The sequence below is a fragment of the Anolis carolinensis genome, chromosome 2, assembly GCF_035594765.1.
Source record: "Anolis carolinensis isolate JA03-04 chromosome 2, rAnoCar3.1.pri, whole genome shotgun sequence".
Classification (NCBI taxonomy): Eukaryota; Metazoa; Chordata; class Lepidosauria; order Squamata; family Dactyloidae; genus Anolis; species Anolis carolinensis.
The window spans coordinates 259,122,785-259,252,024 of NC_085842.1; the positions used below are offsets into that span (position 1 = coordinate 259,122,785).

The window sequence follows — 129,240 nt, forward strand, 5'->3', positions numbered from 1 at the left end:
ATAGACTTGTGTTGATCTAAGAGCACTCCTGAAAATGTTTCCAAATATGCAAATAAAAGATGCTTTGTTCACAAAACTCTCAACATATCCTGGATGGATAGCTTTTGAAAGTTTCGGGGAAATAGCTGGAATAAAGATAAATAGGGAAAAAACTAAGATCTTGACTAAGAATACTTCACAAACACAAAAGGAGGAAATACAAAATAAAACAGGGATTGAGGTTGTTAAAAAAAATCAAATAGCTTGGGATTGAGTTCACAGTAAGCAATGCCCAACTAGAAAAAAACAACTATGATAAAAAATGGAGAGAAATGAAAAAGAAATTGAAGACTTGGGAGACATTACCGACCTCTCTCTTAGGAAAGATCGCGATAATAAAAATGAAGGTTTTGGCCGAAACGCTTTTCCTATTCCGGAATTTACCTATCCTGAGAAATAAAAAAATACTGAGTGAATGGCAGAGAGAAATCAACAAATTTATCTGGGGCAGGAAACGTGCAAGGATAAAATTTAAATATATGAAGGATGATATACAGAGAGGGGGGTTGGGTGTCCCCGACCTCCAGCTGTATTACGACGCAGCGGCACTGGAATGGGTCAAGGAATGGGCCACTCTGAAGAAAACCAGGCTCTTGGCATTAGAAGGACAGGATCTGTATAAGGGATGGCATGCTTACCTTTGGAGAAGGAAAGGTTTTAAAGAAAGGAATTTCAGCAATCACTACCTTAAAAAAAGCTTTACTATTAACTTGGGAGAAATATAAACCTAGACTCCTCAGGAAGACCCCATTATGGCTCTCGCCACTTGAATTAGAACACAAAAGAGAGATCCCCAGGGAAAGATGGCTAACATATAAGCAACTGTTAAAGATAGACAATTCTGGAACAAATCTTAAATCTTATGAGGAGATCAAACAAATAGAGCCATCTATAACCTGGTTAAATTACTGGCAGATCAGGGAATGCTTCAAAGTAGATAATCAAATAGGATTTGAGACAAGTAACACAGTTTGGGATAAGGTCCTAAAACTTGAGACGAGAATAATTAAAGTATTATATCAGCAATTACTAATATGGGAAACTGAAGAGGTTTACGTAAAAGAAAACATGATTTTATGGGCAAGGGAATGTGGACATACCATAATGTTAGTGGAATGGGAAAGATACTGGCAAAAGAGAATAAAATATACATACTCAACAGTGTTAAAAGAAAGCTGGTATAAAACTTTTTACAGGTGGTACATTACACCAGCTAAATTGGCAAAATTCAACAAAGGAAAGATGGGAGACGAATGCTGGAAATGTAGGAAAATGAAGGGGGAATTCTTTCATATGTGGTGGGGGTGTAAGAAGATCAAAAGCTTTTGGAGATCAATTAAGAAAGAGATGGAAATTATACTTCAAAGAAAGCTTGTATTTAAACCAGCATACTTTTTATTAGGTTTAACAGATTTTTTTACGGACTTAAACAATGAAAAACTGTTTATATACATGATAAGTGCAGCTAGATTGGTGATAGCGAGGACCTGGAAAACATCGGAAGTCCCATCACTGGAGCAATGGACACTGAAATTGCTGGATATACAGAGCATGGACACTCTAACGCAGATAATCTCTCAAAATAATCATGCAGGAATGAAAACGGACTGGAGTAAATTAAGTACATACTTAAAGGAAAAAAGGAATCTGAATATATAAAGAGACTCTATGTCACAGAGGAGGCGCTCTAGGGGGATAAGATTACCGGTACGGGATATGAAATTAAAGAGAATTTCACGAAGTTAAACGCAGAGCAGGGGAGCTGGAAGGCTATAGAGGGTGGGGGGTATAGGGGAACCGTAGCAGTGTATGTCCTTTTTTGTTTCAGTTTTTGTTTTTGTTTTTTTTTTTGTTTTTTCTTTCTTGGTTTCTCCATGTCTTTGTGTGGTTCATATGTGTTCCTCTTTCTTTTAGTCTATCGACATAACCATAAATAAAAGGATTAAAAAAAAACATATCCTGGATGGAAACCCTACTGGTTATACTCATGCCAAGAAAATTATCCTGAAATCATCATGAAAGCAGTATATTGACATCACAAATAATAATAAAAAACAATTTTATCAGCAAATACTATAGTTCTAATGCTGGATGACATTGGGCAGGAAATCTTTGAAATATAAGTAATAAGCTTTATCAACTTACTTTCAGATAAACAGATCACTAATGTAACTCCTTCAGACTGTGCCTCTAGATTTCTACTTCACTGCCTTAGGTGTCTTGGAACCTGTCAGACCTGTCAGAGATGCCACTATTTGGCTATAGTTGGACACAAACCTTTTTAAAGTCAACCTGCATATTGGTCTGCACACTGGACTATAACTTTAAAGATCAGGGTTGGAATTTCCACTCAGCCATAGAAACCTCTGGTGACAATGGGAAGGCACTCTATTTCAGCTTCATGGGAAGGCAAAAGCAAATCCCCTCTGAAGAAATGTTGCCAATAAAACTGCATGAACAGCTTGTATTTCATTTAAATTTATAGAATTATGTTTTATTGTCCTTGTCTCTGATTGCACATGTAGATGTTCTGCCCGTTGTCAAAAAGGAAGTTCGGAATAAAGGGTATTATATTAATAACAAAAACACTGATAATTGTTTTTGAAACAATACTATCTATCAGCAGTTTCTTCTCAACAGAGGGCACTCTAAGACTGATCAAATATGAGAGATTTAATGTGATAGATCATCCACATGTTCAGATCTCTTTTGAACAGTCTCCCTCAAGCTGTTGCCCTCCAGATGTGTTAGACTGCAATGTCTTCACCTATAATCTCCAGACAGCATTCCAGTTCAAAATTATGGAAATTGTAGTGCAATATATTTGGAGAGTGCCTGAGTGGGGAGTACAATGTTTTTAAAGTGACCCTTTTTTCCATACCATGTGCAGGGTTACAGTTTGTGGGGCAATTGTCCCATATTCTTCTTTCTGGTTGCACAATTTGACCATGCTGGCTGGGTGATCCTACATGTTGCCACAAATATCTGTGTTATTTTAAATTTATATTATAGATAATTTAGGTGGACACATAAGAGGGTTTTCTTGGTGTGGAATTCTTATTCATAGGCATGCCCTTCAATGTATTCCTTCTGCTGGCAAATATCTTTTTATTTAGAGAGGCCTTGGGCTATTAACCAATTGTTGAAGAAGGGGTTTTTTTTAATGGGGGAAGCATGAATGCTGTATTTGTATTCTTATTATGTTTTACATTACTTTTTGTATTATGATTGTACAGCAAAGCTTGTCTCAACATTTTGTTTACTATGATGATTGTTTTATCTTTTGTTTTGTATTAATTTATTATAAGCTGCATTGGGTTCCACACTAGAAGAAAGTCAGAATTTCAAACAAACAAATAGCTTTGTGCATGTCTTTTGGTAAATTTTGGGCAAAGAAATATAGCATAGGAAGTTGCACATGCTAGGAAATGTGCAGCACTCCACATGTTGCATGTTTCTGTCTTTAATTCCTGCCCGTGCTCTGCTATTAATACTTCTGCTGAAGGGCAGGTTCCTTCAAGTACCCACCACCCAGCCTTTCTGCCAATAACAGAACAACCATGCTGGTAGTTACGTGCCTTCCCTGTATAAGCTGGTCAAGGTAGTGTAAGCGGTGGTTCCAGAAAACTGCATGGTCTTCATGGTCTCCAATATCCATGCCTGACAAGGCTTGCTCAAAAATTTATAGCTCCCACAACCATGGAGCTGTCTCAGCATGCTGTTGGCACAAAACATGTGGAATATATCCTGAACCTATTTTTGCTGTTAGTCAGACACAGAATGATAGTCATGCTCTCCCACCATCCCAGCTTCTTGGGAGCTATAGACACTGAAACAGATTGGACAAGGCAGCTAGAGGGAAGGTGGTATGTCAAGGAGTGAAATGCAACTGACCATCAGCAAAGACTTTTCCTTGTGCCTCTTGTGTAGCTATAAAATTGGCAAAAGTCATACTTTACTATCATAGGTTCAACAGGCCACCTAGTAGAGATATTCTGAGTGGTGAAAAATCTGCCAGAATCAGGCAAAGGGAAACCAGGAGCAGAAACTGATTTATGTTTCATATACTTTTTATGTTTCATATACATATTCTGAAGGTAGTTTTATACATTATACATTTTAAATTATGCTGTGCATGAAACAAAGTTTGTAGACCCTGAGCCATCTGAAAGCAAAGGTATCACTATCCCAGTCACGCATGTGGATAATTTTGAAGTGTTTTGGATTGTAGGATTCCAAATAAGGAGTTCTCAAGCTGAATTTCAACTCTGTTGTTTTTCTTTCCAATGTTTCTTTGTTCAAAGACTGCAGTCCTGATGTCTGAAATGGAATATCTAGTAAGATTGAAGTGTTCTGCAACTAGGTTTTGTGAATTCACCTTTCTTAATGTTTGATCTATTTATACTTTAGTGCAGAGTCCGGCATTTTGTCTAATATACAGCGCTCTGCAGGGATATCTTTTTTTTTGAACTTTCAACCCAAAATCCAATTGGGACAATTGAGGGCCAAAGATTCCCTATGTCCTCATCATGAATTACTTTACGAAGCATGTGGACCTTAGTGTATCACTAAATGTGGGTTAATGTATACGTGATTGTGGGACACATTTGTTAAGGCCTCAGCTTCACTTTTCAATTTTCCTGGTTTTCCAGTACTTCAACCAGTATAATTCTGCTCTGAAAGTTAGACTTGCTTTTTTAAATCACCAAATACAGTCTCACTTATCCAACATTTGCTTATCTGCCTTTTCGTAGTCACTGTTTTTGTAGTCAATCTTTTCATTACATTGCAATGTTTTAATGCTAAATTCGTAAATACAGTAATTACTACATAACATTGCTGTGTATTGAACTGCTTTTTCTGTCAAATTTATTGTCAAACATGGTGTTTTGGTGCTTAATTTGTAAAATCATAATGTAATTTGATGTTTAATAGACTTTTCCTTAATTCCTCCTTATTATCCAATATATTCACTTATCCAACGTTCTGCCGTTTATGTTGGATAAGTGAGACTCTACTGTATAACTGTATCTAATATGTCTCTTCTTCCAAATAGCTCACGAGTCTTATAAGCCAATAACTCCAGAAAACTAATAAGCAGACTACAGTTATGTGCAAAAATAATACTTTAACATTTAAGGGGGTATTCAAAACAAATCATATGATTAATTAAACAAACACTTGCACATATACAGAATTTTAAGTAACAAAAAAATAATTGTTACTGTTTCTCAGAAATTCAAATTAAAGCACCACTAATGAAATTATGAATTACAAGTGCAGCTATGGCAACCATTTAGTTTAAAGATAATGCTTTGTACTTTCTATGCAATTAGCAAACTCTGTGTGGCCAAAAGAATTCACTAAAATAATGAATTCATGTGTACATTGCCTGACATTCTATTTGGGAAGTCTTGGTAGCCTTATGTCTATGCAATCTGGGAAAGATGTGATGTGTCTGTTCATTTGTCCAGTATTGCAGAAATTGGCTTGGCTGAAAATCTGAATAAGTAGAAGTACAGTACCATGGATGCATCTCATTGTGCAATGTTCTAGAAAATAAGTTCTTCGCCTGTGATCCACAGACCCACAAGGATGTGCAATGTCTTTGCAGGGGACGTGCAGCTGCCTTGGCCAAACAGCTGTATAAACCATGGCACAAGTCCCAACTTCAGTGCTGCAGCAGCCAATGGCTACACAGAGATGGGATTTTGACCCAGAGTAGAAGTGGAGCAGTCAAAGATTGTGTGTGATTGAGAGTAGAATGAAGAGAGCTGGGAAGGAACCACAACATCTCCCTTGCCCTTCCTGGCTAAGTCAGAAGGTTAGCTAAGTTGATAACCTTAGCGTTCTCTCCTGACGTTTCGCCCACATCTATGGCAGGAATCCTCAGAGGTTGTGAGGTCATAACCTCAGAGGATGCCTGCTATAGATGTGGGCAAAACATCAGGAGAGAATGCTTCTGGAACATGGCCATACAGCCTGGAAAACAGCAACCCAGTGATTCCGGCCATGAAAGCGTTCAACAACTCATTAATACTTCTTTTTCCAAGGCAGGTCTCAACAAGAAAACTGTGGTAAGAACTCTTCTGAAAACAAAAGCCTTCCTTGGACGCTGTTATTATAGGCCAGTCTTAAACCTTCTATTTTTGGGCAAAGTATTAGAGTGGGAAGTGGCTTCTCAACTCCAAGGGTTCCTGGATGAGGCAGAATATATGCATCCATCTTAGTCTCGTTTCAGATCTGGTTAGACAACAAAGACAACTTTGGTTTTGCTGGACTTTTCCGCGGTTTTTGATACCATCAACCTTCTGAATCATCTCTCTGAGATGAGGTTTGTAGGCACTGTTCTACAGTAGCTTCTTCACCAGAGCAGCGCTCAGGGATGGCACTGGGGATTCCTTCTTGACTCCTTGACAAGTGCCCTGTGGTGTTACTAAATGTTCAGTCTTGACCACAAATATATATCTATATGCACGAAACCACTAGGAGAGATTATCCTGTGTTTCGGGGATGGGGAAACTGTGCTATACTGTAATTTACAGGATGAGGTTAAATACATTGAACCTTAATGCAGACAAGACAGAAATGCTCCTGGTCGGTCAAAATACAGATCTGAGAATAGGAATCCAGTCTGAGTTAGAAAAAAAATGCTACTTTGCAGTTTGGAGGTACTTCTAGTTTCAGTTCTGAGCCTGAAGGCCCAGGTTTCAGCAGTGAACAAGAGTGCTTTTATACAATTTATTATTTATTTATTTATTACAATACTTGTATCCCGCCCTTCTCACCCAATAGGGGACTCAGGGCGGCTTACAATAAAACTTTTGTCTAATCTCCCCCACAACGGCCCCAATAGCTTCTTCCTCCTTGAGTATAATCAATGCTAGCCATCGTATCCAAGTAAGAGATGTAAAAGAAGTGTGACAACTTTTGGTTGTAGCTGCAAAGAATTGTAAAACAAGGAGTGGCCAATAGATGTTGCTTGTTTTACTGAATTGGACAGAAAAACATCCTCATGCAAAAACATATTCCTCATCAACTCATAATTTTATTTGCCACTCCTTAATTAAGTGCAACACACTCCTTGTAGAGAAAAGTGAATTAAAGCTACTTGGACAAAACTGTGCCTGTTCATGGAGAAACTCAATTTGGTCAGAGTGGCGACATCCTATTTGGATTACTGTATTGCCCTCTATGTAAAACTGCTTTCCAAAAGGTCTTAGAAACTTCAGTTGGTCCAAAGAGCTGCAGGCAGGTTAATTGCACCTGGCTACAGGTAAGACACAGCTTGTCCATTGTAACAGTTCTGCTGGCTATCAATCTGTTTTCTGGCACAAAACCATTTCCAGGATTTGACCAACAAGGCCCCATATAGCTTTGGTCCAGATCTGAAGGACCATATCACCTTGTATAAGCCTATTAGATCTCTGAAGTGGAGCCTCCGGTGGCCTAGGGGATAAAAGCCTTGTGACCTGAAGGTTGGGTTGCTGACCTGAAGGCTGCCAGGTTCGAATCCCACTCGGGGAGAGCGCGGATGAGCTCCCTCTATCAGCTCCAGCTCCATGCGGGGACATGAGAAGCCTCCCACAAAGATGGTAAAACATCAAAACATCCGGGTGTTCCCTGGGCAACGTCCTTGCAGATGGCCAATTCTCTCCTGACAAGAAAAAAAAACCTCTGAAGTCAGCTGGCGAGGTCTTAACCACTTTCTCTTGGTCTTACCACCTGACAGCCTTTTGGTGGGAGTAAGGGAATGGGCTTTCTTCCTTTCCTTCTGTCAGTAGATCAAACTGATGAGGTTTGGGCTGTTAATGGAATGCAGGTCTATTCTACAGTTATTTTTAGGGTTTGTCTAGTTTTTAAAAATACATTCTAATTTTTGTAATGTTTAACTTATAAATTGTTGTTTCTAAATCTTATATTTTATACTTCTGTCTGTTGTATTATTTTTATTATGCCTTGAGCTCTATTATCAACTTGTTTTGCAGAACTTCATCTTCCTCCTCCAGCTGCCTACCACCCCTAGAACCCAAAACCCTCACTGTACTGAATAGCTAAAATGTTACTTCCATTAAAATGATTTTATAGAAAATTCTGAATATCCTTTTGCCTGAATAAATTTTATTTGTTTAGGGTTACACATCTATTTTATGAATGTTCCATAAGCAATTTGGGACCAAAAGCTGTTAAGCAGAAGAAGCTGTGAACAGCAAGTCTAGGCAGGCATGGAGGCACATACAATGGGTATAAATAAAAGTAATGTGAAAGCTGGAATAATGTTTGACCACCTCAAAAGAAACAGATCCATTGATTCATGTCAAAATTGCTCAAGGATTTAATTTCATTATGCTCATTACTGGGTGATGGAATAAAAACAATTATTGCTGGAATTATAGTATATTGTGCTATATTTCATTCAGTAGCTTGGCTTTATTTCCTGCAACTCTATTTTATTCTACTGTTACTGTCAAAACAGTTGAAACTATAAAAAATGTGTGTAACCATAATCTACCATATATTCTATATGCTGCAGAAACATATTATTTAAAAGATATGCATAAAACTAGTGAGTATAAATTTAAGACGTCAGTCCTACACAAACGTAGCCAGAAGCAAGTGCTTTTCAACTCAGTCAGTGCTGATTAGATATTTACAGGACTGAACTTTGGAGGAACTACTGTACTGGGAAATCAATATTCCACTTTGGGAATTGCATCTTTCATGGGAGATATCTACTACTTGTCTGCAGGCATTCAGAAAATTCTCCCGAGTACTCATTAAAAAGGAAAAAAACAATGGAGTCGTCCATTTGAGGCTTTCCTTTTTCCATGCCTTGTTATCCAAGTGAAAGAAAGCCTTTTTAAAAGGAAGGGGTGATAGATGATGATGATTATTCAGATTTTGTAGCTCAAATTATACTCAAATCTCTTGTATTGAACTTCTCTTTAGTGAGATCTCTTCTTTCTTTTATCTTCAAGATTCCAAATCTTGTTGGAGCAATGACCCCATGCTAGCTGTGTTGTACTTCCAAGTCACCCTGTTATTAGCAGTCTTGCTCAGGTCTTGCAGACTTGGGGCAGTGGTTTCCTTGATTGCACATTTCCACCTGTAAGTTTCCCTCTTTTTGTACTGCCTTCTACCTTACCAAGCATAACTGACTTTTTTAATGAGTCATGCAATCCTCTATCTAAATAAATGCATCAAAGGAAGAATTCTATGTATAAATAATGCCAATTCTACATTACATTTGCAATCCAAATGTAAAATCTATGGGTTGGGTTTAAATTTATGATGTTTATAGAGTATACTACTGAAATCAGAGGAAGATAATAAATTCTAATCCAAACTCCAAAAATTCCAATAGGTTCTAGGCATGCCTAGATTCAGTTCAACACTCCTATCTATACTTAGTATTATTCTCATGCTAGTTAATCCATTAAATTCCTAAAGCAAAAATACAATGGCATGCTACTGAAGCTATTAAATCAAACATGTCTTATCATTCATTTTGTTTGTTCCACTCTTTTGGAAAAAAAATAGTTGTGTGTTATCTATCCACTGGTGTTCTAAAAAAGGGTTGTTCTTGTGACTTGGAGTTTTGTTGAAACACTTGACCATTTTTTGTTTGTATGCCCCAAATATGATAAAATATGGATGAAATACAGGAATTCAATTTTTGCAGTGTTCTCAATTGCAAATAATGTTTAAAAAAATTCCATACCTCTTGAATAACTCTAATGCATTCTTCTGCGAGACCGTCACAACTTTTATTCTTGAGATCAGTAATTTTTGATCTTGCTTTCTTCTTTATCTGTAACTTCTTTTTGTTATATACGTCTGTGCCAATAAAGGCTGTTGTTGCTGTTGTTACCCATTGATGTAAAAACATTTACAGGGCTAATAAAACTTGGGCTAAAATGTAACAGAAAAATCTACAAATACAAAATAAATACAAACAAAAAACAAAATGTAGATAGAAGTTAAAACAATTTCAGAACTTAATTTTTTAAAAAGAAACAACTTGTGAAAATAAAAGAAGTCTTTGCCAACTAACAAAAACAAAATTAGAGTCAGCACCATTATTTCGTTGGGAAAGAATTCCATAATGAGAGACCACAACCAAGACAGTTATTTCTTCAACCAGCATCTACCTCACATTAGTGCTATGAGGTGAGTGACTTCTGTTGAAATACTTGGTGGAGCAAGATTGAACACCAAACATTCAAATTCCTGAGATGCATTTCTCTTCCATTTCTTGGAAAGGGCGCAGTCTTAGGGTTTGTAGAAGAACAACCCTAGGGTCCATTGCACCGAGTAGGCTTCCCTTTCTGAGGCCAGAGAAGAAGGGTCCACCCTTGTAAGCCTCCCCACCACAAGTGCAGCGCCCTCCTCAAGCCTTTGCCTCTCCAAAATCATGCTCTGACCACGGAAAAGAGAAAGTGCGGAGAGGAGAAGACTTGCATCCAGAGCCTTCCCATTCCTTCAATGTACTGTGAAACCAAAAGCAAAACTATGTTAGCCTGGAGTAGGAGACAAGAAGCCGGACAGGGGACTGGGGGGTTAAAAGATTTCTCCCACACCTTTCCAGTATAATTGATTGAAGAAGGGCAGAACACCAACAAGATATTTGACTATTGAGAGTTTTTTTCTCAGTACTTAAATAACAAAGTAATGACCGCAACATAGTTTCACATTCATAAATGAATAGCACATGAGACATCCCTTTCCTGAACACTGACTTTAATTTAGGTATTTGGTTTAATCCTACAAACATTTACTTGGAAGTAATCACTTCCAAATACAATGGAACTCCCTTTCAAAATAAATAAGCTACTGGAAGCAAGTTAAACATTTTCAACAGAATGTGAATTAAAACATCTGCTGGAGCATCAACAAGCACAATCTAAAAGAGGATGTTTGTATTGAGGGCTTTTTCCCAAAAGTATATTCCTTATTTCAAGTAAGAGACAGCTTTCCAACCTGGCACATTCAGATTTAATGGACTACAACTCCCAGGGTACTAGTGACAGATCACACAAGTTGAAGTTCATGATGTCTGAAGAGTGTCCAGTTACAGAAGATTATCAAAGAGTACAGACTGATGAACTTAGACTGAAATGTGACAAATATGACAAATACAGATGTACCATAAATCAACCACATGTATAAGTCAAGGGCAAGCTTTGGAGGCAAAACTATAGATTTTTATATGGTCCATGGATAAGTCGAGGGTCATTCCACAGAAAGGGGAAGCTACCAATGCTACCTCTGAGGTCCAGCTGCTCCTGGCCACTTCCCCACCCAGGCATTCAAAAAAGCCAGAAGCAGCGCCATAGAGGAGGTTGGTGCTTCTTTTATTCTCTCAGAGTAGACAAAGCTCTCTTCTTTCACCGCTCTACTCAGAGAAAGTGATGGTTCCTTTTTTGGTAAGAGGTAAGGTGCAGGACCCATAGATAACCCAAGCCATCTTCTTTTTAGTTGATTTTTTTGGCAACATTTCTAAACTGATACCTGAATATATATGGTACTAAAAATGAAGCAGCTCTGCTTCAACAGAGAAACAAGAGTTATTGCAGTTAGAGCTATAGCCTAAACCTGTAAATTGCCTGCCTTCCCACACAGAGCCATTAACCATTGTGATCACATCATTTGAAATTCAAATAATATTTCTCGTGGAAATGTCATCGGAACAAGGCCATTTATATCAAATAATGGTTGAAAGAACTTCAGGCTTGTGGCCTAAATTTCTTAATGCCAGAATCTTCACAACGCAAGACAAAATACTTCCAAAACTTGGCTATGTGTATTTTTAAAAAATTCTGATGTGTATGGATACCATATCTCCAACAATAACATTCATATCCTCATGATGGATCAGCAAATCTTCCTACCATGAAATAATATATTGGGTTTTGGTGCACAGCTGTTCATTTATACTTTAGTCAGCTCAACAGCTGATTAATATACCAGAAAAGATACCAAAAGTAGGTCACTAAATGTGGGACAGTTATTTCCTCAATCCTATTTTTCTCTGTCTACATATTTCACATTCTAAATTGCAACAAGTTTGTATTTTCTTTAAATAACTGAAAGTATGGGATTTTCATATGCTACCCTTCGTCAAATTAACCCAAGCCCCCCCCCCATAAGATTTTGACGAGTCCTAACATCTTGTTCTAAGAGACCATAGCAAAAGTATAAAATGATCAACTTTTACATAAAATAATTTGACATAGTAAACATATGCATTTATTTAAACACCTCAAGATAATTTCTAGAACCAGGGTTTGTGGAAAAAATAAGAACTCTCCAATAATGTATCAGTTTCTTAAAAGGATTAATATTGTGTGTCATTCTGCAAAATTCCTTCCTAGAAACCCACATATATTCTTGATACAAACATTGGAATGTTGTCAGTCATTTATAACATGAGTAATTGGCATGTAGTAAGAGAACTGTTACTCAACTTAATTTGCAAGCTATAAATCACTCCATCAAGTAACAGATGCCCTTTTTAAAATATATCAGATTTCCTTGAAAAACTATTTAGTATCTGTATTAAAATATCAGTCGTGAAATTCAATGAACCGATTTTTAACCAAAGCTTTGCTTGAAATAATGCAAAACTGGGATTACAAATAAATCCCTCAACACATACAGAAAAAATATTTTCATATTTAGAAATGAGGAGCTAGAATTGTCTACAAATGAATTAAACTCCTTCTTAAATATCATTCATAAATTCCCATTAATAAGTCGACAGAATTGCCTAGGATTTAAAAGTGAACATGAACCTGCACTCTTTCCAGTTGGAACTTCACAGTAAAGAACTTTGGAACAGCAAGTAGTAATAAAGTACTGAACAATCAAGTATCAGCCTAGCTAGTTAAGAAACTAACAATAATGCATCTACACATTCATTTTGTCTCTAATATGTTTCTCCATTTCTAAAGCAGCTATTCTCCCATGTATATATTCAATTTTAATTAAAATATGGTTTCATTTATAGATTAATAAAATATTATACACATGTATCTATGTCATATTATATTATTAATACAAAATGTAAAACAATGCCACAGTATAATTTTACAGTCAAAAGAGGTTTCACAAAAAATATGCAATTTATTTGGAGCTGTGTTACAATCAGTGGGTACAGTACAGACAAACAGGCACCTCTGTTTTCAAAGTTTGTTCTGACAAAAAATAAAAGAGCTATGACTAACAGAATAAATGGGCTCCTGGACAGCATAATCAGACATTTTCTGCTAAGGCAAGCACAGATACATCAATTTGCAGAAGGGGTGTGCGTGCGAGTCGTATGTGCAAGCACACATGTGCGTATAAGCACACATGTGCAAGTGAATGTGTGTTTGAGAGTGTTTGCGTAAGTACAATTACATTGCCATTTTATTCACACACACACCCAAAAATGTCCTCTTTATACTTTGGAAAGAAGCCCTGACTCTGGAGCACTTGCCTTAATGAGGTTTTGGATTTCTTTGAATTTGGGATGATCTTTGTCAGCTATCAGCTGCAGCAATATAGCTTCACTAGTGGTAACAATAATCCCAGTGCGAGCAAGACGCTGAAGAAAAATACAGAAAAGAACAACCAGAAGTGAGTTTGTGCTCTCTATAACCATTTAACAGTTAGACTACTATCCTTAACATTTCCAGAGACAATGTACAGTAGTCTCACTTATCCAACATAAACGGGATGGCAGAATGTTGGATAAGCAAATATGTTGGATAATAAGGAGGGATTAAGGAAAAGCCTATTAAACATCAAATTAGGTTACGATTTTACAAATTAAGCACCAAAACATCATGTTATAAAACAAATTTGACAGAAAAAGTAGTTCAATACGCAGTAATGCTATGTAGTAATTACTGTATTTACGAATTTAGCACCAAAATATCACGATGTATTGAAAACATTGACTACAAAAATGTGTTGGATAATCCAGAACATTGGATAAGCGAGTGTTGGATAAATGAGACTCTACTGTACTTTTGTTTACTGCTTTTAGAAGAGAGAAATATCACTTAAGGGTTTGGAAAAAGAATTTCAGTTCTCTTACATTTCGGTTCTATATGGTCAAGACAAGGACTACAAATCATTTTCACTTAAATATTTCAGTACAAGTATAATCATCCTTACCCAGCCCACTGAGAAGAGAGTATCCACTTCAGGCCATTAATAATAATAATAATAACTATTATTACTACTACTACTACTACTTTAATTTTCTATCCCGTCTCCATCTCCCCGCGGGGACTCAGAGCGGCTTCCACAGGGCAAGCCCAAAAACAGATAATAGGCAAAATAAAATACATATAAAACTGCAAACTTCACCCAGATAAAACACATTAAAAACAAATAACACAATATAATAACAGTAAAACCAATTTAAAAACATAGGATAATAACACAGAAGGACCACCACTTAGGAAAATGGTATAAAGTGGGAGGGCAGGTCTAGGCAAAAGTGCAAAGTTGCAGCACTACAGACAAGATCTCCAAGCTCTGTTTTATAAATGAATCTGAGTTTGCATGTATTTCTTATTGTAGTTTTTGAAATATTATACTGCCTTTTTGATGGGAGATACTCTAGCCCGCCCCCAGATTTGAACTGCCAACCTTTCGGTCAGCAAGTTCAGCAGGTCAGCAGTTTAACCCACTGCGCCACCAGGGGCTCAATATGAAGTGTACCCTATGAAGTGTAAACATTTGCTGTCATTCTCCTCTAAAAGCTTTCTTGAAGATAGCATCCCTTTTGCATGAGGTAATATTTTAAATACTAGACAAGGAAATGAAAAAGCACCGCATTGGAATGTGGACTAGTAAACATGAGCTGTCTGCAAACTAGGTCTGCGTACTGGACACAGGTTAATTTTAATAAGGAGCTCTGCATCTACATCAAAGACCACTTTGCTATTATACTTCTGCTAGTAAAACAGACATTTCCTTTTCTTCCTCTGGCAACCCTTCAAATAGATCCAAAACCTACTCAAAAAGGTTCCCAGCAAAAGGGAATCATCCACTCCTGGTTCCAGTAGAGAAACTGTTTCTGTTAGCATGATAATATTGTGTCCTTGCCATAGAATGAAAACTTTTTGCCGTACTGGATTTTCCATTTTGTCTTTTGAAATTCTTTTTTAAAAATTATTTTCATTTAATTTTTGGCACAAACAGTCTAATATACAATAAAAAATATACAATCAAAACTAATGAAACGTGCCTAGATCTGTCTTCAAATGGCAGCTTGCGCAAAATAAATATAACATTCTTTACTGTTCACTTTAATTTAAAACATTTTCAAAGCAACATCCACCTGCTACTTCTCCCCCCTCTCTATCATATGCAGAAATCCTTTCAAAAAAGAGAGACTCCTTGCAAGGCTGGGAATACATCTTCATGATCAAGAGAATTTTAGGGTATGTCTAAACACATCATGACATCACATTGTGTTTGTTGCTCTTTAGTTTTTACCCGATTTGGGTCTCTAGATATTATTCAACAACTCCCATGCAAATTGGGTTTTTATAGCTATCCATATTGGTGTATATAAAACAGTCAAAAAGCTCAAACCACAGAAATTATTTTACTGCCTGTTCTCATTCTTATTGGTTCTTTTTTTAACTAATGTGATGTCTTTTGAAATTCTGAACTGCTTATAAATAGTATGTAATGTTTTCGTAATTAAATTGAGTTTCAACTGGCGATACCGAGAGAAAAATCAACAAAATCTCAGCCACTGTTCTTTCATATAAATGGAAAGGATGGCAGGAGGAAAAGGCCCTTGAATGTGCATATATTAAGGAAGACGGCAAATCACTATTCTATCTGGAATTTCAAGAGCACTGTTGTTGGTATTAGCTAGTCCATCAATGGAAATGTATTAATTAAAAAACAGGGAAACTGGAATATATCTTGTTTTCAATAATTGTGCACTACCATTCCCACTTTCTTATCAGACAAATAATAATGTCCATGGGTTTATAACAAGACAAGGAGTTTAATTTGCTCGTATTTGTTGCTGATTAGCATTTAAGTTCATATTGAACTGCTAACCTGGAAACAGAAGGGAGAGGGAATACACCAAGGTTATAGTCCCCCCCCCCCAACCTTTGAAGTTGACTGAATTGCATTGGTGGTTGTTTGATATTATTACTGTTGTATAAACCTTTGTTTTAACTTCTGTTTTATCATCTTCTTGTGCTTTAAACTGTGTATATTGTTAATGTATTTGCGCTGTTACTTTCGTAACATTGTGAGCCGCCCCGAGTCCCCACGGGGAGATGGTGGCGGGATATTAATAAAGTTTTATTATTATTAAGGTTTTAAAAATAAACCAACAGCCAAACAGCCAAATAAATTATTGGTTTACATAAAGTTAGAAACAAAATATTTGTCTCTACCAAATATATACACCAAACTCTATACAATTAATGTCAAAACAAGGCAAAATATGTATTTCAGTCTAATGCGTCCTTGGAGTGCACCACTACTTTGGCTTCCACCTGAGCCAGTGCCTGCTATCATACTTCTTGTACGTCATGAGCTTTATACAGATTACATTAAGCTCCCATTTAATCAAGTGTAACTCTTTTCACTAAGTACCAACTTTTTTCTAACCTTAAACCACATGCATCAGGATTTGTGTGTGTGTGCGTGTGTGTGTGTGTGTAATGATTGAGTTGTGGGTTGTTTCAGACACCAGTCAGAACCCCAATATATTAAGGTTTGTGGTAAGTGGCAAAATTCTGGAAAAGGTTAAACATTCCCGATATAAATTCCACTTTTTGACTAGGTGAACACATTTTGATTTGTCCCAAATGGACCCACCTGCTGACTACAACAGTACACTGTGTTTCTTACTGTATCGTGATGCATCAAACAAAGGTCCGAGACGTTATTTATCCCAACACATGAAAAGTGGCTTGAATCTGGAGAGACTATTTGCATCTGTTCAGACAACAGTCTCAACAGTTCTCGTTCTGTTTTGGTCCTGCAAACAATATTCTGATGGCTTACCTGTTCCAAACTAATGCATGAAAACTATGGATACTTTTTTAAAAACGAGAAATGGAAAGCTTGCAGTCTTTATACTGCTCAATTGGAAGTAATTATGCACAAAGATTATATAAATGAAGTCTCCAAAGAAGTTCCAGAACATCAGCTGCGAAACAATATCTCCCTAGCACATTTCATTAACATTTAAATGAACAAAATTTCTCTCTGAATCAAATGTTCTCTTTTTAAAAATTCAATGTTCTCTTCTTTTAAGTGTAGGCCGTAATAGAAGTTCTCCAAAATAAAACGGGGGAAGAAACCACTGAGTCCCTCAAATGGTACAAAGGTGGTGCGTGCAGGTGTGTGTGTGTGTGTGTACACACACACACACACACACACACACACACACACATCTATCTATCTATATATTTTATATTAGACTATAATCTCCCCCTAAACGTAATTAGTTATTTGTTATGTGCAGCATATGTTATGGAAGATAACATGAATTCAGTAGTTATACAAGCCTGCTATAGTCTAAAAACTATAGATTCATTTTTATGTATATTAATCTAAAAGAAATTACCTCTAGAGCAAACATTCTGTCCATCATACTTCTTGAAGAGGTTGCATCAGCTACAATATGAACTTCCAGACCTCTGCCTACCAGTTCTAGTGCTGTCTGTTGGATGCAGACATGGGTCTTGGATAGAAAAAAACCAACACATATATTAACAGAGTATATGAGACTACAGAACAATATATAATAAAATATATTTATTTTCCAAACTTCTTGAAAAATATTTTAAAAATATAATTATTTTAAACATGTTACTTTTCAAAGCAATAGAGGATAAATGTCCCTTATCTGAAATACTTGGGACCAACATCTGGATTTGGGATTTTTGCATATTCATATGAGATATCTCAGAGACAGGGCTCAAGCCAAAATAAGTTCCCTATACATCCTATACACATAGCCTAGAGGAAATTTTATACACACTATTTAAAAATAATGTTATGCATGAAGTCAAGTTTGTATACATTGGTTTCTCTTCAGGTCGTATTGATATATACTGACTCATCAGAAATCAATGGGGTCACTATCTCAGCCACCCATGTGGACCTTTTGGGAGCATTATTTTAGAATAAGGGATACTCAACCAGCAGGGCCCTAGCCAGAAAAAAAATTCGGGAGGGGTTTTGAAAATTTCGGGGGGGGGGGGTGTGCTAGGGGTTCAAACCTGTCAATATCTGCTTGAGATAGTGCCTGGAGGGATTCTTAATGTTTTGTGTCTCATAGACTTAGCATGGGGATTTGGTTAACCAGTTAAAATTCATGAGTAAACCAGGGTTTTTTTATAACCTGAAAAATTTCAGGGGGGGGGGGGTTGAACCCCTAAAAAAAAAACCTCGCTACAGGCCTGTCAACCAGCATTTATCCTTTACTTCAACATTTCTATACTACTATATGAAAAGTTAAATATAATATAAATGAAGAACCTACTTCTACTCCAAATAAAACAACACTGCGGACTCCAGGGATTTCTGCTAGTGCAGCCTCGACTTCAGGCAATACCATAGAAAACTTTGTCTTGGGTAAGACAAGTTTAGCCCCAGTTAAGTCAATTTCTTGCACTGTGCTTCCAAGACCTTTGGGATACTGTTCTGTTACAATGACTGGGATTCCTAAAATCCTTGCTCCTTGAAGCTGTAACAAGAAAGAATCCACAGAGTAATGAAACTATACATGTAAGCTATCAAATATTAAACACTGCAGAATAGAGAGCAGGTGCTACAAGAAATAAATAGATAGACCTACCAATCGTTGACCCACGCTGATTATATCTCCAAAATACTTGATAGCAGGTCTAAATCTTTCTTGCATATCACAACAGAAGAACACAGTGCTTGAGGGTGTGAGATTGCCCAGTGTGGTTAACTAGAAAAAAGAAAGAATATTAAAATTTAATATCCAAAATCAGTATAACCAAAGGAAATGTTTTACACTGAGTTGGAGCTCAAATACACACTTCAGGTGAGACCAAAGGTGTGTGTGCGTCCATACAGGGATTGTATGTTTCCAATAATACATCTGACTTTTTCTTTGAACAGCATATCCCCATTTCATACCACCAGCTCAGAAAATCCTGTTTCAAGAACAGCCTGTTTTAGAAAGAACTGCTTTCAAGAATGCAAAAGCCGTCTCAAGTGTGTGGAACTGGTTACGCAGTTCTTTGGATCCCAGCCATTATCTTAAAGAAAAGCTCTTGGACACGGTTCCCCATTTTTCAAGCCTGATGTACTGCCTAAGCATTTATCAAGGTTTAACTACAGGTAATAGGTTCATACACAATTTACAAACATATTGACATCAAACCCACAACTCTTATGCTGTATCACCACGGAAAAGGCACACTGAATTTGGTGTACTTGGCAATTTAAAAGCATAAATTCAAAAATAATGGAAGAAAACAGTGAAGATAAGCAAACAAGAACTGTCATTCTATCTAGCCTCAGGTTGAAGACAGAGGCAACATTCTTAAATGGACTCACAGTAGGTTCTTTATCCATGGTACGATATCAATGTTTCAATTTGCAAGCTGGATGTTTGCAAGCTGGATGTTGGCTTCCCAAAGGGCTTCCCTGTGCTAAGAAGGTGAATAATTCATCCTTCATGCACCAACAACATATATAACTAACATATATTTCTTACACATACAGTCTTCACTGTAACAAAGAAAACAAATTCATAAATGTGGTCAACTTTTAAAGTATACAGTTGTTTCAGGAAAGGGGAGACGGTATATTGCTAAGGCTTGCGGATAGTCGGTAAACCTTTACCTCAGTTGGCTTCTCCCTGGATACCCACAGGTACAAAATACAGACAGAACAAACAAATGGCTAGAGACATGATTTGTAATCCTCGTAAAACATGTATGCTCATCTTTAGCCTTATTAGTTTCATGCTGAACATGGAATTTGTGCTGAGCCAAGAATATTGGAAAGGTAGTATTAGGCATTACCTACAATAAGCTAAACCAAACTTCTGAGAAAGGGAATGTGAAATTATTGCTGCTGTCATTAAGGCCCCTTCCACACACCTGTATAAAATTCACATTGAACTTGATTATATGGCAGTGGACTCAGATAATCCAGTTCAAAGTAGATATTGTGGATTATCTGCCTTGATATCCTTGGGTTTTATGGCTGTATGGAAGGGCCCATAGGAATCTATTTCAAGAGAGCCTGAAGATAATCAATGTAGAGTATGAATGTTATGTTTAGTCATCAATTAGCAGAGACACAGTAGATGCCTGGGCCGAGGACCTCTGAGTTCATGCAAATAATAGTTTATGGTAACCCAGTATTTGCCAAAACAGTGTACAAGAAAGTTTTCCCTGAAGTGCATTAATCATTCAACCAATTACTTGCACTACTTCAGTACAGTTACAGAAAATGCTTTTGTATATAAATAAATATAAAACTGCATGAAAACAATACTTTCAGCAGATTTCAAGGACACTAAATAACTTAGAATCTAAAAATTACTTCTTCAGTGTTCCAATGTTCTTGTTTTTCAGATTTTACAGTTCAGTTTATGTGCTTTTATGTGGTGCTTCTTAATAAGAAATATTTTCTGTAAAGAGCTTGGATCCAAAACACTACATGCAGACAGAAACATTTCAGTTTTCTCTCTTTCAACAGCAGACCATTGTTCTTTCCTTGAAAGATCCCAGAAGATTCAGCACAAGAGGCTGGCGCTAAACCACAAAATATTTACTTTACCAAAACTGTAAACGCAGACACACCATAAATAAATGACAGCTATTCATGCATCCATATGCACAAATATGAGACACTATCTTGCATACCTCAAGATAGTGTCTCATATCTTAACCAGTCATCGAAGCCCCGTTGAACTCAATGGAACTCGCTTCTGAACGTAAGTTCGTATGACTACAGTTGAGCTTGCCTCCCTCACAGCCATATAACCCAGAATATCAAGGCAGAAAAACTCAAAATATCTGCTTTGAACTGGGTTTTCTGAGTCCACACTGACATATATTCCAGTTCAAAGCAGAAAATATGGGATTTCATTCAGCTATGTGGAAGGGGCCTTGGATACAGGCAGTTCCCAAGTTATGAACAACTTGTAGATACGCACTGGGCGGAGGTGGCCAGCCAGGGAGTAGTGGAGCTACCTGTTCCTCTGCAGCCAAAGTGGGGGAGACTGGCAAAGGAAGCTGGCAACAGCCTGACAGCTGGTTTAGCTGATGAATCTCTTCCTGAACTCCAAACCATTAACGGAGTTGCACTCACCCAAGAGGGCTGTCCTACATTCTCTTAAGAAGATCTACCAGAACAGCATGAGATACTGCAGACTGCAGAAAATAAAGAAACCTGGTTACATTTTTCTCTATCATGCAAACAACAACTCTCGATCATTCCATGCTCATGATAAGCATAGCATAACTTTGTTTGACAGATCAAAATCTAAGCAGAAGCTTACTCAGCATAATTTCATGCAGATTTACTAACCCTTAACACAATCTTTTTGGCACTGAGGGTACTGTCAAGACACTCAGTGCAAAAAAGCAGCATTTTGAGGGACAGTCTCTTACAGCTACGTGATCTGCCCTATTGGAATGTATTTACTGTATATATGTATATATGTATGTATATATATACACACACACACACACACACACACACACACATACACACATGTATAAGCCAACCTCATGTTTAAGTCGAAGGAATGTCTGAGGGCCAAGATTGTGGATTTTGTTATGGCCTGTGGATAAATTGAGGATTATTCCACAGAGAGAAGAAAGCATCAACGTAGCCTCAGGGGGCCACTAACATTTCCCCTCCCAGGTATTCAAAGAGGCAGAAATCACTGCCATGTCTGAGAGAGTAGAAAGGCCGGTGCATCATTTAGGTTCTCCCAAGATGGACTAAGCTTTTACCTTTCACCACTCTTTTCAGAGAAATGGATGGCTCATTTCTGATAAGAGTGAATGTACAGTAGAGTAGAATCTCGTTCATCCAAACTTCGCTTATCCAACGTTCTATATTATCCAACACAGCCTGTCTTTTAGTAGTCAATGTTTTAGTAGTTAATATTTTCAACACATTGCAATGTTTTGGTGCTAAATTTGTAAATAAAGTAATAACTACATAACGTTGACATGTTTTGAACTGCTTTTTCTGTCGATTTGTTGTAAAACATGATGTTTTGGTGCTTAATTTGTAAAATCATAACATAATTTGACATTTAATAAGCTTTTCCTTAATCCCTCCTTATTATCCAACATTTTTGCTTATCCAACGTTCTGCCGGCCCATTTATGTTGGATCAATCTCCTAGCTTTGGTGATAGGTGGATACATTCCCAAAATTTGTAAAATTAGCAAACCTGGCTTCTTCCTTTTCTGAAGACCTCTTGGTACCATGGCCATCATTTAAAGGTGAAAAGGTCAATGGATGCACAGCAACATAGCTGCCTAGTGAAATCTTTGAGGCCAACATAGAAACAAACATGGCTTGGCTTGGATTGTACACAAGATAGTATCAAAGTAATAAATTGGGACTCCTCTTCACCTACCTGATGGATTTTCAAGTCTAACCACAATCCCTTAATTTTAGCCCTCTTTCCCAGAGGTCATGGGGGTCACTGGCACAATTGGAGGTTGTTGTCAAGATTACAGAATACAGTCAGCTCTCTGTATCCACAGGTTCTGCATCCACAGATTCAAACATCCATGGCTCAAAGATATTAGGATTTGACCCCCCCCCCCCCCACACACACACACACAAGGAAATCTGGATTTAGTTGTGTTCTGAGCACTAGTATGTATACTCTGCTGTAGCTTCCTGCCATTTCACAGATCCTCAGCTTGAAATCATAGTTGGATGCCAATGGCCATCCAGTCCAATCGTCTGCCACGCAGGAACATACAATTAAAGCACTCCCAACAGATGGCCATTCAGCCTCTGATTTAATCTTGGAAACTAAACATACTCAGCTCTGGTTAGTAATTGATGAAAGACCGCCAAGGAATACCAGGTACTAGTAGACTACCACCGATTCTACTTTGAGACGTTGCTGGTAACAATTCTAAATTATGGAGATCTATATTTTGATATGTATTTTAATCTGTGCAATTTTTGTTTTTTGATATGTTTATACAATATTTTAAAAAATATTTTTATTAATTAAGGCCCCTGGTGGCACAGTGTGTTAAAGCGCTGAGCTGCTGAACTTGCGGACCAAAAGGTCACAGGTTCAAATTCCGACAGCGGAATGAGCGCCCGCTGTTAGCCCCAGCTCCTGCCAACCTAGCAGTTCGAAAACATGCAAATATGAGTAGATCAATAGGTACCGCTCCTGCGAGAAGGTAACGGCGCTCCATGCAGTCATGCCGGTCACATGACCTTGGAGGTGTCTATGAACAACACCGGCTCTTCGGCTTAGAAATGGAGATGAGCACCAACCCCCAGAGTCGGTCACGACTGGACTTAACGTCAGGGGAAAACCTTTACCTTTACCTATTTACAATATTTTTGATTGATTTATGTTTAATTGTCTGTCAATTGTCTATTATGTTTTGTACTGGCATTGAATGTTTGCCATTTTACTTTGGAAGACGCCCTTGGGGAGAGAGGGCAAGTTAAAAATAAAATATTAGTATTATTACTATATTACTGTAGTCTAGATTTCAGAGGAAGAAACTGGCAAATCCACCTCTTGCCTAAGAAACCCTATGAGTTCAACGAGTCAACATAAGCCAGCAAGTCATCTGAAGGCACACATGAGGTTCGTATGCAGTGAATTACTACTTTGACCCCACTTTTAACTGTCATGGGGCAATGCTGTGGAATCATGGCCTTCTCTGACAAAGAGTGCTGGTGCCTCACCAAACTAGAAATTCCTAGGATTTCATAGCACAGAGCCAATGCAGTTAAAGTAGTGTCTCACTGCACTAATCCTACAGTGTAGATCAGTAGTTCTCAACCTGTGGGTCCCCAGATGTTTTGGCCTTCAACTCCCAGAAATCCTAACAGTGGCTGGGATTTCTGGGAGTTGTAGGCCAAAACACCTGGGAACCAAAGGTTGAGAACCACTGGTGTAGATGCATCCCTGGTTAGGATTTCCAGGTTTTGCCTACATCAACGCCTAGGACTGAACGCCCTTAGCGCAGGCCTGCACAACCTGACACCCTCCAGGTGTTGGGGCCTCCAACCCCCAGAATCCCTGGCCAGTTGTGGTTCAATGGTCAGGGATTCTGGACATTATAGTCTTAAACACTGGGAGAACCTTAGGGTCTCTTCCAACTATGACTACACACAGGCCCTCTTTGTCAATTGAGGCCCCTTCTACATTGCCATGTAATCCAGATTATCAAAGCAGATAATCGACATTGATTGATTGATTTGTAACTGTGATTGGTTGGTTTATTTTTAATTGTTTGCTTCAATGTCTTTTGTGTTATTGTATATAGCATTGAATGTTTGCCATTTTTTGCCTTTGGAAGCCGCCCTGAGTCCCTCTGGGGAGAATGGGTGGGTTAAAAAAAAATGTATTATTATTATTACATTTATTATTGGGTTGTTGTGTGTTTTCCTGGCTGTATGGCCATGTTCCAGAAGCATTCTCTCCTGATGTTTCGCCCACATCTATGGCAGGCATCCTCAGAGGTAAAAATTTATTATTATATGAGTCTACAATGCCATGAAATCGAGTTCAAAGTCCACAGTGTACGATTTTTGGATCATGTGATTTTAATATTTATATTAGGATGTTTTAATGCTTTGTCTTAGTGTTTAAATGTTATTTCTGTCTATGTTTAATGGTTTTAATTTATAGTTATATGTTAGTGTTTAGTTATTATGATTTTTTTCCTATTATATGTATGTTGGCATTGAATTTTTGCCATTAATATGTTGTAAACCACCTTGAGATCCCCCAGGAGTGAGAAAAGTGGTATACAAATATAGTAAATAAGTAAATAATAAATAAAGTGGATAATCTGAATTTTATATGGCAGTGTAGAAGGGGCCAAAGAGAAGTCTGGAAATGTTCTAAGGATCCTTTGGGTGTGTTTCTGAGGGAGAATTATAGCTACCTTTCCTTTCCTAAAGAAAACCTCTGAGGATGCCTGCCATAGATGTGGGCGAAACGTCAGGAGAGAATACTTCTGGAACATGGCCACACAGCCCGAAAGACATACAACAACCCTGGAAGGAGGTCTGCCTGCCCTCAGAGTACATTTCCACTATAGAAGGAATGACACCACTTTAAGGCCCCATCCGCACTGCATTATAATCCAGGCCCCTTCTACACTGCCATATAAAATCCAGATTATCTGATCTGAACAGGCTCCTTCCTCACTGCCCCTCTATGCCAGGTTGTGATCCCAGATTACAGAGCAGTGGAGATTCATATAATCCAGTTTAAAGCATATAATCTAAGATCAGATCCTGGGACATAGGGAAGTGGACTCTGGGCCTTTCCACACAGCCCTAGAACCCAGAATATCAAGGCAGGAAATCCCACAATATCTGCTTTGAACTGGGTTATCTGAGTCCACACTGCCATAGAATCCACTTCAAAGCAGATTATATTACTCTACACCAGGCATGGGCAAGCTCTGGCCGCCCAGGTGTTTTGGACTTCAACTCCCACAATTCCTAACAGCCTACCGGCTGTTAGGAATTGTGGGAGTTGAAGTCCAAAACACCTGGGCGGCCAGAGCTTGCCCATGCCTGGTGCAGAGTAATCTAATCCAGTTCAATCTGGATTTAGTGCGGAAGGGGCCTGAGGCTGCCCTGGTTCTTATCTTGGGCGGAGAGCTGCTTCCTTCCTTCCTTCCTTCCGTGCTGGCTGGCTTTCTTTCTCTTCCTGCCCCTTGCCTTGCTTCCTTCCTTCCTTGCTGGCCGGGCGCAGACCCACCTGTATCTGGAGGGGCACGAGGCGCACCTTGCACCGCTCGGCCACCACGAAGCCCTTGGGCAGGTCGATGTACTGGCTCCACTCCTCGGCGAAGAGCTGCACCACGAACTTGCGGTGCATGTCCAGCTGGTCGCCGTAGAGGCTGAGGAACTTCTGGATCAGCGCCTCGTAGCCCGACCCGCGGGGCACCGACGAGGGCCGCGCGAAGACCGAGAAGCAGAACAGCACCGGCACCGAGCCCCCCGGAAGGAGAGGCGCCGCCGCCGCCGCGGAGGACGAGGAAGCGGGAAACGGGGAGGCTTCGGCCGGGAGCTGGTGCTGCTCCACCGCCGCCATGTTCGCGGGCAGGCGCTCCAGCTCCGCGCCGCCGCTGGTGCAGCTCCTCCTCCTCCGATTGCTGCTGCTGCTGCCGCTGCCGCCAGACAGGCTTCCTCCGGGCGGCGGCTCCCAATCGCGGCTCCTGCTCCTCCTCCTCACCAAGGAAGCCAGCTTCAGGCAGGAGGGAGAACCGAGCCCTGCTACTGCTGCTGCTGCTCCGTCTCTTTCCTCGCCTGCACTGGACACTGGGCTATGACGGTGCCTCTCAGGAGTCGCAGCAACATGTGCCTCCTCTTCCTCCTCCTCCTCACCTGGAGGATGCCATTCCCCTCCTCTCCCTCCTTACGACATAGCTAGGAGCACATCATCCTTAGGGTTGTTGTGCCTTTTCCTGGCTGTATGGCCATGCTTCAGAAGCATTCTCTCCTGACATTTCGCCCACATCTATGGCAGGCATCCTCAGAGGTGTGTGAGGTATATTGGAAAACTACGCAAGGGAGGTTTCTATAAGGTAAAGGTAAAGGTTTCCCCTGACGTTAAGCCCAGTCATAGGACTGGACTGGGGGTTGGTGCTTGTCTCCATTTCTAAGCCGAAGAGCCGGCATTGTCCGTAGACACCTCCAAGGTCATGTGGCCGGCATGACTGCATGGAGTGCTGTTACCTTCCCGCCAGAGTGGTATCTATTGCTCTACTCACATTGGCATGTTTTCGAACTGCTAGATTGGCAGAAGCTGGAGCTAACAGCAGGAACTCACTCCACTCCCAGGGTTTGAACCTGGGACCTTTCAGTCTGCAAGTTCAGCAGCTCAGTGCTTTAACACATTTCGCCACTGGGGCTCCTATGGTTTCTATATCTGTGGAATAATGCCCATGGTGCATTAATAATGCCCTGTTGCCTCGTTTTCAACAGACCTCAAAACCTCTGAAGATACCAGCCATAGATGCGAGTGAAACGTCAGGAGGGAATGCTTCTGGAACATGACCATACAGCCCAGAAAACTCACAGCAACCCAGTGATTCCGGCCATGAAGGCCTTCGACAACACAGTGAGATGAAATCTTCTGGGCATAGATAGCAAAACAAACACTATGGGGTGTTAACCCTTCTCTGTGCTAGCCAAAGTGTGCATGCATGCATCCATATATATTAGGCATGGGCAAACATCAGCCTTCCAGGTGTTTTGGACTCCGACTGGCTGTTAAGAATTGTAGGAATTGAAATCCAAAATACATGGAGGGCCAAAGTTTACCCATGCCTGATATATATAGTTAAGAATGCACTTAAGAATGCAGCTGTTCTGATTTACATACAAATTCAATTTACAAACCTACAGAAAACTTGGGGACTGCCTAGATATTAAAATGCACAGAACAATGATTCATATAGAGTGAGTTTTAAAATTCATAATTAAAACTGGCTGGATACATTCTCTATGCTGCAGAATGAAGGCATTTTGATACCACTCTTGCCATGGGTCAGTGTTGTGGAATCATGAGAAAGAGGTGCTGTCAGCTTCCATGATCCCATAGCCTGAGCCATGGGGTTAAAGTGGTCTTAATTTGCATTCATGGCGCAGTGTAGACCCAGCTTGTGCCTGCCTAGCACCTCACATTCAGGCCCCACCAACCGTTTAATGCAGTTTCCAACTGCTATAGAAAAAAGTGTTTTCCCTATGCAAATGATTACATAGGATATCCTGGGACCAGGTTGAGGCCTGGTTGGTGATGACAGAAAGCACAGAGTATTGATGTGTGTTAAGGGTTTTCTCTTGCACGTTTTTGTGGGAGTTTGTTGTTAGGCTTGTTTGAAGCGAGCTTTGAACTGCATTAACTAGTCAGTGTAGACCTACCTTTATATGAGAGATATTGTAATAGGACTTGAGTATCCACACCAGGGATGTGGGGAGTTCATAGAATTGTAGGGTTGGAAGAGACTACAAGGGCCATCCAGTCCAAACCCTTTCTGACATGCAGGGGCACAAGCTTCCTCAGCTTTAAAGCCTCCAGAGAAGGAGACTGCACCCCACACTTAGGTGGGATAATCCCCTGCCAAAAGCCCTTACCATCAGGTCCTGAAACCAAAGCCCAGTGGATACCAAGGCCCTACTGCACATGCAGCTAAAAGTAACTGGTCTTTATCTGGAGGCTAAGTAAATACATACAAATAAAAGATTCAATTCTATCACGATTTCATCAAGCCTACAAATTCCATCATGAATTCCAATTTTGCGAATGGGATTTGAAGCACAGAATTGCAGACCACACTTAAGGTCTCTCTTGTAATTATGCAACACTCCTCTATTATTGGAATCTTGAATCCTATTAAGGGTCTAGTGTTCTCATCTGCTGTTTTCCTCACAGTGCAACTATTCATATTTTTGTTCCATTCAGTTTGATTCATCTACCCCAGAGATAAGTTTCCACTGGTTTTCCCATAATGGAATAATGTTAGACAGATTGACATTAACAAATAACAGGTTTTTCGCTCTGCTGAAATTGGTTTCCAGTTCCTTTTTCAACCCACATGTGGACAAAGAGCTTGAATAAGAACATAAATCAGCATATTTCCAAAATAATCTTCGGTATTCTGCAAATTGTACATGTCTGTCACCAGAAGACTGTCCTGTACTGGATGTCCCCAGCATTATCTGTGGCCCCAAAGCTTTTTTATAGTACAGGGTGAGCCAAACCTCACATATAATATACTGCATATGATGCCATGGTATGGTACAACATGTTTTTTCTCCTTAAAGCCCCAAGGCCAACATATATAATTTAGAAACCAGGGGTATATTTCTTTCCAGATGAGTTATGTGGTAGTTCTAGTACATTATTTTCCAGAACATTTGCTTAAATAAGGTTTACATGTTTTGAGGTATGCCATTTTGGTATATTTTAAAGGCTCATTCAGAAGCAAGGTCGCTCTTTCAGGAGCAGGCTTTCCATACTTTCTACCCTCCAGATGTGTTGGACTTTAGCTCCCATAATCCCCGCTACACACACACACACACACACACACACACACACACACACACACACCATCCTGGTGGAAGTAACCCCACACTGCCCAAGCACAAACAAAGCAGCCCTGACAGATGGCCACCCATCATAATCATAATAAAAATAATAAAGAAGATTGGAAGAGACCCCTTGGGCCATTTAGTCTAGTCCCCTTCTGCCTTTGTGCACCAAAAGCACAAGCAAAGCACCCTTTAATAATTAATTATTAAATAAATAAAATACCGTGATAAAAAGCACAAAGCAAGCATTGGAAGGCGAGCACTGGGTGAGTGAGGAGGCGGGAAAGGCGCAGGGGCTGGATAAATGGTTTCGGGGGGCGCATGTGGCCCACAGGCCGTAGTTTGGGGACCCCTGGTCTATTGGGACCTCTTTCTGCTTGTGTGTGTCAGGAGAGATGTAGTGCTTGGAGATTTTCCCTCTCTTTTGAACCCTAGAAGAGATGGAGTTATAGAGTAGCTTAGACCCAGTTCTTTACTACAGTAGAGTCTCACTTATCCAAGCCTCGCTTATCCAAGCTTCTGGATAATCCAAGCCATTTTTGTAGTCAATGTTTTCAATATATCGTGATATTTTGGTGCTAAATTCGTAAATACAGTAATTACAACATAGCATTAGTGCATATTGAACTACTTTTTCTGTCAAATTTGTTGTGTAACATGATGTTTTGGTGCTTAATTTGTAAAATCATAACCTAATTTGATGTTTAATAGGCTTTTCCTTAATCCCTCCTTATTATCCAAGACATTCGCTTATCCAAGCTTCTGCCTGCCCGTTTAGCTTGGATAAATGAGACTCTACTGTATTAAGAAATGTAGTTATTATTTTTGTAAATAAACCTTTTGTAATTCTAAAGATTTAACTCTGCATCTTTGCCTGCTAAGCTCTAAATTCCTTTCCAGTCACAACACTTCATGCTCTGCTTGCTGTGAACTGAATGCTAAACTATAAGTATCCTGTTTGTATTTTTGGATGCTCTGCTGTTTTTGAGAGTTTTCCCTTACAGCTTCCACTACGCCATACCCATTGTCAAAAATACATTGCTGTGGTTTCTGAGAAGGCACCCGATCACTATAGTATTCAGTGAGAAGTGAGATAGTAAAAAACCCTATTCAACTTCTACATCATCACCACTTCTGTTGACCTCAGCTCATCTAAACATGGCCTGGCAGAAAAGCAGATGGAATTTTCAGCCTAACAGAGCTACAATATGTTTTTGAGCTTCTCAAAAGAAGCACTGGGAGCCAGTAATTGTAAGATCCATATAAACAAGATTATAGGCCCTGAAATGATACAAACGAACAATGTCCTGTTACAAATGCACTATTTTAAATGCAGAGATATATATGTAATCTTGGCAGGAGCTGTACTGAGCTGTGCGTTAGGTCTCTACTATTTTATATGAGCTGCGCTTCCCTCCACTAGCCGTTGCACATGGGTGAGTCTCACAATACATCAACTCTTCCTTCCTGCTTTTCTTTTCACATCATTCTTCTGTGCCAGATGTGCTGTTGCCATGCCGTTCATATAAAGCAGAATTCTATTAATGTAGCCACCACTTCCAAAGGTTGTTGTGAGGGAAAATACTCATTTCAAAATGCAAGCAATGTTCAGCGTTCTGTAAAATAAAGAAGATAAGGCCATGTACCCCCTCTGTACTGATTACTTCCAAATAGATTTACATTATGTACATATTAATTCAATATCATATACAGCCATTGCAGTACTGTTGAAATGTATTGGATTAAAATATAGGGTTACTAAGCAATCACTTTGACCTAAACCTGCGACAATCTCTCCTTTTCATGCACATACTGGAACACTGCGATTGCATTTAGCAACTCAACTCATCATTTCTAGATACCACGCCTTATCTGGGAAGAATCATTCACAGTATTATCTACTAATACAAATTGGGGTGCGAAAATGTGTGTTACATTAAAGTAACACACCAATGCCGTATTATTTCAAATACATTCAGCTTTGAGTGGCCAATTATCTACAATTTTAATTACTCACCCAGGCTTATCGTAAAGCTGATTGCATTCATGAATTTATCTAGTCATATAATGCTGTTAACAGCAGAAGCTCCCAAAATGGTCATTTGTATGAGCTAGCCATTAATCAACTTGAACTGATTCCAGTTTCTTAAATGAGAAGTGATAGTGCCCAATCCTATTTAGTTGATTTGATTTAATCAGTCTTAATTTGCCATGTGTTACTGCAAAATCAAAGTGTAACTTTAGCATCCATTCAATAACGTTTAACAATTTTATTACAAATTCATATTAGGTTTAAAATTGCAAGTAAAATTGAATAGTTCGACATTCTATTATTCCCAAACCAATTACATTTTAAATTTCACTGTGTTAAATAAGGGTGTGAGATTAAAGTGTATTCACCAGAATAATAATAAGTGAAGAATGACATATACATTTAGCTATTTGTGGCAGAAATAAACAAATGGTCATGAGCAGAAGAGACATACAGTGGAGGCAGAATAGGGAGGTGACAATAAAATGCAGTCTAAACTATGCCAACCAGTCCAGACTAGTCATGTGGTGTGTGGCCATCAAAACCCACAGGGGACCACGTGGAAGTCACATCTCTCTACCACGGAGGAAGTGGAGAATCTCTTTTAACCAATTCTTGCCAATAAAGCCACATGATACATCCACTTTAGGATTTCCATAAGACAGGACAGACTGGAGAACTGGTTTGTATGTTCCCTAAATTGTGTGGTTGTTTGTCATTTACCTCTTGGAGTACATAACTGGAGTTTATAACTGCAGGAAGCAGCTATGAAAGCTGAGCTGATACAATTTCTTTCTCCGTGGGCTACAGATGTTACATGAGATATTAATGAATCCTACTCATGTGGGAAGAAATCATGCCATTCAGGTTATTTATGAGCTGTTTGTGATATTTACATTGGCAGGAGCATATAGATGTAGCTTTTCCAGAAAAATCCCCATCAACTCTGTAAAGCCTTGTCACTGTCGCAGATTTTTGAGACAGCAGAGAATAAATATGCAAATGTATAGTGGTAACCCAATCATCATCTATTTAAATAGCACTATCACTGTACATACTGCTTTACAAGTAAAAGAACAACAAACCAGTTCCCTTTCCTTAGGCTTACAATCTAATTAAGTCATGACACAAAAGGAAAAAGGAGATTGCAATGTGGGAAGGGATTAAATCCATCAGACACCTTTTCTCTCTCTTTGATACCAGGGTAGTAGAGCTGTGATGTAGATGGGTATCTTTCATCAGCTACTGAGGCTAGACATGATGGAGCTGGACCTTCTTGTACTCTCCACTAAAGACCTTAGTTGGGATGCATGGAAGGCCTTTTATCTGATTCAGGATTTAGGCATGATGATCCTATGCCTGCCTCTTCTCTCCACCATCTCTGAGGTCAGGGCACTGGCAGCTGGGACGGAGGAAGGGCTTTTCATTTGGTTCTGAACCTAGGAATGATGGGGCTATGCTGCCTCTTCTTCTCTCCCTCCAAGGCCAAGAAAGCTACAATATGTGTTAATATGCTTGGATTTCCGAGAAATTGGTTGTGTTCCTTCATTAAATTCTATAGACTACATTTAGCCATCATGCTGTGGGTTAGTAATTAATTGAGGAATAGGAAGAAGGGAAGACTAAATGGACAGTGTTTGAGTTGGGTAGTGTGGAACAGTTGTGTGTCTCAAGAACAGGGATGCAGAGAATAAACCATTTAATCTATGTGTAAACAATCTAGAGTTGGAGATGAGCTAATTTTGTGATGGAAAAAAGGGTGGAAAAATCCAAGCAAATTGGAAAAGGACACCAAAAAGAGTCTCTCCAAATTGAAAGAATAGGATTGCAAAATGGACATCAAATGGCAATACAAATCAGAGCAATAGATATTGGGTCAAAAAAATCTCACCATTACCATCAACCAGGTCTGTTGCTCTGGGGAGGACATTCCAACAGCTCCAGAAAGGTTTTTCAGCCACTCATTTTACATCATTTTGTAAGTGAAGAAGAACTTCTAACAATCTCCATATCATCTGGGCAGGTATATATGGGAAGACTCAATCTATCAGATAAGCTGCCCCAACAATATTTGGGACTTAAAGATTAAAACTAGCAGTTCAAGTCAGCCAGCAATGCAATGGGGGTCAGCACTGTTGACCAGTGGTAGAATATGGACCAGAGCTCTAAAAAAAAAAACAAACTATTGTGTCAACATCCAGCTCCTTCTATGCATTTAGCTTGGTGTCTAAATCCATAACGAACCATTTTAAGTTTAAAAAAATGACTTTATTTTACATTTAAAGAATAGCAACTATCCAAACACTTGAAATCAAGAGGAATGCAGGTTGAATAGAAACAGGGATGAAGGAATGACAAGAGGAGAGTTTAGTTACCCAGCTAAACACATCTAAGGCAACATGTGTTGAGGTCAGGATGGTAAAAAAAAGGGGGGGATGAAGGGACTAGACACTCCAGACTGCAATAAAATAACCGGAAAACTAGGCCAGTGAGAGATCTGCTATGAACAGCCAATGACATAAAGAATCAGGCTTTATCAGCTGCCAACAGATCTGTACAAAAAGAACAACAGGCATAATCACAAAGTGAGAGCAACAGAACATAAAACATAATGTCCATATAGGGCAGAACAGCTGCCGCCTTGGGCCCAGTTAATTTTGTTAAACTATTAAAAGGATACAATGATTGTGGGAGCAATCTTGTAAGGTCATTCCTATACAGAATACATTCAATTTTTAGATATTCTGAAGTGCAGATAACTGTAGAAACACTATTTCTATCCTGATTGCTGTTGGTTGATTTGGCAAAAAGTGATCTAGGGGGAATATAAGGGTTCCTGGCTTTTGAGAGAACTTTTCATGTGAACAGGGAAATCTCCTTCTTCAGAATTGTCATTGTGCATGTGAGAAAACTAGTAATGGAGTATCTAGGCACACCCCATTTATATGTTGATTCAAACCAGCTAAACAATGTTAGAACAGTCCTAATGTTGGATCTAAAAGTACTCTTAAATGGCAAACCTGATTTTTAGAGAGTGCAACCCCCTCCAAAGCTGGTAGGCATGCAAGTTTTCAACAAATTACAGAATGTCTGTCTTGTATGTATTTAGTTTCTTTATCCCATGTATTACTGAATTCAGTTTTCCAGGTTCACAACTCGAAGGCCCATTTATGCTATGCACTTGTAGCATTACGATTCCTCCTTAACTCCTATGGCAACATCCTAAGGAATCTTAGGATCTACAGGATAGGGTGGAGTGTCCAGAATGTTCACCTTAATCATCCTAGTGCTCCCAATTGTAATCTTCAAGATTCCATAGGATGTAAGTGTAGCAGCTAAATAACTATTGTAGTGCTGTTTTTATTTAGAGTTAAGGGACCTTCGGACCGATAAATGGGATAGAAAGAGGTGGGTATCACCCATTGTGTCTGTCTGGCAGTTTAGTGCATGCCTAAATGAGGGCTGCTTCACCCACAAAAATCTCTTGTAGGGGTGGAAATGAGACACTCTTCTTGGTGTTGTTGGACTGCATTTCTCAGCACCCCACACCTTTAACTATGCTGGCTAGAAGTTGTAGGAATTGTAGTCTAACAACACATGTAGGGCTGAATAATGCCCACTCTTGTCCCACAGAGCTCAGTTATAGGAAAATATATGTATAAAAGGTAAAGGTAAAGGTTTTCCCCTGACATTAAGTCTAGTGTGTCCGACTCTGGGGGTTGTTCCTCATCTCCATTTCTAAGCTGAAGAGCCAGCATTGTCCATAGACACCTCCAAGGTCATGTAGCTGGCATAACTACATGGAGCGCTGTTACCTGCCCACCAGAGCGGTACCTATTGATCTACTCACATTTGCATTTTTTGAACTGCTAGGTTGGCAGAAGCTGGGGCTAACAGTGGGAGCTCACCCCACCCTCCAGATCCAAACCACTGACCTTTTGGTCAGCAAGTTCAGCAACTCAGCGGTTTAACCCGCTACACTACCGGGGGCTCATCTATGTATACCATAACATAAAAGCATAATCCTTTGTGTTAGTCTTGTCACCTGCGTATTTCATGAGAAAAATGTGTTTTCCTATCATGTCAAAGGAGAAATGTCATTTCATGTGCACACAGGCCACAAGCCTTTTCCACGTAAAAGAAATATTCATGAAACAAAGCTATGCTATGAGAAATATCTCCGACTGGCAAATCTGATTTCTAAGAACTAGTAGAAGCTGTCCAGTTCTGTTGAGAGACAATCATTCTTTACAGTGACAGCTTGGCTCTCTTTTCTCTTTGTCTTCCTTCCACACAATGAATTCAAGATTTAGGTCGTTGCTATTCTATACTTTTCTACGGCTGAACCACTGTAACCTCCTATTCTTTGTATCATCATTCATTGTCAGTTGAGGTCTGAATTGAACTCTTTATTTTGTTTGCATTCTCTAGTGACCTGTCAGATTTCCCTCAGCCAGCCTAGCTCTGCTAAACAGGATTTTCTTCCAGGCACTTTCTGCACTGTCCTGAATTTTAAATGATACAAAGTGAGTTATATAAAGCCCTGCTATTGAGTTTATTTTCTCAAATCATGTACAATATCTCAAATGCCTATGGCAACCCGACAAGTTACCTAACGTTTGCCCTACTAGCTCTGTCCTAAAGCGGTTTGAAGTTCCGTTCTACATTTTTTCTAAGGAATGTTATGTCTATGTACTTGCTATTTTTCTCTCTCAATATTTTTACTGGTCTTTGTTTTGAGGCCACAGTTATAATAGTTTTAGTTTCTATACAGTTGAAAACAGGGATGTTTCTATTTTTTAAAAATTGCAAACTTACTGCTACAATATGCATTAAAGACAGCTCATCTCCATGGCTGTGATTTTTGAAGGCTTGGTATTGTTATATTTGCTTTTATTGTTTTAAATTGTATGCTAGATTGGCTATACAATGTGACTTAAAATTCTAAACATCAATTAAAAGTCCAGACCTTAATCTTCATAAGGTGTTTAAAACCTTGTGAAATCATATCTGAGCAATAGCACAACCCAGAGACTGTTTCTAAATATACCGTACATCACCACATAGCAATATATGGAGGCATGTAAATGGATTTTGTAAGCATCCTAAAAACTTACTAGTCTCTAAAGTGCTATAGATCCCTTTAAATCCTAATATTTCAGATTAATTGAGGGTTTATTATCAGCTTTTATTTGTTTAGGAGAGCTCTGTGAAGTGTCAATTACATCACAATGCCCAGTTATATAAAGAAAATAGTGGAAATGGATTTCCATGGAAGTAAAGGAAACTGTGCAACTGTGACCATCCAGATATTTGTGGACTACATTTCCACTCAACCTTAGCCAGCATAAGCAATGGTGAAAAATTATGAGACTTGCCATCCAAAGACATCTGAAGGATCACAGCTGCCTGTCCATGAAGTAAAGAAACTGAGATGGTGCTTCCCCACATCTTTAATTCTATGGAAAAGGGAATTTCAGCAGATGCAGCTTGTGTGTCAAGCTACAAGTGCTAAAACAGCTCCTTTTGTACCTTGTAAAGGTGTCAGCTCAGAGCCTCCCCTGTTTTTGGTTCTAGTCCTCTTGGGTATAAAACACACCCTTCCCCCTTCCCTTTGTTAGTCTAATTGCACTGAACCAATTCAGAAATCAAAATAGTTTCTGAAATGATGTGTCCTTATCATTCAATTCTGTGCATCATTTTAAAGATGAAAGCCAAATGTGTTATGCTGAAATATGGAGATAGAAAAGGGAAGAACAATTCTAAATTTGACAGCAGGCTTCTTGCCTCTGGGCATATATTATAATTGTGAGCAGTAAAGTAATTGCTTCTGTGTAGAATGCAGAATTGCTGACTCATATCAACTCCTGAACTTGAATGGCTTTTTAGTAATGTTTCTGCTTGACTCTCAAATCACCAGAAAATGTTAAGTCTCGTATGTGTTTGGCATCTTTCCAAGTTTGTCTGTTTACTGCATACTTACCAGCTGGTAATACCCTGATTTTCAATCCATCCAATCATTCTGGTTTCCTTTCTTATCATTAGTGTTTAGCTGCAGATACTTCACCATTTGTATTCTTTGGTGCACAACAATAGTAAAAGGGAAAGTTGGAATGTGATGGTTAAGCTTCTACTTCTGTTTTTCTTCTTGTATTGCTATAAATCTACAGTTGGCCTCCACATTTGAGGATTTGATTATTCATGGATTTGATTGAACTATCTGAGACTTCTAAGGAACCAACAACTGAATGAAAAACTGCTGCTGACTTTCTATAGACAGTGTCCTAACCTACTGCATCTGTGTGTGGTTTGGTAACTGCACAGTGGTAGACAGGAAGGTGGTCCAAAGGATCACCACTTTTGCACAGTGAATCATTGGTTGCTCTCTCCCCTCTTTAGAAGAAGTGTATAAGTCCCACAGCCTTAAGAAAGTTCAGAGCATTTTTAGGATACATTTCACCCAGCATATTCTTATTTTTATTGCCATCTGGCAGACGGTACAGGGTGACAAAGACAAAGACACAGAGACTGGGAAACAGCTTTTACCCTAGAGCTGTAACTATATTGAACTCCATGGTTTAGCATTGATGTGGCATTGGGGACTGTGTGGTGGTGGTAGAAGTGTGGAGGGATCGGTGTGTTGTTTTTGTGATGAGTGCTGGAGAAAGCATTTAATTTAGTTGTAAAATGACAATGAAGTTATTCTGTTCTATTCTGATTAAAATGTTCTCTGTAGAAATCTCTGAGTGCTCCACTTCAACTCTGTGGTCAATTTCTGCCAGAGATTGATCATAGAGTTATGCTGATGGATCTAGAGATTACTAGAGAGAACATATCCTTTAGAATCTCTATGTCTTCCAATGCAATTCAATGGTCAACCTTTGGTAGAAGTCAACCATAAAGTTGTGCTAGAGAACCAAGATATTAGAGACATGGCATCTCAAGTAGAAACTAGCATTTTTTAATTCACAGTTTATTCACTTTTGTGGGGGTCCTGTGCTCCTAACCCTAATGAATGTGGAAGTTTGGCTGTAGTTTAAAACTGAAAACCCAATAGAATTTAAACCTATTGCTATTTTCTTGAAGCATAGTCACCCTCTGAAAAGAAGTTTAACATATTAAACCTGAAAACAAAGCATTAACCAAAGGGACTGTAGCAAATGTGATTTATATCTAGGCATGATGTATCTCTACCATTTTTCATGTAATAGATGTAAATCAGACAGATTATCTCTCAGTGTCTGATTATAGTCATAATGGAGCAACCAGGCAAAATACATTAAATATAGACTATTGCACATCTTGGATATAAATATTAGGGTTGTAATTGTTTAACTAAATCATCTAGGTATGATCCAGTCAAACCTAAGTACTTTTAAATACCAATATTTCAACAAGTGCTGTAAGCCTAGGCATTTCTCTCCCATTTCTTTCTAAATTTCTCCAATATCCATTACATGGTACCACTAGTGTTTCCAGTATATTTAGATAGGGTGGTTTGAGTGCATTTTTTTTCCTCCCTTGGTAGAGGAACAACATAAGCCTGGTCATCTATCCATTCCATAGTTGATAGCCTAGCTGCCTGTTGTTTAATATAAGCTGCAGAAAACAATTCTCACAGACAGGCTGTTTGAAGTATTCAAAACAGCTTCTTTATTGAGGCATGCAGATAAGAGAAATCCAATGGAGTCTTCCCCTCTTCCCCAGTATTTCTCTCTTATCTCCCATCCTCTTCCCCACACTCCCTCTCTCCAATTAACTCTCAGCTGTTTCGGCACAAGTCTTGAGTCACCTTCTTTGGTTTTTTCCTGTTTTAAAAGAGTTTGCTCCTTCCAAGCTCTGGGCGGGACCCTACCCAATTCTCCCTTTTACAGGTGGCCACATGCAATAGAGAATAAGGCTCTTGTACATTTGAATACTTGGGTTGAAGAGGGGATCCTAGCTTCCATACACTTCCAAAAACCCTCTTTCCTGTTGTTGCTACTATGTGCCTTCAAACCAACTCCAATTATGGAAGCCTAATCCTAGGGTTTTCTTGCCAGCACTTATGTAAAGCAGGGTGCTACTGTCTTTCTTCAGGGCTGAAGAAAGCCCAACACTGAAATCACTATACCATACCCCTTCTCTCTTTCTTTTGCATGCAGCCAAGGTTTAGGATAAAAGAAACAATACAGAGTATGGAAAAATGATTTTATTAAATAACTATCAAAATTACCCCACTTTGTCAAGATTAGAAAACCATTATGTTCCCTATCAGTGCCTTTTCTTTTTCACCGACTTACCTATTCCCTTCCCCTTCTCACCTGCATGCCCATCCACCCAGGTAGTTGTAGTCTCAGTTTATCCATCCATGCACATTAATATTCTTTCTTTCCACAGAGTGTTTTGTTTCCTCTTTATCTCCTCTTTATTATATATTGTTACCAAGTGTAACAGTATATAATGAGGTCAAAGGGAATTACTGAGGGTTAACTGAAATTTGCCAACACTTCAACCCATCTCTGGGGGTCTACACTGCACGGCACTGTTGGACTACAATGATACAAAACCAAATTGCAGGAGAATGCAGCTTTCTTTTTTCCTCTCCGGGTTATTGGCTCTACCCCACTGCAACTCTGCTTTCTGTCTCGTAAATATCTGCTTTGGAGAATCAGCTGCTATGATGTAATCATGTCTGTTCTGTTTCTTTCTTACCTGGCAAACCACTGCTAAGGCATCTTCTCTAACTGTTCTATATGTAACCTTTAAAACACTTCTTATTGCTCTTCTTGTAACTTGCAATTTTGTAGTCTAAGGCTGTATCTTCACTGATCCCAGCATCTGCTTTGAACTGGATTATATAATTTATTATTTATTTACCCCATTTATACCCCACCTTTCTCTACCCTGAAGGGGACTCAAGGATGCTTACTCTCCACTGCCATATGATCTGGGACCAGCTCTTGTGATATAAGGCAGTGTAGAAGGGGGCTTAGCTGCTTTTACTGTAGCTTCACTGTTTGGTAAGCAGGCCTCTACCAGGGCAGAATGCTTTATTGCAGTGGTTCCCAACCTTTTTTGACCAGGGAACACTTTGACCAGGGACCACTCTCCAACAATAGTACCAAAAGGGTTACAAATCAGTTTTGCATCAGCTTTAGATTTGTTTTGGGGGCTGACTCAGAAAACTGCATTGCGTAAAATTGCTGCCGGGTGAGTGTTCTCCACCCTGACCTGGGAAGCCTCTCAAGACCAAGAAAGCGCTGGCGAGGGCATCGCGTTGGCATCTCCTTCCTTCCTTTTCTTTCTCTCTCTCTTTTCCAATGGCGGCATGCACCCCCAGAGCCAATTTTCCCCGCATGTCTCAAAGCCCTTATTTAGGTCTTGTAGCCCACAGGTTGGGAACCACTGCTCTATTCTAATAGGCACCTTTGTTCTGAATAACAGCCATGTGGTGATTAGGGAAACCTGCCGCCTAGTGGCTGACAGTGGTTTTATTTATTAAAACATTTCTGTCCCATATTATCACATGATCCCAGGGTGGTATACAATTCAAAATATTTCCAGAAAAAAGGCATAAATAATTTGAACAAGACAAAAGCATTATAAATATAGTAACTGTTACAATATTTCAAAAGTAAAAGTCAAATTCAGTTTTAAAACTAAAAAAGAGTTTATTATTATGTTTTATTATTTATATCACAACTTTATTCCAAAATGAGATCCAAGTCAAATCTGAATAAGTTTAAAACAAGGTAAAGCTAAAAATCTAATTATAACAAGGTATTAATTTAAAAATGACTCTTCACAGTCAATTAACTGTAAAATTCCTGTTTAAATAATAGTGTTTTTCGTCTGCAAGCATAAGGGGCAGAGAAATATGCCTGGCATCAGATATTTAAATTGATTAAAATTAATGAATGCACCCTAAAATCAAAGGAGCTTTTTAGTTTCTCCTTGGAGAGCGAATAAGGTCTAGTATAGGTTAAGGTCTGACTCCTAGCCGACCAATGAAACCCAGTGCATAACCTTGGGCAAATCCACTCTCTCAGCCTCAATGACTAACCCCTTCTGAACAAATATTGGCAAGACAATCCATGGCAGGGTCACGCTAGATAAAGGATTTGAATAGGAAAGGACTTGAAGGCACAGAAGAACAGCACAGGTTCCCTTTAGGGTTGACGCTGTTTCGGGCACATTTCCCTCCTTTGTTTAAAAGAATACCAAATAACATGCCTGTGAGGGCATTGTCTCCCCCATAAAATATTCTGCATTCCCATGAACTTGTCCTTCACTCTCCAAATTTCTAGCATTGCAGTATCTTAAGACTTCAGTTGGGTATTCAGAAATAGAGTTTAGAAACCCAAATAAAAGAGGCAGGCAAAGTTTCAAGGGAGTGTGAACACAACAAATGTAAGAGATCTAGATGTGAAAGATTTTTGGTGACTCACTCTGAAATGCTATTAGTTTGGGGATTGAATATGAAATGCATTGAGGAAGCAGAAATCTTACTTGTTGATATAATTCATGTCTCTGTTTACAGGTATTCTATTTCTGGAACTGTGGTTTTTAGGGCCCTCTTTTCATTCTGTAGCACCTGAACATCTGAGGATGGGGATTTTCCAGAGCAGAATGGCATATGGAGTGGGAATCCTATGACCCTCCAGAAATTGTTTGACTCTAATTCACACCAACCTAACCAGCATAGTTAATGATAAGAAATGCTGGGGGCTACCGTCCAACAACATGTAGAGGGCCCCATGATTTATACACTGGCATATAGAAAAGAAAGGGCTACAGCAAGAAGAGAGGATCACCAAAAATTGAGTACAGGGGGTTAGCATAAGCTGAAAAGCTTTGCTACTTTGGGTCCAAGCTGTATAAAATCACATACTTATTTTAAGTAACAGGCATAAGATTGCATGGGACAGCAAGTCTTTGATGGACAAAACAGAAAAACAAGTCTTTGATGGACAAAACAGAAAAAGATACAGATTGAATTAATTCTATCCAAAATGCTTAGGACCAGAAGGATTTGCGATTTTTTTATTCTGGAATACCTGTATTTGTGTATATATACATAATGAAAAATCTTGGAGATGAAACCCAAGTCTAAACACAAAATTCATTTATGTTTCATTTTATACACATAGCAAAAAGGTGATTTTATTTTTTAATAATTTGTATATGGAAGGGTTTGCATATTACTGTATATACTCAAGTATAAGCTGAGTTTTTCAGCCCTTTTTCAGCTTATACTCGGGTGTTATCTTGCATTACAGTTTTATGTAAACATTTAAAAACATTTAACCTACTGGTGCCTCAATTAATGTAATTTTATGGGTATAATGTTTTTGTTTTTGAAATTTACCAGTAGCTGCTGCATTTCCCACCCTTGTCTTATACTTGAGTCAATAAGTTTTCCCAGTTTGTTCTGGTAAAATCAGGTGCCTCGGCTTATATTTGGGTTGGCTTATACTCGAGTATATACGGGTAATACACTATAACTTAAAAACACATCAAACTCTGTGTACACTGAATCCTCAGAAAGCAAAGATGTCATTAACTCAGCCACCCATGTGGACAATGTTTGATTTTGAATTTCACATTTCCAGATGAAGGATGCTCAACTTGTAATAAAAAATAAACCCTCTACCCGCAAATACCAAATTATCTCTACAATTTCTGCAGTGTAGAAATTTAACCCTGGAAATCCCATTCATTTAATTAACAAAGCTTATTTAAAGTTATATCTTGTGCAGTAGATTTCATTAATTTTTGCCAATAAATAAACATTAAAGTTTCACCTGGCCAGATACAATATTTTCATGCAGTTCTTCAGTTAATAATATGTAACACTTTTTAGAATTGTCCAAAAAATAAAGTGGGTCACTGGTGGAAGATGGATTAAATCCTTCACCCACCAACTGAAATTTTTGTTGCTTGAAAGTTCCTGTAACATCCATTATTTCCTACAGAGAAAACAAAAGAGCATTTTAAAAATAGTTTATGGTTATAAAAGTAAAGCATGCGGAATGTACAGCAGAACAGGGCAAAGCAAGGAATTCTCAGACATTTTCCTGTGAGATCTTTGAGCCTGTATTTATAAATGATAACTGCTATAGGCTATATTTCAGAGGAAGATAATGGCAACCCACTTCTGAGTTTGCCCAAGAATAGTTTATGAAATATATAGGGTCACCAAAACTGAGTTCAGAAACAGTAGAAAACAAAGAACCTTTTTCAGAAATACAGAATGAATATCGGTAATACAGAAGGGTGTAATTTTAGTATGCTTAACACGTTCCCTCTGACTCATGCAGCTGTTACTGAAATCTACTGCGACATGATTTATCAGTATCTTTTGTTGCTTTGTTCAGCTTATAGATAATTCACAGATGCTAGCAGAGACAACAAGGGATACATTCTAGTATCTTGTAGTCATTTCATGTTTTCCTAGCTTACAAAATGTTCACTCTTAATCCTGTTCAAATATTGAGAAATAAAGAGATGTATTTGGAAAGCCATAGTTTTAGCATACATCTTGAATAAAAACTAATCCTTTTGTACACAACTAATAGGGTTTATTCCATGTCTTGTAAAATAAAATGATTTAGAAATTAAGCAAACAATGAGTTCCTAAGTCATGTTACATCCAAACATATGGGAGCCCTAGTTCTATCAGCTAAGTTAAATAGTTGACATGTGAGTGTGAAGAGCAAACCACAGACCACCGATTACACTGCAGACAGACCACAGACCACTACACACAGACCACCGATTACACCGATTACACTGACCGCCCTGTCACATGCACAATGGAGGACCTTCTTAGAGCAACACCAAAAGCACTCCAAGGGCCCTTCCACACAGCCCTATATCCCAGAATATCAAGGCAGAAAATCCCACAATATCTGCTTTGAACTGGGTTATCTGAGTCCACACTCACATAATATGGGATTTTCTGCCTTGATATTCTGGGATATTGGGCTGTGTGGAAGGGCCCCAAGTGGCCAGCTACTGATCAAAGGACATTTAGTATAATGTCAAATTTTTAACTTTCTTTGTGTTTTCAAATACATTAGGACTGTACCCTCAGTTTGCTTCTAACATAAGCTAAATGGTACAAGTAAGATCAAGTGTTTAAATCATTAGGAAGGTAGGCAGGGGTGAATATGATTGTCTTTTATCATAAAAGGATCAGAGGTTTGTGACCTTGGTCTTCATTGTATGTTTATATGGGAACATGTTATGCTACAATTAAAAAAGTATGAGGACCTAAGAAAAGTAGTTACTGCTGCTAATCAGTTTAGAAAGAATTATTAAAAAATTCTTAATATTGGGGGCCCATCAGTCCATTGTCAGATTAACTTTAAAAATGAGAATGTTTAAAACCCCGATTACTCTTCCCAGGAATCCTACCAAAAGCTTTCCAAACAAAGCTGGTCCTCATTCTGGAGGTAATTTAAAAAGCAAAGTAGCAAATGTATAACCCACTATTACAAACACAATAGTATAACTTGCTTGCTTTTCAAGGCGATACTTGGATGTAATTTCTAATGAACTGTTCACTCTAGACATAGCATCCTTACATTAAATTATTTATTTACTACATTGGATTTCATGTCATTCCTGGTACATGTTCCTAATCTTGCTAATCCTTTTATATTATCTTCTCCAAGGTACACAGCCCTCACAATTTAGTATAATCTGTAGTTTTCATTAGTGTACCATATCATTCCAGTTCATTAATGGAGATAGTAAGCAGGACTGATCTCTGAAATACCCATTAGCTAGATCCCTTTGAAGTCATCACTTAATTTTCAGTATATGTGGCTTAGTAGATCACTGGATTGTTTTTCTGTTGGCAATGAAGGGCCTTGAAGACATGCCCACAAAGCATAGTATACATTACCTGGATTCTTAGAAATAGTGGACGAGCATAACTGGGCAGATATGTCACCACATGTTCATACAGCTGTTCCACATCTAAGGACTTATTGGGTTTTAAGATGATAGAGGCCATGCCTGCTTTGCCTTCATAACCTGTGAGAAAATGTTTTAGGATTAATGTGGTACCCATTTAGACAATGCATTCAATGTTTTATTATTTTAAATAATGTCACAATGACCAGTCACCACACTGTTTTCTCTTTAGCTCCAACACTTAATAGTGACAACTAGGATCCAGAGCGCATTGTTCCCTCAAAACTCTAGAGCAGTGGTTCCCAACCTTTGGTCCTACAAGTGTTTTGGACTTTGGCTCCCACAAATCCTAAAAACTGGTAAGATGGCTGAGATTTCTGAGAGTTGAAGTCCAAAACAACTGGAGGACCAAAGGTTGGGAACCACTGCTCTAGAGGATCACATCTCAACATTTCACCCTTGATTCCCGAAACTTCAAGTCCATTTCCCTTTCAAAACAGTCAATAGCACCTATTAAGACATGGGGCTAATTATTGTTTATGTTGCTGAACTTATGGGCATTTTAGTATCCCTTCACCTGTTTCAAACCATATTGTACTTTTTTCAAGAAGAGACAGGATAGCACTTTCTGTTTGGCAGAAGAACGGAAAAGAAAAGAAAGACTGGATTATCCTAAAAGAGATGACATCCCTCATGCCTCAAAATGAAGGCAAATAAAACAGCGCCCTTCCACAAGCTTGCTGGGCATTGTTGGTCATGTTGAGGCTCCCAGATTTTTGGAAGCATGGGATCCACAAGAAAAAACAAAAATGGCTTCGAGAACCACACACCCCCCTGCCATAGTCTTGTATTTCAAGGAATATGTGAGTTCTATTTCGGTCCAATTCTACCACAATTACACATACCTGCATCAACTTTAAAACCAGGACCCCAGTATAAAATCAAGTTGACTGTATATAGTTTTCTCTCCCTTTTGCCTCAAAGTAATTCTAGATGTCTGTCCAGACATTCCTGATTTCTTAAAAAGAGCTAAAGAACGCAGTAACATTAAACGCATGCCTGAAATTATGACAAATAATGCACAACCACAGAGAAAAGTATTTAACAAGGCAAGAAGTAATAGAAACCAAAAGTGAACACGAATGCAAAAGTCAGTGTAAGCGATTCTGCAGGGAGAAAAAACTATTTGAATACTCTCATGTTGATGGTAAAGTCAAGAGACTCAGTGATTTACAAGAACAGACTAGCAAATTGATTGGGAAAGGAGGCAAGTGGAATAATGAAATGAGTCTCATGTAAGGATTTGGCCTTCAGAACAGACTTTTCCATGCTAACAATGTATATCCACCAGATGATAGTTGGCACAGTTGTTCCTACCGTGTTTCCCCGAAAATAAGACAGTGTCTTATATTAATTTTGGCTCCAAAAGATGCTCTAGGTCTTATTTTCAGGGGATGTCTTATTTTTCCATGAAGAAGAATTCACATTTATTGTTGAACAAAAAAAATGAACATTATATACTGTACAGTAGTTGTCATCATAAACCAGCATAACCAGACAAACTGAATCCTAACAAGAATTTCTTGTTACTACCATTATTTCCATGTACAACACTCTATGGTACGTACATTTACCGATCCTGCATGCTCTGGTGTTCTGTTTGGCGAGCATGCTTCCAAACAAAAACTTTGCTAGGTCTTACTTTCGGGGGAGGCCTTATATTTAGCAATTCAGCAAAACCTCTACTAGGTCTTATTTTTTGGGGATGTCTTATTTTAGGGGAAACAGGGTAACAACCTGCACACAGAGAAGAGCTTGGGTTTCTCCATTGTGTTCTAGGAAAGTACTGATAAGGCAGCATGAATGATGAATAAAGTGGAAGTGACACAAGTTTTTAATCTTCCTAAATACAGATTAGAGCCATATGAACACATGTGCTGAGGGTAACACTAGAGCTACTGTACTTCTCTGATATCTGTGCCTTTGTTGTATCATCCTGTAGTGCTTATTGTGGTTGGTTACACCCTCAATGGGGAATTTATTAACTTTAATGCAGAACCATTATCTGGGTTAGGGGGCCGTGGTAGGTTAGGGGGCTGTGGTGGTGCAGCAGATTAAACTGTTGAACTGTGGAACTTGCTGACCGAAAGGTCGGCGGTTCGAATCCATGGAGCTGGGTGAGCTCCCATCATTAGCCCCAGTTTCTGCCAACCTAGCAGTTTGAAACATGCAAATGTGAGTAGATCAATAGGTACCACCCTGGCGAGAAGGTAACGGTGCTCCATGCAGTCATGCCAGTCATATGACCTAGGAGGTGTCTACGGACAACGCCGGCTCTTTGGCTTAGAAGTGGAGATGAGCACCACCCCCCAGAGTTGGACTCAACTAGACTTAATGTTAAGGAGAAATCTTTACTTTTACCTTACCATCTGGAAAGGGTCCCAATTATTTTTAAAGCACACCGAAAAAGCTGTACATAAAATCAGCATAGATTTTCAAATTATAAAACTGGGGTACAACATCTAACCTGTTTGGCATTTTATATTACTGATCATTATATGTTTTCTAAATACAGCTAAAAATGAAAGGGACCACAAGTTACATTATTTAGTCTGTCTGTAAAGAGTGGTATATATTTCTGATGGTTTGTGCCCATTCCAGGGAACTAGTTCTCAAAATTGTTAAAAGAAGCCGAGGCTAAGCATGTTAAAAGGGGAGGAGAAGGAAACTGGAGCAGAGAGGGAGAGGATCAGAGGAAGGGAAGGACTGAAGCTGCAGGGGAGAGCTGGTGATTGGAACCAGCTGTTCATTATTTTGAATGACACTACTGTGTGAGAGACTTTTTTTTAGTTTTAAAGAGCAACTGTGACCCATTTGTTCTTTTATGCAGGAAAAAAATGCATGTGTGACTGGTTCTTCTTTCTTTGTAATGGATACATTCTCATCACTACTCTACACCAGTGCTCTAGACACCTTGAAATTGCAATTCTATATATACCTAGATGGGAATAAGAACCAGTTAAGTCATTGAAAATATTTGTATATAACAATTCTTACCTTGCACAGAAACCCCATAAACATTGGCTTCTTGTATGAATTCCAACATACCAACGACATCTGAAACTTCAGTAGTTGCAACATTCTCCCCTTTCCATCTAAAATTAAATATGTGCAGATAATATGTATAGCACCTTTGAAAAACTGGGAAATCTAGTTTAATTTGTAAATGAATCTTCTGAAGACTATTCTCCAGAAATGATAAATTGTTTCAATTTGTTTATAGCTAAAAATAATTGTTTATGAGCTACAAGTGGCCCTTGGACTCATATACCCTTGCTTCTCTCCTGTCATGGTTAGAATAAGAGAACTACATGTATTTCCTTTCATTTTCCATTGATAGCAATTTAGCATGTTAAATTGCTTGTTTCATTAATCCAGATTTTCAAATAACAAAACCAAAGAAACCCTTTATTATGAGTGAGTTGAGGAGTATTTTCTGGTGCCATTCCACTGCACTGAGGATCAGGTTTAGGGTAAGGATTTATAGAATTGGATCAAATTACTTCCACTTGCTGTATCAGGGTCCACCAAATATAAAAATAAACAAAATAGCTAAGGGAATTTTTGTCTCACTCCATTTTATGAGCTAGGACTACCAAAAAATATGGTTAATTCAGTCAGGCAGTCAGTTCTGTATGGCAAAAAGCAACAGATTTGTAAGGGCACTGTTTGGGCACTGTTTTTGTCCCTGTCACTTAAAACAAAATGAAATGAAAGGATAAACCAAGAGAAACAGGAAGTGATAATCTCATAGAGGATCCACATTCTAATTCTAGTGTCTGTGTGGATTCTGCATTAAATCATGAAACATAATTCCTTGTGCATTAAGGTTAAAAATAGTAGTTAAGGTCATCTATAGTGTGAAATTTTGTGCAGATGGTTAAAACAAAGAAGCCTTTAAAATCTTCTAAGTGTTTAAACGGAATCATTGAATGGAAGGGACCATGCAGGGAAACACAATTAAAGAACTACCAACATATATCCATCCAGTGAAGGAGAATCCATCATACTCCATGGCAGCATATTCTGTGGTCAAACAGTTCTCACTGTCAGAAAGTTATTCCAAATGTTTAAGTGGAATATTTTCTCCTACAATTTGAATCATTGTTGTGTCTCAGCATCTGGAGCAGCATAAAACATGCTTGCTCTAACTTCAGTATGACATCCTTTCAAATATTAAAACATAGCCTTCTCTTTTCCATACCCAGAACCCTAAGCCACTCTTCATAGGGCATGGAAACCAGACCTTTCCATTCTGGTTTCTCTCCTCTAAACACATTTCAGCTTGTCAATGTCCTTGAATTGTGGTGCCCCGAATTGGACACAATTACTTCCCTTTATCCTATTTATGCAGTCTAGAATTACATCGACTTTCTTAGCTGCTGCACTATTGACTCACATTCCACTCATGGTTTACTAAGACCTCTTTGATGTGTACTGATATCAAGCCAGGTATCTCTTATGTTACATCTGTGAATTTCATTTTTTCTACTTTGTATTTCCCCCTGTTGAAATTCATTTTGTTAATTTTGGTCCACCACTCTACACCAGGGGTCCCCAAACTTTTTAAACTGGGGGCCAGTTTACTGTCCCTCAGACTGTTGGAGGGCCGGACTATAGTTTTTTAAAAAAACTACAAACAAATTTATATGCACATTGCACATATCCTATGAGCCTGCTTTTGGCTAATAAGATGGTCAATGTCCGGTTCTATATTTGATCCCCCAGGCAGGAATCAGCCAGGAGAGTGATGTCACTTTACTTGCCTTGGTTCCATCCTATGAAACACTTGGATCTATAGTTTGGTTTATAACCATTTCCCATGTTGATCACCTTTGCCTGGACACCTCCACTGTGTCAATATACTGCATTTCCTGGATTGACTTACTGGAAGCAGCTTTGTTTAGGCCAGTCTGGGAAAGACGCTTGTGGCTTTTGTGGCTTTCCCAAAAAAGTTTGATTTCATATTATTTTGTTTTATCCTATTTTCCCTTGCAATTTTTATATTAATTTTCAACTTTTAATTTCCTCTTAATCTATTGCAGTGTGGGAGGAGAATTGTATAATTATGTTATACAACCAATTTTAAATTACTTTATAGCAATTTTTGACATGCTAGATGCCCCTAGTTGATTCCTGTTTGATATGGGTTGAAATTCTGTGTTTTTCTTGAATTGAAAGGCTTTTAGTGATTGTTAAGAAAGGTTGTTGTGAGAGCCTCTGAGAGCCACATCTATGCCTGCCATAGATGTGGGTGAAATGTCGGGACATAATGCTTCTGGAGCATGGCCAGACAGCCCGGAAAACTCACAGCAGCCCAGTGATCCCAGCCATGAAAGCCTTCAAAAACAATGTTTGTCTTGATGACTGAAGCAGCGGGCGGGGGAGGGACTTTAGGGGCCTGCTCACTGTTCTCCTTTTCCTCTCCTTTCTTCCTCGTCTTCCAAAGCGGCGGGCAGAGGAGGGCCCGCTCGCCCTTGTCCTCCTATTCCTATTCCTCTCCTGCCTTCTCTTCCAAAGCGATGGTGGAGGCTGCTTCGGGAGAAGAGGAAGGAAGGCGAGGAAAAGGAGGAGAGCGAGCAGGTCCTAAAGTCCCTCCTGCGCTCACCCGCTGCCAAGCCAGCAGAAGCAGCACCGCTTACGAAGAAGCAGTAGCAGCAGCAATCTTCCTCCTCTTGGCTGTTCCTCCCTCCCGCCCAGGGTAGGCCGCGGGCCGGATAGATGGCCTCAGGGGGCCTCATGTGGCCCGCGGGCCTTAGTTTGGGGACCCCTGCTCTACACTATCCAGATCGTTTGATATTCTGATCCTGTCCTGCAGGGGATTAGCTATCCCTCTCAATTTGGTGTCATCTGCAGATTTGGTAGCCATGACTTCTACTCTGTTGTCCAAATCATTGATAAAGATGTTGAATTGCACTGGGCTCTGAACAGTCCCTTGTGGCACCCTCATTGGTCACTCTTCTCCAGGATGAAGAGGAAGATGAACATCCTTTGGGTTTGGTCAGTCAACCACTTACAAATTCACCTAACAACAGCATTGTCTGGCCCACATTTTACTGGCGTTTTTACAAGATTATGGGAGCTTTTGTCAAAGGCTTTACTGGAATCAAGATATGCTATGTATAAATACTAATATTAAAAACGAATACAATTATTTAGTGTACCTGAATGTATCCCCTGTTCTGTCCCAAAAGTAAAGAAAGTCATCTTCATCTTGAACAAGCAGATCTCCAGTATTGAAATAAAAATCCTCCTTCTTAAATACACCACAGATTAACTTCTTCTCCGTGTCTTGTTTATTGCCAGCATACCCAAAGAAAGGATTCTTTGAATTCACTTTGGATAGTAAAAGCCCAGGCTCACCTGTGTGTAAAATGTAATATGCGAGTTAGCTCAGTAAAACTTACATTGCTTTACCAAGTGCTCTTGTTCAAGGTTTCACACATCACATCATTCACAAAGGGCATCCCATTCCCACACTCATCCAGTTCAGTTTTTGTTCTGTACAGTGAGTCTTTCTACAGTCTGCAACTTTTTTGGCTTACCTTTTGAGTTTTTTCTAACTCTATTTAGATTTTCTCTTTTAAATACATTTAGTACTTCTTCAAACCTCAATAGTTACAAGTAACATGCTTCTCTTTTCTCAGCCAGTTTGTTGTGGCTATGATCCCATTATTACCCATTACAAGAGAGCAGTATTAGGAGAGGGAAATGATACTGTTAATTAAAGCTCCCATCTGAAACCACTCAAGTATGTGATGAATGAATTACAATTCACCCTGAATTGTGTTGATTCCCTTTCACTAGTATTGATTTCTTCTCACAAGGCCTTAAAACAACTCCCTCCTATCCTTTAAAAACAACATAAAATGATGGTTTCATACGAAGGTTAACTCTGTCCCCTTATCGACTGCCAGCACCATTTCAGGACCTAATAGTGTCTCCCATACCATCAGGGATCATATACTTCCTCATCCTCCAATGCGATCTATCAGTTTTTTTCAGATCAATTCCATATCTGCATTTTATGCTGCTTGGAGCCCCCAGATGGCGTAGTGGACTAAGTGACTGGAAGGTTGGGTTGCTGACCTGAAAGTTGCCAGGTTCGAATCCCACCTGGGGAGAGTGCGGATGAGCTCCCTCTATCAGCTCCAGCTCCATGCGGGGACATGAGAGAAGCCTCCCACAAGGATGGTAAAACATCAAAACATCCGGGCGTCCCCTGGGCAACGTCCTTGCAGACGGCCAATTCTCTCACTCCAGAAGCAACTTTGGTTGCTCCTGACACGAAAAAAAAAATGCTGCCTCTTTCTGCATTAACATAGCAAAAACAGGCAAATCTATCAAAAAAAGTAATGTGTAAAAGCAAGCACAGAACAAATAACAAGAAACCCAGTGGCAGAAGACTCGATTTCCCAGGGGACTCTTTCATTTATTTGAAAATGCAAAGAAGCTTCAAAGAGAGATTAGAGAGAAGGAATACAAGTCGCATTTCCATGGGAAATCTCGGTCTCTCACCAAATATTTGAATAGGAATGACTGTTTCTTAGCCCACTGCAGGTTTTAATTGGCTTATCTAAAGCCAGACTGTGTGAGGTTTTGTATACAGCCAGTGTTATGCAAGTAATGTAAGACTCTGTATTTTTGTCTGTAACAGTTTAACACAGTTATCTGTTTGGAAAGACAACTCTTTAATGCTTTTCAGTGTCATGGAACCTTATAGTGAGTGGAAACCTATATCAAATAACAAATGCTTATCACATTACTTGTGCATTTGCTGGGATGTTTTTGTTTTTATCAGTATTTTAGTGAATGGCCCCAGTGTTGATAATGTAAGTGTTAGTGTGGGTAATTTCTAGACCTAGACTTGCCCAGACTTCACCATCAAAATCCCACCACAAACAAATTGCACAATGTATACAGTAATTCCTTATCTTTTAGCTATTCAAATACTCAAAATGTATCTGAGATTTATTTATTTATTTACAACATTTCTACCCCACCCTTCTCACCCAAGGGGACTCAGATTCTCAACCTGTGGGTCCTCAAATGTTTTGGCCTTCAACTTTCAGAAATCCTAATAGCTGGTAAACTGGCTGGGATTTCTGAGAGTTGTAGGCCAAAAACATCTGAGGACCCCAGGTTGAGAACCACTGAATTATAGCCTGCCCATTCTAGTTGATTTCCAGAAAAGTAATAATCAGTTGCAGCCAATGGGCACCAATATAGTATCAGTTTCTGGCACATCAGGAAAATGTCTCGTTGTGGTTCACTATATTAGAAAGCCTGAGAAGTACTAGTCTATTTCAGAAAATGTGTTGTTGAAGGCTTTCATGGCCAGGATCACAGGGTTGTTGTATGTTTTCCGGGCTGTATGGCTCTGAGGATGCCTGCCATAGATGTGGACGAAACGTCAGGAGAGAATACTTCTGGAACATGGCCATACAGCCCGGAAAACATACAACAACCCTATTTCAGAGACGTTCCTAGAGCACACATTCTATTGATGTTACTAAGCCCAAACTTTGGGACTAAAATACGAGCATATTTTATGTTAAAGCTCACTGATAGTAAGTAATCCTTAGGAGGAGCATCTCAATCTTTCAGAAAAGGGTTACGACTTGTACAAAAATCCGAGAAACTACAAAACGATTACACAGATGGCCTTCCATATCCATAAGCACTCTTCCCCTGATGGTGGCCACATACAGTGGGTTGTTATTCAGGGGAATGATTTCACAATTTAAACTAACATGATCCAAAAAGTTTATTTGCTCTGAAATAAGTTACTTTGGAACATCTAGAAAGGTTCGGTTTTTGTCTACATACAACAGCAGAATAAACACTTTTATCTCCACATTTCAGCTCTATAATATATGAAAATTATTTACTTTTTGCTCTGTTTTTTATTTAGGTTGTATTGTTTATTGCTAAAAGCGACAAAACTGAATTGAAATGTTAATGTATTTCCTCATGTTTTCCTTTCAATCAGGCATCAGGCATATTTTCAGAGTATTTACTACGAGCAAAATGAAGATCAAATTCTAATAAGAGTTCTTACCTTTCTTAACTCTTTCACACCACCCATTTTTATTTCTGCTTGGCTCCTCTTTTTGAAAATCATACTTAATCAAATCAAAAGGGAAAAAGAGCTTAAAACAGAAAAAAAATCAGTCAGTATAATATGACAGTGACATCTGGTGGAAACACTCAGTAATGTACATTAAATGACCATTTTGTTTAACTAATACTCATTTAGAAGTAAACTTTTACAGATATAGATTTATCGAATCTATTTTTAATAATATTTCTAAAGAAAATAAAAATAAAACTTTGGACATTAGTAGCTGCTGAAAATTTGAGCATGTTTACCAAAAGAAAACTGCTGACAAAACCTTCTTAAATCTTAGAAGGTTAAATGTTAAAAGTAATATTAAAATGAAAGGAATAGGAGAAATGGCTCACATTAAGAAACTGATGTGTTGTTCATATGTTATTGCCTCCAAGCTGATTAGAGGAAATTAGATTCATACATTATGTGTATTCATGTTATTAGCTGCTAAAGCCCCCACACTGTCCTTTCGTAGGGATTTGAAAACTTGGATGTTTCAGCCAGCATTTGAGAACACCTAGTCCCTAGTTATAAATGCCCAGTCCCTAGGTTCCCTGATAATATTTTGTTCTCTGCACTTCATCCAATATCTAGGTCCTCTGGTATGCTGCTTGCACTACCCCATTCCCGGCCCTTTTATAGTCTGCTCACGCCCATTGTCCTACTGGCTATTGGTTTTTGCTGAACATGGTTTTTGATGAACGTAAAGCTGCTATTTTATATTTTTATGTTTTATTTTAAATTGTACTTTTATCTGGAATGTTATATTTTACTATGTTCTTATTTTGTGTTTTTCTTTAATTCATTTTGTGTTTATGTCTTGTGGACATTTTGTCCCATATGTAAACCACCCCAAGTCCCTTCTGAAAGATGGTTGTGGGGTATAATAATAATAATAATAATAATTTGTGGCCAATGACTGTTTTTGAAATGTAAATAGTAATTCCAAATGTCCAATTTGCCAATACAACCAAAATCTCAAATAGTTCCATAAGTAGCTCCCCAAGAGTTGCTCTTCTCAGTTCTGTTATGACAGTATCAAACAGAAGTCTCAGGGCACTTCCACACAGCCATCTAACCCAGAAAATGAAGGCAGAAAATCTCACAATATCTCTTTTGAACTGGGTTATCTGAGTCCACACTGCCATATATTCCAGTTCAAAGCAGAAAATGTGGGATTTTATTCAGCTGTGTAGAAGGAGCCTCAGCTTACACAATCTACTTAAAGGAGTCACTTTCCAACATAAAAAGTATAAACATACAGGTTTAGCATCCCTTATCTGGAATTCCAACATACAAAATAACCCAAAATCATCCATGAGTGGCTGAGCTAACAACACATTCTAATGGTTCAATGTTTACAATCTTTATTTCATGCACCAAATGATTTAAAATATTGTATAATAACCTTCAGGGTATATGTACAAGGTGTATATGAAATGTAAATGAGTGTTGTGTTTAGTCTTGGGTTCCATCTTCAAGATATAAACACTACTTACATATATGCAAATATAGGTATTCAAAAATCGGAAATCCCAAAATGGTCCCAGGGAATTTGGATAAGGGATAGAGAACTAGTATAATCACATGTGATATGTAGCAATGTATGAACAATAAAGTGTCAGTCCTTTTTAAGGAAGGATTACAGGCCTGATCATTTTGATTTATTGCTGCCCACTTCCTTGGGTAGATGCCTGATCTGATGAATAACTTAGTGGAAGGGGAATTAAGAAAAAGTCACAATAGTAATTCTATCATGATCTATTAATTTTCAAAAGTCACAAAAAATAGAAGATAGATAAATCTTTTGCTTTCTATTCTTTGTGTTCTTTGATTTCAAATCATCAATTTCACTGCTGACATGCAGTTTAATAATTACACCTATTTCCATTAAAAAATTAAAAGACCAGAAGGCAACAAATTCAAATTAACTGAACTGAACTGGCTGGCATGTTTGTCCAATATGCAGACCTTTTCAGATTTCATTTTTTCTTACAAGAGAGCAATATTTGTCATGTTATCATAACATGACTTTCGACCTATGTAATTGTTTGTGTCATTTAGATTTCCAAAACTTGTCAATTACTATATAAAAGAACCCCCATTAACTGGGAAGAGAGCCAAAAAGGAAGCTGGAAGAGCAATTATGCTTCAAAGAGGTGTAGGATTTCAAGAACTCAAGGCTGCCAAAATGTGAAGCTTGTTCAGATTCAGTCAGCAACCCCTTTTCAGTTCTCTTGTGACACAAAAAACAATAAAGAACTTTTTGTTGGACCAACATCTTTTTAGTGTCTTTCAAGTGTCACAGAAATAGCCAATTTCTAAAACAGCCTTCTTAAATCTGAACCATGAACAAACACTGAATTAAAAGCAGCATTTATTTTCGAAGCATGAAAGCACGGAAAGAACACAAATCTGTTAGGTTACATATTATATGAAATGTCAAAATTCATTTTATTTTATTTATATTGCTGCAGACTTCCTACTGGTCTAACAAGTCCATCCAGATGACAAACTTTGGTCCTTCAGGTCTTTTGGACTCTCATAACACTTATCATTTGCTATGCTGTTTAGGACATAGGTGTTGAAGGCCAAAACTCCTGTGTCCCATTCTCTGCAAATAATCATGTCATCCCAACAATGCTATACTATGGTGAGTCTGATCAGGTTCCCTAGCTGAACTTTTCAGCAGTCAGAAAATTGATGCCATCTAGACATTTTGGACTGCAACTGCAATAAAGAGTTTTGTTAGTGAACGCTAAACACTTCACATAGTAGTACTGTTGATCAAACACAACTTAACATTGACCAGAACTAGGAGAAATTATTCACTACTAATTGCAATGCTACATGGAAGCAATATTATCTAGCACAGTGGTTCTCACTCAACCTGTGGGTCCTCAGGTGTTTTGGCCTACAACTCCCAGAAATGCAACCAATTTACCAGCTGTTAGGATTTCTAGGAGTTGAAAGCTGAAACACTTCGGGACCCACAAGTTGAGAACCACTGATCTAGCACCTACATATGATCGAAATCTGTCTAACTCAATGGATGAATCCCAGCTCAGGAAACTAGTAAAAATATTATCTGAAAGCAGACTCATGAGGAAAACATTAATATGAAGGATACAGAACTGAAAAACATTTATACAATAAATTTCTTTTAAAATAGTGACTAAGTGAACTTGGGCTAATTCGAGACTCAACATAATGATCTCCCAGACGCATCTCTCAATGTGTGATGAGAAGACTTCTTGAAGTTCAGCTCTGACACTACAGTCACATAAGAAACAAGCTGGTCCTACATAAAGTTGCTGTCATTCGCCTCTCAGCGTATCTGTGCCTTTCAGAATTCTATGATAGAAATATCCATAGGAATCTAGGTCATCTCCCTTACAAAATACTTTCTCCCATCACATAAAAGCCATTGCAAGTATATTAGATGTGCCTCTGTGTAAACTTCCTATGTCCATTTTGGTGCTGTAGTAGAAATCAAACTCTTTATTTGACCTCCATTTAAGTCTCCAGTTCATGAGGCTATGAAATTTAGCTAGTTCTTGTGACTAAAATGTCACTATTTCCTTCCTCATTTCAGCCTAGATTTTGTTCTCTAGCTGCTAGACTATTTACAGCTGCTAGCTGCCGTCAACCTCTCCTGCTATTGTCTCTGCCTGAATTGCTAGCGGATCTAAACACTCCTCTCAGTGAACCCCAGTGACCTGTTGTCATAAGAATCAGTTTTTGTCATTCCATCATGCCTGAATTCTTTATGATACGGTGGTTAGCTGATGTATACTGAATGATATTATTCCAGTTCTTTCGTTAATAGTACATGCATACTGATTGCTTTTCATGCATGGCTAAGGTGCTGTATGCTATATTTCAGAGGAAGAAACTGACAGAAAAACCACCGGTGCCCTGTAGGCAAAATGCACACATAACAGGGGACATCATATGCAAATATTCTAATTCATGAATGGTGTTGGGGTTGCCACTGCTGTCAGAGCCACTACTATTATAACTACATTAGTTTCTTGTTTTGCAGATTTTTTTATCTTGCTTCTGACAGTGCACAAAAATAAGACTACATAACTTTAGCATCTGCCTTCAAATACCAGCTGCCAGTGGAATAAAACCACAATATCACCCTTTTAGTCATTAAAACATAAAAACAAATTGGTTTTGTAAGCTGCAACTGAAAGGGTTTCACAACGAGCTGTCATCAATTAGGCTCGTTTACTGGGTTGCTATGCTAATAGCTAATGTACTGACTGTATTCAGTATTCAGGCTTCCACACAAAGGGATCTTTCTATAGACTTTTCGGTATGTATCCCAGCTCATAGTGTCTATGCTGCTGTAGAGAGTCATTCCTCTATAGCTCAATGACAACAAGGTCAACGAGGTACAAGAAGCTGAGTGATATATACACACATACAAGCAAGGTTTCAGTTTTTTATGGGAACAGCAAAGTTATGAAATGAAGTTACGTCACTTGATCTAAAAACAAAAAATGCATATGACTTGCTGCTGGTCAAGTGAGGCAAAAGGGAAGCAAATATTTAGGTCACCGCCACAGTTAAAAACACTGTGCAAATCAACACATAGAAATATTCACTCACATTTATTCACTATCTTCCCACATTTTATTGCATTGCAACCTGCAATTTAATTTGATTTTATTGACATTTGGCTATCGCTTGATGTACATAAGCTGTGCAATATTGTGAATGTATTAAATATTTTTATTGTGGGACAACAATTAAGTAAACAAAAACAAATTAACTCTTGCTGGTCACTTAAGTGGTCTCCCCTTTGTTAAGATACACACAAATAACCTCTGGTGAAACCTACTCTATCTGTCACCAAATGGGATCCAACTATATTCAGTTCTAGTGTCACATAATCTCACATTAAATATACTTCTGTTTGAAAGGCCCTGGGGTTTACTGGAGAGCATACTTAAAACAGCACCATGAAGACTAAGGAAATGCCTTAAATAAGTCTGGGATAGACCTGAGCAAAGACATCAATAAGGGTGGGTTAAACCCACCATTACAAAATGGAAAGAACATGGCATAAATGTGGCTCTGCCTAAAGGAGACTATCTCCAGAATCAAAGAGTGGGAAGGAAGGCATTATTCTAAAAAACAACCAAGAGACCACTGGTTATTCTTAAAATGTTGGAAAAATCCATACCTGAGGTGAAAAAAACTGTCTATGGGACAGCCATTACTCACACATACTGTAAGATGCATTTTATGAAAGTCTGATGAGAAGAAAGTCCATATCAAAGCTACTGTGAAGTTCCCAAGAAACTCCAGTGGAAACACAGCAAACAGTTGGGAACAGGTCTAAGAACTCCAAAACTCAATGTGTAGAATAATGAACAGAGTACTCATTACTTTCATCACACCATTCCCCACAGTGAATCATGGCGGTGACACTATGAGGTTGTAGAGATATTCTTCCTCATCAGAGACTAAGCCTTCATCTACATTGTAGAATTAATGCCGTTTGATACCACTTTAACTGCTCAAGGCTATGGAATCACTGGGGGTGTCGTTTTATGAAGTCTTTACTTTCTTCAGCAAAGAATGGTGGTGTCTTACCAAACTACAAATTCCAGGATGCCAAAGCATTGCACCATGGCAGATAAAGTGGTGACAAACTGCATTCATTCTACCATGTAGATGCACCCTGGAAAACTGGCCGGCATTCAGTGCAACGTGAACAGAGCCAAATACAGGGAAGTTCAAAATGCAAGGGTCCTCAGACTAGAATGGAAGTTTACTGTCCAGCAGGGCAGTGACTCTAGACACACAGCCAATGTAATAATGGTACTGGTAGTTTTAAAACATGAACATAAATGTCTTATCAATTCCTAATCAAAATCCAGACCAAAGTGCAATTGAGAATCTATAGCAATAAAATTGTACTTTTCAGCATCCAACCCAACAGAGCTGACACAATTTTGCTTAGCAGAATGGTAAAAAAATGGCAGCATCCAGGTGCACAAAGCTGAGAGCACTAGCCAAGAAGATTCACAACTGTGGTTGCCAAACTGCTTGTACCAATTCTTGACTCAGGATGATGTGAAGTAGCTATGCAACCAACAAAAGCAGTTATTGTTTACTTAGTTTTCATGCTACAGTAAAAGTATTTTGCATTTTCATTGTAGTCTGTATACATAAGTGGTAATTAACTATGTCAATTGAATCCTTTTTCAGTTCCAGGCTGTAACACAACAATATGTGGATAGATCAAAGTCACAGCAACCATCAATCTTGGTTTTTCTATAGGTTTTAGATTTTACATAAAGTACCTTTCCTCTGTTTTTTCCTTATTTATGAACCATCCAGAGCATTCAGGTTGTAGAGTAGTACGCATAAAGAGTTAATCATACATTTCTTCTACACATGATGATTATGTAAATACTATAGTCACCTTATAAAAGAAATTTGTTCGGCCCACAGATCCAACTTTGCCTGTGTGATTCATGAAGCAAATGTTTCCTTCAGTTGCACCATAAAATTCACACATCTTGATGTCACCAAACCGGTGTAAAAATTCCTTCCAGACATCTGTTCTTACTCCGTTTCCAACTGCTATGCGAACTTTATGATTTCTCTCTCCTTCTTTCTGCAAGATTTTTTTTTAAATAAAAAGATACTTCAAAAATGAACTCAATTATTTGCATAATGGAAACCTAATCCAAGCATATCTCAACCAACAAAGCCTCTGATAAAGAAGTTCATTTTTACCAAGTGTTTTTATGTCTAACCAGTCCCCATTTTCTTCCTCATTTTCTCTATAGCCATGGCATTGTGAAAATGATGAAGGCAGTCTGAAGTTATGGAACTATGGGTCCAAGTTGCAGCAGCTTGTCAGTGGTAAACAATTCAATAAAAATTGAACTGGAAAGAAGCAAGATTCTATATCGGCAGATCCTATTTATGCACCTAGTGCTTGTTTACAATAGGCAAGGTAAACAGCATCTGCCTCCAAAATCTCTTACTGAGCATGAACAACAAAATAAAAGGTAGAACAGGTAAGCCCACCTCTCCAGCTACCCCCACAACACATTTTAGAAGCTTAGGTCTATAACTAGGCACATCAAAATGGAAATCAAAGAAAGATGCAGGTTGGTGAAATAAAAAATCATCCCTGGGTGCATTTTAGCGGCCTGTAAAAATGTTTTCATTTATTTGTGTAAAGATTGCCAAGCTTCAGTTGTTTCATTTCACACACATAATTAGTTAGATTTAAATAAGTAACCTATACCTATTATTTCCATGTTGTTTCTACCTCTGATAGCAAAATATCTGTTAAAGAAGTCATGCCCAGGAACATATCTACTTCTTTGACTTGATATATCCCTGTAATAGCTTTTACTCTGCTAAAAGTGGCACTGTGAAACACTATAGCCTGTACTTTGTATCCTTGTTCAGCTTTCATCTCCATTAAACATATTTTACAGGGTTGTTGTACTATTCAAAAACCTGCAAAACCACTTTGATGATTGATGAGAGCAGGGCAAAAACAATCTGTGTTTACAACAGGGCAAATGTCCTTCTATCATAATACTTTCACTTTTTAAACAGTATAAGTAGACAGATTTTAAAAGGTCTGGAAAGATTTAGGTTGTAATCTGCACATGAATGCTAATTATCAGTATGCTCCACTGAGCACTTCCGAGTTGAGATGTGTACAAAATGCAACTAACTGAATCTGGGCCACTTTAAAAATGATTGCAAATGAGCTTCTTTGTTTTCTTGTTTACATATTTCAAATTATATATTTTTCTCCTTGCTTAATCACCTCTGGATTATCAGTTAAAATGGATTTAAACATTTCTTTTTAAAATAATTGTCTTTCATCACTGGCAAATTTAAACAAACACATCTGCAACAATAAAACTAGTCCTTAACTGAGGTCACTGAGTTTTCCATTATTTGAATGCAAATCTGGGTAACATCAGACTAAAGGCAAAAACAAAGAGACTTTTCTTACAAGGTTTTGTTTAGTAATGAGCAAAGCAAAACAGCCACTTCAAATTGAACTTATAAACCCTCAGAAATTAAACTTGTTGGGAGCCTATTTAATATGTAGGTAAACTTTTGTTCTATTTATTTATTCTCAGAAGAAAAGAATTCTTCATTTTTAACCAGGACTTGCACAGGCAGCGTGATCTGTGTTTCCTTATTGTGTCACATTCTTCCAGAAACCATCAGAATTTATCTTGCATGGGTAGAATGGATGGACATCTGATAGGACTGGGGAGGGAGGAAGTACCATAATAATTGGTTATCATGTTAATATTTAACAGCAAAAATAAGGAAGAGTCTTGTGACATCTTAAGGGTTGTTTGTTATGGCTCATGTTTCTGTGGACTTGAGTCCATTTAACTGAAGTATAATTCTTAGTTGACAGCTATATCATGAGAGTGATGAATTTCTAGTATGTTTATGTACATTTACGGATGCCAGCCATTGTAAATGGACTGGTTCCCACAAAAGCTGGGAGCCAATGTAGCTGGCAGGGTGTCCTATAACTAAAATACAATAATTGTGTTGTCGAAGGCTTTCAAGGTCAGAATCACTGGGTTGCTGTGAGTTTTTCAGGTTGTATGGCCATGTTCCAGTAGCATTCTCACCTGATGTTTTGCCTGCACCTGTGGCTGGCAACTTCAGATGTCAGACCTCTGAAGATGCCAGCCACAGATGCAGGCAAAATGTCAGGAGAGAATGCTACTGGAACATGGCCATACAGTCCAAAAAACTCACAGCAACCCAATACAAGAATTGCTAAAATATGAGAATGTAAGATGAACTGTTCTGTATCACGCCTAGGGTGTATTTAGTTTAACTTTCTGTTCACAGATTAGTCAACTGACTGTCCATGAGGGATCACATAACCAAGGTAAGAGCAAAAACAGCAGCTTCCTGGTCATGTAATCCCTATATGTGAGTACATGTTTTTTTTTCACAGTACTAGAATAACAAAACACTGAAATATGTGAGGAATGATTTTTAAAGTCCCACTATGTAATTTCAGAAATGTGGAAAATAAGATCTTGGAATTAAAACAGATTTTCATGGCTCCAATGCCTGTTGTATGGTACGAAATCATGATATGAGTGTAAAAGGAGGGCTATTGACAAGGGTATATGGGACCCCCTCCCCCCATATCATTATTGTTATTCCTGAAAACACAACTTCCTGAAGGCATTATATCAAATTAAGAGGTATTGAAGAGGCAAACATTGTGTTCTTATCCTAACAAAAATCAAATAAACGAGGCATTCTAGGGTTCTATGCTATTGTTCTGCTATGTAGTCCATTTTTTTTTCACTTCTTTGATTAATTCTGGCTTGTCTGGCTGTGCTGAAGTGAGTTCAGTCCCTCTGGATAGTCACCTTGCCCAGATCATTTTTTGTCAGTGCAACAGTGACCATGAGTCTCCAGAGAGCTCCTGGACATCGCTCAGTGACTTTGACAAGGTCGGCAAAGGGACTTGCACAACTTGGTGAAGTAAGAGGAAAAGGAGAGAAAATAGTCCTCCCCTCTCCCAAGTCCCTTGGGTGACTTTGCTGACCTTGGCAAAGGTGCCGAGCGATAGCCAGGAACTCTCTGGAGGTCTGTGGCTGCTGCTGTAGTGACAAACAACATAGATAAGTACTAGCACCCCCTCTTCCCATGCCACAGGTGACAGGAAAAATATAATGGCAGAACAAGATGGAATTTTCTTGGAAGCATACAACAATTTAGTCAAGTAACGTTTCTGGCCCTCAGGAGCAGAATTCAAAATGATCATAACAGATTAGAGAGATGGGCCAAAACTAACAAAATGAAGTTCAACAGGGACAAATGCAAGATATTCCACTCAGGCAGAAAAAAATGAAATGTAAAGATAAAGAATGGGGTGGGGGTGGGGGGGCGCGACTGGCTCGAAAGCAGTATGGGTGAAAAAGATATTGGAGTCTGCGTGGACAACACGTTAAACATGAGACAACAATGTGATGCAGCGGCAAAAAAGCCAATGGGATTTTGGCCTGCATAAATAGGAGTATAGCATCTAGATACAAGGAAGTCATGTTACCCCTCTATTCTGCCTTGGCCAGACCACACCTGGAATACTGTGTCCTATCCTGGGCAGTGCAATTTAAGCTGTGACAAGCTGTGTCCAGAGGAGGACAACTAAAATGATAGAGTCTGGAGAATAAGCCCTATGAGGAGCGGCTTAAAGAACTGGGCATGTTTAGCCTGTAGAAGAGAAGGCTGAGAGGAGACATGATAGCCAGGAGGGAGCAAGCTTGTTTTCTGCTGCCCTGGAGACTAGGATGCGAAACAATGGCTTCAAACTACAGGAAAGGAGATTCCACCTGAACACTTGGAAGAACTTCCTCATTGTGAGAGCTGTTCAGCAGTGGAACTTTCTGCTATGGAGTGTGGTGGAGGCTCCTTCTTTGGTGGCTTTTAAGCAGAGGCTGGATGGTCATCTGTTGGGGGTGCTTTGAATGCGAATTTCCTGCTTCTTGGATGGCCCATGAGGTCTCTTCCAACACTATGATTCTAATATAAACATTTGAAGAGTGAAGTGGGAGTGTCGCTATTGGCATACTCTAATGCCGTGGAGTTAACCTTGTGGCCCGCCAGATAATTTGAACTTCAAGCTGTACAAGCTGGAGGGCCACAAATTTGACACGTATGCTCTAATGTCACACAACATTTTCCCCAGCATCTTTTTCCCCACCACTTTTTTCCTCTGGAAAACGAAAACATATAAGACTGCTTTTAAGTGATTGAAGATAGTTTAATCAAACTACAGAAACTAATACCTAACATAGTTGAGTAGACAATACAAGTTAGCACTGGTGTTATTTTGACTGGACTTACCATAGGCTGTTTGCACAGGTAACGACATAGTTCTCCAATATACTGAATAACTGTAACATTATATGTTTTGCAGTCACTCCAGAACTGACTAGCTGAAAATTTCTTTCTTAAAACACAAGTTGCACCTTCGAGAAAAACAGAGTATTTTCAGAACTATATTGCTCATTACTGTAAAAAACAGAAAATCCTATTTGGGTCTAGTATCAGTAATGTATATAAATCTGGAGTTACCTGATATAGCTTTCATAGATATGGATATAAATATTCCTATGTCTAATACTATCAATTCCCCTGTCATGCTGCTTTTGCCAAATAGGCTGGGCTCAGTGAGAGTATTAAATATATGTCAGTGACTATACTGTTGCCAGAAAGGGAACTACTTTAGTCTGTTGCAGTAAAAACAGAAAAGAAAGTTCATATTTACTGAAGGAGGGACAGAAGGTAGAGATTAATATAGTGATAGATCTCTGAAGCAGATCAGCAGGTATTGCTGACTCCTTTTTGTGTAAAGCAGGAGAAACAAAATTACTTCCCTCTTTTTCCTAAATTACACTGGTGAAATGAATAGGACAGGCATGGTGTAGTGGTTTGAGCATTAGACTATGACTCTGGAATCCGGGTTCCACTTGGCCAAAACTCCACTGAGATACCTTTGGTAAGTCACACTCTCTTGGCCTCAGGAGACAGAAAACCTCTTCTGAACAAATCTTGTCAAGAAAACCCTGTGTGTCAGCTTCAACATCGGTTGGAAATGACTTGAATTTGAAAGCACATAGCAACAACAACAACCAAGAATATAAACTGAATGCATGGCTACTTAATTCCAGCTGTTAAATCAAATTGTCAGACTCAGAACCCATGGCACGCTCCTCGTTTCTCGGAGGGACAGGCCCTTGCTGGAGCAAGGGCCTGTCCTTCTGAGAAACGCGGAGCACACCCCGGATCTCCCTTGGCCAGGCCCTTGCTGGAGGAAAGAGTTTCCTCCAGCAAAGACCTGGCTGAGGGGGATCTGGGGAGACGTCCCTGGGCCAAGCCCTCGCCCCTTGGGAAGCACCCCACAAACGCTGCTGCAATAGCACACTCCTTCAATAAGTTACACATCAATTACTTTCTATAGGAACTTTCCAAGCTCTGTACATTTTAAAATTAAGTTCCACAATACACAATCTAATTCAGTGTTATTCAAGATTTCCTGGCTTACCCAGATTAATGCATCCACCAATACCAAGGAGAGAAGCTGCACTGTGATAAAGAGGAAGGGTTATATATATGATATCATCAGGAGTAACACCAAATGCCCACATTCCAGCAGCTCCTTTAAGGGTCTGCAAATGACTGATAACTGCAGGCTTTGGTAAACCTGAAAGAAAAGACATAAAGATCAAGTCAGTAAGTTAGTATACAGGCAGTCCCCAAGTTATGAACAATATAGGTTCTATAGGTTTGTTCTTAATTTGAATTTTTTTGTAAGTCGAAACAGGTACATTTTTAAGTGTAACTCCATATCTATCTATCTATCTATCTATCTATCTATCTATCTATCTATCTATCTATCTATCTATCTATCTATCTATCTGTGAGTTCTCAATAGCACAGGGAAGGGTTAAAATCTTGTTTGTGCCCTGCTCAGAATATTTCCCCTTACTTTCTGTCCCTGTGATAACTGGATTTTGAAATAAATGACTTGTTGTGGAAACAAGGATTGGTGAGAAAGCTTCAGTGGAGACAACTTTTCCCCATTACATCTCTTTCAGGAATGAATTTCCCTTCTGAAAGGTAAATATCCCTCACTTCCTCTTGTCTCCATTCTTAGTTATAAGGGTTAAGCTCCAAAGTGAGCATGCAGTTTTGAAAATGTGGAGAGCTGGATTTGGTTAGATCTGACCTGATCAATTGTCTTCACCATCAATAGACAAACTGCTTCATCACCACCAACAAGAAACTCCTTCCACAAGGCTTTCTGGCAATATTGCATTTCTAATAGTGTTGAGTTTGTGACCAGAAATGCAATGAAAGCAACAAGGATCTGGGAGGGATCTGCCTGCTGCTGCTGATGCCGTGGCAACAGCTCCAATGTGTCTTCATTGTGGCCAGTTGTGTGGATGGGCATAGAGCTCCAGAAGTGCTCTTGGGATGCATCAGGTAAGATCCAGAGCCATTTAAATTGGGTTTATCTAGTAGGTATAGACACGGCTGAGAGCGCTGGACTCTCCATCTTTGGAGGTATTTAAACAGGTCAGATAAGTATATTTTAGAACAGCTTGACTTGTGTCTTCTTGATGACCTCATGGTCCCTTCCAACACTAAGGTTCTGTGATACTATCTGAACAGTGACACATTATAGAAAGTCGTAACAGCAGGAATAATGCAATCAGATTTTTTTGCAAGAACAAAGTACTTGTGACTTCCATGATTGCCTTTCATGATGATCTTTCCCTATATGGTACTTTTCTGATTGAAAATTCAGGTTTAAAAAAATCCATGGTTTATAGCAACTTCAAGCAATTTGGACTGAGTCACAATCATAGTTGCATTTTTATCCATTTAAAACTTGCTGTTGTTCTAGGATTTAGATGTATTCAAGTTTCCAGAATACTTCTTTTGCAGTGAATGCCAGCCACAAAATCTAAGGCATGACTATATTCCATTGACCTACATCACAAACTATTATTGCCTGGACTCAACAGGGCTCACTCCTAAGTGAGTATTCAGTTGCTTAAGTGTTAAATTTAATAGTTGCTTCTTAGTTTCAATAACAGCTAGCAAACTGAAGTTGTGCAGTCAATCTTAAAGATTTATTAGGAAACCTTTGAAGGAAAACATGTTCTAAATTAAAAAACTACAGTGAGGTGAAAAAAGAATTGGTGATGTGAAGACAATTGATTTATTTATTATCGAAACATCAAACAGTCTCTGTTTTTAATCAGTCTATAATGCAAGTGGTGGTAAACAGGAACTCTTAAACCTCATGTGTCAGGATTGTGAAAAATGCATTGAATAAGTTCCAATGTGTTTTCCGACAGTTAAGGTAGGTTAGAGATACAGTTTTACATAATACATCTTATATTTTCAGAGCCCAATGCTGATTATAACTTTCCCATCCTCAAATACAATCAGTCTATTGATAGTCAGAGTATATAACTTCTATCTTCCTACATCTTGGTTCTTTGAGAATTAGAAAAATAAAATAAAATGCACCAGTAGCAAAAGGTAGCAGATTGGCTGGGATATGTTTTTTCTAGGCCTTTTTTGTGAGGGGTGGGTGGGGGGGTAATTAAAATGTAGTTTGACACTACAGAGAATAGTGAAGACAAACTAATTTTCTGTGTTTTACCTTGATTTTGCTCCCAAAGCATTTGATTGTTCTTCATTTTTATTTGAGGTTTTGTGCACCAAAGAGATCATTATTATTTTAAGTGTTCGTGATGATTCCGGATTTCATAGGAATTTTTTAAAAATATGTTCAATTTGTAATTTGCATTTTTACCAGTCGATTAATGTGAATCTTACATTAATTGAAAATTATTTAAAAATTAACAAAATTAATGCTATGAAACTAGTTTTAAAAAAAGTATTCTGAATGAGCCACATATGGATATTTGAGTGGAAAATGCCAAATTAAAGGCCTATTGAAATTGTTCTGGTTTTTCATTTCCTCTGAGAAGTGTTTCAAAACAAAGACTTTAGCTTCTAAGCATCTGTACCAGTGGTAATAAACCTAGCCATCTGTTTCAAAACTAAAAGACTAATTAGTACCTTAATCCTATTTTCTATCTCTACAATGACCTGTAAACCAAGTCAGCTTGGATAACAAGTGTTTCCTAACAGATGCATAACAACATGTTAGTAAAGGAGACTGTAAAGCTTATGAAACCTGGTTCTAATCTAGGGAAATGTTACATGAGCAGAATATATACCCACAGTGCAAAAAGTAAAACTTTAAAATTATACTCTTTTGTTTGCATGTAAATAGTCTATCATTTTAGCATTAACAAACAAATACTACAAAGTAAAATGAGTAATTTCCATAATGCTAAAGTTTTTAAATCTGCTGCTATCTAGGTTATGAGACAGTTGTCTTTCAAAGGAAATTGTGTGTGTGCATAGGAAATCCCAAATTTTTTTTCAGATAGTGCTCTCAATGTATGCCATATGTTAATGCTACATATTATGAAAAACAGAAAAATATTACACTTTCTGCTTCGTGTTTCAAATCCATTTGGTTTTGCAGAATATCATACCTGTTGTTCCTGACGTAAAAATATAGAGATGAGGATCCTTTAGGCTGTTAGCAGTACGAAGGCTATCTGGTACAGGATTATCAGAGGAAACTTCCAGCTTGTCTAAAATGGAATCAACACGTGGAAGACTGGAATCTTTTGTCATCACCCAAATCCTAATATCCTCTTGGAGGCTTGGAAGGATTTCCTCTAAGGTCCCAAGCATATCTTCAAAATAACATAAAGGCAACAAATTATACACAAAGTCAGATTCAACTGATACATTTATGCTATTATATATCAATGTTATAAGGTTGTCTATGCCAGGACAATGTTGGTAGGGAACAGAGAGTAAACCAGATCCGTTACTTTGTTCAACAGGACTCAAAGGGGGTCACCAAGTCACTTTCACCTGATTCTAATCAGGATTATATTTCTTGATTGTGCCGTTGATGCCTTCCCCAACCTGAGATTGGATGTGTCAGACAATTCCTTCCATCCTTAGATAACAAGGCAATTTGAAAACCCTGGTCTGGACTACAGGAAAGAGTAAAGACCCACTTTACATTGTAGCATTAAACCGCAGCTTAGTGCCAAGGTATGGTGGGCAGCCCTAAACAGTTCTGAGGCAGCTTCTTCCCAAATTTAAATTCCCCCAAATCTCTTAGGATTCAGCCATTTTCCAGAAAGCAGGAGGTCCCTTCCAGTTTGTAAACATGGTTGTTTGCAGTCAATTTTAGTTGCAAGGTGTTCCATGGAGAATTATGCTCCCCGAAGTCCAATTATTTGCTTTAGTTGGGATGAAACTAATATCCCTCCCCAGGTCACAGGCTACACAATTCCTAAAAGGGCACTAAGGAAACTAGACAGTAAACTTCAAGTTGGCATATTCCACTCTCCTTTCTCTACTCTTCTTGGCCCGAGGAAACCAGACACATCTTTCTAACTAACAAGAATCCCCTTTTTGTGTCCAAACCTGGCAGGCGGCAACTCTGATTAGCTGGGATGATCATACACTGTAAGAACTAGAATCAGATTACCCTATATACTCATGTGAAAGTCTAGACATTTTAGTGAAAAAAATCAACTCCCAAAAACCGTGGATTGAGTTAAAGTGAGTCCTGTCCCTCAACTCTTATAAAAAAAAAACCATCAGCTTCCCTGAGCAGAGTGGCAAAAGGCACAAGTTGAGTCTGCCTCAGGAGAACCTGAAAGAAGCATTGACCCCTCTATTCTCTTTGAAGTGGTATAACTTCTGACATTTTGTAATACTTGGATAGGAAAATGACTGTGATGACCAGGCATAATTAATCTTCTAAGTTGACACTGGTGCTTTCTGCTTTCCATGGAATGACTCCCCAAGTTATCCCCAGTTCATAAGAAAATCCATAATTTTGAACCCAAAACTTGCCCTAGGCTTATATATGAAGTTTATTTATACATGAATATATATATACTTAGTAACCGTACTTTAAATTGATTACAGTGCCACCAATCTCATAAAAGAAACAGCGATCAGTTGAAAAACAAACGCAAATACTTCCAGTTTCATGTATGTGGTAAGAGTGAGAAGAGCATGATTTAATTTCACAATGAAATGGGTATGTTTTTGTAAATTCCTAACCTTGTATACCTGGCATAAATAAATTCAGTCATTTTTATAGTGCAATAAAACTATACATAACCAGCTTTATTTTTCATAAAAGTTAGGGCCAATTATCCCCACTTGCATGTCTCTTATGAATTGTTTCACAATAGAGAGAATGCTAATTCATAAATGAGATATTTATAGGAGTTCCTATTTTCCTAACAGTAGCATCAGATAATAATTCAAGCCAGTCATCATCACATTTAATAGCATGACATCACTTCCTAAACAGTTTAAGTTTAAAAACTTGTGTTTCAGAGCACATTTTATTTATTTTGCCCCATTTTCAATACACATGAAAAAGCACTCATCTCCTGGTTTTACAATATGAATTTCATCATTAAAAGGAATTCCTTCCATTTGTCTTGAATTGAGAACAATTGTGTTCATCTGGTAAGCTGAAGGCAAGTACAGCTTTAAGAAGGAAGTGCTGAGGCTCTTAAAGTGAAATCTTAACTGAAACAGATTAAAAAGAATATATGGTTCAAGTAGTACCCCAGATATCATTTTAGTTTCAGTATTGGTTTTAGACCAATTAAACCCAACATTGATGCTATAAAACCTTTTCCAGTATTTTTATACATTAATTTTTAACCAAACTGTACCTTTTTAAAAGGTGATTAAAAACAGTTTTTCTGGTTTTCCATAGAGTTTTTCTACATTTAGTTTCTGTTCTTCTTAATACAGTGGTTCTCAACCTGGGGGTCCCCAGATGTTTTGGCCTTCAACTCCCAGAAATCCTAACAACTGGTAAAGTGGCTGGGATTTCTGGGAGCTGTAGGCCAAAAACCTGGGGTCCCACAGATTTAGAACCAATGTCTTAATATTGAGCCCTTAAAACATGTGGAAACCATGAAATGGACTCAAAAAACTAATTTATTTATTTATTTACTCCATGTATACCCCGCCTTTCTCTACCCAGAAGGGGACTCAAGGCGGCTTACATAGAGGAAATTATTCAATGCCTTAAACACATAAAATTCCCAAAATTATAGTTAAGATTAAATTAAAACATATTAAATATGTAAAAACATTACACTCCATAATTAAAATCACGGCATCAATAATCGTAGTCCAAGCCATTCCATATACAGTAGAGTCTCGCTTATCCAACATAAACAGGCCGGCAGAATGTTGCATAAGCAAAAATGTTGGATAATGAGGGATTAAGGAAAAGCCTATCTATATATATAAAAGAGTGATGGCATCACGGCAATTCACAAAACAACAAAAGTACAGGCCTCCCAACCTCAAAATTTGACAACACAACCCATCATCCACGCCTCAAGGTTGATACAACAAAAAGAAAAGAAAAATAAAGTCCTAATTAGAGGGAGAGCAATAATTTTTTTATCCAATTGCTGCCAGTTTAGAGGGCTAATCTCTGCCCACTTGGTTGCCTAGCAACCAAGGGACAGCCAGGATTCAGTTAGGGGACAGGCAGATTTAGGCCTCACTTAGGCCTCTTCCACAGATTATCTAATTTGCACTGGATTATATGGCAGTGTAGACTCAAGGCCCTTCAACACAGCTATATAACCCATTTATAATCTTATATTATCTGCTTTGCACTGGATTATCTTGACTCCACACTACCATATAATCCACTTCAGTGTGCATTTTATACAGCTGTGAAGAAGGAGCCTCATATAATCCAGTTCTGAGCAGATAATATAAGATTAGAAATATACAGTAGAGTCTCACTTATCCAACGTAAACAGGCCGGCAGGATAAGTGAATATGTTGGATAATAAGAAGGGATTCAGGAAAAGCCAATTAAACATCAAATTAGGTAATCGTTATACAAACCAAAACATCATATTATACAACAAATTTGACAGAAAAAGTAGTTCCATGCGCAGTAATGCTATGTAGTATTTACAGTAGAGTCTCATCCACCACTCGCTTATCCAATGTTCTGGATTATCCAATGCATTTTTGTAGTCAATGCTTTCAATATATCGTGATATTTTGGTGCTAAATTCATAAATACAGTAATTACTATATAGCATTACTGTGTACTGAACTACTTTTTCTGACAAATTTGTTGTCTAACATGATGTTTTGGGTGCTTAATTTGTAAAATCATAACTTAATTTGATGTTTAATAGGGTTATCCTTAATTCCTCATTATCCAACATATTCGCTTATCCAACTTTCTGCCGGCCCGTTTATGTTGGATAAGTGAGACTCTACTGTACTGTATTTACAAATTTACCACTAAAATATCACAATGAATTTAAAACACTGACTACAAAAACATTGATTATGAAAAGGCAGACTGCGTTGGATAATCCAGAACATTGTATAAGCGAATGTTGGATAAGTGAGATTCTTCTTTAATATGAAATAATTACTGGGATAGAATAATGCAGAACAATATAATCTCTAAAACCAGGACAGTAAATAAACAGGGGAATTCCACACAGGAAACAATCAGGGCCAGCTAACACCTCCCAACAAAAAATTAACTCAGGGAGGAAACAGCCAGGCTTTAAAGTTGCAAGGCCATTACATCCTAATAATTTTTCCTAATTGCAGCATTCATACTTGCCTCCAACAGACCAAAAAAAACCTATCAGAAATATTGTATATTCACAACCTTTAGGAAATAATATCCCCTGATGGCGCAGCGTGTTAAAACACTGAGCTGCTGAACTTCTGGACCGAAAGGCCGCAGGTTTGAATTGGGGGAGCGGAGAGAGCCCCCACTGTTAGCCCCAGCTTCTGCCAACCCAGAAGTTCAAAAACATGCAAATGTGAGTGCATCAATAGGTACTGCTCCGGTGGGAAGGTAACGCCGCTCCATGCAGTCATCCCACATGACCTTGGAGGAGTCTACGGACAACGCCGGCTCTTTGGCTTAGAAATGGAGATGAGCACCAACCCCCAGAGTCAGACACAACTGGACTTAATGTCAGGAGAAAACGTTTACCCTTTACCTTAACTACCACCAATTCCCCAATACTTTATTTCCCATACCACCAGACTTCGCCACAGCATCGCGTGGCCGGGCACAGCTAGTTAAACATAAAATTACAGTATGATTTCACAAATTAGGCACCAAAACATCATGCTTTGCAACAAATTGACAGAAAAAGCAGTTCAATACATGGTAACGTTATGTAGTAATTTCTGTACAGTATTTACGAATTTAGCACCAAAACATCACAAGATTTACTTCAAAAACATTGACTACTAAAAGGCAGTCTGCGTTGGATAATACAGAACGTTGGATAAGTGAAGGTTAGATAAGCAAGTCTCTACTGTATTCCCAAATCTGTTATTGCACTTCACTATTCACCGAAAGCCTGACTAAGCATGTATCTACACTGTACAATTTGTGCAGTTTGACCCCACAATTTTCATGGCTCAATTCTATGGAATCATAGGATTTGTAGTTTACTGAGGCACCAACAGTCTAAGAACAGTGGTTCTCAACTTGTGAGTCCCCAGGTGTTTTGGGCAACAATTTCTAGAAATCCCACCCAGTTTACCAGCTGTTAGGATTTCTGGGAGTTGAAGGCCAAAACATCTTGGGACCCTCAGGTTGAGAACCACTGATTTAAGAACCTTGTAAAACTACTACTCCCATGATTCCATATCATTGAGCCAAGGCAGTTGGTGGTGTCAAACTGTTTTAATTCTACAAAATCACTTTGCACATGTAGAATGTGCTTCCTAACAACTCTATAATACACTGTTATTCGCCATCCATTTTTTTTATTTCTTGCAACAATGTGTGCCTGGAAAACAGCCCTATGTTCACTATGGGCCACATATGACACCCAGAAACAATGAAATTAACAACGTTTGAAAAGGCCACCATACAGAAAATTAATGTGAAGTAGCCTGCGAGATCATGATCAGGATAACAGAAATGTAATATACTTAAACTCCTACAGAACCATGCCTGTGGGTGCTAAATAAAAATATCTGGTACTACGTAACTACAATTACAGTACATGACTGACTACTAACGGTTGTGTTGGCAGTATGAGATTACAAATATTTGTCAGTTATGATAGGAAAACATGTTACACAAGAAGATAAAATAGTTCTTAAATAGCCACACTAATTAGTGTAAACATTGTTTGAGAAGCAGTTTCTCTTCATTTGAACATGCCTTCATACCTGATAATTTTGCAACTGGCAAAGACTAGAATAGTGGAACAATTGTATTTGCAGAGTTGACAGGAAGCCTTCCTAAGAGTTTATGGGGGGTTGTGGCACATATGATGGGCAGAAATCTAAATGTATCAGGCTTTAATCTGTATTATTATTTGCATTTCTCTATCCACCTGCTGATTAGTTCTACTCTAGAAGGCAGGACTAGTACGTAGAAATTGGACAGAAACAGGTTTCAGCTACATGTGAGAACTGTTTGACAGAGATACAGGCTGTCTCTGGAGGTGGCTCAGACTTTCTGGAGGCATTTTATGTGCAAGTTAAGTGACCATCTTCAGGGATGGTTCCTCTGCTGAAGATGCTATAGTTACATCATGCACTGTAGATCCAGGGAGACTTCAGTAACACAAAACCAATACATGAATGGTTTTTCTCCATGGTCTACATATATTCTTAGTCTCTACTAAAAGATTCCACAGATACTCTATTACCTATATGCTACAATTTTCGCTTTATTTTTGCAAGAGCGCAGCATGACTGATGATAAGGGCTGCTTCCTAGAGGTATCTCATTCATGGGGTTCAAGTTGACTTGTTGGCAAAGGACAATGAATCTTTCTTTTACAAATGTTCATCCTTTATACGTTAACTTGTCAAACACAAGTTTCAGCACACATGATGCATATTTATGATCTTATGCTGTCATTTTGTGACCAAAAGGTCGGCAGTTCGAATCCAGTGAGCGGGGTGAGCTCCCGTCTGTCAGCTCTAGCTCCCCATGTGGGGACATGAGAGAAGCCTGCATGGTAAAATATCAAACATCCAGGCACCCCCTGGGCAATGTCCTTGCAGACGGCCAATTCTCTCACACTAGAAACCAAGTCATTCCTGACATGAAAAAATTGTGTTAAAAATAGATTCTTAATAGGCCAAAATAAACTATTCATTTGTTTCAATTAGAGTGCCTCCATTAATAAGTTCATCACTTTTATTTGCCCTGTAGACGTATAGAATTACAACTACCATAACCATTGGCCATTTTGGCTAGGGTTGGTGTGAGTCGCAATTCAAAACATAGTGGGCCAGAGACCAAGCCAGGGCTGCTGAAGACATAATTCTTCTGCATAAGGCTCATGTCAATTTTTAACTATGCATTTTAAAGTCACTTTTGAGTTTACTGTATTTTAATCTTTGTTCCATGTATTTTAATATGTGTATTCTATAGAAAGAAGTTGAATGTCAAGGACAGAACGCCACAAGATTCAAAGTAACAGAGTTTATTAGATTACAGAACTCAAAAATGCCCGTAAAACACAAGGGCCAGGCAGTTTTTGCCTTTAGGAGCAAAAAGGGGCAAAAGTAAATGTTCAAAAGATAAACCGGATTAAACCGGAGTTTAATCCGGGTAAAAACAAACTGCTTGCTTCAGCCTGGGTATAAACGAAACGAAAGCCAAGGAACAAAAGATACAAAGAATGCAACTAATTGGCAGCAGATTCCTCTCTGCTGCCAACACTGTGCTTAGAGTAACTTGCGTCGCTCCCCCACACACACAGCAGACAGGATCTCCAACACGAGTAAATCAGCCAAGGATTGTAGCAGTTGAGTAGACCAGTTCCGTTCCGTAGATCAAAGCCAGAAGCAGACGTTTGTAGTTTTTCCAAGTCCAAGAAGGGGGGAAGACAAGCCGTGGTCAGTTCAGTCCGAGTTCTCAAAGCAGGAGATGGCGTCCGTCAAGAAGACGACGGAAGGTCAAGGTCACAGCACAGGAAAGCACACAAGTCTTCAGGGAAGCGTCCCACACACACACGGATCCCAAGCGTTTGCCCAGATTACCTTGCCCAACGCAATTTGCAATTGCTCCCAAGCCCCATTTTATGCCAGTTACAAATCTTCATCACTGTCAGCTGTCCTCCTTAACCCGGGCGTTTCCTCATCACTTTCCTCGTCAGAGCTGGAACACCTCTGACTACGCCCAACAGCATCTCCAGCTGTGGATCCCGTCCCATCCCTCCAGCTAAACCATGGGTCTAATCCTGAAGGTCCCCATTCATCTTCTGTCCCATCATGGCCAGTGGCACCCACTTCCTCCCTTACCCGAGTCCAATCCATCTCATCCTCCTCTGAGCTAACCAGCCCCTCCTCCATTCTCTCCGTAAACCCTTCAAAAGACTCCTCGTCAGATGGTGCTGCAAATATGTCTCGCAGTCTTTTTCTCTCTCGCTCCTCGAGAGTATCTGACTCTCGAGGAGTCTTACGCCCACGTCTGTCAGTAACAGAGCCATGAGGCTCAATCATAACACTATCCCCTCTCACAAAGGCCTCCTCCCCCGATGGCGGAGAAGTGGCAGTGATACCCTCCGCTATAGCACCACGACGACTAGAGGTATCAAGTTTCAACAGCGAACGATGAAAGACTGGATGGACCTTTAAACTAGACGGTAAACGCAAACGAAACGCAACAGAAGAAATCTTTTTAACGATAGGAAAGGGACCCAAATACCGAGGCGCAAACTTTCCCCCAGCCTGTTTAATATGTTTGGAAGATAACCACACCAAATCCCCTTCTTCCAACTCCTCCCCTGCCTGCCTGTGGCGGTCAGCCTGAGTCTTCTGCGTTGCCTTAGCTTCCAACAGTAAGCGACGGGCAACATCATGCAATGCAGCCATTTCCGAAGAGCGGTACACAGGGTCCGAAGAGACCACATTGGTCGACGGCGCCACACCTCCCCGTGGGTGAAAACCATAAGTTAGCTCAAATGGCGTATGCTGACTAGACGTGTGCACCGCATTGTTGTAAGCAAATTCCGCCACCGGTAACCACTTTACCCAAGCCGTGGGTTGATCTAAACAAAAACAACGCAGATACTGCTCTAAGAGCCCATTAACCCGTTCCGACTGTCCATCCGTTTGCGGATGGAAAGCTGAAGACACGTTTAACTTAGTCCCCAAACACTCATGGAAGTGTTTCCAAAAGCGTGACACAAATTGCGGAGCCCTATCTGAAATAATCACCTCGGGTGCTCCGTGCAAACGATAGATGTGCTTTGTAAATAGTAAGGCCAACGTAGGGGCCGCCGGAATGGTTGAACAAGGAATAAAATGAGCCAGTTTACTAAATAAATCCACCACCACCCAAATACAAGTATAACCCCCAGACTTAGGCAAATCTGAAATAAAATCCATGGAAATGATTTGCCATGGCCTCTCCGGAACAGGTAAAGACGATAACAACCCTCTAGGGCGCCCAACAGGCGTCTTACTCTGCTGACAAACGGCGCAGCTGTCACAAAAGCGCAGAATGTCTTGCCGCATCTTTGGCCACCAGTAGCTCCTGGTGATAAGCTGTACGGTCTTGAACCTGCCAAAGTGCCCAGCCATGGGTTCGTCATGGTGGGCTCTAATCACCTCCAACCTGAGGGTCCCCACTGGTACGTAAACCTGCCCCCTACGCACCAATACTCCGTCTTGATCCTGGAGATGTGGCAGTATGGTACGGTTACCTGCAGAGAGCAGCATCAGTTGCTCCTGAGTCCACACATCATCCTTCTGAGCCTCAAGGATCTGGTCATGTAACCCAAGCTCATTATCTACAACACACAGAGAGGCAGTAGGCAAGATGGTCTGACATACTACCTGCTCATTGGTCTTAAATTCCGGCTTGCGGGATAAAGCATCGGCCCGCAAGTTTGCCTTCCCCTCCACGAACTGCACCTTGAAGTTAAACCTGGAGAAAAACAAAGCCCAGCGGATTTGACGCTGGTTTAACTTCTTTGCTGTTTGCAAGTGCTCTAAGTTCTTGTGATCAGATCTGACCACGATCTGGTGCCGTGCCCCTTCAAGCCAGTGCCGCCACACCTCAAACGCCACCTTAATCGCCAACAACTCCTTCTCCCATATGGTATAGTTCTGCTCGAAGGGTGTTAGTTGCCGCGAGTAAAATCCACAGGGACGCAAGGTCCCTGAGGAATCCTTCTGAGACAATACAGCCCCCAACGCGTAGCTAGAAGCGTCCGCTTCTACCACGAACGGTCTGTCAACATCAGGATGGGTTAGTATGTTGTCCGATTGAAAACTAGACTTTAGTTGTAGAAACGCCTCGTGAGCTTCCCGCCCCCACACAAATGGCTGTTTCTTGCGCAGAAGCTGCGTCAAAGGTACCGTGAGCTTTGCAAAATTCGGAATAAACTCCCGGTAGTAATTAGCGAAACCCAAGAACCTTTGTACATCCTTCTTAGACTTCAGCTCCTGCCATGAGTTGACGGCGTCAACCTTATGTGGGTCCATTTTAAGTTCCCTACCTGACACTACATGACCTAGGAACTCCACTTCAGGCACATGAAAGACGCACTTGGAAGCCTTGGCGAAAAGCCCATTAGCCCGCAGTCGGTGCAGAACCTGCTTGACATGTTGACGATGTTCTTTCTCGTCCTTAGAAAAAATCAAGATATCATCCAAATAAATCACTAAAAATTGGTCAATTAGGTCCCTGAACACATCGTTCATGAACCTCTGGAATACCGCAGGAGCATTACAAAGCCCAAAAGGCATGACTCGGAACTCGTGGCATCCGAAACACGTGTTAAATGCCGTCTTCCATTCATCCCCTTCCCGTATACGGATTAAGTTATAGGCCCCCCGCAGGTCAAGCTTGGTAAAGACCTTAGCCCCTTGCACCCTTGATAACAGTTCCGAGATTAAAGGGAGCGGGTACCTATCCCGAATGGTGTATTTGTTTAGGATCCGATAGTCACAGACCAGCCTAAGTTCCCCAGTCTTTTTGGCTACAAAGAATACTGGTGCCGCAGTTGGAGAACTAGATGGGCGAATAAACCCCTTGGCTAAATTTTCATCTAGAAACTCCCGCAAAGCTTGCCTTTCCGGTACAGTCAAGGCATACAGCCTCCCTGCTGGCAGTTTCGCACCTTCTGCCAACTTGATGGCGCAATCATATGGCCTGTGCGGTGGTAATTTGTCCGCTTCTCTTTTACAAAATACATCAGAGAACTCCCCATACTCAGCAGGCACTCCCTCCATATCAGAATGAGTAACATTTAGAGTGCAACAGTCCTGCCTCTTTAAGATCACTTTACGTGTTGCCCAATCTACTTGTGGGTTTACTACAGCTAGCCAATCCATCCCCAGGATCACATCATATCTAGGCAAGCTCGTAATATCCCACACAAACGTTCCCGTTACTCCCTGCACCTCCCACGTTACTGCTGAGGTTTCATGGTTAACCACCCCAGTCTCCAGCAGTCTCCCATCTGCTCCTTCCACCCACACGTCGCATGCCTTGCGCACTCTAGGAATGCCATGCTTCTTAGCAAACTCAATATCTACATAGGAGACCGTAGCCCCTGAGTCCAGCAGTGCCAAAGTAGAAACAAGTTCCCTTCCCCCAACAGATAATGTAATGGGTACGAAAACATGCTTCCTCCCCTCAGTTGACTGCTTGAGGAGCCCTAGTGCGTTGGACTCACGTCGCACTAGGGCTGACCTTTTCCCGAAAGCTGGGAAGGTTTCACATTACAATTTTTGGCAAAATGCCCAGCATTCCCACAGTACAAACACAAGCCCAGCTGCCTCCTACGGCTCTTTTCCTCTGTAGACAGCTTTTTAAAGACCCCAAGCTCCATGGGCTCTTCCCCCATCACCACAGGTGCCCTGGTTACATGCATGGGTGGCGCACACATTGCTTTTGAGTGTTTACGAGCCTCGAACCTTGCGTCTAAACGCAGCACCTTAGCTACTAAGGCGTCCCAGCTTTCAGCCGGCTCCAAGCGTGCTAATTCATCCTGGAGCATATCACTTAACCCGGCAGTAAATAAAAGCATGAATGCATTTTCCCCCCAATCCAGCTGGTGGCGATACAGGTTAAACTTATTTAAGTAATCCAAAACAGTCCCCTTTCCCTGTTTCAACCGATACAGAGCCCACCCAGCGTTCTCCGTGCGGAGAGGATCCCCAAAAGTATCAGTTAACAACTTTTTGAAATTATTCAAATTGTCCTTGACTGGGTCATTTCCCAAAATTAAATTAGTGGCCCATTGTCCTGCGGGACCGGTCAACAAACTCAAAATAAAGGCCACCTTGCTAGTGTCTGTAGGAAAAGCATGAGCACTGAGCTGAGAAAAATAAAGCTCCACTTGTGCCAAAAAGGTTGGCAACTTGCACCTGGTTCCGTCAAAGCGTTCAGGAGTCAAAACATGTCCTTTCACAGCCTGAGCTGTTTGGCTAACGGTAAAAGCCGTTTGCAATTGGTCTATTTTGGCCCTTAACTCATCCATCGTCTTCCTGACGGGTTTATTGCTGCAATAAACTTTTTATGGGCGTTGGGCAATCTGTCAAGGACAGAACGCCACAAGATTCAAAGTAACAGAGTTTATTAGATTACAGAACTCAAAAATGCCCGTAAAACACAAGGGCCAGGCAGTTTTTGCCTTTAGGAGCAAAAAGGGGCAAAAGTAAATGTTCAAAAGATAAACCGGATTAAACCGGAGTTTAATCCGGGTAAAAACAAACTGCTTGCTTCAGCCTGGGTATAAACGAAACGAAAGCCAAGGAACAAAAGATACAAAGAATGCAACTAATTGGCAGCAGATTCCTCTCTGCTGCCAACACTGTGCTTAGAGTAACTTGCGTCGCTCCCCCACACACACAGCAGACAGGATCTCCAACACGAGTAAATCAGCCAAGGATTGTAGCAGTTGAGTAGACCAGTTCCGTTCCGTAGATCAAAGCCAGAAGCAGACGTTTGTAGTTTTTCCAAGTCCAAGAAGGGGGGAAGACAAGCCGTGGTCAGTTCAGTCCGAGTTCTCAAAGCAGGAGATGGCGTCCGTCAAGAAGACGACGGAAGGTCAAGGTCACAGCACAGGAAAGCACACAAGTCTTCAGGGAAGCGTCCCACACACACACGGATCCCAAGCGTTTGCCCAGATTACCTTGCCCAACGCAATTTGCAATTGCTCCCAAGCCCCATTTTATGCCAGTTACAAATCTTCATCACTGTCAGCTGTCCTCCTTAACCCGGGCGTTTCCTCATCACTTTCCTCGTCAGAGCTGGAACACCTCTGACTACGCCCAACAGCATCTCCAGCTGTGGATCCCGTCCCATCCCTCCAGCTAAACCATGGGTCTAATCCTGAAGGTCCCCATTCATCTTCTGTCCCATCATGGCCAGTGGCACCCACTTCCTCCCTTACCCGAGTCCAATCCATCTCATCCTCCTCTGAGCTAACCAGCCCCTCCTCCATTCTCTCCGTAAACCCTTCAAAAGACTCCTCGTCAGATGGTGCTGCAAATATGTCTCGCAGTCTTTTTCTCTCTCGCTCCTCGAGAGTATCTGACTCTCGAGGAGTCTTACGCCCACGTCTGTCAGTAACAGAGCCATGAGGCTCAATCATAACATTGAATATATGTATTTTACTGAATGTTTTTATGATGATGTCATGACCTGCCTTAATAAGCTTATAATAATAATAATAATAATTAGGTTGCACCCTATATGTCATGCACCTCTGGAGGCTGTTGATCTTAACTTAAAGTATGATCACTGTAACCATCACTATCATCATAACAAAGGTTTAACAGAACATTCTCACTGCAAAATAATTCTTTGTTAATATGAACTGAACCATCTATACCTGCAAACTCTGTTTTTACTGTATGCCAGGAATGGCATTCTGTCTACTTTGAATTTTAACTCCCAGATGCTTCAGACAAAATGGCCAATGCTAAGATGTCCAGAAATTCTGGAGAACCAACTGTTCCTCCTGCATACTGGTTTGAGCAGTGGACTAAGAGTGCATCTACAATATACAATTACTACAGTCTGACATCATTTTAATGACCATTACTGAATGCTATGGAACTGTGAAAGTTGCAGTTTTACAAGAACTGTAGCCTTCTCTGCCAAAGCATGCTGGTGCCTCACCAAACGAAAACTCCCAGGATTCCATAGCACTGAGCCATGGAAATTAAAAAGATGTCAAGCTACACTCATATCGCAGTTTAGATGCACCCTAAGGCTCTTCCACACAGTTTTATAACCCAGAATATCAAGGCAGAAAATCCCACAATATCTGCTTTGAACTGGGTTATCTGAGTTCACACTGCCACAGATTCCAGTTCAAAGCAGATAATGTGGAATTTTATTCAGCTGTGTGGAAGGGGCCTAAGACTCTAGAGAAGAGAGTTCAAATCTTTGCTCAGTTGCGGGAACCCAGTGGATAACTTTGGGTAAGTCTCATTTTCTCAGCCTCAGAGAAAGATACAGTAGAGTCTCACTTATCCAACATAAACGGGCCAGCAGAACATTGGATAAGCGAATATGTTGGATAATATGGAGGGATCAAGGAAAAGTCTATTAAACATCAAATTAGGTTATGATTTTACAAATTAAGCATCAAAACATCGTGTTATACAACAAATTTGACTGAAAAAGTTGTTCAATACGCAGTAATGCTATGTAGTAATTACTGTATTTACGAATTTAGCACCAAAATATCACGATGTATTGAAAACATTGACTACAAAAATATGTTGGATAATCCAGAACGTTGGATAAGCGAATGTTGGATAAGTGAGACTCTACTGTAGTTGCAAACCCTATCTGAACAAATGTTGGCAAGAAAACCCTTTGATGGGATCACCTTAGAGTCAACATGGGTCAGATATGATTTGAAGGTATACAACAATGGCACACTCTTGCTTTGTACACTCATTCAGGCCCCTTCCACACAGCTGTATAAAATCCACAGAGAACTGAATTATATAGCAGTGTAGACTCAGATAACCCAGCAGATATTGTGAATTATCTGCTTTAATATTCTGGGTTATATGGTTGTGTCGAAGGGCCCTCAGTGCGATGACACAGAAAAGGAGCCCACCCACATGAGGTCTATACTTTACCTGCTCCCACGATCACCATCTTGGGCGCGCAGCTATTGATACAATGGAGGAGGGACCTGGAGCGGATGTTGAAATTGAGAAAGGCCACCACGCATCCCAATTTGGCCAGTCCAAACCACACATGGACGAAATCTGGCTCATTACTCATCAGCAGGGCCACAGTATCTCCACGTTTCAGGACCCCTTCCTTGAGGAAAAGCTGTGCCACTCTGTTACTCTGCTTGTCCACAGACTTGTAGGTGTGGACCTTCCCTTCATAGACCAAGAAGGGCTTGTCGGGCTGCTTCTCCGCCATCCTCATGAACTTGTCCAGCACTGTGCAAATCCTGCCTCTCAGCCTGCAGCCCTCCACGGCCAACCCATATCGGAGGGCTTTCAGCAGGAACTTCAGGTCCAGCCAAAAATAAGGGAAGCAGAGCCTTTGGAGCATGTGCAGGGCCACAAGCCCGGTTGCCACTCCCGTCACCCAAGACCAAAAGGGGGACATTGGGCCGGTGCCAGGGAGGCAGGAGCAGTTCCTTTGGTGGCTCTCTTCCGAAGAAACAACAACACCAAATGCCTCAGCCTGGCCTCTCCAAAAGAGGGACAGCCAGTGCAATCTGTACAACTAGTACACCAGACTCTCAGTTAACCGGCACCTATGGAGTTTGATAGATGCCCTATAAAGGTAATTTGAGAGTAAGTATTAAAAAAGAAGTCTAATACTATACATCAGCTATACCACACCAGAAACTTTGTACAAGCAGTCACGGAATTATAACTTAACTGATAGTTAAGAATGGGAGTGAGACAACAGGAAGTGAGAGAAATCTTCTCAGAAGGAAGGGAAATTCATGCCTGGAAGAGTTATCCTGGGGAAAAGGCGTCTCCACTGAAGCTTTACCTCCAGTCCTTGTTTCCACAAGCCAAAATGTTTAAATTCAATTATCACAGGGATAGAAAGTGAGGGGAAATTTTCCAAACAGGGCCACAGAGAGCAAAAAAATCCCCACGGGGGGGGGGGGGGGACCCTTCCTTGTGTAATCCAAAGCATGCACGCTCTCTCTCTCTCATATATACATATGGGTGGAGTTACACTTTAAATGTACTTGCTCCGACATACTTAAGAACAAACCTCCAGTCCTATTTTGTTGTCAACTTGGGAACTAGCCTGCAGTCACATGATATTCATATTGAAATACAGCAATTAAAGGAAACTGCGACCCACTTAATGTAACACTATATTCTAAAAACAGCGTTGGGAGCGGAGTTAAAAAGAGTAAGAGTCGGGTGCTTGAGATTCCCGGTTAGCTGAGAGACTATGGAAGAAGCGGGAAAGAAGTCGGAGAAAAGGGCAGAAGGTGAGGGAGGCAACAGGTCGAAAAGCCGCTGCGAAGCCCAGCCAGGAAAAGAAAACAAGAGGAGGGCGTGAGGAGGAGAAAGAGGAGGCGGCTCTTGGCGTGCCCGCCACAAGGAAAGAAGGCAGCAAGGAAGGAAGGCGAGACTTCTCTTTCTCCCCCGAGCGAGGTCCTTCGAAGGCTTCTCTCTCTGTGTCTCTGCAGCCCCGGAGTTGCCCACACTTCCGACCCGCTCGCCTTGGTCGGGGTTGCGCCGCTTCAGCCCTTGCATAAGGCGACGGGCGGGCTGGGCTTCCTCCTCCCTTCGCCCCAGGCGCGCAACCCTCAGGGCTGGGCCGAGTAGGACACAACAGAAAGCCGCCAAGGCCCGCCCTCGCCTCGCCTCGCCTCGGAGAAGAAGGAAGGCAGCAAGGCAGGCAGGCAGGCAGCAGAGCGCCAGGGAGGCCAAGGGGGCTTGGTAACGCTGGGTGCCTCCGAGGGCCTGCCTTGGCCCCAAAGCACCGAGGCGGCAGCAATCCCTCGGAAGGAGCCTCTGTGCCTGCTTTGTTCTCCCTCGTTGAGGGCTGCCAAGCGCCCTACATTTCAAGGCTTCCGAGAACATTGGGGAGGAAACAGTTCCTTCCGTTGGAGAAGCCCTTTGCCCATTCCCTTGGCAGACACTAAGACACAGGGCTCTTAACTGGAGGCGCCTCGTTCATAGGGTCACCATAAGCTTGTATGGTATAGTATGGGCAGGCATAGGAAAACTTCGGCCCTCCAGGTATTTTGGGAACCCCGGTGGCGAAGTGCGTTAAAGCACTGAACTGGAGACCGAAAAGTCCCAGGTTCAAACCCCGGGAGCGGCATGAGCCGCCGCTGTTAGCTCCAGCTCCTGCCAACCTAGCAGTTCAAAAACATGCCAACGTGAGTAGATCAATAGGTACCGCTCTGCGGGAAGGTAACGGTGCTCCACGCAGTCATGCCGGCCACATGACCTTGGAGGTGTCTACGGACAACGCTGGCTCTTCGGCTTAGAATCCTGTAGATTTCAGGATTTGTTGGTCATTGTGATTTTTTTTTCGTACAGGAAATGAAAAGTGGGCTGCTGCGAGTTTTTCATGCTGTATGGCCATGTTCCAGAAGCATTCTCTCCTGACGTTTGATAAATTAATTGACTTAGAAGTCAGATGCTCAGAGTGCTGGAGTGGAATTGACACAACTGATGATTCACACCAAACTTCTTATGAAAAGCGGGACTTCCCTACTCACACTGCAGATTGGGTTTTTTTTAACCATGGTTAACCATGTACTTTTTTATTTGCCAATATAATAACGTATCTTACATGCGTTAGATAATATCCTCACTTATCTAATCAGCAGACTGATATTCTACTGAGTGTTGGACCAGTTCCACAGCATTTTATAAAAACTGACTTTTAATTCTGATGAGCTGTATATTATTTTGCATGCTCAAGTTCTCAGAACACCCAGGCAATTCAGGGGCACAATGTTTAACCAGTCAGGTCTCCTTTAAAATGAAGGAGCTGGAAGTGTGATAGCATTTTTCTATACCCACATCTACACACATATATTGAGCATAGATGGAAGTACAGCATTTAAAAATTGTCTGATGTCCTAAAGTTCCCTGTTTTCCCATTAGATTTCCGTGCCACATACATTCAAGACATTTGCAGAGCTCCCCCCAAAAATCAGCTTTCTGACCCATTTCTCCATGCATAGGGGTATATATTCTCTGTCACTGTCAGTTTATATCCCACCATCTCTTTTGATTTCTTAAGCCAGCATATGGTTAAAACAGTGTGATATATTATTTAAAATAATTCCAGATAAAACCAGAATAATTTAAATAGTAATAAATTTTATTTATTAACCCTTATGCCATATTACAATACCAAACAACAAGGCTTGATAGGACTTGATGACATTCTATGAATAATGTAAATAGGATAAAATCCATTAAATAAATCACAGAGTTGGAAGGGACCACAAGGGCCATCCAGCCCAAATTCCCTGGTATGTAGGAATATGCAGTTAAAGCACTCCTGACAGGTGGCCATCCAATCCCTCTTTTAACACATTTAAAGAAGGCAACTCCACCATCCCTTGAGGCAGCTTATTCCACTGTTGAACAGCTCTTACGGCCAATAAATTCTTCCTAATGCTCAGGTGGATTTTTTCTTGTTTGAATCAAATCAGGAGATTAAAATAGTGGAAATGGTTAAGAGCTCAAACCCTGTACATATACAAATGTGTTAAAAAAACTTTAAAAACAAAACTGGTCCTTGGCACATAAAAGGAAGCAATGAGTTGGGTCCCTGCAGAAATTGAAGAAGCCACCTTTGCTCTCTTGCTTCAGGCCAAGGGTATTTAAGCTAGCGGCTGAACTCAAGTGGCAGTTGGGTTTCCTCAGAAGTTGAGGAAGCAAGAAGCCACCTTTGCTCCCTTGCTTCGGACCAAGGTATTAAAGCCAGCAGCTGAACTCAAGTGGCAGTTGGGTTTCCTCAGAAGTTGAGGAAGCAAGAAGCCACCTTTGCTCCCTTACTTTGGACCAAGGGTATTTAAGACAGCGGTTGAATTCAAGTGGCAGTTGGATTCCTGCAGAAGTTGAAGAACTAAGAAGCCACCTTTGTTCCATTGCTTCAGACATGCCTTGACTTAGATTGCACTAGAAAGTTGTGTAATTATAACCAAGGACTTTAAAAAAGGAAGAGGTTAATGTAGTACCATTAAGAAAAGCAGTTCAAAATTTTTATTGAATGTGAAAACATATATCTATCATGGTTTGGAAGGATAGCATTAGTTACAATGAAAATTCTTCCAAAGATGTATTTGTAAAGAAGTATGATGACAGGGATGGAATCTTTTTGGATTCCCCCGCTGCCACCCAATTGCGAAGGATTCAACTTCTACCTCTATGTATCCCACTTTCCAATGTTGTCGCTGCCACCACCTTTGAAAGATGCTTTGCTCAAATAATAAGCAACATTTGAAGAAACAGTAACTTGTTTATTTATGGCACAAAGCTTGATAGTCGCAAGAATGTTATATCTTGAGGTGAACGATGTTACTTCTGTACAGTAAGTGTTGCAAGATTTCTCAATAGTTTCACTGAGCTTAGTATGGTATCAGCTTTATATGACTTGTTTCTTTCAGTTAGGAATACTGTCCCTCTTGAACTTAGTTGATCTGTACCCAATCAAACTTGGACTGGGGAGTTTAACTGGTTAACCCTAGTCTTCCTTGACTTAGGGATGTAACCTCAGCTCTTTAGTTATCCCTACTAAGAGCTCAGCAACTTTAATTTTAGCCCTTCTCCGCTAAAACTCTCTAGCTGCTCAACTTCCTCCCACAATCTCTTCTCTCAATCTCACTCCTTTCCCACTGAGCAGAACCAACTGCTCTGGTCAACCGACAAACTCCAACTGCCCAATTCCAACTGCTAAATTTGAATTCTAAGGCTTCCACCAGCAAGGTGAAGCCACGCCCCTTTTCCTGGCCATGCCTTAGAGGCTCCCAACTTCTGTATAAGAATAGCTGAAATATATAACCTTAAACAGTCAACCTAAACATAGCAATCATGAATAAAACACAATGATCATGACATCTTTACATACCTTCCAACCCGGAAAGATTATTTTTGCTTTTTCTAAACCCAGAATAAGCAAAAATAATAGAGAGTAACACAAAATACATATCTATACATAAACATAACATCATACCTTAAACTCTAAATACAAACCTGTGAGTCTTCCGATCAAGGTGCTCTGGATAGAGCATCAGCTACTACATTACATTTGCCCTTTATATGTTTAATATCAAATGTGAAGTCCTGTAATGATAAACTCCATCTCAATAATTTGTTATTGGTCCCTTTTACATTATCCAACCATCTTAGGGGTGCATGATCAGTTTGTAACGTAAACTTCCTTCCCCACAAGTATGGTTTCAGTTTCTTTATGGACCAAATTATCGAGTAACATTCCTTCTCGATTGTGGACATGCTATGCTCATTAGAATGCCACTTCTTACTGAGGAATAGTATGGGCCTATCCTCTCCATCTTCATCAATTTGACTTAGGACTGCTCCTAGTCCAGTGTCTGAAGCGTCACAAGTTAAAATAAATGGGTTATCAAAATTTGGGGCTTTCAAAACCGAATCAGAAGTAAGGTCCTTTTTTAAATTGTCCATGGATTCCTGACACTCGGAAGACCAAATTACCTGGTTTGGGTGTTTTTTTTTTTGTAAGGTCTGATAAAGGGGCAGCCAAATTACTGAAAGACGGAATGAACTTTCGGTAATATCCGGCCAAACCAAGAAATGATCTAATTTGTTTTTTCGTTTTCGGGATTGGCCATTGGTGTATATCTTTGACCTTGGTGGGATCAGGTCTGATACACCAGACCTGATCCCACCTGATAATATGTCCCAAATACTTAGACGTATGGTTTCCTAACTTGCATTTAGAAGCTTTAATAGTTAACCCAGCTTCTAATAACCTGCCCAACACAAAATCAAGATGCTTAAGATGGTCCTCCCAACAATCACTATAGATACCTATGTCATCCATGTAGGCTAAACAGAACTCACCTAAGCCATAGAGAACTTTGTCTACCAGCCGCTGAAATGTCGCAGGGCTATTTTTTAATCCAAACGGTAAAACTACAAACTTGTAGAGTCCTCCCTGAGTTCTAAAGGCCGTTTTGGACTGGTCTTCAGGTGCCATAGGCACTTGCCAGAACCCCTTAGTCAAATCAATACTACTTATAAATTTGGCTTTTCCAATCCTTTCTAGTAAATCATCCAAACGGGGCATCGGATACATGTCGTTCTGGGTGATTTTATTTAACCGCCGGTAATCTATGCAAAACCTTACAGTTTTGTTTGGCTTCTTTACTAACACTATGGGCGAAGCCCAAGGGCTGTTAGATGGCACGATTATATCCAAATCTAACGTCTCTCTGACCTCTTGCTCTATGCATTCGCTTATCTTACCTGTTACCCTATAGGGAGGGGATGCTATCGGTGCGGCGTCACCGGTGCATATTTTATGTTGCACTCCCTGCACTCTCCCGGGTAAATCCGAAAACATGACTTTATACTTAGCCAAGATTCCTTTAACCTCTCTTTGTTGTGATGGAGATAAGTCTGAATTTATGGATACTTTATCCAAGTTCCTATGTATCTCCCTATCACCTTCCCAAAATGAAAAAGGACCTGTATCTTCCTCTGATACTATACAGTAAACATTTGCCGACCTATTTACATACGGCTTAATCATGTTTACATGCACCCGTTTCTCAATCCCCAATCGTTCATCTAGGATGTCACAGTTCACATGGTTCTGCTTCCTGACGATCCTCCATGGTCCAGTCCAGTCCATCTGTAGTTTGTTGTTCTTGTTGGGTGTTAAAAACAGGACCTCATCTCCGACGTTGAAGTCTCGGGGTCTCGACGTTGCGTCGTACCGGGTCTTTTGTTGCTCCTGGGCCGCCATAAGATGTTCCTGGGCGATGTCCCTGGCCATCTTTAATGTTGACTGAAGATCTTTGATGTAGTCGTCAACAGGAACCGGATCTGGCATAGGACTTGCTTCCTAGTGCTCTCTGATCAAATCAAGGGGTCCACGAGCCTTCCTTCCGAACAACAATTCAAAAGGCGAGTAACCAGTGCTGTCCTGTGGGACTGATCGATATGCGAATAACAGCTGCTGCAACTTGGTGTCCCAGTCGTGGGGTCTCTGCTGGCTATAGGCCTTGATCATTTTCACTAGTGTTTTGTTCAGGTTTTCTACTAGGCCATTCGTTTGCGGATGATAAGGTGTGGACGTTAGGTGTTTAATTCCACACATCTCTAATAACTTCTTCATTAGCCGCGAGGTGAACTGAGTCCCCAGGTCTGACACAAGCTCTCTGGGAAATCCAGTCCTTCCCCAAATTGATAACAGCGCATTGGCTATGGTGGAAGTTTCAATATTGGTCAAAGCCACTGCATCTGGATACCTGGTTGCATAGTCTATTACTGTGAGGATATATTTGTATCCTCTCCGACTGGGCTTATACAAAGGACCAACTAGATCAATCCCTACTCGGAAAAAGGGTTCCCCAACATGGGAACTAAAGGTGCTTTGGTCTTATCTCTTCCCGTGCTAAACCTTTGGCAAGTATCGCACGACCTGCAAAACTCCTTGATATGTTGATACATGCCAGGCCAGAAAAAGTTCTTGCTGATTCTTTGGGCGGTTTTTCTAACCCCCAAATGCCCTCCTTGTGGATTGTCATGGGCCACATCTAACAGTTGTTTCCTGTAGTTTACAGGTACCACTATTTGGGTACGTGTTTCTGGTTTATTCAAAGTCTTATGGTTTGTACTTTTCCTGTACAAAACTCCCTCCTTAAGTACGAACTTAGGAGTTTTATTTTCTTCTGTTCCTGTGGCGCTCTGAGCTTGCAAGAACAGAGGTTGTAAGGTTTCATCTGCTAGCTGCTCTCGCAGTATCTCTTGTTTTCCCTCTATTCCGCTGACCAACTCAGTGATGTTCGAACTAGACTCAGGAAGTTGCTCTGGGCCAGCTTGGATGGTCAAACACTTGACTTTTGGAGTGTGGACCTCCATGTTGCCTTCATGTTTATCAGCTTCTTTCTGCCAATTCCTAACCTTTCCATTTAAATCATTCCCAATCAAACAGTTGTATGGGATATCCGCGCAGACAGCGAAGTCCCATAATCCTTCCCAGCCTTTGTACTTGATGGGTAAGGATACTACAGGGGTTGGTATCGACGGACCTATCCCCTTTAAATTTATCTCTGAAGAGGGATGTTGGTATCTCTGTGGGACCACTTCAGGACGTATAATACAGACATCCGACCCAGTGTCTCTCCATCCCTGCGTGTGTATCTCATCTATGACAATAGATTCTAAATAGTCTTCAGAGATTTCTCTTGAAAGGATAAATAAACATTGTTTTTCTTTTGGCCTCGCATCAGGGCTTCTAGACTTAACTTCAGGTTCCACTTCTTGTTCTATTGGAGCTCTATTTACAAAGAAAGTAGACCTGTCTTTCCTGATTAAGTTACATTGATATCTAAGATGCCCTGGCCTTCCACAATGGTAACATTTTATCTTTTCCTCAGGCTTGGCTTGGCCTGCAACTGCCTCATGCTTCCTATAGGCGGTGTTTTCTCCTGAACCTCCCCTTTGCATCTGTGTGCGTGAGTGAGGGTAAAACGTTGGCTTTAGAGGTTTTTTCTCTTTTGGTTCTTCCTCCTTCCTAAAGCCTTCTTTCAAGGTAATTAGCTGGTCAATCATAACTGCAGCTTCGTTGGCTGTCTTTGGGTTTCGGTCTTGAATTAGCCATCTGTATTCTGAGGGAACTAGGTGAAAGAGCTGTTCCAGCTTCAATAGTTCCTTAAGTTGCAGAAAGGAATCTACTTCAGAAGTCCTCACCCAGCTGTCAAAGTATTGAGCTTGCTTTGAAGCAACTTGCGCAAAACTTTGGTGTCTGTCCCTCTTTAAAGTTCTGAACTTTAATCTGTAAAATTCAGGCGTCAACTGAAACTTTTGTTGTACCTGCAGTTTAAACATCTTATAATCTCTGTGAGTGTCTTCAGCCATATCACTATATATTTCCAGAAGCTTTCCACTAATTTGTGGCCTCAGATATAACATCCATTTGTCTTCACTCACTTCAAAATCTTTACAGCACCTTTCAAAGGATATAAGGAACTTTTCTATATCATCTTCCTTGTTATATCTGGGAAACCTTTTTAAAATTACATCAGGTGCTTCAGCTCTCAAATCCCCTTCTTGGGTATCAGCATGAGGTTGAGAGTGTGTCAATCTTTGCTTCTCCAAATCTATTTCCATTCTCTTCAACTCTAATTCTGCCTGTCTGGCTCTCTCCTTCTCTCTTTCCTCCATCTTTTTCATTTCCAATTCAGCTTGCCTGGCTCTCTCTCTCTCCTCAATCTCTAATTTCTTCATCTCTAATTGATACTTGAGAGACATTTCAGACAAGGTTACTTGTTCTGAATCTGAGGAGGAAAGCTCTTCCGCCTCCTCTGTCAACTTTTTCTGTTTCCTGGTGGCCATTTCCAGACAAGTTTTACTTCAGCCCTTTTACCTAAAGCTGATCTCCGGCACCAAACTAACCTTTGCCAAACGAATTTCAGGCACTGAATCAGTTCTTGTCACACATATCCCAGGCACTGAATCAGTCTTTGTTGCACGGATCCCAGGCACTGAATCGGTCTTTGTTACACGGATCCCAGGCACTGAATCGGTCTTTGTTACACGGATCCCAGGCACTGAATCAGTCTTTGTTACACGGATCCCACCGCTGCCGCCAAATGTAAAGAAGTATGATGACAGGGATGGAATCTTTTTGGATTCCCCCGCTGCCACCCAATTGCGAAGGATTCAACTTCTACCTCTATGTATCCCACTTTCCAATGTTGTCGCTGCCACCACCTTTGAAAGATGCTTTGCTCAAATAATAAGCAACATTTGAAGAAACAGTAACTTGTTTATTTATGGCACAAAGCTTGATAGTCGCAAGAATGTTATATCTTGAGGTGAACGATGTTACTTCTGTACAGTAAGTGTTGCAAGATTTCTCAATAGTTTCACTGAGCTTAGTATGGTATCAGCTTTATATGACTTGTTTCTTTCAGTTAGGAATACTGTCCCTCTTGAACTTAGTTGATCTGTACCCGATCAAACTTGGACTGGGGAGTTTAACTGGTTAACCCTAGTCTTCCTTGACTTAGGGATGCAACCTCAGCTCTTTAGTTATCCCTACTAAGAGCTCAGCAACTTTAATTTTAGCCCTTCTCCGCTAAAACTCTCTAGCTGCTCAACTTCCTCCCACAATCTCTTCTCTCAATCTCACTCCTTTCCCACTGAGCAGAACCAACTGCTCTGGTCAACCGACAAACTCCAACTGCCCAATTCCAACTGCTAAATTTGAATTCTAAGGCTTCCACCAGCAAGGTGAAGCCACGCCCCTTTTCCTGGCCATGCCTTAGAGGCTCCCAACTTCTGTATAAGAATAGCTGAAATATATAACCTTAAACAGTCAACCTAAACATAGCAGTCATGAATAAAACACAATGATCATGACATCTTTACATATTTTATATTTAGAATGTTACCACTGCAAATTTCAGAGGGTGAACTGAATAAATGGCAACATAAATATTACAGAATGAATATTGCTACCCACCTCTTGGCCCTAAGATATGTGCACAAGTTTTTTCTATCCCTAATATGGACCATGTTAATCTGCCCTGATTCCTGCCCCCTTGAGCGAAGGTTCTGACTGTGATTGTTTATTTTATTTATTGTTAATTTTAACCGAATTGTTTTGTTTTTGTTTTGACGATGCATTTTACTGTATTAACTTATTGTATATTATATGTTGTTTTGCACTGGTTGGAAACCACCCTGAGTCCCTTCGGGGAGATAGAGCGGTATACAAATAAAGTTTTATTATATTATTATTATTGAAAGATGCAGTAATATTACAATGTTCTAACAGGATCATACTTATTTGAAAGTAATTGATTCCATAGTCTATGTAACTTACTTCAGGTAAATGAATGCAAAAGGATTTTTTGTAACAAAAAATTTGGTATTTATCATAAATATATTTCCTTGACAGGTTTTTTTCACTTCTTTAATTTTTTTCAAGATATCTTTAAATTGGAGGCCCCTGGTGGCACAGTGTGTTACACCCCGAGGCAGCAAGAGCACTGAAAACCAACACAGAGGCCAATAACAATATAATATATTTATTGAAGCAAATAAAGTTCCAAAAGGAAATAAGCAGCAGTTGAATAAGCAATTGACCTTTCAGGAAAGATCAAAATTAGTCCAATAGGTGAAAGTCTTATGTCCAATATTAAAGTCCAAAGTCCAGAAACCGAAACACACTCAAACTCGGCTTGGGTATTGAGTGGGAAAAAAGAGCAAAGTGGCAAAGAAGAGTTCTCTGGAGTAAATGTCCGAAAGCAGGATTTCAGGGCAAAGCATGAACTAGATGTGCAGGAGCTGAAACGCAGTCCAAACTTGGGCAAGGAGGTAGACCGGCGCCCAGTCTAATCAAGAGTAAGCACACCTTCAGGCCTCTTGGATTCCAAGAGCTAGAGACGATGATGCTTCTCTGTCAGAAGTAAAGTTGACACCGCCCAGGAAAGTTCCTAGCGCAGTACTTTTATTGAAGTTCATAAGCTCCCCCAAACCAGGTGCCCAACTCCCTAAAACTTCCCAGGAGAACTGAGCTTGTCATGTCACCACACCAGGTGTCTGACTCCCAAATTCTTCCCAAAAGAACTAGGCTTAGCCATAGTCACCACGCTCTGCTAATCTGGCGCTTCTCCTTAAACTTTGTCTCTGCGATCTGTCTGTTTTCAAAAGGGCCCTACGATCAAACACTAAACCTTCAGGAGAATCTGGGAGAGCCGGCACTGTTTCAAGGGCATCCTTAATTGGCTCTGGCTTGAAGATGTCAACAGAAGGCATCTGGAAAGGAGTTGATTCTTGCTGACGTGGGAGAAAACCAAAGTCTTCTTCGTCCTGGATAGTAATGGCCACAGGGTCGGGGGCCAAAGGTGCCCTAGGCATCACAGAGTGTGTTAAAGCGCTGAGCTGCTGAACTTGCAGACCAAAAGGTCCCAGGTTCAAATCCCGGGAGCGGAATAAGCGCCCGCTGTGAGCCCCAGCTCCTGCCAACCTAGCAGTTCGAAAACATGCAAATGTGAGTAGATAAATAGGTACCACTCCGGCGGGAAGGTAACGGCGCTCCATGCAGTCATGCCGGCCACATGACCTGGAGATGTCTATGGACAACGCTGGCTCTTCAGCTTAGAAATGGAGATGAGCACCAACCCCCAGAGTCAGACATGACTAGACTTAACATCAGCGGTAACCTTTACCTTTTATCTTTAAATTATGGGCTGGTTTGTATATCACATGCTGTTTGTTTTGTCTTATCTTTTATTATGTCAAACTTAAAAGAGAGGAAGAGGAAGACATCAACCTTTGTCTGACACTCCTCACAGGATTCTGTGGATCAGGCACATTATAAAAACCTCCAGAGAATCATGCATTTGATTGAAAGATGAGATATGTATCCTAAAGAAAATAGCCTCCATGAGCCTGCATCACACAGACACTATCCACACTGCAGAATTATAACAGTTTGATACCACTTTAACTGCCATAACCATCCTACGGAATCCTGGGATTTGTAGTTTGTTGGGGCTCCAACACTCTTGGACAGAGATGGGTATGTATCTCACAAAACAACAAATCTCAGTATTCAATAGGATTGAGTCATGGCAGTTAACACACTGTGTTAATTCTGCAGTGTGGATATTATAGCCGGCCAGTCGACTTTTGATGATAATGATCTCTTTGGACAAACTACCCTATTTCCAACCTCTATAACTGCAATACGTGCATTTAAAGATGTTGCTCCTGTACTTTCTGTCTTTTATAATATCTAGACATGCTTTAAAATATCAGAGGAGAAAGGAAGTCTTATGTCCTGGCAACAAATTATTTTGGTAGTCTTTGATCCTTTCAGATTGCCCAGCCCACCTTGAAAATGGTGAATGATAACATTCCCCTCTGAAATAAGTTATAGAATCCCTTGAATTGTTTAACATAAAAATTGATTTCTAGCCACGTGAAATTGGTTTAATATCATGTAATTTTGGCAATCTCTGTTCCCCTCAGAAGTGTCGACATGCATTCTACAATTACCCACACTGCTTTATATCGAGTATAATTACATTCTGTCTTAACCGCCAACCTGGAAAATTGCAAATCTTCATCACATCACATTTTAAAAAATATTTGTCCATAATATAAGCAAATTGTTCTTCTAAATTTCTCATATTTTAAGATTAGTTTGCTTTGGATTATCTACCAGCTATATATATGAACTATCTGTGAGTTCCTGAGCACTGAGACAGCTCAAACTGGAAACCCTCTTTTATCCTCTTCTTATTGTTTAAAGCTTCGGATGAAACAGACTCAGAAATAATTAAGCAGATTTTGTTTGCTATATTCAGAACCATGTACACGTTGGATGTTTGTGTTCCAGTTCTTTGAACCTAATCATGCTGCAGTGCTTTGAACTTAAGAAGTATGAATAATAAGGATTACCTTTTATTTGTAGCTGTTGCTTCTTTACAGCCTTGAAGAAATATATAACTGATTAGAAATGTTAGAAGAAGGTGAAAAAGGAAGCCATTTGCATGTTTTATTTGCTGCTGGCATAATTGGTTATGTGCTGCTACTTATTTGGCTATCAAATATTTATACACCAAGAATGTGACAACAATATCATTATTATATTTAACCCTCTCCATTCTAGTCATGGAACATGTTATGCCTTTGCTTGCATTAATCTCAAATATGACATACATAGAGCTTTGCAGGGGAAAAGAGACACGGTGCATTCTGTAGAATCAATACAATTTGATAGCACTTCAACTATTATGGCCCAATGCTAGGGAATCATGGGAGTTGTAGTTTAGCAGTACTGTGGCAGAGAAGGCTAAAGATTTTGTAAAATGACAATTCCCTTGATCCCATTGCATGAGTCATGGCAGTTAAAATGGTGTCAACCTTCATTGATTCTATATTGCAGTGGCTCCCAACCTTTTTTTGACCACGACTCACTTTGACCAGGGACCACTTGAACAGGGAGCACTCTCCCTTAGTACCAAAAGGGTTACAAATCAGTTTTTGGTCAGCTTTATATTTGGTTTGGTTATTTGGGGTGCTGATTCAGAAAATTGCATTGGATAGACCACATCAGCTCTAGTTTCTGATACAGAACATATGACATCCAGTAATCGCCATTTGCTTGGTCAGCTCTGTGGAAAGGAGAGGAAATTAAATAAATTAAATTAAATAAATAAAGAGGAAGGAGGTTTGTGGTCCAGATTTTCGTTCTCATGGCACACTGCTGGGCCATGGTCCACGGGTTGGGAACCACTACTATAGTGTAAATACTACAGTGACCCCTTTGAAATACCTAGGACCCATTCTGGCATATTATTTTACACATTGCATGTAGTATTCTAATAAACCCATAACCTTATATATGGATGCAAACATTCATTTCATTATTTTTACATTAACATGTGTTTTTGCTTTCGATGACAAAGTAGTACTGCATATTCTTCAGAAAATGTGTTTAGCATCAGGGCAGCAGAAACAAACTCAGTTTAATTTCTGCAGTGTGCTGATTTGAATCTTACGGGATATTTTTGTGAATTTTCAATATGAAACGCTGTGGCCTGAATCTCCATCTGCATCCCCAGTTATCACAATTTTAATCTATCATATATCAAGACTGCAAGAGCATTTGCTAACTCTAAAATAGGAGTAGGTGGCGTCAATGAGGGAAAGAGAAGTAAAACACATGTCCGTGCCAAGGGGGTTTGTTCCGTCCCCCAGGACGATGGTTTGCCTTACCTATTGGTCGTTTGTTTGTTTTCCCTCCTTTGCATTTTGTTTGAGCCTCTGGCTGCAAAAGCCTAGGAAAAGTGGCTTGGAATCTGCAATAGCTGGCTGCAGTTTTCTTTGCAGTGATTGGTCAAAGAGTGCAACATCTTAGGACCGCCCTTTTTACCAGGGTCTAGTCTCCATTTTGGAGCTTCATTCTGGCTATTGTCTTCCAACGTGCTGGAGCTGTGCAAGGCTAACTGGGACAAATCATCCTCAAAACCAGGCCAATCTAAGCCTATCCAAATTAGATAAGTATTGAATTATATTGATCTGGAATAGGAAATCTAGTTAGAGGAGCAAAGTTATTCCATCGCTTCTAGAACTAATCTTTGCTGTAAAGATAGGGAAGGAAAGAGTTTCTCCTTCTAATATAGGCAGCGTGATTAGGGTATAGTGGTTTTATAATCACTTTTGCCTTCTGGAACCAGGGATAATTCTGTGACTAAAACCTATAGAAATTTGTTTCATTTTCTGCAACTTTAAGATCTGTGCCAGGTTTACAACCTTGTATGAATAAACATTCTTTTTTGAAGTTATCCAGACTCAGTCGTTCAATATCTATAGGACAGCTTATAGGGATTTGCAGTTCGCCCGGATAAAGGACAGCACGTTTCAGTTTTATAGTTTTTTATTGTCCGGCGGACGGCACAGTTTTGAGGGCGATCAGCGGTTTTTCCGCTTCAGCTAGCTTGCACGGCTTTATAGTTTTTTATAGTTTAGGAAGTTTTAGTATAGGCTGCGGCTTTTCCGCCTGAGCTCAGTCTGCATACCTAAAGACTCTACCAGCGTCTGAGGCAGTGGAGCCCGCTCTCAGACCTGAAGGAGTCAAATAGTGGGGCTCTATTTCCTTGCTATTTGGCTCGCGTGTGCGCACGTAGCCCAGTGGCTTTCTGGGTTTGCACAGGCTGTGCAGTTCCCAGCAACGTCCAGGGCTCCCTCGGCGGTAGACCTCGAGCCGCGGAGCACCAGCGACAGTTCTTTGGCTGGCTCTGAGGCGTGGAGCCCACCAGAACCAGGCTAGAACCTGGACAGGCCTGGCAACGCTGCTGCGAGTTCGGCCGGAGCACTCAACCGGCTTTGACAGCCTCTTCATCAGGAGTTCGGCCGGAGCACTCGGCCGGCTTTGACCTGCCTCATGGTCCGGCGGTGGTGACCTGCCTCGTCGTCCTGCGGTGGTGACCTGCCTCATCGTCCTGCGGTGGTGACCTGTTTCATCGACCTGCGGTGGTGACCTGTTTCATCGACCTGCGGCGGTGACCTGTCTCATCGTCCTGCGGTGGTGACCTCCCTTCACAGCGGGGAGGAGGCGTCTCTTCTCTCCTCCTTTCCAAAGCCAGCCTCGGTGCTCCTTCGGCAGCAGGCCTCGAGCCGCAGAGCACGAGGTGCTTGAAAATTTGGCGAAGTCGCCATTTTGGCAGTTTACGTCACTCGGGCAAGGGAGGTATCAAGTGGCAAGTTGCTGTCAGTTGACATTTTGCAGCTTGCCCACCAAAGTCTGGCGCCAAAGGTCACAATCTTTGTAAAGTATAGTTACTTAGTGATATATATTGCTATGGTTAAGTGCTGTGAATTGTATTATATATTGAATTTGCTTTTATTGTAAATTTACTTGCAGGTATATTGCATTTGCCTTTGTTGTAAATTTACTTGCTATTAAGAATACATAATGTCTATGCAATTTCAAGATGATACAGATGGTATACCTCCTTCTGAGGCTGAAAGTAGGAATGAAAGGCCCCAAAGGATAAAGCACCCTTCAGCCAAGATGCTAGCCCATCTAATAGATGAAAAGGAGCTCCTCCATGTGAGGTTAGGTTCGGCATGGGAGCGAATTGTAACATTAATGGACAGAATAGAGAGCTTGGGTATCACAAGGGTGCCAGCCATATTACAGACAGACCTCGAAGAAGCCTTCGGTCTTTGGAGGGGTTTAGTGTCTAAGATAGTCCAGGTCCTCGAGCGCATTAACGCCAAGGATTCAGAGTTAGAAATAGGGAGTGTTTTAGCTGACACTAATGAGAAAGAAAATAGGGTGAGGGCAATCCTAGCTTCCTTATGCAGCCATGAGACCAATCTTTTGAAATCACCTGCTGTGGCACTTAGTCTTAAGTCCAACCGCTCTAGCCAGGTATCTAAACTAAGGGAGCGTGCATCGTCTAAACACAGCCACTCTAGCAAGTCTTCTGCTGCTGGGAGTGCCATCTCTTCCCTAGCTGCCTTGCACATTAAGGAGGCTGCACGTCTGGAGCTAAAGAGCAAGGTAGCGGGGGCGGAGGCTGATGCTAAGGCAGCTGATCTCACCCTTCCCTTTAAAGAAGAAGAGCAACGACTGCAAATAGAACAGGCCCGTAGACAAAGCGAAATGCAAATAGAACAGGCCCGTAGACAAAGCGAAATGCAAATAGAACAGGCTCGTATAGAGATGCTTAGAATAAAGATGGATGCCGCAGCCAAAAGGGTAAGGGCTGAGACTTTGGCCAAGGCCCTAATTGAGCCACTCACAGAAGAAAATGTAAGCCAGTTACCAATACAGAACCCTTCTGCCAAAGTGTTTGCGCACCTTGGCAGCATGTACAGCCAGTTTTCGGATGAGGAACAGGGAGACTTCTCTCCTTACCCAGAGCAGGGCCCCAAAGTCACTTTTGAGTTTCCTGCAGAGCAGAGCGTCATAGCGGGGAGCTCACCCTTGCTCGAGCTACCTGTGCCTCCTGCTAAAACCCTAGGTCAGTCAATCAGGGCCTCAAGGCCGAGCGCTAGTTGGCCCCTACAGACAGCTGCACAGGGAACCATCGATTCGTCAGTGGTCGATGTCATCCCTCCAAGAGGCCAAAGGTTGACGCAAGGTACACGGTGGGAGTCCACTCCACAACAGCAAACTCCTCAATTGTTCCCTTCGACGCCAGAGTCCCAGCTTGTCTCCATCATCAGAAGCCCCAGAAGAGATCTTAAGGACAAGGGTGTCGAAAAGTTTTCGGACAAGCCTGAGGAATTTCTTCTCTGGAAGGCCACCTTCCAGAGAGCAATCAGAGACTTAAAGTTATTGCCTGAGGAAGAACTGACTCTTCTGGCTGCATGGTTGGGCCCAGCCTCATCCTCACAAGTTAAGAAGATCTACGCAGCCCACGTAGCCGATCCCGACAAAGCCCTGGAAAAGGCCTGGGCCAGGTTGCAGCAGAGGTATGGGGCCAGCACAGAGATTGAAGCATCTCTTATGGACAAGCTCCAAAGGTTCCCAGCTTTAAAACTCAAAGACTTCAAACTCTTGTGGGACCTCAGCGATCTCCTTACGGAATTAGAGTCGGCCAAGGAGAATCCAGAACTGCCCGGTTTGAAGTGCCTCGATCAGCACCTGTCCCAGAGGCAGATCTTGACCAAGCTGCCCTTCACTTTGCAAGAACGCTGGGGACAGGAGGTCTTCAACTACAAGGAGGCCCACTCCCAGGCATACCCTCCATTTTCTCATTTGGTCCAGTTCATCACCAGGGCAGCCAGAGAAAGGAATGATCCACAGACGGGCCTCCCCACCTTATACCAAGGGACCCAGCCAGAGAAGGCACCTGAAGTGGACAAGAAACCACCTAGAGAGGCCAATAGACCTGTCAGCGTAAAGGCAGTCGAAACTCAACTCAAGACTGACGAACCCAGGTCGGAGGTAAAAGAGTTGCTTTGCCCTATTCACCAAAAGCCTCACAGCTTGGCCAACTGCAGGGAGTTTCGTAGAAAGACATACAAAGAAAGGCAACAGCTAGTTCAAAAGCAGGGAATCTGCTTTAGATGCTGTGGAGCAACTCCACACTTTGCATCCAACTGCAAAGAAAACATCAAGTGTGAGAAATGCAACAGCCTCAAGCATTGCACCGCAATGCACAACTCCAATATCATCTCCCACCCCAAAGAGAACGCTTCACCAAAAGAAAAGTCAGCAGTCGAAGACACCGACAAGCCAGTCGTACCAGAGATGCAGGTGGAGGTTTCAGCAGTCGCCTGTACAGAGCTGTGTTCTGACTCGCACCAGTACAGAGTTTGCCATCCCATCTGCCTAGCAGATGTATATCCAGCCAAGAGCCCTTGGCTTAGAAAGAGACTCTATGTGGCCCTGGATTCACAGAGCGACGCCTCCCTGGCTACTCCAGAGTTCTTCCGCATGTTTGACCTTAAAACCAAGATGGTTGACTACACTATGACTACGTGTGCAGGAAAAAAGAAGTTGCAGGGTCGCATAGCATCTGGCTTTGTTGTCTCCTCTTGCGACCAGAAGAGGCAGTTCAAGTTGCCAGACCTGATTGAGTGTTCCTCCATCCCTCGGAACAAAAAACAAATTGTAACTAGAGAAGTTGTGGAGGCTCATCCACATTTGCGACGATTAAAGAATGCCATACCTGCTTTCCGTCCAGATGTGGACATTGCCCTTCTGCTTGGTGCGGACTGTCCGAACTTGTTCTATGTGAACGACCAAGTTAAGGGACCTCCAGGGGCGCCCATTGCTCAGCTGCTACCACTAGGCTGGACAGTTACAGGCCCAGTGTGCATAAACAAGATGCACCCACCATCGTCGTTGGACTCCAATCAAGCACAGGTGCTTAAAGGTGGACGTCCTACACTTGTGCGCAGTTGCCTAAGTCACATCTCAGTCTACTGCCAAGCAATAACTCCAGAGTATTCCTCCATCTTCAAAGTCTCTGAGAGAGACGAAGCCACAGCGCTCTCGAAAGATGAGCAAAGGTTTTCGGACATTATGAATGCTCAAGTCTCACGAAGTGCAGAGGTGAAAGCCTGCAAATCAACCACAGAAATCAAGATGGGCCAAAGATCTTGTCTGGAACGACACCATTTTGAACGTTTTTCGGAATGGCACAGTCTTCTTAGAGCAGTTGCTAGGCTTATACATCGCTTAGTCTGCAAAGATAGTCAGCCTTTGCAAGTTCAGGACATGTTGAAGGCTAAGGGAGTAATATTCAGGTCAGTTCAGAGGCATGAGTTTAGTCTAGAAATAGCCAGGTTAGAACAAGGGCTTGACACCCCCAGCCGGAGTTTCTTGCGTGAGTTAAACCCATTTCTAGACAAGGAGGGCATTTTAAGAGTGGGAGGGAGGTTAGCTAAGGCTAAACTCAAAGTGTGTATAAAGAACCCCATCATTGTACCCCCCAATAGCCATATTGCTTTGTTGTTGGTTCGTCACTACCATGAGAAGATCCATCATCAGGGTAGAACTCTAACTGAGGCAGCCCTTAGAAATGAAGGTCTGTGGGTAGTTAATGCCAAAAGGTTGGTCAACAGTTGTATTTTCAAATGTGTCAAATGTCGGCGACTCAGACGAAACTGTCAAAGTCAGTTGATGGCAGAACTACCTCAGGATAGGACTTTGACAGACCCACCCTTTTCCCATGTGGGAATCGATGTGTTTGGTCCTTGGGAGGTTGTCACTAGGAAAACCAGGGGTGGTGTTGTAAATAACAAAAGATGGGCGGGTTTGTTTACTTGTTTGTCAAAACGAACTGTCTATATAGAGGTTGCAGAGGGAATGGACACTTCATCATTCATAAACGCATTGAAAAGGTTCATAGCCCTCAGAGGGCCAATTAAGTCAATTTGGTCGGACTGTGGCACCAATTTTGCATGTGCAGACCTTAGCCAACCACTTCTGGAAGAGGTGGAAGGCCGAATACTTAAGCCAGCTTCCAACCAGAAGACTCTGGCAAACCCCAAAGGACAATGCCAAGGTGGGAAACCTTGTGTTGCCAAAGGACAAAGACTTGCCCCGCTATGCCTGGCCTATGGGCATTATACTAAAGACCTTTCCTTGCCCTGACGGTAAGGTTAGAAAAGTTCAAGTAAAGACTCATAGTAAGGACAAAATGTCTGTCCTGGACAGACCAATTAGTGACCTCGTGTTGCTTATTGGAGATGTTTAAAGTTTTATACTGTTGTATTGTTGTGTATACAAAGGTGTTTGTATGTTTTTGATTGGTAAATTCCCACATCCTGGGAATTTAGCGGGGAGTGTTCCGTCCCCCAGGACGATGGTTTGCCTTACCTATTGGTCGTTTGTTTGTTTTCCCTCCTTTGCATTTTGTTTGAGCCTCTGGCTGCAAAAGCCTAGGAAAAGTGGCTTGGAATCTGCAATAGCTGGCTGCAGTTTTCTTTGCAGTGATTGGTCAAAGAGTGCAACATCTTAGGACCGCCCTTTTTACCAGGGTCTAGTCTCCATTTTGGAGCTTCATTCTGGCTATTGTCTTCCAACGTGCTGGAGCTGTGCAAGGCTAACTGGGACAAATCATCCTCAAAACCAGGCCAATCTAAGCCTATCCAAATTAGATAAGTATTGAATTATATTGATCTGGAATAGGAAATCTAGTTAGAGGAGCAAAGTTATTCCATCGCTTCTAGAACTAATCTTTGCTGTAAAGATAGGGAAGGAAAGAGTTTCTCCTTCTAATATAGGCAGCGTGATTAGGGTATAGTGGTTTTATAATCACTTTTGCCTTCTGGAACCAGGGATAATTCTGTGACTAAAACCTATAGAAATTTGTTTCATTTTCTGCAACTTTAAGATCTGTGCCAGGTTTACAACCTTGTATGAATAAACATTCTTTTTTGAAGTTATCCAGACTCAGTCGTTCAATATCTATAGGACAGCTTATAGGGATTTGCAGTTCGCCCGGATAAAGGACAGCACGTTTCAGTTTTATAGTTTTTTATTGTCCGGCGGACGGCACAGGGTTCCTGTAAGACCATTACATCCAGGATTTAAAATGACTTAGCTGCACCACCACAGGCTGTAAGAGGCGAGATCTCAGTTCTTTGAGGGCTTAGCTGCAATTCCACCAGATCAAAAGTGAAGCCTTCTAATAGACTGGAGGCTCTCACTTAGGAGAAGTCAAGTTGCTTTCTCACCTCGCTGTCGCTTGAAAACTGACAGATTCACAAAACAGCTGCTTGCTGTGGTTCATTTGGCAGTAGTTAATGTTTTTTTCTTTATTACTCTTCCTCCTTATAGTCTAGATTTGCTTGGGACAATCTTTGAAGTTTTCTGATGGCAGTGGGTTGGGAATTTAATCTGCTGATATTTTCCCATTCTAACTTTGTCACAAGGGAACATGATGATAACAAACAATAGAGTGCTTGTATACATTTATGGGGGAATCAGCATTTCATTAAGAAGAAATAGCTACATTCTTGTTCTCTGAAGAAACGTTCTTGCCAAAGAATTTTACTTGAGTTTGCTATAATATCCATATTTATATTGTTTGTGAAACATTTTGGACTATAGTATCATTTATTGCTGGTAGTAGTCCCTGAATGTGTTACTTTCAAGGGAAAAGTTCTGAGTGTAGCAGCCGGGACACTGATAAATGGATACACATTTCACTCAAAGTACTTGAAAGCATACTTGTGTGCTTTTTACAGCTGGCTTTTGTATTTTAAAATCTGTTTTAGGTTCAGCAGCTTTCCGTCTTCATCCAAAATGTTTCAATATGTCCCAAATTTAATTTAATATATGAATAAACTTTACAGTTTGGGGATTTTTTTTAAAAAAATAGACCCTCCATGTCTCTCATCCTTATTATTTTAGTAAAGTATGTATGTACTGCTTTTTAATCTCAGCATGTTTTGCAACTGAATCCATGTATACAAGACAATGTAATCAAGTATAAAGACAATATAATCAATCCAAAACTGACAAAATAAATATCAAGAGGGAGAAATGAAAGGTCACTAGGGCAAGAAAAAAAATGAAATGCTCACATATAGAATGGGTGACACCTGGCTTCAAAACAGGTATATGTGAAAGGGAGCTAAGAATCCTAATAGACCACAAGCTGAACATTAGTCAGCACTGATGCAGCAGCTAAAAAGTCCAATGAGATTCAGGCCTGCATCAATAAGAGCATGAGTCTAAATTGAGGAAGTAATAGTACCACTCTTTACTCAGGGAAGTAATAGTACAGTTCCATTCTGTTTTACTTCTGGGCACCACAGTTCAGAAAGTTATTGACAAGCTGGAACATGTCTAGATAAGTATCACCAAAAAAGGAAAAGGTCTGGAAACTATGCCTCATAAGGAGCATTTCAGGGAGCTTGGTATATTTAGCCTGGAGGTGAGAAGGTTAAGAGGTGACCATATAACCATGTTTAAATGTTTGAAAAGATGTCATGTTGAGGAGGAAGTTTTCTACTGCTCTCGAGAACTAGGAGCAGTTCTGCACCTTTATCCTGGGGTCAATCTGGAGGGGCGAATGCCAAATTGGCCCTGGGATGGCTTTCACTGGCAGCCTTCTAGTCTCTGTAAAGGTAGGAGGCAGTCCTGAATGGCCACTCTTACATCCCTGTTCTGTTCTTATTATCATGGCAACCAGTGGGCACAACATGGCTAGTGCTGGTCACTTATCGCCTGGAGTGATGTTGACTGGGGTGCCAAAGTGAAACAGAAATGGGGAAGGAATTATTCCCCCCTTTCCCTCCTCTGTTCTCTTATTGGCTCATTGCTCCGACTAGCATCATTCCAGGTGACAAATGGATGGCATTAGCCATGTTGTACCCGCTGGCTACCATGATAACAAGAACAAGAGGGGTTGGCAAATGCCATCCTGTGTCCCCAGGCCGCCCGACTCCAGGAAATACAGGATAACCATCTTAGCAGGTTCCGTCCCAGAACAGTCACAACTGCTTCTCAGCCTTTGGGCTAAGATCAAGTGTAGTATCAACTTCTTACTGCAGGGAGAATTCAGACCAATCCACAACTTTTGTTAACCTGGCTCAAGGCATTGTTTGGCTGCCATGGAGCCGATTCTCCCACCCTTCAGGATAACCAGTCAGTATAGATGTGTCCCAGGGCACAGAGGAATGGATTCCAATTGAAGGAAAGAATATTGTACCTAAACATTAGGAAGAATTTCCTGAAGGTAAGAGCTGTTTGACAGTGGGATCTGCTGCCTCTGAGTTTAGTGGCTCCTCCTTCCCTGGAGGATTTTAAGCAGAGGCTAGATGACTATCAGTCGGGGGTGCTTTTGTTGTATTTTCCTGCATGGCAGGCGGTTGGACTGGGTGGTTTTTGTGGTTTCTTCCAACTCTTTGATTCTGTTATTCCATAGAACCTGGTATTCCCAGATGGTCAGTAGCCAGCAGGCCTGGTCCTGCTTAGTTTCTAAAATCAGTTGGAATCTGGTGCCTTCAGGGCATTTAGATAACTTCGGATGATAGCTTTTTTGGGTCCTATAATGTGAGAAAAGTGGGATATAAATAAATGCCAATACATAAATAATAACAGAGACTTCTGTTATGTCAGATCATTGGAATGTGCAGACCTCCCCTTCAGATCCTTTAAGTTTGTTTAAACTCCTTGCAAAATATGCTACTGCAATCAGTACAAGAGAGAGAGAGAATGAACCTTGTAGGAGAGTGTGAAAACACAGTTTAAGTGATCTGACAGATGGACAGCATTCTTAGGATTCTCACAAAGGCAAAATCCAGCACGCTTTCTTTTTCTTATGCCTCTCCTTCAAATTGCACTCTCTCTCCTTTGGGTTTCTTCTTACACAGAAACCCTTAGATCAGCAATGGTTTTGTGGGTTGTATTCTGTTTCGTAGTAAACCCTAAGAGTCAACAAACTGATCTCAGTGCAACATGGTTGTTTGGGCAAAGAATAAATAAGCTGAAAATTAATGGACAGGAAGTCTCAGAACAACTGCTTATTTCTGGATTTTTTAAAACATTTGTCCCAAATGCACAAGTTCTTCCATACAAAAACCTTTTTTCTTCTTCTAGGCCTCCCTTTTTAGCCACCTAATTTAGAAGAACAATATGTTTAACTGTTATTCCTGCTTGATAAATTGAAGACCATAACATTCGCTGATCTACTACAAAGCATCCGTCCATCTCTTAGTAGACACTGATCTAGCTTCTGCCCAGGTCAAATAATCTCACATGAACCTGCCTAAAATTTGATGTCCTCAGTGGAGGCCCTGTGACATGCCCCAATAGCTCATAAGACTACATGAGTGTGCAATTTTACTACTAAGATGTCTTGAAATCTTTTTAATATCAGGCAGTGTAGAAATATTTTAATGAATAAAATATATAATAAACATCCATATCAGTGTTTTTTTCTATAACAACTTTCTGACTGTGGCATTATGTACCAAAAGAGAATAGGCTGTGCCAAAGGAAATCCTCTCTTCTGAGCTTTTGTTGGGCAGCTAAAACAGCATTGTCTACGTGGCCTTTGGGCTGTTCTAGTAATTTTTTACCATTTGGTTTTAAGTTATTTTTGGAGTATTTTCCATTTATTTTCATCATTTAATCCATGTATTAAATGTTTTTGTCCATTGTTTTTATCTATGGCTTGGGGAAAAAATAAGTCCAAAAAGCAATTATATCAGAAATATAATCAGAAATTAGATATAAACCCCCAAAAGAAAGAAGATTGGATGATGGCAGATACCCATAATCTCACCTTGGAGGAGGTCATCGTACATCTGTTGTGAACCATACCTGTAATTTCCCTACCAAGGGAACTATATTCCAGATAATTGTAGTGAGAGAACTTTCATCATTTCTGGTTTCATTGATCCTCCTGTTGCCCAGATATCAATCTTCCAACAGTAATGAATCTTTGGTATTCACTGAGGTTTAGTTTCGGAACTCCTCTTTGATACCCACATCCACAGATGTTCAATTCCAATTACATACAATTGCATAGTAAAATGCTGTCCCTTGTATAAAACGTCAAAATTGTGGTTTGCTTTTTGGGTTTAAAAATTTTCCCAAGTCATGAGTGATTAAATCCATGGATGCAGAATCCATGGATATGGAGGGCTGATTGTATATAAAAGGGAATGTGTGATCTGTCTCTCTTCTGGGATGGGGGCATGAACTACGGGTGCATCTACATTGTTGAATTAATGCAGTTTGAAACCCCTTTAACTCTCATGGCTCTGCTATGGAATCATGGAGTTCTAGTTTTCCAAGGTTTTTAACCTCCTCTGCTAAAAAGTGCTGGGTCTAACCAAACTACAAATCCCAGGTTTCCACAGCACTGAGCCATGGCAGTTAAAGTGGTGTCAAACTGTGGCCATTCTATACTGTAGACGTACCTCAAAACAGCTGTTGTCAGCTGATAGTTCTCATGTCTCAGAGAAATCGTACCCTGCCTCATTGAGCTCTTATCTGAAAGTATCCTTAATAGTTTCTCTTAATTTTGTTGCAAATTCTGAATGTAGTTCAGCATTAATTATTGCTTACCCCACTATCATTGGACAAGAAATTCCAGAAGCGCAAAAGCTGCTGTCTTTTATCAATAACTTCTTTTTTATAGTTAGTATTTCACTTCCTAGAAAGACAAGAAGGAATTGCAAATTTCTTTGGTTTTTTAAAAATGGAAAGTGAAAACAGAGTTTTAAAACAGTGCCCCTGTGTGGTGGTTGGGAAACAAACAAAACTTTTCTAATGCAATCACAGGACATATTTTCAGAGCCATTCAAAGGCAGGAACAATCCCTGTCCCCTTTGTGTCAGCACATTCTCGCTTTTCAGCTCAGAGAAGATTCACAATAATCTAGCTCTGAGTAAAAGAAAATTGCAACACAGCCTTTATAGATTTATCAAATTCCCTAAAATCACTGAGGCCCATTTCTGTTTCTATTATGCTGTTTCATAATGTTGCTCCTGCTACACTGTATTAACAAATAATTCATAACTATTTGTTCATAATTATCTGTTCATAATTATTTGTTCTTAGAAGAATAGGAACAATGCTTTCAAACATGTAAATAGTGCCTGACATTATTGCCTTCAGTATATCTTGAGAATGATGAGAATATTTAGTAACACTAAAGATGGTAGAAAAAGAGGAAGACCACATTACAGATGGATTGAGTCAATCATAGAATCATAGAGTTGGTCGAGACCACATGGGCCATCTTGTCTAACTCCCTGTCATGCAGGAAAAGCACAAAATATCCCTGACAGATGATCAATCAGCCTCTGTTTAAAAGCCCCCAAGGAAGGAACTTCCACCACACTCCAAGGCAGAGAGTTCCACTGCTGAACAGCTCCTACAGTCAGGAAGTTCTTTCTAATGTTCAAGTGGAATATCCTTTCCTGTAATTTGAACCCATTGCTCTGAGTCCTAGTTTTCAAAGCAGCAGAAAACAAGGCTGATCCCTCTTCCTTATGACACCCTTTCACTTATTTATACATGACTATCATGTTTCCTCTCAACCTTTTCTTCTGTAGGCTAAACATGCCCAGCTCTTTAAGATGCTCCTCATAGGGCATGGTCTCCAGACCTTTGATCATTTTAGTAGCCCTCCTTTGGACACCTTCCAGCTTGTCCATATCTCTCTTAATTGTGGTACCTACAACTGGATACAGTATTCCAGGTGAGGTCTGACCAAAGCAGAATAGAGGAAACCATTCAAGGAAACCCTGACGCCATTTGTAAGACCTCAGCTAGGCTGCTGAAAATAGGGTCCCCTGAAGGTCTCTCATTCATAGGGTTACCATAAACTTGAGGATGTATCATCACAAAGCAAGGGCAAGTTGTTTTTCAAGTTGTTTAGCATTCTCTCCTAAAGAGGTCAGTGCCTCCACAAACTACAACTCCCATTATTCCACAGCATTGAGCAATGGCAGTTAAAATGGTGTTAAACTGCATTAATTCTACAGTTTAGATGCACCGAAAATCTGCAGCCACTGCCAGATTTTAGTAGAGGTAGGGATTTAGAACTAAGATCAGTTTGGTTCCTTGATCTGTAGAAGGCATCTGGTCCTGAACTACGCATATGGGTGTTTTGAACACATTTCCATTTGGATAAATGATCTTGCATTTTCCAATGTAAACAATGGTTGTCATTGTTTCAGGATATCCACTACTGTCCAGCCAAAAAAATCAATGGGGAGAGGAGACAATTTATAATTATTCTCTTTCTCAAAAAAAAAAAGATGTGACACCACACTAAATAACTGAGGAAACCTATATTTTATTTCCTCAATCTAGCTATGGCTCCTGTATTAGACTTCAAACCACAAATGGGTTGGGATGTAAATGTGCAAATTGAGAATAGATTAACCATGTTTTCCCTTTTCCATTTCCTGATCTGCTCTGCTGAGTCTGCTACTTTATTTGCCAATGAGCTCACTTGCATTGGCAGGGTCCTGTGATAAGAGCCAAGCAGAGAGAGAGAGAGAGACCACCCAAGCATTTCACTGACTGCTGAACAGCTGCCAGCTGCTAATAATAACTTTCCATCACTACCAACCTGGGCTGGAGTCAAGCACATGTCTCAAAGGCACTTTTGCTTTAAATGCCAACATTGTTCCAAGACAGGAAAGCAAATTAGAAATCCCTAATAAATACTTTATTTCAAGCTTTTCTGTATAGCTTTAATTTGCTACATTTTATATTATTTAATTCCTTGCCCTTTACTGCTAATGCACTCTGTCATTATGAAACAGACTGTTAACTTTTACAATTTAATGGGCGAGTGGTGCTTTTTTAATGGTAATGGCCGAAAGCCACTTTGTTCATGATGCAGAGGTTGCTGGGTAGATAATCATGGTGCCAATGGTGTGTGTCTGATGTGACACAGGAGATACTTCTTTTACTCTGTAAGCAAGGGATCAATGTGGATGCAGCCAAGCAGGGTCAATAGATAAATCTGCTACACTAAAGGCAATCATTGCTTATCCTGAATGGAAAATGTTTGTATATCACTTCCATTCATTCATAAGCACCCCACATGCATTGTAAAAACACCACTGTGGCAATTTAAGACTTGAACAGGCAACACAAACTTTTGAAGATGGCAGTCCACTTCCTAACAACAACCCTATAAGACAGATCTCTGTTATTATCTTTCCTGTTGCAGATTCAGGGAATAAGAGAGAAATTATAGAAGGCTAGTACTGAGAAGTGATAGTCAACCATTGTCTTCATGATTTCATACCTCATTCATTAGTCATATGTCATGGGTATTGGGTAGTCTGCTGGACTACAACTTTTATCAGTTCTGGCCATCAGAGCAAAAGGTGAGGCATTTTGGGAGATGCTATCTATAATGGATTAGCCTACTTTACAAGGTTGGTGTACAAATAGCTAAGCAGAGCAAGGGGGAGGAGTGATCAGGCAGCCACTACTAGAAGCCAAAGCAGAGCCAAAGTGACAGTTGGAGCCATGCAGCCAGGTAATTATTCATTCAGTTAGGAAGTTTGTTGGTTGGTGTTTGGAGTGTGAGAGATAGTTTTGGGAACTGTGTTTTTTAAAGGAAACCTCTTTGAGGAAGATAGTTAAGAGCCTTCAGGGAAGAAGGGCTGAGAACTATATTCAGACTCTATAGAGTGCTGATGTTAAATCCCAGGAAAAGTGGATTTAAAGGTTTAAATTGTCCTGCTTGTATTTCCTGTGTGAAGGAACATATTTCCACAGAATTCGGGCTATAAAATCATCCTTTGTAAGAAAAAAGCCTAACTTGTTATTGAAACCACTACACATCTTTACTGTTTAAGAACAAATAAACAACAACTTCTTGTTTTTCCTCACATAGTGTCATGTGTGACTCTCTAAATATCCTAACACAGAGGAGGCTCCTGAATATAACATTGATGACAGAGTTAGTAGTGGTAACGAGTTCAAATCCTCCATATATTGGTGTCAATGGGTGGCAATCTGTCTATCATATGTCAAGTCTTCCATATTTTTGCTGGCAGCTGAAAGCAATCCTCTACACAGTCCAGTAATACCCAGGTGGCTGTCCAATTCCCAATTCTGAACTATGATAGTCAGTCCCCTTACATGATGTACTTGTAGGATCTATTGAGAACAACTGTGATGCATTTTTTCTATACTGTATTTCATTGATTCAAAGATGCATTTCCTCCCCATATAAACATCTGTAAAAAATATGGGTTGCATCATAGAATCATGGGTACTTTTTAATAGTATATATAAATAAAGCTTTTTTCTGTTGGTGGTACTGAAATTAGTGTGCATCTTAGAATCAGTGGCATCTTAGAATCAATGAAATATGGTAATTTCAAATACACAATGCAGCCTTGTTTATTTGAAAAAGCACACTGCATATGGAGATTTCTATGTAGAAAACAAATAAGCCATTCATATTCCTTGGAAAAAGAGGCCTTTCTGTAAAAGATCAATGAAGACTCCTTAGATTAGTGGGAGACAAGAAAGCATGTCACTCTCATCTCATACTGCCAACCCCTTCTTGGGGCGGTTTTCAAAGCCCTCTTTCCCTCCTAACATTTCTAAAACATCCACATGAAACATCTGGTAAATGGCTGCAGTTATGCATCCTGCAGTTTGTTTGCACCACTGGGATAACAACCAAATGTGGAATGTAATTTATCATGCTTGCTGTCCACCAGAAACAGTTCTCAAGTTTGCTTTCCTAACCAGCTTGACTGTTTATGTGTGGGAGCTTAGCTTTATTCTCTCTGTGTGAATCTAGAATTCAAAGGTCTGCAAAATATAAAAACAGATGCTGATTCACTCTCTGTCTCGCGCCCGTACATACACATAAAAGATATTGCTTATTCTGGGTCCTTTTTACAATTAGCTTGTCATATAAGCCTGGTTCTAAACATATTTGGCCACTAGGGGTCCCTCCTGTGTTACAATTTGGCGTAAATAAATACTAAATAACGAACAGACAAAAGTCCAGGCTTTGTTTCTTTCTTTCTTTTAAAAAAGTTACGATTACTTTCCAGACAGCTATAAGTCAATAAGTACAATGCAATCCAAGTTATAATAGCAAGCATTATTTAAGCGAATTACAAAAAATTCTGGGCATGTAGACAAAGGTCTGTATCTTACAGTGTTGTAGGAAGGTTTGTGGCACAATAAAACTAGATCTTTTTTTATTCCGCATAAGGACTAGCTTTCACCATCAACAGAAATTAATATACCATGTTGCACTCTGTATTTTCTTTTCTTGTCAGCTAATGAGCAAATATGAAAGCATACAGTTGTGTCTTTTTCCACACTACCATTTTTGTATTTTTGTCCTTCTGTAATACTTTTTAGATAATATATTAATTTCTTCTGACATTTATTGCTACATTTCATCTGGTAGTCCTTAAATGAACCTTAAAATCACTTAACTGTTCCAGAAAACCTATATTTAGGTCTGGTATTCCTATCATGCAATGGTCCTGACTAATGGACAGAACTGTACAATTGAAGAGGTATTCCAGACTGTGCTTTGCATTTACAAAGAAGATACCATTGCTGTTTGCATTGTCTTATCTATGTGGGTATATACCATGAGATTCTGCTCATCATTGCCATCTGCTGAGTGTGATAATGAGGAAGAGGGCAATGGAGATAAAGCAGGTCTTAATAGTGCACTTCTCTCCTGAAATATTGGATAAATATTTTTCTGAGTGGCCCACCTTGGGGCCAAAGTTGGATGATAATAGCTGGAAATGGGAGGAGAGCCAGAGGTGAAAAATATGACCAAGGTTGTCAACATACTATACATACCATTTCCCGAATACAAGGCCAAACACACTTGATTAGGAATTATTACTATCGTGAACATTTTTCCTTTGGCATTAAGCTTTAATGTTTATACTTTTCAGTGTAATACATGCATTATATCCTACTTCCTTTCCATCATGAAACTCAAATTACACAATTACACTATGTAACATGATTTTTGTTCCTTGGTTATAAATGTTATTTCCTAATTGGTTCTGTCAGAATAATTTAGGAAAGTTTTTTCAACTTCAAAAACTTTGTTTTTGTGGTCTGCACAAGGGTTAAAAATGGCATATTTTCATTAATAAAAATTCTGTATCAAGTGCCTAGATCAGGGGTCCCCAAACTTTTTAAACAGGGGGCCAGTTCACAATTCTTCGGACCATTGGAGGGCCGGATTATAGTTGGTCACCGAGCATAAATAATAATAATAATAATAACAGCAATAATAATAATAAAGAGGGTTGGAAGAGACCCCTTGGGCCATTGAGTCCAATTCCCTTCTGCTTTTGTGTACTGAAAGCACAAGCAAAGCACCCCTGACAGATGGCCACCCAGCCTCAATGATAATAATAATAATAATAATAATAATAATAATAATAATAATAATAATAATAATGAGGGTTGGAAGAGACTCCTTGGGCCATTGAGTCCAATCCCCTTCTGCCTTTGTGCACCGAAAACACAAGCAAAGCACCCTTGACAGATGGCCACCCAGCCTCAATGTTAATAATAATAATAATAATAATAATAATAATAATAATAATAATAATAATAAAGAGGGTTGGAAGAGACTCCTTGGGCCATTGAGTCCAATCCCCTTCTGCTTTTGTGTACCGAAAGCACAAGCAAAGCACCCCTGACAGATGGCCACCCAGCCTCAATGATAATAATAATAATAATAATAATAATAATAATAATAATAATAATAAAAAGAGGGTTGGAAGAGACCTCTTGGGCCATTGAGTCCAACCCCCTTCTGCACACGCAAACCACCCCTAAGAGATGGCCACCCAGACTTTAATAATAATAATAATAATAATAATAATAATAATAAAAATAATAATAATGGTTGTAAGAGAAGAAGAGACCCCTTGGGTCATTTAGCCCAACCCCCTTCTGCCCTTGCGCCTTGGGGGCTGGATAACTGGCTTCGATGGGCCGCATCCGGCCCCCGGGCCTTAGTTTGGGACCCCTGGCCTAGATGAAGGAAATAATTGTACTACCCTCAGCCATAAAAGTGAAATTTCTGAAGTATAAGACCTATTTTCAATGTACAGTAGAGTCCCAATTATCCAACACTCGCTTATCCAATGTTCTGGATTATCCAACGCATTTTTGTAGTAAATGTTTTCAATATATCATTATATTTTGGTGCTAAATTTGTAAATATAGTAATTACAGCATAACATTTCTGCATATTGAACTACTTTTTCTGTCAAATTTGTTGTATAACATGATGTTTTGGTGCTTAATTTGTAAAATCATAACCTATTTTATGTTTAATAGGTTTTTTCTTAATCTCTCCTTATTATCCAACATATTTGGTTATCCAACGTTCTGTCGGCCCATTTATGTTGGATAAGTGAGACTCTACTGTAAGTACTAAAACTTTACTACAAGACAAGATGTGTTTATCTGTTGTGTCTTGACAAAAGGCATAAACATTATGTTTGAATCAGAATGTGACCACTAGTAATTTCATGTAATTTGTACAAATTCTAAAGAACCAAAATTCAGAAATCAATGCACGTTTATTAAGCATATTAATTTGCCTTTTAAATTCCCTATGTATTCCATTTGTGTTGTATTTGCAATGTTTCTTCATCTCTTGTACTCTCTTGTACAAGGCTTTATAGTCACTTAGATATGGCAAGCTGTTTAATAAGTGTGGTGGAGAGAACCGTACTAGCCAAATTGCAATTTCACTTTCCACAAAGGGTCAGTAATATTTTTACATGTACTTGCCTGTTGTTGGTTTTCTCTGAGTTGTTAGAAGGATTACTCATGACCACAACTATTGCTCTTACAGTAGAATGCTAACCGAGGACACACAGATAGTATCAAGGTATTAACAGATTTGGAACGATAGCATTAAGCGTCTTGGGTGATCTGCATCTGTTTTCTTGCTTCTGATGTTTTTTTCACAGTTAGAACCAAAGAGACCTTTCTTCTCTACAAACAAGGCAATAGACACAAAGCTTACAGGAAACATATAATGGCTAAATCCCACTGGAATAATGATGCATTGTACACAAGATAGCATTTCTTAACTGCTGGAGACTAATAAATGTTATAGTTTTTCTTGAAAAAATAACTAAATAAATATTTATCATCAGTTTATGTGTATATTCTATTTCCAATCTGGAGAAGCTTAAATATGATTCCCAGGGTATCTCAGGACCATACCTTATTCAAATCACCCTTTCATCTGTCAACGGAGTCAACATTTTTAAACCTCATCTACATGGCCCTTAATCTAGGGCCAATCCAGAGCAGAAATGCTACAGACTGGCCCTCCCCAACTTGTGATGGTGATGGGACAGAGTCCAGATGGTCCCATTGGACCAATGCATAAGCTCTACTAGACCCTCAACTTCCCATCCATATCACCATTGCCACTGCCCAATGCCTGTAGAACTCAACAAGTGCTCCTTTCTGTTTTAGGCACCCTGTTCTGACATCGGCAGAGATGACCACAAAGAAGGAGGGGGTAATCTTCCTTCTCCTCCCTGGTTGTGTCAGTATGTCAGTATAAGGTGACCATAATGGTCTAGAAATCACACAGAGCTTTGCAGCTATCAGAAAATGATAATGGCGATGACCCAGTCTGATCTGTCACCTTTTGGCTGTGCTCATCAGTGCAAGAAAAAAGGAATGGTTGTGGTCCATGTGGTCTGTGGTCTGTGGCCTCGTCCAGATAAGACTTGGTCCTGCTGTCCACACTGTGCTGAAGGTTTCCTGGAATTTTCTTAAATTCTAACCCTTTGATAAGCACCAGAAGTTTCAGAAAATCATCAAGTCAACCTGGAGCAACTGCACAGTTAGTAAGAGTTAATAAGCATATTCAGACGAGTCTTTAGTCTCCCGGCAGTGAGCAATATGTCTGTGTATGTCTGTCTTGGTATCTGCAGGGGTTTAGTTTCAGAACCTCTCAAGGATACTAAACTCCATGGATGCTCAGGTACAATTTTTAAAATAAATTGTATAGAAAATTAAGATTTGTTTTTGATATAGAACAGCAGAACTAAGATTTGTTCTTCTGGATTTTTAATGAATATTCTAAACTATGGTTGGTTGGATCCCTGGATTTAGAACCCATGTAATTCCAGTTTTGTAGGTCACCAAAATCATAATGTTAATTCGCTCTTTCTCTAAGTTATTTTCAAGACATTAAAAATACCATAGCTGTCTTATGAAGTCCAGATTATAAACAGAAACTGGCTTCATGTCATTCCACTTTAAATGTTTGGAAATGTTCCACAGAGGAAGACCCACATCACAGGTTACATAAGAGCTGAGGCATCTACAATGATAACTAGCCCCCCCCCCCCCCAGTTATTTTTGCATTATGTTTGCTATCAGAGTTCTGTAAAACATATATGTAAGGGTTCTGGGGCTAAATCTTTTCAGACACAACTAAGTTTATCTGGGTCATGTGTCTCAGTGGGAGACAATGGCTCCAGAAAGCGCAAGGACTGAGCAGACCAGATTGGGGTAGGGGTAAATCAGGTAGTTATATGTGTGATATGAAATCCAAAGAGCAAATTTCCAGATTTGGAATGAGACACACACTGACAATTATGACACAATTTGTCTCTCCAGCAATCTTATATGGGACAATACATGTACAGCTGTTAAAGTTCACAAACCATAATCTTTACTTAATGTGCGGAAAAAATGTCTATTCGTCTTTCTCCTACATTGTTCCAAGACCTTCGCTACATCTACATTTACTGAAATAATCCAGAGTACTATTCTCTGGATGCACACTGGAGTGTCCCAGAAGCCCTTTGGTGTATAGACAGATGGACAAGCCAAGACCTCATTGAGGCTGCCACTGCCATTTCACCGACCAAAAGCAGCTCCCCAGCAGAACCTTCTTGATGATGTCACTTCTAATGTGATCATAATAGGACACCCAGCCATGTGATCATCTGAAGTATGGATACTAGATTGGGATGGATCCAGCTATCCACATCTCAAAAACACTTTTTTATTGAGGGAAGAAACAAAAACCTGGTTAAAGGCTTGCAGCTCTGGAAATCTACCTTCCAATTGTCTGTTTTGGCAGGAGACACCCTGATTACTCCTCTGTCCTTCCATTCTGCAGTTGCTGTTGAAATGTCCTAAGTTCTCCTTCCTCATCTTACTCCAGTTGTTTCAAACTGCGTTTAAGTTGGCAATGGGAAGACAATAGGAGGATGGGGAACTTGTCCTTCCCAATAGGCTTAGGAAAAGGCAAGCTGCTGCGGCCTTTCCTAGTATGTGTATTCCTCCTTATTAGTGACTTTTGCCATCTAGATGGCATTCTGATGTTGCTTTACCATATAGGGCCTTGTTTTTGACTGTGAAATGCTAAAAAGTATAAAATTCTCACTGCCTAAAGTGTGAGAATTTAACAGTAGGGGGTGGGTTGTTATTGAGGGTGTTCCCTTCTCAGCCCCCACAAACAAACAAACAAATGAAAACTTTTTTACTGTAAGCACCGCAACATATGCTGCCTCGATCACTCGCCCAGAACCTCTCCTATCAATTACTCCAGCCATTGCTGAGAGTTTTCTCACATGTTCTTTTTCCTTTCTCTGTTCTTCCTGCAGGTAGGGGAGAGCATGAGGGAAGAGCAGGCAGTTGGGGGTCAGAAGAGACAGGGCAGTTGGGGGTCCCAACTTGCATGGATGCCAAATATGATGTAAGTCTCTTCACCCTCCGGCATAAGGTTGGGGTGGAGGAAAGTAGACACCCCCAGCCAATAAGACTAATTTGATCCCTGAATAATGTGGCAGCCTACATTGCTACAGTGACTGGAAGAGCATTCATACACAGGAATTATTTTGCAATTATTATGTACTGGAACATTTTTACAACTCTAGAAAAAAGATTTCAATTTTTATAGAGCAGAACAACATTTTGTTCTGCCTCAGCCTGTTCGTACTGAGGTGATTTAACTAATCTAAAGACACAGTTTAATTTGCTTCTCCGAACTCTCATTTCCCATGTGTATAGTCAAGAATTATCCATGCATGAAGACAGAATCCTCTTCCTTGGAAAAGTATTATGCTTTTCAGTGAGTCTGCTTTTTTTTTTTTTAAGACACGTCTACTATACATTCCAGTGTAAACAAAAGCCCAGATGTTTTAGCACATTTATGAGAAGCAAAAACTTTCTATTCTTTATTTACACATTCTAACAAGTGCTTTACCTGCCCCAAAAAATAGCAAATGTTGACTTTTACCTTTTAGGTTCCAATTAGAACAACATCCTGTATGCCACAATGTCAACATTCTCTGTAAATAAATTCTCTCCCCCCAATAAGTCTTTGAGGACTAACAACTGAAACTTCTCTATTCAGTCAAGAATGGTGATTACTTTCTTAACACAATGGTGGAGTCCTCATGAGAACAAAATACCTCCTCTCTTTTTCTCTCTCTCTTCCAATGTTTTTTCACCTGGAAACAAAAATATCTTTGCAGACTGGTCTGCATGCCTCTAGTTAAAATCCTTTCCCACTGCATATGAGTATTTGGAATCTGAAAGGAAATTTGACCTCCAAAGAACGCAGTATTCTATATTCTCCTTTCTTCAGAGAAGGTCTGCTGAACTCAAAGATCAAACTATCTGTGAAAAAAGGAGACTTCTAGACTACAGTAATTAAGGCCATATTTTTATTTTAAATTATAACTAAGCTGAACATTCTCAGAAGACTTTGTCTGAGAAGCCTTCTGAGGTTTCTCTCTCCCTTCTCTCTCAGAAAAAGAAGACCACTTTGCAAAACAACAGCAGCAGCAACAATTATATCTGGAAAATATTAACTCTTCCCATTACTACCACATTGCCCCAGAAATATGGTATGTCCTAGACTTGTGGGTTATGTAAAACTGTGACTGAGTATCTAGCACAGTTGTTCTGGGAAACCTGCAGTGACAGTAAGTAAAGGTAAAGGTTTTCCCCTTGACATTAAATCTAGTTGAGTCCGACTCTGGAGGAATGAGCCAGCATTGTCTGTAGACACCTCCAAGGTCACGTGGCTGGCATGACTGCACGGAGCATCGTTACCTTCCCAGCAGAGTGGTACCTATTGATCTACTCACATTTGCATATTTTCCAACTGCTAGGTTGGCAGAAGCTGGGGCTAACAATGGGAGTTCGAACCGTGGATTCTGTGGATTCGAACTGTTGACCTTTCAGTTAACAAGTTCCACAGCTCAACAGTTTAACCTGCTGTGTCACTGCAACCCCTGCAGTGACAGTACACATACCTGAATATGAGAACATTTTGACAGGAGACAAAAGTTGTGTTACCACTCCTTTGAACAGTGAGCGTCATCCTGAGAATTCAAAAAATTGAGTTCCGATGTGTCCTGCTCTGTTGGAAAAAAATGAGTGGTGATGAATGAAAAATATACTTCTGAAGAACGCATTTGTTTACAAGAAACACCAAATGTGGAGAAAGGTGAAAAGGGATTGTACATCTTCATTCTTGCATAATAATTACATGATTTATAAATTTCATACAACAGCATTTCTGTCTTTCAAAAATGCACAAAGATTTGAAGAGAAACTCAGACAGCCTTTTGTAGGCACATTTGTAAGCTTTTGCAAGATTCTTCTCAAAGACCATACTGCATTTTATGGGTAGAAATGTAACATGTAACAACATAAAATGCACCAAAAATAGAGCAAAATAGAGCAAAAAGAATGGTAAAGTTTACAAAATTAATACTCCACTTCCATTCTACACAGCTTCCTGAAAGCAATACTCAAAGGATATCTGGTCATTAATGAAGCTGTAAGTCAGTCCATACTGCAAATTCAAACCCTGATCTGTATTGCAGAAAGAAATATCCAGTTTGCCAGGAAACAGAATGTATTGACACGATTTGCCTTTCAAAGCTTTTGTTTTAACATACATACACTAACATGCAAACAAAAAAAACTCATGCACAACTTAGACGAAGAAATGAAGTGATCACATTCTTCTTTGTGGCATTTGGACTTGCTTTATGATGCTTCTGTTTTAACTTTGCTGAATGTTTTGGAATCCTGAAACTCACCTTTCTGCTGTCTCGTTCCTTCACAGTAGGACTACAACACCCATGGCCCTCAGTCAGCCTTGCCACCCATCTAGAGGGCATCAGATTGGAAAGGACTGTTCCATGCACTCCAGAACAATAAAAAGAAAGTTGTGTTAAGCAAAAAGGCAAGTTTTTAAAAACAAATCTGCAATATATAATTATTGTTCAAACAGGGTTGATCCTTCTATTTTAAATGCCATTCGCTATTGTCTGAATCAGTGGCTGCACACTAGAGACAAAAGTTGCTTCAAAGAATGACTGTTTCCACTTTGATAAATATCAGTTCAGATGCTTAACTGTAGGTATGCTTTAAAGCCGTCTCTTTGCACAGGGTCTTTGAGCCAACTGTCGAGCACTGCATTGCTTTCCCATTCCTTATGATATCTCTGTTTTCTCTTCTCTCTCTCCCTCGCCTTTTGTCTGTTCTTTCACTTGAAGCTGTTGTCTGCTGTGGTGAAATAGTTGGACGTCTGTCTTGGCTGTCTGAAAAATTAATATCAAAAACAATGATGTGTTTCTTACTATGCTACAAAGAGGATCTGCAGTAAAATATTTCAATGTGGAGTATTGCCTGCTCGACATTTCATCCACATCATTCCCTCATAGAGTTCCACTTTTTTTTAACTTTCTCTCCACTTGTGGTCAACATTTTCTGGCCCCTAGGTGTTCTTAGGTCTCCAATAAAAAGCCCCTCTTCCCCCAAAGAGGTATTTCTGAAGCTTTTTAAAAATATCCGGAATGTTTTTTTTACTTTTCTATCCTTCTGATACAGCCCACAGATATTTATATTGTGCCATTTTGCCCATCAAAGCAACGACACTCAGCCTGAACACTAAAAATCAGGGGTACCGTACTTGAACCAAGTACTTGTGCCATTATACAAAATCATTCAAGTAAATAATCTTTTTGTGAGAACAATAATTGTCTTTTCATCCTAGGGGTAGGAGTTCAGTGAAACCTACATAGTCATAAAAGATTAATTCAATCAGCCATATTAAAACATAGTGTAACTGAATAAGTGTTTTAAAACAAAATAGGTTTCTTTCACAAATTCATGTAATCATTCTCAGCAGTTTTTTGTACCGCCCTCACTGATGAAGGTTTCTGGGAAACTGAAATGTTTGCACACATCTCTTTTTCAGTTTGATTTCTCCTATTAAACATATTGCCTCCAACTATACATTTGGTTTTTCTCAGGGACCAACATTACTATCATTGGATTGGTCTCCCGTTTATGGATTACTAGGTACATGAGCCTCTCCTGAGTCAGATGAGCTTTGCCTCCATAGCCATGGAAATTAAGTGTAAAAAAGATGATGTAAAGTTGAAGTAATTATAATAAAAATATTAGAAAGATGAGATTTGCCTCCCAAGCCTAGACCCACCACCACAACACCTAGGAGAAAAACAGCCATATATACACCAAACTGCAAGATATGTTGAGCATATGGAAGGAGAGAGTCATAAGGGAAAAGCATCTGTCACTTGACATTCATGGAGGGAAGGGCACGGCTACCCGCCATGTAGAGTTAGTAGACAAAGCTACATTTCAGAGAAATAGAAGACACCAACCAGTAAGTGTAGAGGCGAGGTGCTTGGCAAAGGAGGCACAAAACATATAATAATGCTAATGTGATCAAGTTGCTTTACTCCAAAAGTAGCAGACACAAAGAAGAAGAAATGGCTAGAGCAGAGGGTACTCAGATCTGTCACCACTTTCTCTTTCCACTTCCAGTCAGTCACAATTCTGTGGCCATTTGATGTGTTTAGTTTTCATTGGAAAGTCCCTTACAGTGGCTTTCTTGCATTTTATTTTAAGTACCCAAGATCTTTACTTTGTGGAATGGGTGGTCACAGCAGCACATCTTAGAATCTGAGGAGCAGAAGGAGTCAGGAAGAGCAGGTTAGAGAAAGATGAAAGTTTCTATTTTTAAAATGTGTGTAGTGTATTCTAGTTGTGCCATTATACAAAATTATTCAGAGTTCTAGGTATATCCTCAAGGTGAGTTTAAGTGAATCAAGAGAAGAAATCACTTCAGAACAGGACCAGCTCTGGGGTTTGGAGAACCAGAATGAATGTGAGAAGCACCTTAGTTTGGTTTCAGATATTGTGACATATCAGAATGAGATCTATGCTTTCAATCTTCTTTTTTGTATTGTAGGTTATTTTTGAAATGGCCCCACCAGCAAACCACAGCACAGGGTGCTTCCAGACAGGGAAGAAATACTTTGGTGCACATTTCTGTCCCCACCTAAACCCAAAAACTCAGGCTTTCCTGGGGACGGGGCATGCAACCACCCCACAGTCCCCTAAAACAACCTTTTAAATTTTAAAAATCTTACCCGTCCACCATTAAAGTATCCCTTCAGTCCTTCTGGCATGTAAAAATGATATGCCAGGAGACTTGGGGAGGGGGGGGGACTTAAGGAGTACCTTAATGGCAGCCGGGTAAGTTTTTATTTTATTTTAAGTGTTGTTTTGGAAGGATTGGAGGAAGGGGTGGGTGCTATCCTGGACCTTTGGGGACTCATCCCTGGGTTGCCTCAGGACTACCTGGTAGTAACTCCTCAGAGGCCCAATACCCCACTAGACCTGGCCTTTCAGGAAGGCTCAGATCTAATGGGGTATCTAGTTAATTTGGTTTTACCGGAGGTGTCATTTGGATGCCTCCGGTAAAACCGAGACAAGTCTCGGTTTAAAGGCCGGTCTGGATGGGCCCACAGCCGCTCTCACTGTGGGTTGTACTCACTTATTTGTTGCTTCAGTAAATTTTCATCTCTAATACTGCTTTTTAGAAATTATTATACTTATTATAATGTAAAGACACACATAGAGGCACGAGAAAAGATAAAGAAAACTCAATATTAAACAACACAATTTACATTTGTTATAAGCTGAAGTCAGCTTAATAGCAGTTAACAACAAAAACAGGACACTATGACCAGTTGATAGAAATATTAACTGCTAGAAAAAACAGGAATACAGTGTTCCCTCACTTATCGCGGGGGTTACATTCCAGGGCCACCCGCAAAAAGTGAAAATCTGCAAAGTAGGGACACTATACTATACTGTACACTATTATTTGCTGCCTGGCTACCTCCCAACATGCAGCTCCTCCTTGCCATCTGCTTCGAGGGAGGAAGAGGAGGGGCTTGGGCGGTCTTAGCAGAGTCTCTGCCTCCGCCATTTCTGTGTGAAGGAGAGGAAGAACAGTGGGGGAAGTGGTATGTGTATCTCCCTTTTGGGGGGCAGGGGAGGGGAGGGGAAAAACTGCAAAACAGCGAGGCCACAAAAAGCGAACTGTGAAGTAGCAAGGGAACACTGTACATAGTAATTGGTTAAGCCTGGTTGGGCACAATGAGAATTTTTGCCTGGAAACATAGTTGTCACATAAAAAAAGAAAGTAATCACCAGCCCACATGTTCCAGCACTTTCCACAAGATGGTAATAGTACTCAATTAATGTCACACTTGAATGTATGAGTGGGCCCTACCGCAATGCAAGCAGATGGAGCATTTGGAACTTCAAAACCCATCTCCCCCTTTCTCCTTATGCTGATATAGGCTGATTGTTAAAAGAAACTCTGAACCAGCCTCCTACTTTTGTTAAAAAGTTCTGTCTTTAGCACACACAAAAAACCCACACCCAAAATGCAAGATTGTTCCTGAAGGGAGGAAAGGCCATGCACTCAACTATTGATGAAGCTGCAGAAAATGGCAAGGCATTACCATGGTCTGTACACACAAGACTGAGAAATTGTACTTTATTTCCACTATATCACTAAGGACCTAAAACAAAAAACTAGAGCCAACATTTCAGATGAAGGAAAATTGTTAGGAAGTTGCCAAGAATTTGGCTAAATAGGTTAAAGGGAATGGGGGATAGAGCTCTGATTATCTGATTCAAAGAGGTTTCAAGGGGAAACAGCAGCATCCTTCCTTCTATCATGTTCTTTCTTGTACACTTATCATCAGTCCTCCCTTTCCTGTCTCACAAGTCCAAATACAGCCTCTCCCCAAATGTCAAGGCTATTTCAAATATGGTGCACAAAATTGGGCAAGAAAAAAGGAACAACACTTCTAAAGTAAAAGTCTGTGTTTTCAGATTTTCTCTACCCTTCTGTGTCCCCCCCCCCCCTTCCAGGACTGTAGAGGGTGTGCATTTGAGCCAATTACTACCTGAGTTTAACAACAGTGTTTTATTATTACTCTGTCTTTTCTAAAAATAAAATTATAACACATTATTTTTATAAAGTAACACACTTTATAAAGTAACATAAGTTTTTAATATTAATGTAAATACCAGTGTCCAGAAACTGAAGAAGAAATTCACTCTAACAGAATGAAAATTTTGGTTGAGTCCCCTTAGTTACACAAAAATATTTTACATATCTCTTTAACATTTACTATATTGGCTGTAATAAGAACATGTTGTATAGACTTAAGGCAAATAAAAATGCAACACTTACAAATCTTTCAAGGGTTATAATTCACCAGGGCAGTAATGAATGCATAACCACTGTAGTTTGTAGAGTACATCAGTCCAAACCCTGCCCTCATCTCCACTTGCTGGGCAGCAGTTGTTGTACCCATTAGGTGTCTGTTTCCCTGTTGATCAGAAAACAACTGACTAAGAGGTCCATCTCTTTCCATGAGCTATTGCTAGTGGTACAGCCAGAAGCTGTCGTGAATCCCCATAGCTTGTTTATGGGAACACCTGTCAGCTGCTTCCCAATTGACAGGGCAACAGACTCCTGTTGCTCACAATGACTGCAGCCTGATAAGCAGGGATTGGGGGACTTTCACAGTCTCCATATACCCTAAACTAGAGAATATGTAGAAACTGTGAATACAAATCAGTCATACACGTGTAATTCTGGCCTGTATTATTAAATATTTGATTGTAACATGTTTGTTTCTCCTCTCCTTTTGTATCCTCAACATCTATTTTTCCTCTAACATTAAATTAAGGTATTTTTTTAAAAAAAAATACTATGATGGAGAGCAACCTCTAATTTTCCTTTTCAAAGACAATTATCAATAAATATAGCATAGCTAGACTAGACTTTGTACATGCTACAAGTTAAATCATCCCAAATCTAAATAAATGTACTCTGTATCCGCATTTGTGTATTTATTCATTTATTAATGTAAGAAACAACAGTCCTTACAGCCAAGTTACGCATTTTCCTGTTATAAATTACGCAAAAGTTGAAAATGCAGTTACAACAGCCACAACAGTGTGGTGTACAAATACGTACTTGTGAAAGTGCTTGTGACCAACATTACATGTTAGGCCTGTGTAAGCCTAAAAGGGAAAGGACTAACATCTGCATTTCTCTCTGAAATGGCTGCAGTACAATCTTGGTGCTATGAGTCCTAACCCATTAGCTGTGATTACACAAGAAAAGGAGATGACAAACTGTACATTACCTAAATACCATGGTTGTCTACAATTGTCTTACACAAAAATATATATTGAATTAAATTTCTCTCTGAGGCTCAACAGTTTACAGGGTATAATTTATGATGTGCCTTCTCATGTTTTGCATGATGAATTAAGTAAGGCAACATAGAAAAAAATGGAAAACAAAAGAGTATGAACATAGTGAAAACGAAATAAGCTGTATAGTTTCAAGCCAACTGTAGTGCTGTGTGCTGAAATTTATGACTTGGACTATAATATAGCTCATTGAAGCCAAGTATTAAAATCAGACATGTACTCTCCTGTGAAAAACCTAAATGACTAAATTTTCCATTCTGTAGAAACTGTCTAGATGTTCAAAGAAAATCAGTCCCATCTGGGTCACAGTTCAGGGGAGCAGACATGTAATCCCTGCTGTGACATGTCAGGGTACATAAAAGTGTAATTCAACAGTGTCAAGGCATCATAAGTGAATAAGACATGAAGTGCAAATTGTCAGAATCTGCCACATTTCACAATGTAAAAAGCAATGGATACCAGCAAATATTTAAATATGTGCTACTTAATCGTATCAGGAGGAATGTCACTGGTATTAATTTACCAGCTATATAACACATCTGTTTGGAAATATTTTTTATAAAAAAAATCTTGATTTATAATAGTGATCTGAATGAGTTCCAAAGTAAAGTTTATATACAAGGAGGGAATTACAGTTGGTCCTCCACATTTGTGGGTTTAATTTTGGCTGATTTGATTATTTGTGGATTTGATTAAAATGATCCCCTCTAAGAAATTGTTGGTCTTCCAATGCAACTCTATGGTTAACTTCCAGTGGAAGTCATACTAGAGAATGTAGAGAGTTAAATTGCAGGGGCCCTGTACCCTTAACAGTGAATGTG

At 40.0% G+C, this 129,240-nt stretch overlaps 2 protein-coding genes across 2 annotated transcripts; both read right to left on the reverse strand.

The window, feature by feature from the left end:
- Window positions 1–10,762: 10,762 nt before the first annotated feature.
- isoc1 (isochorismatase domain containing 1) lies at window positions 10,763–26,593 on the reverse strand. Its single transcript, XM_062972127.1, has 5 exons — window positions 26,017–26,593; window positions 18,881–19,000; window positions 18,566–18,769; window positions 17,645–17,761; window positions 10,763–13,627 (listed from the first exon to the last, which is right to left on the reverse strand). The coding sequence occupies exons 1-5, from the start codon at window positions 26,350–26,352 to the stop codon at window positions 13,481–13,483; spliced, it is 924 nt and encodes a 307-aa protein (XP_062828197.1). The 5' UTR covers window positions 26,353–26,593; the 3' UTR covers window positions 10,763–13,480.
- Window positions 26,594–41,019: 14,426 nt separating this feature from the next.
- Window positions 41,020–85,890, reverse strand: slc27a6 (solute carrier family 27 member 6). Its single transcript, XM_003216422.4, has 10 exons — window positions 84,268–85,890; window positions 69,601–69,807; window positions 66,561–66,719; window positions 65,360–65,484; window positions 60,909–61,103; window positions 54,413–54,503; window positions 51,516–51,714; window positions 48,349–48,446; window positions 45,281–45,411; window positions 41,020–43,337 (listed from the first exon to the last, which is right to left on the reverse strand). Exons 1-10 carry the CDS (start codon window positions 84,752–84,754, stop codon window positions 43,161–43,163), a joined length of 1,869 nt encoding a protein of 622 aa, XP_003216470.2. The 5' UTR covers window positions 84,755–85,890; the 3' UTR covers window positions 41,020–43,160.
- Window positions 85,891–129,240: the final 43,350 nt, after the last annotated feature.

What these genes read in the sequence shown, in the direction of transcription:
- isoc1 (XM_062972127.1), bottom strand. Translation starts at nt 26,352, where the DNA reads ATGGCGGCGGTGGAGCAGCACCAGCTCCCGGCCGAAGCCTCCCCGTTT. An exon ending in TCGTGCCCCTCCAGATACAG is followed by an intron (nt 19,001 to 26,016) that starts GTGGGTCTGCGC and finishes TCTTTTTTCTAG; the next exon opens with TTAACCACACTGGGCAATCT. An exon ending in TCAGCGTGGGTCAACGATTG is followed by an intron (nt 18,770 to 18,880) that starts GTAGGTCTATCT and finishes TTCTTGTTACAG; the next exon opens with CTTCAAGGAGCAAGGATTTT.
- slc27a6 (XM_003216422.4), bottom strand. Translation starts at nt 84,754, where the DNA reads ATGTCCCCCTTTTGGTCTTGGGTGACGGGAGTGGCAACCGGGCTTGTG. An exon ending in AGAACAGGGGATACATTCAG is followed by an intron (nt 48,447 to 51,515) that starts GTACACTAAATA and finishes ATTTAATTTTAG; the next exon opens with ATGGAAAGGGGAGAATGTTG. An exon ending in CACTATTTCTAAGAATCCAG is followed by an intron (nt 43,338 to 45,280) that starts GTAATGTATACT and finishes TTTTCTCTGTAG; the next exon opens with GAAATAATGGATGTTACAGG.